The 124,538-nt window shown below is 51.1% G+C and overlaps 14 protein-coding genes across 15 annotated transcripts; 6 read left to right on the top strand and 8 right to left on the bottom strand.

Annotated features, from left to right (window-relative positions):
• Nucleotides 1-3,880: 3,880 nt before the first annotated feature.
• LOC100907633 (docking protein 2) lies at nt 3,881-24,992 on the top strand. The gene is made up of 7 exons (XM_029110883.1): nt 3,881-4,014; nt 4,097-4,373; nt 22,300-22,482; nt 23,309-23,747; nt 23,924-24,084; nt 24,260-24,341; nt 24,448-24,992. Exons 1-7 carry the CDS (start codon nt 3,881-3,883, stop codon nt 24,663-24,665), a joined length of 1,494 nt encoding a protein of 497 aa, XP_028966716.1. The 3' UTR covers nt 24,666-24,992.
• Nucleotides 24,993-25,376: 384 nt separating this feature from the next.
• Nucleotides 25,377-31,598, bottom strand: LOC100897368 (uncharacterized). Its single transcript, XM_003737368.1, has 19 exons — nt 31,400-31,598; nt 30,596-30,715; nt 30,413-30,493; nt 30,264-30,326; nt 30,075-30,164; nt 29,846-29,935; nt 29,663-29,758; nt 29,524-29,568; nt 29,181-29,276; nt 29,009-29,071; nt 28,735-28,869; nt 28,366-28,620; nt 28,051-28,233; nt 27,643-27,789; nt 27,264-27,516; nt 26,994-27,168; nt 26,742-26,911; nt 26,423-26,614; nt 25,377-26,143 (listed from the first exon to the last, which is right to left on the bottom strand). Exons 2-19 carry the CDS (start codon nt 30,713-30,715, stop codon nt 25,377-25,379), a joined length of 3,021 nt encoding a protein of 1,006 aa, XP_003737416.1. The 5' UTR covers nt 31,400-31,598.
• A 2,551-nt stretch (nt 31,599-34,149) lies between these two features.
• LOC100897224 (uncharacterized) lies at nt 34,150-35,275 on the bottom strand. Its single transcript, XM_003737367.1, has 4 exons — nt 35,245-35,275; nt 34,744-34,870; nt 34,497-34,655; nt 34,150-34,390 (listed from the first exon to the last, which is right to left on the bottom strand). Exons 2-4 carry the CDS (start codon nt 34,860-34,862, stop codon nt 34,150-34,152), a joined length of 519 nt encoding a protein of 172 aa, XP_003737415.1. The 5' UTR covers nt 34,863-34,870; nt 35,245-35,275.
• Nucleotides 35,276-35,650: 375 nt separating this feature from the next.
• On the bottom strand, nt 35,651-37,006 carry LOC100909331 (UPF0545 protein C22orf39 homolog). The gene is made up of 3 exons (XM_003737366.1): nt 36,695-37,006; nt 36,315-36,441; nt 35,651-35,821 (listed from the first exon to the last, which is right to left on the bottom strand). Exons 1-3 carry the CDS (start codon nt 36,829-36,831, stop codon nt 35,651-35,653), a joined length of 435 nt encoding a protein of 144 aa, XP_003737414.1. The 5' UTR covers nt 36,832-37,006.
• A 791-nt stretch (nt 37,007-37,797) lies between these two features.
• beta-Man (beta-mannosidase) lies at nt 37,798-43,354 on the bottom strand. Its single transcript, XM_003737365.1, has 14 exons — nt 43,246-43,354; nt 42,409-42,555; nt 42,003-42,307; nt 41,793-41,913; nt 41,223-41,348; nt 40,856-41,054; nt 40,538-40,745; nt 40,175-40,345; nt 39,852-40,032; nt 39,568-39,753; nt 39,182-39,448; nt 38,863-39,061; nt 38,245-38,569; nt 37,798-38,048 (listed from the first exon to the last, which is right to left on the bottom strand). Exons 1-14 carry the CDS (start codon nt 43,352-43,354, stop codon nt 37,905-37,907), a joined length of 2,688 nt encoding a protein of 895 aa, XP_003737413.1. The 3' UTR covers nt 37,798-37,904.
• A 7,381-nt stretch (nt 43,355-50,735) lies between these two features.
• LOC100909046 (uncharacterized) lies at nt 50,736-54,355 on the top strand. Its single transcript, XM_003737364.2, has 5 exons — nt 50,736-50,784; nt 52,929-53,028; nt 53,199-53,291; nt 53,487-53,675; nt 53,782-54,355. Exons 2-5 carry the CDS (start codon nt 52,947-52,949, stop codon nt 54,015-54,017), a joined length of 600 nt encoding a protein of 199 aa, XP_003737412.1. The 5' UTR covers nt 50,736-50,784; nt 52,929-52,946; the 3' UTR covers nt 54,018-54,355.
• A 3,170-nt stretch (nt 54,356-57,525) lies between these two features.
• Nucleotides 57,526-61,737, top strand: LOC108863923 (uncharacterized). The gene is made up of 8 exons (XM_029110869.1): nt 57,526-57,985; nt 59,606-59,752; nt 59,880-60,006; nt 60,149-60,278; nt 60,570-60,695; nt 60,968-61,142; nt 61,267-61,348; nt 61,554-61,737. The coding sequence occupies exons 1-8, from the start codon at nt 57,526-57,528 to the stop codon at nt 61,735-61,737; spliced, it is 1,431 nt and encodes a 476-aa protein (XP_028966702.1).
• A 460-nt stretch (nt 61,738-62,197) lies between these two features.
• On the bottom strand, nt 62,198-64,398 carry YL-1 (Vacuolar protein sorting-associated protein YL-1). The gene is made up of 4 exons (XM_029110867.1): nt 64,240-64,398; nt 63,913-64,087; nt 63,522-63,804; nt 62,198-63,394 (listed from the first exon to the last, which is right to left on the bottom strand). The coding sequence occupies exons 1-4, from the start codon at nt 64,396-64,398 to the stop codon at nt 62,359-62,361; spliced, it is 1,653 nt and encodes a 550-aa protein (XP_028966700.1). The 3' UTR covers nt 62,198-62,358.
• A 1,890-nt stretch (nt 64,399-66,288) lies between these two features.
• On the top strand, nt 66,289-67,933 carry LOC100907198 (salivary cystatin-L2). The gene is made up of 2 exons (XM_003737352.2): nt 66,289-66,722; nt 67,617-67,933. Exons 1-2 carry the CDS (start codon nt 66,528-66,530, stop codon nt 67,806-67,808), a joined length of 387 nt encoding a protein of 128 aa, XP_003737400.1. The 5' UTR covers nt 66,289-66,527; the 3' UTR covers nt 67,809-67,933.
• An 850-nt stretch (nt 67,934-68,783) lies between these two features.
• LOC100906966 (ferritin, liver middle subunit) lies at nt 68,784-71,299 on the top strand. 2 transcript variants are annotated; one of them, XM_003737351.2, is made up of 5 exons: nt 68,804-68,903; nt 70,130-70,216; nt 70,502-70,764; nt 70,865-70,993; nt 71,099-71,299. In XM_003737351.2, exons 1-5 carry the CDS (start codon nt 68,846-68,848, stop codon nt 71,231-71,233), a joined length of 672 nt encoding a protein of 223 aa, XP_003737399.1. In that variant the 5' UTR covers nt 68,804-68,845; the 3' UTR covers nt 71,234-71,299. The 2 variants fall into 2 exon arrangements, with proteins under 2 accessions (XP_003737398.1, XP_003737399.1); XM_003737350.2 differs by lacking the exon at nt 70,130-70,216 and having other exon boundaries at nt 68,784-68,903.
• A 972-nt stretch (nt 71,300-72,271) lies between these two features.
• LOC100906822 (mitochondrial uncoupling protein 4) lies at nt 72,272-74,433 on the top strand. The gene is made up of 3 exons (XM_003737349.1): nt 72,272-72,397; nt 73,220-73,493; nt 73,697-74,433. The coding sequence occupies exons 2-3, from the start codon at nt 73,280-73,282 to the stop codon at nt 74,431-74,433; spliced, it is 951 nt and encodes a 316-aa protein (XP_003737397.1). The 5' UTR covers nt 72,272-72,397; nt 73,220-73,279.
• Nucleotides 74,434-76,841: 2,408 nt separating this feature from the next.
• LOC108863917 (phospholipase A1-like) lies at nt 76,842-78,748 on the bottom strand. The gene is made up of 5 exons (XM_018638609.1): nt 78,288-78,748; nt 78,005-78,161; nt 77,669-77,927; nt 77,294-77,485; nt 76,842-77,146 (listed from the first exon to the last, which is right to left on the bottom strand). The coding sequence occupies exons 1-5, from the start codon at nt 78,746-78,748 to the stop codon at nt 76,842-76,844; spliced, it is 1,374 nt and encodes a 457-aa protein (XP_018494125.1).
• Nucleotides 78,749-79,549: 801 nt separating this feature from the next.
• Nup133 (nuclear pore complex protein Nup133) lies at nt 79,550-85,362 on the bottom strand. The gene is made up of 21 exons (XM_018638605.2): nt 85,266-85,362; nt 85,025-85,129; nt 84,546-84,885; nt 84,284-84,467; nt 83,997-84,196; nt 83,780-83,888; nt 83,474-83,677; nt 83,194-83,363; nt 82,955-83,117; nt 82,663-82,863; nt 82,361-82,486; nt 82,070-82,221; nt 81,826-81,925; nt 81,520-81,711; nt 81,258-81,388; nt 81,024-81,171; nt 80,714-80,914; nt 80,417-80,515; nt 80,207-80,336; nt 80,000-80,126; nt 79,550-79,828 (listed from the first exon to the last, which is right to left on the bottom strand). Exons 2-21 carry the CDS (start codon nt 85,113-85,115, stop codon nt 79,645-79,647), a joined length of 3,252 nt encoding a protein of 1,083 aa, XP_018494121.1. The 5' UTR covers nt 85,116-85,129; nt 85,266-85,362; the 3' UTR covers nt 79,550-79,644.
• Nucleotides 85,363-93,734: 8,372 nt separating this feature from the next.
• Nucleotides 93,735-121,610, bottom strand: LOC100908620 (homeobox protein invected). The gene is made up of 4 exons (XM_029110861.1): nt 120,650-121,610; nt 96,529-96,640; nt 95,430-95,578; nt 93,735-93,928 (listed from the first exon to the last, which is right to left on the bottom strand). The coding sequence occupies exons 1-4, from the start codon at nt 121,608-121,610 to the stop codon at nt 93,858-93,860; spliced, it is 1,293 nt and encodes a 430-aa protein (XP_028966694.1). The 3' UTR covers nt 93,735-93,857.
• Between the last annotated feature and the right edge of the window lie 2,928 nt (nt 121,611-124,538).

Below are 124,538 nucleotides of genomic sequence, written 5' to 3'. Positions count from 1 at the left end.
CCCCCCCCCCCTCGGGTACGCCACTGCTCACCGCTCAACTGATACGGAAAACGGATGTCCTCGAAGCTGAGATCCTCTCGACAGTACAAGATATGTGCACGGATTTCAGGACAGACAGGTCCGAGCTCGAGCAACGGTGCGAGGAGTTGGAAAAGCAACTCCTTGGCATTCAGAGCAGAGAAAGCCGAGAAGGGCAGACCCAAACAGAAGATCCAAAGAAGAGGCGGAAAGGACTCGCAAGCGAAAATATCAAACTCAGGAAGTGACAATTGAAGAGCTTGGAACCAATGGTAACGCTGTCTCAGGAGGAGTGGCCGAAACAGGCCTTTGAAAAAGTGCACACGACGGAGGCAGGGATGCTCTCAGACCGAAAATGCAGAGTCCTCATCCACGACGACGAAGACAAGGAGGAACGAACTACAAATGTAATCCAACAATTGATGCGTTTCTTCCCATCGTTGAAATACCTCGGTCCCCTGGGAGACGGAGAGATAGCAACAACGGAAATCATTCTGCCCTCGACACTCCAACGTCACGGACAGGGAGAGGCGACTAGGGAGACGAAAACACTGGTGGTCGCGAAAATCGGCAAGAAGGCAAATCTCATCGAATTGGCCGAACTGATACAAGGAGTGGCTCAAAAGGACAAAGAAGTCAATGAGAGCTCAGACGAAAGGGTCCTCATTCAGATTCCGGCCAATGGCGACACAGACGCAATCAGAAAGCTGGCTGATGCGTGTTGGATAGCAAATGGCCTCGACTTCCAAGCCGAGATCTCAATGAAGAAAAAAAAGACACGAAAGACTCGCGGGCTGAGTATAAACACGCACCGAAGAGAAGGACCCTCCAGGGCTCGCTTCTCGTCGGAACAGGGAATCAGAGCTTCGCCGACGTCATAAAGAGACTCAAAAAAAGATGGATCCGAAGGAGCTGGAAGTAGACATACAGGGAGTCAAGCAGACCGAAGGCGGAGTTAGACCCCAAGTTTAGGAGAGGAGAAAGGGAGGCCAGACCAGGCTCGCGAATTACATAGCCACAGAGATGCAACTCGAAACGACTATGAAGAACCCCCCCCTCGCAGCTACAGTCGCGGTCTATAACCTCGACCCCTCCACGTCGGAGAGAGAAGCGGAAACTACAATACGCACGATGCTTGGATTACAAGATGAAGGAGATATCAAGGTTGAGGAAATCAGGACCGACGACGCCGGAGACCGGTCGGTTCTGCTAAGACTCCGCAGGAGCGACGCAGACGCCCTCTCGAAAAGGAGAAGAATCAAGATCGGGTGGCAGATGTGCACACTCAAAGAATGGAAGTCGGTCCCAGTCTGCTACAACTACCAAGAGCTTGGACACCGGACAGCGACCTGCCAGAGGGAAAAGAAACCTCGAAGGTGCTACAAGTGTGGAGAAGAGGGCCACCTTAGGAGAGAATGTAAGTCGACCAAGCAATCCTGCCACAAATGCGAAGCCTCTGGACACACAGCGTACTCTTCAGCTTGCCCGGGGTACAGGAAGGCCCTCGAGGATATCGAGAGAGCGGAGAGGGAGACACAGCTGAGAAAACCGACGATGGCTCAGCAACAAGGGGTAATTGAGACGCCGACCGGAGAAAAGCCGGGAAGTTCTTCAGGAACCAACGGAGCACGTCATGGACAAGCAGCTGAGCAACAAGCGGAGAGCCCTGCGACCAGAGACATCTATACGGGAGCCTGGGTCACGATACAATCCAAGAAGAACAAATCCAACAAAAATGATGCTTAAGACTCTACAAATAAACTGCTGCTACTTCTCTCCAAATAGCAAGCTGGAGCATTTCACAGAATACCTAGATATGATACAAAATACAAACCGTTGTTAGAGAGAGTCCCAGACACAGGATCATAGTAGCCGGGGACTTCGATGCCGCCTCGACTGCATGGGGGAGCGCCGAAAATTCGTCGAGGGGTAAAGAACTAGAGGAAATGATAGCCAGAAACAACCTTATCATTTTCAACAATAGGGTGCTTCCAACCTTCAGGAGAAGAGAGACTGAGACCTTCGTAGACCTTACCATGGCGAATCACGGCCAGCTTGTCGAGGACTGGCGAGTTGACGAAAGCATCGAATCGCTCAGCGATCACCAGTACTCAGACTTCACCGTCTCAACGACTGGAGAAACGGTATCGTGAAGATCGAGACTCAGGACGAAACGGCTAGACGAGCAAGCTCTCCATAGAGCGATGAATGAAAAATGCGAAGAGGTCCAGAGGAACGAAAGTCCCGTGAATGCAGAGACCGTGATAAACATACTGAACGGAACACGCAGCGAATCCTCTCCGGCAGAACCCAGAAACATGGGCAATAGAAAACCAGCATACTGGTGAACCGCAGAGATCGCGAAGAAAAGGCAGCTCTGCAACAAAGCTCGTAGGAAACTCGTCCGTGCACGACGCCACATCGATATTCCCCCCGAGCAGCTGCGGACTACCAAATCACGTACGACGCACTCAAGAGAGAATAAATGAGAGAGATCCTGAACAGAAAAAGGCTAAATGGAAAGAAGTCTGCGAGAGTCTTCGAGAAGACATTTGGGGACGATCCTACAGGATAATCCGTGAGAAAATCGGACAGAAACGACTGAAGGTCCCCCAGGACGTTTCGACGCCGCCGTACGGGAGCTCTTCCCCCCCTACGGAGCGTTTGAGAGGGGACACACACAATCAGTTGTGGACAACGGGAGCATACCGGGAATAACCGAAGAAGAAGTTCTCCAGGCGGCGGAACGAATGGCGACCGGGAAGGCCTCTGGCCCGGACGGCATCCCGCCAGAGCTCACGAAGGGATTTATCGAACGCTGGCCACAGATTTTCGCGAAGATTATCGATGACATGCTGGCGAGGGGAGTATTCCCCGACGCATGGAAGTTGGCGGACCTCATCCCGAAACCCGGCAGAAAGGGGTGCTTTCGGCCAATGTGTCTGCTCGGTACGACTGCGAAAGCGGTCGAAAGTGTCATAAACCGCCGATTGCAGGACTTCTTGGATGACAGCGGAGGCTTAGCAGACAGCCAGTTCGGGTTCAGAGGAGGGAGGTCTACCATGAGCGCTCTGCAAATGGTCTTTGACCACGTCGAGAAGGAACAGAGAAGACCTCGGGCGAAAAGAAAGAGATGCATGATTATTCCCCCCGTCGTTAAGAATGCATTCAATTCGATCCGCTGGAACATCGTCATAGACAAAGTGCGGGACAGAGCTTTCCCGCATTACCTCACCAGAATCATTGTATCATACAGGCAGGAAAGGTGGATACAAGACGAGAATGGCGCGAGACATCAAATGACGGCGGAAGCGTCAGGGCTCGGTGCTTGGACCGACCCAGTGAAGTGTCGCATATGGCTCCGACTTCCGGCTGGGCCGAGAACAATAGCCAGTGAGGACGATCTTGCCCTCATCGTCACCGCCGAATCGATCGCAGAAGTTCAGGACATAGCACAAGACTCCCTGGACGTCATATCCTGATGGATGTGAAGACACAGCCTACAGCTAGCCCCCCAAAAGTGCGAGACGGTTATGCTCCTGCGCCGAAGAAAATATTCTGATCCCGCGGTCACCCTCGAAGGACACACCATTGGAATACGTCCCTGTGCCAGATATTTGGAAGTCATTCTGGAGCAGAACCTCACCCGGAAAGAACACCTCAAGACGACGCTGGCCAAAGCCACGAAAGCAGCCACCAATATGGCCGGATCCTCCCGAGAACGTACGGAGCGACCGAAACTCAGCGAAGGATACTGGCCACCGTCGCTGAATCTATAGCGCTGAACGCCTCTCCGGTGTGGGGCACAAGATCTCTCGAGCCCGAGAGACACAGGGAAGCAGTCCTTCGGACGCAGAGGATCATGGCAATCAGAATCACAAGGTGCTATCGGACAGTTTCTGCGGCTGCCGCGCTTTTCCTGGCGAGGACACCGCCCGGGACTCTGTTAGCGAGGGAAAGACAGATGCTCCACGAACTCGGTCTGAGATCGAACGGGTTGGTTGAAAGAGACCCCGTGACGGGCACGGGGAACAAAGCGGAAGCCCGAGAGGAAAGTATCAAAGAATGGCTCTTCCAGTGGCGACGCGAAAAAAAAAAGATGGACATCCAAGTGCATACCGGACCTGGAGACGTGGTACGAGAGACCCTTCGGAGATGTTGACTACCACACAACGCAGGCCCTCACGAATCACGGCAACTTCCAGGCATACCTCCACAGATTCAAACTCGCAACATCGAACGTCTGCAGCCAATGCGACTCCGGCGAGGCCGACCGCGCTAATCATACGATCCTCCGCTGCGAGGCCTTTGCCCACCAAAGGATCGGTATCGTTGCGCGCAGCACCCCAGAAATGGTAGAGGAGATGCTCACCTCCGAAGAGGAGTGGAGCACAGCAGCTAGAAGCATAGGACGCATGCTCAAACGAAAGGAGGGTAGAAGACGACTCCCGAGTGTCGGAGAGCAGACGCCCGAACGCTCCGCGGCGCTGAGAAGAGACGCAACGTGAAGGCGAAATCTAGTCGATAAAACGCACAAGTAGGTGAAGTAGTCACGAGGTTCCCGAAAGAGCGCCTCAGGCGGACCGGAAGTACCCTCAAAGGTGCAAGCATAGCTCCTCCTGTTTTCCCCGGACGCCCACAGGCAGAGAGGTTCAGGGTTTGAGTGGGTGCGAGCCCCACACTACCTGGTGGGATCTGACGACTCGTCCCAGGTGTGCACCAAGGCATTTCCCTCCTCTCTCCAAAAAAAAACCGGTCCTCGGGACTTTGGGAGGAGAAGAGCAGCCCGAGAGGAAGCGCTCGGCCGATGAGGTGCACAATGACCGGCCAGCGAAGCGAGGGAAGACCCTCATCGACCAAACGCAGGAGGAAAACGGAGCTCAGCCGGGACCAGCTCAGATCAAGGTTCCGGAACCCTGCATCATTGATCTGACGCAGGATGATGAGTCCGAGGTCCCGGTTTCGGCAGCTGAACGAATCATCGTCATCGATGATGACGAGGACGACGGTGGAGGGCTCTACAGGCCCCTCCATCCGGTCCCCCGGCTTCTGAGGGCAGCTTATAGAAGCACATGTTTCGGGTTACTCATGGTCTCAGGGATCATCCTCTGGGCATATTCAAAGTGCCTGACGAGAGTGAAGTGTGTTGAGGTGATTCCCATATTGTTGTCAGTATTACCTCTAGCTCCCCTCTAGAACATCTTTCATTTCACAAATGCTCGGTGGAAAACCTTCGCTGATTCGCGCGGGAATTTATCTCGGTGCAAATTTCGGCCAGGCGGACCCGTTCAGGCACCAGAGTTCGTTCAGCACCAGCCCCTCCTTCCCTTCCTCGGGCTCCCGACCGCAGCAGTGCGGTCAAATCAATCTCAGGCGCTGCGGAAGTCACAGGGAAGTGCCACTTGTGTATTCTTCAAGAACCGGCGACTACAACATTGGGGTACTCGATTGTTCGAGCTCAGCAATTTAAGAACTCAAAATCAATATAGATTAATTAAAAGTACATCACACTTTGCTTCAAAACCGAGCTTATATAATCCATTTTTGTTGAACTTGATCTTGAGTATTCGATCTCGTCCGTCGAACCGACGCGACGGGAGCAAATCGCAGTGGGAAATCGGAGATTAGGGGGAACCGGCCAGGAAAAACTGAGCTGGTATCGCACCTTACGGCCGAATGACACAGCTGCGGAAGCTTCGCCTCCTAACGTCGGACACGGCGTGTACTCGCACGCTGCGACTGCACCATCGAGAGCCTGTGGGTCCTGGTGCCGGTCGGTAGGGAAGTTATTAGCGCATCGGTTTAGCACCATCGGTTCAGACCGGCCATCGCATCTACGAATGAGCAATGTCTAGGGACTGACTAACGCTTAAGGGGGGGGGGGCGAAAGTCGCAGAAAAGTTCGACTACACTTGCTCACTTTGATTCAGGATGTCTCTCGCGTGCCCCGAGCGGGGAAGCAGCGGTGGCTCCCCGTGAATAGATATAATTCATTAGAAGTGATATCGGAGATTATCCGTCTTTCGAGCGAGACGGGCGCACCGAGTCGAGCATTAAGATAGCTGAGTATGTAGTTGGGGGGTAGAATCCGGATCACAAGTTCACGCTTCAAGAGCTGAGGATCTCGAGCTCGAAAAAAAACATCCGATGCTCCAGATCCTGTGGAAGACCCCAAAGTATTAGGAGTTGATCCCGTCGGGTCCGTTCTTCATTTTCTGGTCACATGTATGCACTTCGAGCCTCCCCATCCAAAGACAGGCTGAAGACAGCTCGATTATTGAAGGTCCAGACAGTCTCCGGTGTTTCATTTCGAATGTCGGAGAGACAGCTCCTGGGGTTTTTCTGCTCGGTGTACAGGCTAGGAGCTAGAGCTACATAGTGTCCAGCTCCAGACAAACCAACGATTACCTCATCTCCTGAAGGTTTTCATGATCCTCATGAAAGAAGACTCTAATCCTTGCTACGCCGGTATTTTAGACGCTATCACAGCCGGCAGTCCACAGCAGAAATTTTCAAATACACGGCGCGAGCTCCTCTCCGATCGGCGACGGTGTCGACGTCGCGTCGTCCCTTTCTCTCTAGGCTCAGCGTAGCGCGAACCGAAATTTCAGTCGACGCTCGTCGCGGCGCGCTGTGAGACAGAGAGTTAGATCCCAGTGATTCTGTGACCGTACTGAAGGATAAATATCGTTCCGCATCCGTGTTTCTGCTCATTTAGACATTGGAACATCTTCACGGCTCCCCCAGAGCGCACAGGAGAATGGGTGAAGGGGCCAACAAGGAGAACGAAGAAAGAGCTGTTTTGAAAGGATTTCTCCTCGTTCCAGCTTGGGCATTGGTCAGGGTGAGTAGATGTCTCAGCCAACATACGTATCTGCCTGACACATTCGCTTGAGCGAGTAAAACGTCATGGACTCTCGAACGCGGGAACTTGTTATCGTGATCGAGCAGGTTACTCTGTGGAACAATTATACGCGGTCAGGTATTCACCAGCCTGGCATGCGTTCATGGACTTTCATATCGCGCAGAGAACGTCCAGATAAGTTCCGTTCACTGACCACATTCCATTGATTTTCTCGAAGACGGGTGCTCTCGGCAAATCCGCGGTAGTTCCCGGTCGTCGCGCTTTCGTTTATTCTGACAGCTCTTGCGTTTTGTCTCCAGAGACTCTCAACGCTCGGGCAAAAGCAGCGCACCGCGTTGATACTGGTGTCAATCAGGCTCGGGTTTCGCTGTCGCTTACAACTTCATTTCGAATGGAGCTTTGTTCGGTCCATAGCGCTGAGCCTTAAATAATCATCGCGGACTCGATGCTGGATTTCGCCGAGGAAGTTCGCAACTTTTTACGTTTACCCAAAACCTCCTGGTGCCGATGTGAGCCGCATGATTCCCGGTCCGACAATTCGGTTTCGCATATGTGGAGGGGCAACTCGTGAATGGATTTTCCCGCTTTTCCCCCTTCTCATCCGATGGGAATCTCCGACAAACATGAATATATTCCGAATTCATATTTCGGTTGTGAATCAGTCGTTATCGCAGGAATGGAAATCGCCGAGTCAGACGATTGGGGGAAGCAGTCCTCCTCCGCCGCGACCAAAAACATTTCTCCGTGAACAAATTCTCGCAATCAATCCCATATCATTCCTCACACGTGTAGAAAAACTCTCCGTTCTCGGCATACTCCGCCGATTGCTGGATTCCCACGGTGGTGGCATCCCCGTGAGCCGATTGACCATCCAGCTGAGCTTAATTTTCCGACGTTCCACCGGTTTCGATATCGGTGGTTACGGTTCGTGCGGTTCAGTACCATCCACAGCGGTCGTGGCCTCGAGTCAAGGTTTGACCTCAAGTCTAATTAGCTCTCCATAACATCAATCGATCAAGCTCTCAAAACCTTATCAACCCCGATCAAAATCATCCAACGTCGTGACTCTTCATTGATCCCAGGTTCATTATTATTCACAGTAGCTCCGCGTTGACTGTCGCCCGATTGAAATCGTTCCCTAGTTTTTCCATTCATGTGTTTTCGGCCTGAATCTTGGCATCCGAAGCGAACGATCCGTGGAGACAAAGAATAAAAAGAAAGAAATTCGGAACAAGCATGAAAAACTCAGATATTTCGGAAGTTTTGCCGTCGCTACAAGCCCAGATCGTGGACTGGAACTGCTGAATCGATGCAGCACTCGAGTGCTCGCCGTTTTTTCTCGGAATCCACCATGAAATGTTCTTGTTATTGTTGTTGTTCTTACATGGAATGGACATGTCGTCACTTCGATCTGCTCGATGAAACTCTCCGGAAACGTCACGCGCATCAGAGACGTCTGGCAAGCAGTCAAAGTATTGGTGCATGATGATGATCGCTTCCATCCGGGAACCTCGTGAACGCGGAGAGAGAAGCGAAACTGAAACAACGATTTGACGAGCCGTGGGTTGTTTACGTTCATTCAGTTCCCTTTTTCATTTCCTCTCTGCCTCTCCAGAAAACCATAGAAGACGAGGGATACTCGAGCGTGGGCCGCTACGATGACTGACATAGTACGTTCAAAAACGGGGCCAGAGGTTGAGGAATGTTAATTGATGACGTCAACAGAAATTACGTGCGACGGGTTTTCTACACAAGTCCCGCCGAAGTCGACCGTGTCAGATCGACCAGCCGGGCGGCCGAAGGTCATTCAAAGACTGTGTGTCTGCGGTTCAATGTAGCTCGATGCGTGAACAAGAGGCATCCGAAGTCAAGGGCAAGAAGCGGTTGTCGGACCAGAAAGTCTCGCCACATCGGCGGCAGCGGTTTTTCTGCTAATGCGACAACGACGACCGAGACAACACGGTGGCGGCTTCCCAGGAGCCTAAAGAGAACGAAAGAGAAAAAACCTGCTCACAACACGCTTCGTTTCCCGCGATGACGATGCACCTGTTACAGCGAGTAGGTTACCGAGGCTACGGCCGACGTCGACAAACAGAAAACCTACGGAAGGCAACAACCAGAAACAGCTTCCCGAAAGCGTCCGCGGATCGGTCGGTCGGCCGGCCGGCCGAGCAGAAAGCCTGCTTTTCGGTCGGAGCGGCAGCTGTCTCATATCGACTGATAAAAATACGCGTACAGGGCCTCACTACAATGCATTGTCGTCGACTCCTCTGCGAGAACTCGGTTCTCGAAACGAGGGACGTCGATTGTATCAACTTTTATCGGTGTGCATGCGTGCGTGCGTGCCCGCGTTCAGTCACGGCAATCCACTAATCGGAGGCATGCCCTTTCAGAAGCGGTAACGATCACGTGGGAAGAGCTTGTACGCCGGCTTTTGACTTTAGGTATCCTTGCGCGGTGGCGTTCGGCGCTCGCAGGTTCCTCGAACAAAATCTCTGACGTCCGAGAATCTGCAAACGAAGCAGCGATGCATCAAAGCTATCAGGTACGGGGGAACAAACCCCCTGTTCTGCTCATTGTAAGAATGCCCGGCTAGAATGATTGCGAGCTCTGTTATCAAGACGCGCAGTCATCGCCACTTTTGAAAACACACACAGACAGAAAAGACTAATGGACAGGTGGACGGTCGGAAGGACGGACGGGCGGACGGATGAGCAGGAAGAAGACGGGAACACAAGCACTCTCACTTCGAAGCAAAGGGTCTCACGCAGGTTGGGAGATGTCAGAGCTGACTGAGCTGCTTTCACTTGTCAGACCCTTTCAGGTCACAGACCGCAGTAGTCCGGACTGAATGAACCAACGCGAGCCGGAGCACTGACAGGCAGGCAGGCAGTCAGTCATTCGTTCGTTCAGAGTCATGAGAACCATGTTTATGAGACGTTTTAGCTCCGGGGCGAGACGCGACCATCGTCTGCGACACGCCACTTCAGATCAGGGAGCGTTTTTTTTGTTTCAACTCTGACGAATTCACGGGGACGAGAAGTTCTCAAGCTCTGACTGAGAACCTCCCAAGTTATGACAGTGTTCCGCCAAGCGTTCCCCGCTCGCATCGAGCTGAGGCGAGAGCGACATTCGATAATGGGGGGTTCCCTCGGAGAGATGGACTTCGAACCTCTTCATCCATGAGATCGTGCTTTATCGAAGAAGGGAAAAAATGAGAAAATCGTCACGAAGGGCAAACGAGTGGATTCAGCAGATTCGAGGCGATGGTTTCTGAAGCGGCGACGAATGCGGCTCGTTCTGCGCATGCAGATATCATTCCGGAAGTTTCTTAGCGGTATTGGGGGGGGCGTCTTGACTTTTCAGTCTCGCTAAACGGTCAATCTGCTGGAGATAATGAACCGGCCTATCTGTACTGTCGGTCGTCAATCGGACCGAGCGTGTTGATCACATTTACCCCTTTAATGTTTGACCAAACGGTGGAATGAACGCAATTACCACCGAATCAGATGTTGTGTCTCACGACTTGTGCCCGTATCGGCGGACGTCGTCGTTGTGTTCGCTGTGATAACAGCAATGAGCGCAGGGATGAGTTCTGCATTCGATTTGGATTAGCAGCGGACCTCGGTTCCGATGAGGATAGGTCTAAAGTGCGTGCCTAAGAAGCTGCAGACGAGTGCTGCGCCAATGTCACCGAAAACCGAATGGAGTCCCCGGGTATACATACACGGATTTGTACATCCCCCATTTGACACATCCCCATGAAGCTCAACTCGACTCTCGCCGGCTGAGGCGCGGCGGTGGGAGGTCATCACCAGCCTTATCTCTTCTTCCGATTGTAGAGATCCCACGCTTAACACACAAACGACAGCCGATCTCTCTGATCCGATTTCCGAGGCGGTTTTCCCTTTGGCTTGTATTTTAACCGGCAGATTTTTTCAAATATTTCGGCTGATCTTCTGATATCGATCAGCAGTTATTTAACCGACTTGCCAACTAATTTATAGACTTGGCAGCTTTCCAAGCGGCAGTATAGAATCGGCGGCGATGATTAGAAGAAGGGCAGTTCTCTTTAAGCAGGGGCAGACTCTAACTCGCTTTGTGCTGCTTCTCCAAGGAGGGAGCAGGCAGCTTTATTCGAGTGGCAGTCTTCCTTATTGGATCAGCGGTAGTTTGTGCGTTAGGGGAGGGGTTTCGACTCTGAATTCCCCGCCAGAGAGAGCGAATGGGGGAGTTTCGACAACTTCCAGAGGCATGCTTCCTCGGCCTGGGTCGTTAGAATGACAGGTGAGGAGTGGAAGGAGGCGCGCTGCTCCTGTCCATGCTTTCTCAAGGAATACAAATGCAAGCACGCTCTTGGTATGGCTATTCGTCGGCAGCTAGTCCGCCCGCCACCCGAAGCTAAGCAGATTCCTCTGGGTCAGAAACGGAAGCCAGGTAGATCGAAGAGGGCAACTCGCGCTCTCCTCGTCGACTAGGGTAGAAGAAGTATGAGCTTCTCTCCTTGCATATCTAACTGCCAGTCTCGTTGTCGAAGACTGCCCGACTCCTCGTGAATAACTGCCAGCTTTGTAAAATAAACTTGTACGAATTGAAAAAAAGACTGCTAGTCCTAAGTAATAAAACTGCCGAAGTTGTGAAATTTCTGCCCGAAATCATTTTCTTAACTGCCCGATCGAGAAACTGCTGAATCTATAATTCGAACCGCCCAGAATATTAATCCCCTTTCCCTTTTAAAATGTGTTTCGATCATTCTTTTAGGGTATAAGTAAATGCGGATCCTGGCGAAACTTCTTGCTTCGACTTGGTCATTAGCGATGAGCCAACGTTGCTCGTCGTGCTTCACCGCGACCTATATCGGCAGCTGCCTGCCTTAAGGTATTATTTATTTAATACAACGATGAAAGATTGAGAGGAAGTCGTTTTCTTACGAAGCAAATCTCTCCAAATGGCCGCAGAGGGATCAATAAATAAACACGAGGAAAATACGTTATATCGGCCGAGACGAAAGACTGTGAAACCACTGTCGGCTGAATTGAAATTTGTCGCTCGACTTGCCGTTGGACGGAATTCCTTTATTTATTTATTTATGACGCGAATGTTAATTGGTTTCGCGTTGAGCAATCGGTGCCGAACGTCCGGTACCCCTTGGAAAATCTCATTTGAAAACAGAACGGTGTCATTCATCGGTCGGGCTGAACCAAACGCCGAATTCGACGTCATTGTCCCAGTCTCGGGCGCTTCTTGTCCGCGAAAATCAGACAATATGCTCACCAACTGCCATCAGCGGTTAACCTTCCACCGACGATGGGGAGCTAGAACCTTTCTCTCCAATTCGAGATGAAATTTCGCAATATTTCACTCTGGACCAAGCGGAACGGAGCGGGTTCACTAGAGAGCTCATTAAGGAGCAGAGACATTCGGATACCGTGAAGAGATGGACTCCAGCGGACTCCGTGGTTCGAACTACTTCCTGACTGGAACAAGACGCTTTCCGGAATGTGCAATCTTGTCGAAAGACCAAAAAAACGAAAAAATCTTCCTCCGACCTGGACACTGACGCAGCAATTTCTCGATTTTCGAACCTTGGCGCGTTGCAATCGATTGATGTGCTCCACTGCTCCAAAAATCGGCTACTCCATCAGACGCGAGTCATTTGCGAGATGGGACAGCGAAGGCAAGCAGAAATAAATCTGCGGAACTCCCGAGCTCGGGATGCGCGGGATTTTTTTCGGTCAAGCGGTATTGAACACTGGTCGCGCCGAGCATCGACTAATTGAGAGCGACCGACCAGGCGAACAATTGTCTTCCTGATTAACTGACCAACGAACCGGTCGTTCGGCCCATCGGACAGACAACAGGCCACAGGCGTGGGCACTTTCGATTCCATTTTCGGCTCTTCCCCGAACAGAGGCCCAGCGTTTCAAAATGAGAGTTCCCTGCGTCTTTCTCGCGAAGATGACCTTTCCGGATGTTGACCTGTTTTGCATCCATGGATGATCTCAACCTTATCTGGGCCTGAAATTATATCCGTGAGAAAAGGAGGAAACTCGGGGGAGAAGTAATCCTTCGATTTTATTTCAAGACAGAGTCAATCCATCGCCTTCAGGACCTGCGTGGAAAACGTCTCTCCATGCTGCAAGGAATCCTACTCGGAATCATCGAATATCGGACCGGCTTCTGAGCCCAAGCAGCTGTTGGAGAGCTCCCCAGAGCGAAGGTCTCACGCCGAATTTCGAAGATCTACATTGATGCGGGAAATTCCCTTGTGTAATCTCTCCCGGCCTTCCTATCGGTCGTGAGGGGAACAGGTCGGTCTTCCTCCTTGGGCGGTCAGATGTCGTATCGTCCGAGCTAGCGAGCAATGCGAAGAACTTTCTCAACGTCGGAGCATTTGGCGAGACACCGTGGCAGCGAAGTTGACTCGCGGCCAATTAAACTATACCGAGGGTTCCGCAGCGGTCGGCTTTTGGTCAACAGCCGTCAGCGATTCTCGGACTGGCTAATTCAGTCAGCGTCGACCGTCGTAGCTCAGCGCCTGCACACGGTGTCTGGTTGACACTGATTCCGAACAATTGAGCTCCTTACGTTGCGACTCCGAGCGCTTGTGAGCTGCGTTTTCGGCTCTCGGTGGAAAAATTAGGATATTTACCGTTGTTTACTCAAGACAATCGTGACGCGACGAATGAGAATAGCGCAATCGGCTTCAAAATCCTGAGGGAGGAACTCTCATGGCAATTTTCCCGAAATGCTCCTGTGGAAAGCCTCCGGAAACTTCCGAACTAGATCATCAGCGACTCCGTTTGGCTATTCTGACAGCAATAATTCCCCCTGACTGGCAGAATGTCGAGTCCCGAGACGCCGAGTCTCGTGTGATGATCGAAGAGTTCGTTGGACTGGAAGTTGTCGGTCGTCGTCGGCTTGCAGATCACTCTGGTGTCGTAGTCGTCGTTTGCAATAAAAGAACTGCACGCTGCTTGTTTCGGCGGGCCGCGGCTGAACCTTAATGTGTCGTGTCACGGGAGACAGAAAACGGGCGAATACCAGCAGAAGAACCGGGAAACATATTCACGCGTGCGGGGACTGGTACAAGATGGCGGTGTCCAGACATGGATGAAGTGACAATTCACCGACGACTGAAAGAAAATTAAGTCGAATGGAAGTGAGGAAGACTCTGGCGTTGGGTCTGTTGGAGAATCACTTGGTCCTTGAGCGATCATCCCATCCCCGAAACGAAATACACCGGGTCTACCATGTAAACGACGGAAAACTCACACAGAAGGCCGCATCCTCTTGCCTGCTGGCGGCGGACCCAGTAGCGGCACGACCTACCCCACTCAGCGTCGTCAGGTGATCCAGACGCCACCAATCTCCGAGCCAGGGGGAGAGAATACTCGGTTCGTTCAGAACTCTTTTTCCGGCGATGGATTCTTCGTTCCCTTGGGATTTCAGTCTGGGATCCGCTTGGTCTCTTTGTCTGGGGGCAAAGAAGATCCACGCTCATATCTGTGGGGCAGGCGATTCGTATTCCCGAGTGCCTTGAGCTGCCATAATGCTCCGGAAACGTCAATCGGCGTTCCTTATACTTGGGTGGGAATTTCCGAGGATCGGATCGATAGCTCTCCGGAAAACGGTACCACAGAGATACAGATGAAAGATGGCTCGCGGAAATCGGAGCCGACCTGGAAGGCTGAAAACGCACGGAACGGCAAAATGGGGCACCGTTACTTCTGCGGATGGATAGTCCCCAGGAGAATTCCGAGAGAAATCAGTTGATATCATGCACGCAAGCTGTACCTCTGTCTCGGGAGGATCCCCGGATTAGGGGACAGAAAAATCAGATCTGGTAGATGCGCATCAACCGTACGTTTGTATGTGATCTTTCTGTGTCATCGTCGGTTATTACTCCGCAGACTTGGAGCTGACTGACTGACTAACAGACTGCCGACTGACTGGCCCTTGGCTCGCGCGAATCTGCTCCTTCGGCAAGCCGCAGAAGACCTGAGCGGGGAAACGCCAGCCGTCGTCAGCTGAATCACGTCTCCACACACACAACGAAGACCTAAGAGCTCGACTAGTCGTCAGTCTGACTGACTGACTGAGTCGTTTTCTGGCTGGTTTGGAAGCGAGACGTGATCGCGATATTTTCGACAGCGTCCACGTCCCAGCGGGACACGCCGGCGATGAGAGAGCCTTCTTGTTTTTCGCCTTTAATTTCTGCTGTCCATCTATCTTCACCATCGTTGCTATCCCTCAGCGCGGAATGGGTGCAGCACTCAAGAGAGTTCCGCTCGGCACCATTGTCACCGGATTCGACTGTTGGTCGGGACCGAGCGAGGGAACTCGCGACGACCGACGTAAGTCAGGGAGAGTAATCGCGGGATAGGTGTTATCTAACGAGACAAAACGCGGACTTCGTTTGCGCCATCCGAGACGCCACGTCGTATATTCGCGCGGTACACCCAAAAGTCGGAGGAAAAACAGGCATCGCACAACATGGACTCGGAAAGTTACGTCCGTTTGTTCTTTATCTGCGGCTCTGCGGCTGATTTGAAACGAGCGCGACGGCAGCTTGGACAGCGGATCCACCGGAAGGACGCGTTGCAGTCGAACTGCATTGAACGCGGTATTAAACGAAGATGGGCGATTTCGAAGCGTTCGATGGACGACGCGGCGCCGATCGACTGACGCTTATCGCTCGCTTTCAACACCCGGCTCCGACGTACGGTGTTGTCAACGAGACGATGGTTCCATCGTAAACTAGCGTGGTTTTTCTCGCTTGCCGAAGACAAACAGACTTTGAAGATTGTAGATTTCGTTTTCGGACGAAGGACCTCTGCACCCGCTTTCGATTAGGCGTGAACTATCGAAGTCAGCGTCGACGGCGGCACTCGAGCTCAACTTTTCCTCACTGGCTACGCACCCGAAAACAATGAGCCCGCGGTGTCGTCGCGTGAAAAGAATTTTGAATTTTTATTCCGCGAAACTCTACGTTCCTATCGCGTCGGGATCTCTTTTCCTCACGGCTTGAATTTCATTCTCAACGTCGCCCGACAAGGTCGGTATGGAGTTTTTGGTTACGCGGGCTAACGTCTACCACGGCGGTGGTCGTTGTAGTTGTCATTGTTGATGACGACAATGACTCAAACATAGCCCACAATGCGGCGGAAGAAGTAGCAGCGAAGTTCACCCGGTCTTGTCGATACTCGAAGAGCACTCGATTGCTACAGAGTTACGTTCGACAAACGCGGAGTAAAAACAAAGTGTTTAGCCCGCTGTCAACCCTATAATTCATGAGATGCCTCGTTCGGTTGGCTTTTCTTCGCGGTACCCTCGTTCATCACAAGCGCTCACAAACGTGGCGAAGATTTTTCCACGCTCGTCTCGCGCTTCGACGCCATTAGCGCGGCTGCGGCAAAAACGGAGACTGTGACAGGAACGATATTTTCACGTTATACGATTTGAAAATATTTTCGCATCTTCGCTGATCAAGGCTCCTGCTTTCGGCTTAGGAGCTCTTAAATTTGGTCAAGGATGTGCTAACGGGGAATCGGTCACGACTTCTGCCGCCACCGGACGACCAGCTTTCAGAATAGAAAAAAGCTTTCTGACGCGCAGTCGAAGGTGCGGGACCTGACGCATGGAGCCACTCCAAAGCACGCTCAGCCATCGATACCTCTTCCATCATCGGAAGAATCATCCTCGCGTCATCATCAGTGACACAATTACACACACGATCAGAACTATCGCCGCAGTTTTCCCGACGGTCGTAGCGACCGCAATCTACTTCCATTGCCTAGCTAATGAAGAACTGATTCTCCAGAAGCAGAGAACACTGCATCGGTGCCCGGGTCTCCTTGAACAATTCAATATGTTCTTCGGCATCCGTTTGCTTGAACATAGGCTTCAGCCTCGTCGAAGACGAGAAACGATAGGAATTCGATCGAAATGCAGACGCTGCTCCTCATTCACTTTTAGATAAGCGGACGACCGCTACAAGGACGGTACATTCCGCTGTGCCGCTGTCGAAGAATTTTGGTGGGAGGGAGGCCCAGCGATCTGAATGAAGTCTGGTCTTTCTGTGTTTGCATATCGAAGAACGGTCAGTTTCGGCGCCCCGCTCACAGGTGTGCGCTTCTAAGATTCGCCCCAGTAACTAGACGGAACCAAGAGAATCTTGAAGCAATCCGAGCAGCAAAGCAGACAGAACGTCCACTCACACGTCGGTCAGAATCGGCTGCCAGTCTGCCTCTCAAATAATACGCCGTCGAATGAACTGGGCGTTCTCACCAGCACTCAGCTGCCTCTGACAGCCGATACTTCTTCCCCCGTGAAGTTTGTTTGTTAAATGGTGCCACAGTCGCCAGTTTCACGCTCGTCCCGCGGCTAGTTGATCTCAAAGTCACGTCGCCGCTACGGCGCGGTGCAACAAACATTCTACATTCTACACCATTCGCCCCCGACTCTCTCCCGACTCCAGAAGTGAGCCAGGGGCAGAATGGAACCTGGTCTCTGCAGATACGGCAACGAATATTGAAAAAGAGATTCCCTGCATCGAAATCATTCGAAATTCTCCGACCGAGTGTCTTTTGGACCGAAAATCCGGGGCCGAAGTATTTCGTCCTGATCTGAAGCAGTTAGCTTTCAATATGTTCACGCCGTATCCGCAGTCGATCAATCATCGCCTTGAAACAATGCTGAAATGACTCCCATTGAAGGAACTCGCCTGTGAATCATTCATCGGCTGCTATTGAGAGCCAGCTGACGATATTATAAATAAGGATTTCGTTTCAAAATGGAGAGTTTCCTACCCCTGAAGACCGCTAGGCCTTCCTACTTTTCTACCATGAGAGCCATGATTTCCCCGGACTGAAATGTTCACCCCCCATATAGTATATCAACTCGCTCTTCCCCGAGACATTGCGAACTTCGCGGCCGCTCGCTCGATTATAACGTCAAGTTTCCCGCTTCTAAGATTTTGCCGGAGGCGTTCTATTCAAGAAATTCCTCTCTCATATTTTCGAAGAGGTGATGTCGCGTGTTTCGACGAGTTTCTATCTGGGAAGTCATATTCCCTATTTTGTTTCCATCCAATCCGAACGAATCGATCCCTGACTTCCTCTTCCGAAATTCATCGCATCCGACGGATTTCCCAGAATGGATGAGACAGCACCCATGTTTAGCGGAGAATTATTATGTGCTTACACGATTACGTGGTTCTACGTAAATCTACGCCCGAATCGCTCTTTGTTTACGGAACCTTCCGGTGACTTCTCGAATGCTTCCCCATGCAGTGAGCGGATCTAGATCGGGTAGTACGCCATGTTATCCGAAGACTGAATAACGCGGGGTAGACTGAAGACTCACTATTCAATCTGACCGAAGTCCTCTGCTGACTAGCTGGAAAATGTCGGATTCTCGCGGATTCGAATATTCAGCGGGACATGCAGAAACGGTGCCATTAGCGGTGTTCGGAAGTGGTGTCAACGTTTCGGTGTCTCGAGTGTCACGTCGGGTGAGGTGTTGATGACTCCATGCCGATTTCGAAGACGGCGGCGACGACGACGCCGATAGACCTCAATAGGGGGCCTCTCGCTACTTGGCTCAAGCAGACTGGCTAAGAGGAGAAAAAAGTGGAATGAGGACCGCCGCTCGCTGCGCTCACTAGCGCGGAAGAGTCCCGTACGTAGAAATCAGCGCGAGAGATCGAGCTGCGTTCACGTTCACGCGTGCCGATCGTCGCCATCAGAACTCGAACAAGACGCGGCGCTCTACCTCCTGTCCATCAGCCAGTGCATCGATTCGATCGTCCAACTATTCGCTCGTCTGTTTTCCTCGCCGGCATTCCGCTTGTTTAGTTGTGTAATCCAAAGCTAAGGAGTGGCAGTCCCGTTTGCTGCATCAGCGTGGATGATATTTGGTCTATCTCGAAGCTTTCGGATGAATCGTCCTGATCCGTTACGGCAAGCCCCCGTGTTCGCGGTCGGTGCGGAATGTTTGCAGTTTCTCTATCGGTCCTCACACCCGACCTGACCCGGGTCGCGATCGAAAGCCCGAGGAGATTGTTTCACCCCGTACAACGGTACGCCTGCTGTCTTCGATTTCGAAGAAGCCCGAAGACGAAGAATTGAAAGCCAGTGGAAGGAGACGTCACTCCGAGAACCTACACTGCGCTTGCTGTAGGCTGCAGCGTTCCGGAGGAAACTTTCGACGTTCGTCGGTCCGTCTGTCCGACTTCTGGTATGAATCAGAAGCCTAAACGCCCACGAGTGGCTCTGAAACTGTCTTCGAAAAGAGTGTTGACTGACGGTATTCGACGAGTGACGGTGATCATGACGGCTCTCATTCCGTCTGGATATACAGCGGCGGGCTCGCATTTTGAAAGCTCAATCCACGGCTGCGAAACGTCCACTGGATACGAATCATCGTCGTTCGTTTCATGATCAAATCGGCTCGGATGTTTGACACGTATTCGATCAATCACACAGGCCACTAGCGTTCACTGCCCGAACGACGACGACCAGTCTACATATAATTCGACCATTCCAGTCGCGCGGGAAAATCGGAATACTCTCGAAATACTTTTTTCATGATCGCTATTTGTTCCCATCACTCGACGGGATCCTGACGAACTCTACTGTGTCCCGATGGAAATCATATTTTCACTTATTCGCGACGGCTTATGCGACGGCGTGGCTCGTGGGAAGAGCGGCGTCTACGCGACACTTCCGCGGATACGTATTTTCTGATGATTTCACGAACGTATGGAACGTTTTTCTGAGCGAGATGGTTAGCTTCTCGAGTTGGATCATTATTCATCGCCCTCTCGACGGGGGGCTTCGGAGAGCTAGCAGGAGCAGAGTAATAGAAATGCGTACGGTAATATGACCGCTGTTGCCGGTTTTGGAGGGCTTGGGAAGGGAGAATGTTGGGCAGGCTTGTGTAGAGGAACAAGATCAGCGGGAGAACGGTACGACGAAGTCGCCCTCCCCAGAAGCTTGTTCCCCGATATACCGGTCCCATGCACGTCGGTCGGCGCCGATTTCAGAGCATGCACCGCACGATTACGAATTTTTCGAACCAGTCGCGATTCTGCCACCTCCGAATTATTGACAAAACAAACAAATTCACTGCACGCTGCCCCGGAAAGTCGTGTCCGTTGCGGCTCTGCGAGGCGGCTGGCTTCGAGCTGGAATTTTTAATTATCGATCCAGTGGAGCGAAAACCGCCTCTGGCTTCTATCAAGCTCCGCCGAGCTGATCGAACTTGAGCGCGCTACAATTAGATGGATGGAGGAAAAGTATCAAGAGCTTCAGTTCCCCAAACCCAAATCTCATCGCGCCTGACTGTTGCTCGCATTGTTGAAGTATTGTATTTCAGACTGACCGTTCGTTACGATTGTATTCTTCTCGTTGATTCTTTTGTCCGACCGAATTTCGGTAACACGAGCTCGCAGAAATCGAGCCAGATCGGTCAGTTCTATCTGAGGAAGGCAAACAATTTTTCATCGATAAGGAAGCGACGACTGCCTCCTGACGGAACCGAAGAACCGTGGTCGACTCGGGGAATCTCTTCCCTAATCAGGGCTGATTGATATTCTAGAGACACCTTCGCAACCAAACTCTGAAAAACCCCGAAATGCTTGCGAATGACCCATTGGAGCTACAGGTAGAGAGGGAGGAATAGCCCCAATAATAGGGCGAGATGAGCTTCCCCGATGTCGAGCCGTATCCCCGCAAGGGAGAAAGCTCGTCGTTGATGACGACAGCACCTTGCGGGCGATTATCTGGAATCGAGGATCAAGCGGAGTGTGAAAAATTGAGAATTAAGAAGATTATTTGCGTCCAATCTGTCCGATCAGATTACTTAAGTCTGATCAGAAGCTGCGCGAGGCGAGGATCGCGTCGAATTCCCGATTCAGAATCCGCAATCGACCTCCTGCAGGCGGGGCTAGAGCTTCCCTATGATCAGTCGGATCAGGTTCATTCATGTTGCGATGTGCCTATCACCTATCACCCTTCCCACTCAGCTCCGTTCATATCTACGCCGCTCCGTGATTTTGCTCCGGAGCCTTTCTCTTGAACGAGCTCCTGGCCGCACTTGGATCTCGGCAAGAATGCAGTCCTGCTCTCAAACGCTAATCGCTCTCAATGGGAATCGGACTCACGGCCATGAGGAATTCGCGCTACGACCCACACGATAAAACATCGAGTTTCGATGGAAACCGATAGTCGATCGTCGAGCTCCTACAAGGCCTGATAAGCGATCGAATCAGTCGAATTCTGCTGTACATCATGCCGGTCCGTCGGCGGAGCAGCAGAACATTTGATGTAGATCAGATTTTTTCGCGTTCCTGTCCGTCATCCCTGATTGCTAGCCACACATCGAGCGTGTTTGATGAATCGCGATCACGCTAACGGACGCTCCGAATATCGGGAGCTGTTAATTGATTGACTTCTCCGTTGGCGATGCAGGCCGCGTGCACGTTCCGTCAAAAGCCATCTGTCGGAGTCGTCCGAGAAATCCATCGATCCATCCACATGGATCGCTAGCAATGACTTATATTCATTCAAGTTATATTCATTCAAATCATGAAGAAATATAAGTTGCTTCCAAAATGGTTCCGCGGTCCAGACCTCTCAGTGCAGGTATGGCAGGTCGGTCGAGGAGTTTCTCGTGATCCCGCGGAGAATCCTTGACCTGTGACTCCTTCGCCTCCAGAAATAATTTCCCGTTTCCGTAGTCGGTCGAATAATTTCGATGAGGGAAGGATTTAGTTTGGAGCCATCGTATGGTGACACGATTCCGTCGCCAGGGGCTGCGTGAGAACGTTCCCACGGCGTTAGTCCGCAGATTAATTTCATCACCAATGCGCCGATAACGTTTGATTTTTATCCAGAGGGGATGCGTTCATGCTCTTATCTCATTATTCCGTTATCGGAAGTTCTGAAAAGCTGTTCAAGGATCTGGGCCCGAACGTTTTCTGTTTACCGTCTAGTTTGCTAGGCGATAGAAATTCGCCGACATCGTCAGATTCAGGAGAGTGGCGCAGAGTTCAATGTTCCCAGCGTGAACCTATCGGCTTATCTTCATGCACGATAGTGTATTGTAATCTGTGATCTAGCTGAGGAATAGATCGGCTCTAGTGGTGAAAGCTCATCGCTAGTCTGAAGCAATCACTGCCAATATACGATCGTTGAGATAGAAAGTCGCAGAATATCGACGTCCTGCAGCTGTTCATGTTCCGAAAATCCTCCTGCAAGCTTCAAAGATTGGGGGAAATCGACAGGCTTAGGAATTAGGAAACGGGTTCAAGGCTGCCCGGAGAGACAGTCATCAGGGACAACTTTGATGTTTTAAGAGGGTATGCGTTATCGCCTCCTTTCAAGAGTCCTCATTCAGTTTTTCATTTTCAGAAATCATGGAATCGTAAGTTCTGTGTTCTGTTTGACACAAGTCCACAAGGTGTCCGTCGGCTCGAGTTGTTCGACAGCGAGGAGCAGCTTGCCAAAGGCAATAGCGGAAAAATCCTGGTGCTTGAGGATGCAGTGAAAATTCACACAATGCCAAAAAACAACAAAGAAACTAATCTCTTCGAGGTGAGTTCTATAATCTTTCGACAAATCTGAACGACTGCGTCGATAGCTTGCCTGCCATTCTTCGTTCGCTATCTCTCTTTCTTTCCTCAAGCGAAGACTCGGACTAGCGACGCTTGTCTCAAAAAAAAGCCGGGCGAATCCGCGAATTCGGATTGCTTAACGGCGTTTTATCCCCCTCCAACAATCGGGAGCCTGTTGAGAGATCGCGATGATGTTGCATCATACGCGTGGTACGAAGGGCGTAATCCGCCCAAACTAGCGATGCCGCGCAATGAGCTTAGACGTAAATAATTTTTTCGGCCTTCCCGAAAGGATGACGTGGCTCGAAAGCTGACTTTGTTCTCGGAAATGCGGTCGACAAAGCTCCAATATCCTTTTCCCCTTAAATGGATCGATAACTCTCCCTTCCCTCAGTAAGGCTGTTCCTCTGTGAGATACTCAGCAAGGCTGTAGCGCGTATACACGAATCCTACCGTCAAGTAATCGCAGCGTGATCCCCGAGTGTTGAATTGAAACAACTTCCTCCCGGAGAGTTCTTGCATCCCATGATTCCAGACGGAAAAGCATATTGGTACGCGAAACCCGGCTCAAATCCAAGAAATTCCGCAACGATGAATGATTTCCGCCTCCCGTTGTTCGAAGAGCATGACGCGTTCCTTCAAATGAGCGCCTTGACAAAACACAACAGTAGTCACCCGTGGGTTCGACGTCGTGGGAGTCACCATTCATATCGCGTATCTTCCGTCACCGCGAAGATGAAGATGGGGAGTCATGCGTCCGGTATCTTCGCTCAAAGTGACTCACCGTAAATTCGATTTGTCCTCAGATCACCACAGAGAAGCGCACCTTGCAGTTGCGCACGGAAAATACGAAGGAACTTTCGGAGTGGATCGAAAAGCTACGGAAAGTTTGCTTCCCCGAGAAACAGAGCATCGTCAACATGAACAACAACGGAACTAAATCGAATGGCTACTCAGTCAAGGAAAATGATCTCTACGGAGCGGTCGAGGACACGTTCCCTGTCAAGTTGATCAGCACCCCCGCGTCGGAGAAGTGTGGCTTGGATCCCTCTGAGCTGAACTACGTCATAGTTCTGACGCCTGATTCGATGATTCTCAAGTTCGGAGACTTGAACAATTTCTACGTGAACGACGATCAAGCCGACAAAACGATCTACGAATGGCATTATCCATTTATACGGCGCTACGGTATCGTCAATGGTTTCTTCAGCTTCGAAGCCGGCCGCAAGTGTCTCTCGGGAGAAGGTTCGTTCATTTCGATTCATATCCTTCGGCTTTCTCGGAAAGTACGATCGCCATTAGGACAAGTTTCCATCTCGGTGAATGCTCCTCGATCCGATTATCCTCCGGGCGCTTCCCTGGGAACATCAGAGATGTTCATGCCAGTTCCCATGAAGACAAGAGTATAATTCTTCCCGCAGGACTTTTCTCCTTCGATGCTCCGGATGTTCGGAAGATCTTCGAGCGTTTGGCGAGCTTCATGAAGTTGGCCGGGGAGAAGCGTAAACAGATGAAAGCGGCTTCCTCACCCGTGCAAACCGCTGAAGATATTCACTTACCAAAAAGCAACGTTTGCGAAAAGGTAAACCCTCAAATCGAATGAGAGCGGCTTCTTCTGTTGGCTGCCCGGAACTTCAGAAGTCTGGGCTGCGGACGATCGCATCGGTTCCGTCCACCCGATAACAGGGCTTCTTCTCGGAGCTGCGGACTCAGGAATGCGCGATTCTTCTAACTGAGGAATGTTTTTTTTCGCTCAGGTGCCACAGGACGAGAATTGCGAGGGCTGCAAGAAACTTAGCAACGGGAACGCGGAGAGCCCAGATCAGGCGATTCTTTTCGGTGAGTTCATCCGGAGGTCCCAACCCCAATACATTTCTGAGACTGTTCCTCCAAAACGGGCGATGAATTCGAGAGTTCTATTTCCATTATTGTCTCGCATTTACAGGGAGGGCATGCGCGGTCCCGCAGACTCCGATCAGTAGCGCGGTGTACGCAAACGTCACCGATCTGGAAACCGTGAGCGTGGATCATATCGTCGTGGGCGACGGTGTCGAATATGCGCGAGTTATCAAATCGGCTACAGTAGTTCCACCGCCCCCACCTCCACCAATCCAAAGAATCACGCGGATGGATTCAGTCGAGAAACTAGAAGACGCTTGCTGACGTTCATTTGTACATAAGTCAGGCTGTCGCGGTAGACTGCTACCAGAGTGTACTAACGCATTATCGGAATAAGAAACGACGAGTTCGGTTGAGCGAATGGGCTCGACTGAGCGGATCCATTTGACCCCGCAGAGAAGGACGGAAGCTTCGTAATTCGAAGCGTGTGACCTTGGTCTTGCTCTCCTCCTCCGTGGTGTTATCCGATCGCGCTCAGACACGCCGAACTCAAATCATGATTATTGATCATTGTCGTCGATGATCCGAATGCATTCGTTGAGTTTGAATAAAATATATATCATCATCAGAGAAAAAGTAAAATCACAAAACTTCGTTCAATCATTCTCCACGCCGTGGATGTCGATAACCCGAATCCCCATTTGTCAGATTCAGTGCATTTAGAGGGAGTCGATCAACTTAGGTGCAGCCTCGATTGAATGTTTTCGTTCCCAAACGCAAGGAAGACACAGCCTTAAAGTATTAACGTTTTCGAAAATTCAAGCTCTGTATCCTTCATTAGCGGGAATATCGTTCCGGAAGACCAATTCTATCTCCTCGACAAGGTCTCTCTATCTCCTTCTCAAAAAAAGTGATCGTCAAAGATGAACGTTCAGTACAATACGGATTCAATCTCTATGACGACGGAAGGCTGTGGTAAAATGCTCCGAAGCTGATCATCTGCTAGTCGAGAGGGGGTCCAGGAGCAAAAATCCCTCATGTTCGTTGAGCTTCGAGCCAACACTTCTCCAAGCAGTTATTGAAATCGCAGAATTGTTGATATCCCGTGACAAGCTGTTGTTTACCCTCGGAGTTCCGGGAGAAGGCAAGCAGGGATTCCGGAGATATCCTGGGTAAACTATTCACCAACTCCGGATCTGCCTTGCCGATGGCGTCCATGACATTAGCCGAGTGAAGGATGAAGTCTCGAGCAGGCTCGGGAGACTTCGATCCCATGATAATTTTCTTCATTGCTTTGAGCACCAGATCGAAGCTATCCGTGACTTGCGGTAACGAGCTCTCGAGACGTGCGGTGGAGACTTTGAAGGCTAACGAGAATCTCACACCGAGTTTTACACAACAACTACCGGTGTAATTACAAATCGACAGCCCGAACTTCTGGAAATATTCGTAAACGACCGCGCTCACGTCATCGCTGATCGAGTCGTGCAGCTCGGCGTAGGGACCTGCGGTGGGATCTCTCGGTGCCGCGGCTCTACTGGGAGTCACTGTGGAAGTTTTCGGAGCTTCCTGCCTCCCGAGACCCGTGGCGGTTCTTTGCGCCACCGGCCGTCTGGGACTCATGGTGAAGGGCTTTGATGTTTCTGCAGTCTCGACAGGCTTGAAAGTACTCCGGGTCTCGCGACCTTGGGAGAATGAAAAATAAATGGGCTCTGCAGGTGGCTCCGGCTCGGGCTCCGCGACCTTCTTCCGGGTGGTTTTCGTCTGCCTTGGTGTTCTCAGCTTCGGCGGAGGCTCAGGGTCTGTATCGGACGAGGAAGTCTCTTCAGGGTGACTCACCGGTCCGACTGCCGGTGGTGGAACGAACGACCGCGTACGCCCAGAGATGCTACTGGACCGCGCATCTGGCCTAGGAATTTCGGGAGCCTGTTTCGGTAGGCTGGGCGTCGGGAGCAAGACCTTTCTCGCGGGTTGGAAGCGAGAAGGAGCTGGCTGCTCGGGCGCTCGCCAGGAGTATTGATTCTTGTGCGGCGCTGCGCGTTCCTCCTCCGGGAGGAATTGTCTGAAATACGTCGCGATACCACCCACAAGTTCCGCGCGGGTCTCCATGTTGGGGAAATAGCTGGCGATGTTCCGGCAGAGAATTTCCGCACTGTTCGCGAAACGGGCGAAAAATACGAATTTCTTCTCGTCCTGAGGGTCACCCCTACAAGTGACTTCGTATTGTTGTAGGGGGGTCAACGTTTGAGCAACACGATCGTAGTTCAAAACGCCTGCGGGAGAATGTTGCGATGATTCGGATACTGAGATGGGGGACATGAATTGCGGCTCGATGCATGAGTCCGGAGGGAAAGTCAGGAGCGAGACCGGAGTCGGAATCATAGAGAATGAAAGACTCACTGAACGGTCCGGTGTAAGTTGTGAGGAGACTCTTATTTTTCAGCAAGAGGGAGAGAACGGTCGCCAACTTTTCCGAGGGGAAAATTTCTCGCCGCCTTTCCATCGGTAGGGGAGCGAGGTGTGCCAGAACTCCTTTCAGGACAATGGATGCCACAACGACCTCAGTAAACCTGTGGGATAAAATTCTCAACGTCAATCGAGCACTCTCCGGCGAGCATTTGACTTCTGGAATCATTCGATCCAGATACTTACTGGGCAAGAACGGTGTCACCGATGAGAACAGCTTCCCTTCTGACGTCGCTCGTGATAATGGGCGAGAGCCAATGGTATTTCGCTATGAACTCGAGGCAATTGAGCGTCGAGATCCTCATCATCGTCATCTTCACTTGGAGGTTCTTGTCGTCAGTGACGACGATGACGTTATCCCCTGAAGAAGAAAGAGTAGTTACTTAATCAGGCTCCGGAAACCTCGTCGTTAAAATTGCTCTGATATTCTCGCGGTACGCGGTGGTTCCCCCTAACCTCTCGCTCGGACGAGTTCTGCACTGTTCAGGATGTAGTCGTCATTGATCCGACTATCCGCTAGTTGTTTGGTCGAGGATGCGAAGTCCTGTCCCTCGATGTGACGGTTCTTGTCCTGCAGAGCTCCATGCACCAACCTTATTGCGGCCATCGCGGACTGTTTCAAATGCGCTTTCCATTTCGATAAAGAATCGAGCTCTCGGATCACGACGAAGAGCGCGAACATGATCAATTCTTCGTAGTCTGGGGTGCCCTGTGGGATTGATGCATCATGGGTTATCATATCTCGAGCGTGGAACTCCAGGAGTATGAGATAAGCCAATGCCTCATGACTTCAGAGAGTACAATGAACTCTCCGAACGAGGAGGTATCTCTCTACCTTCAATTTATCGCTGGCCAAGAGTGCACGACAGTATGGGAGGATTCGGAGGTAAGCATTCGTGTCGAAAATGATGCAGGTTTTCGGGGGTGTGCTTTCCGCACATTCCATGTCAGACCCTTCTTCGGTCGCGACGGCTCCAGCCCCCTGTGGATCAAAGGTCGGGAGAACTTTAGGGAAAATTCGCAACGAAACACGCCTGTTTCGTTACGGAGCTCGGTGGAAAGTTATCCATTGATCGGAAAAATCGATCCGACTGCCATTGTTGTCAACCTCGAGCGAGCTCTCCAATCCCTGGACGTCTCACAACAGAGGGACGCAGAATGGAAGTACCGAACGATATAAAGTCAGTCACTTGAAAGTTTCCCAACACTGGGTCTGTGGGGACAAGAGATAATCGATAGGGACCTTGTTCTTCTTGGTGGTGATGTCCACAATCTCATCCGTGACTTCAGTTTCGCTCTCGTCGTCATCTGAGACGTTCCGCCTTCTGGCAGCTCTTTTCAATGGCGAGCCGCCTCGCGGAGGAACGGTGATGTTCAACAAGTTTTTGTAGTGGAGAACCAACGCGGTCTGCTTGTCGTCCAAAGCCTGGGAAAGAAATGATTACTCTCGAGTCGTTGAATGGGAGGAAAAAAATTATCGCTTGACTGCCACAGCTACTCTAATGGAACTCGCCAAAACGCCCAGGTTGTCGTATGAACCTACTTCTCATCTACTCACCCTGCCCTGCTCCGTAGCATCAAATACGCCCTCGTCCCTTAGGCGCTTTCCGAAGTTCCTTTCCTGACCGTTCTGAGGTTTCGATAGTCTCTTGACGACTTCGTCAATTTCCTCGTCAGTCACTCGAATTCGTTGGGCGTCGTCTTCGTCATTGTCATCAGACAACTCCACCGTAATCGCAGATTTCTCGGCCGTTCCCTTTTCCCGAAGCTTATTCAACACGGAAACCTGGTTCGGAGTCAACGGGCCTGCAGACTGAAAATCCCTCATGCCATGAGTCGGAGGAAGCTCATTCTCTTCTTGATCATTTATCAGCTGATCGGTTCCGACGCATTCAATTTCGACCGAATTTTTGATATTCCAGCTCACCTCTTGAGCAGCACACGGTGCGGGTTCAGGTTTCTTCGGCGTCGCTCTTGGTCTTGCGGGTGTTCTCTTGATCGAGGCTCTAGCTTTCTTCTCTTTGATTTGCTCCATGACGGCGATCATGGTCGCGTTCAACGGCTGCAATGAAGCGATCGATTTCATAGTCTTAATTTAAACTGGATTCTCGACGCGCAGGTCAGTACGATCAGGTCGGCTACCCCGACCCGAGTTCGACTCCGTTCGGGCAGAACTTCGCAGAAATCAACGACGTGCTCACCCCCGGGTCCTCATCCTCCTCTACCGGCTGATCCACGAGCGATCGACGTTCAGGTATGGACGGCTGAAAAAAAACAGAAAACTGTCGACTCGATTCTTTCGGACCCTTCCATGGAATAGAGGAATGAGCCGCCCTGTTCACTCGAAAATGAAACTCATTCCGAGAGACTCACTGGTGGTTCTTCCTCTTCTTCACTGATCTCAACGGGAACAATCTTGACCGGGACCTTGCTTCGGGCTTTGCTCTTCGCTCCGGGGGCTTCAGATGTCTGCGAGAGACAAACTTCTGTCAAGAAACTAGGAAATCATGAGGAAAGGGGATTTCAAATCGACCTCATAGGAGATGCTCACCGATGGGATTGCTCCCAAATTCGTCGTCTTCCTCCTCCCTCGGACAGCCGGCTCCTGGACGGTTGATGTCACGGTGGATTCCTGATGATTATGGTGGAGCGGATCACTTATCGGAAGTTTACGGAAAGATTCGACTCAATTCGAAACACGTTTTCATACACTTACGGGGTCGGACTCAATTTCTACGACATCCTCCTTCGGCGGAATGACCTAGAATAGGACTCGATTCTCAGATATGACGAATTCATGATCAGGTACGCGACACATAGAGATTGATCACGGAAGAGAGTAGAGTCCTCCTTACCGCTTTGGGGGGTTTCAAGGATTTCCGACCCTTATCCTTGGCTGCTCCTTTCTCCTCCAACATCTGCAGCACTCGGAGCTGCGCCTCATTCATGAACTGCAACGAAAATATTCGTCTTCATGGGCGTCATATTGTCTCGTCGAGGTTTTCGACTCAGGATTCGATGTAGAAGCTGGCACTGACCGTATCCGCGACCGCCTTGCCAGGCTCCTGGTCGGCTTCCGTTTTGCGTCCTCGCCGTACAGTTGCTTTCGGGGGGACCGAGGTCGATGCCTTTGTGGGAACGGGAATAATTATTCGGGCGCTGATCTCGAACGCTGCACCCGAGCTCTAAGTTCGTGATACTGGCTGTCTCTTGAAAGAATTCCCCCGTCTGTAATTCCCCTGTCTTGCTGAGCTCTAAACCACTCACCTCCACAACGGTGGAATTCAGCGTTTCATCGGGCTTCCCAGTTTTGCGTCCGCGTCGAGTCGCCGTTTGCGCGGTTTCGCCAGCTCCTTGCTGTGAATGGAAAATTTGAATTCTCGACCGAAGCATCAAGGACGAGAGATCTATCTCATTGCTCTCGATGGGTCTGCTGTAACGGTATCTGGGGTTTACCTCGACACCTTTCGAGCTGGTTGTGGCGTCGCCTTTTCTCGCATCCTTCCTCGAGGTCGAAACCTTCGAATGAGAAGATTCCAATTTAATTCCATTCCATTCAAGGGGGGATATGACCCCGTAATCACAGGAGCAAGACACTACCGTACCTCCGGCGGATTGTTGTTGTTGTCTTCTGTTTCAATCCGTCTCCTCTTGGAATTCGAGTCGATGTCGTTGACCTGATTCGCCTAGAAGAGTGGAAGCTTGATTTGGAGCCGACCCGAATATAGCTCATGACATAAACGAATCGGCCTTGTAATTCCTACGAGTTTCATTGGATTGCTTCTTACAGATGTGACCGTGACAGTATCGGTCTTCGCTTTCCGTTTAGCTGCTTTTTTCTGCATAAGCTCTTTCTTCCGCTCTATCCGCTCGAGCACGGCTTTCTGCGCAGGGGTGAGCGGTGCCATCTGAAATGAGATACACATCATTCTCCAGAGTATCCGCGTGTTAGGGAGCGCGCTGCTCCTACAGTCGGAGTTTGAACTCATTTCTGTTTCGGGAAGGTGGGAGCTACAGGTTATACCGCCACGATCGTTCAACGCCGTCTGCATGTCGGAGGCTTCAAATCGAGATTTGGAGGAGCTCGAGCTCATAGGCAGTCGATATGATTTCCGTGCATATGCTGAGGTTGCTCATGCGGAGCCAGAGATGTGAGTTCCATATTTTGTGTTGAAGTGCATACCCGGGACACTCCTCATATCCTAAATGCTCAATACTCGTCCGTTTTGGCACCGGGACCGCTCGTGGCCCACCGTGACTTGCGTCAACAATTACAGCCATTCATCAGAGAAGAATATAAATCCAATTGTCCCTCTCCGTTGAAAACTGAGCCGGCAATAATTCGACTAACTAAGAGACGATCGAGCGCGATTCGCGGAAATTTTTTCCGAGATTCCTCCTGCACCGCTGTTGACACTACGGATTAAGAGTGCCAGAACAATCTCGGAGGTCCCGGTTACCTTTCAGAGGATGCACCCGACGGGTTCATGGATCGTAACACGGTTCAACACAGTAAAATCGTACCGCGTTCGCGTACGGTTTCTGAAACAGGCGCGGAACGCACATGTACCGCTCTCTCAAGATCGACACACCTAGCAGAAGAGCGCGCTTCTAGTGTTCTGGTTTTCGTTCGGAGCATCTTGCCATGGACTTCCCCTGGAACTATCCGGAAGGATGGATCGAGGATCCTGGGCCCGAGATCGAATCAAGCGGTATGAAAGAGTAACGATGAACTCCACAGCAATACGCGGGAAGAAATCAAGGCTCCCTCAGCTGCCCTTGGTGAGAGGCGAGACACCCTCTCCAGAAACGCAGTAGTGTGTAGGTTCCGGTCGAGGAGATCATCTGTTCGGCTCTGTCTGTGCTTGTCGACGTTCGATTATCAGCCCCTAAACGGAACGTGAAAGAGCCGAATCTCGAACCAATAAAGCCAAGTAAGCAGCTTTTTGGTACTGGAGGAAAAGTGGAAGTAGTCGCCCACCCCGCTGAAGAGCTCCGCCTCGCATGAACGGGCGTTGCGCCGCCAGTCGATCGCGTCGCGGCTCTACTGGTCTAACTTGGAAGAGACGTTCGATGGATTCGGACCTGTAGATCCGCCCGGGACTTCCGTGTCGACTCGTGATAACTCCAGGGAGCGTCAGGATTTTTCGTTGTTTTTGAGGATAGTTGTCGCGATGTCGAGATCGACCGGCGGTCTGAGTGGATTTCGGAAAACCTACCAACCCCCACCCCCGAAATCGCGGACTGAAGAAATTCGAGCCGCAGAGAGGAGAGCAAGAAAAGCGCAGAACCCGGAGGCAACTCTAGAAACGATCGGAGAAATAGACGACACGCTCTATAATGACTTCGCGCGCATCGGAATACGCACCCTGGCGACTTGGATAGCTGTTTGGATCGGCCTGTTCATGGGAGCTATCTACGTGGAGTTTGGGGCTGTCTTCTTTGTGATATCGCTTTTTTACGTTATCTGGAGATTCGGACTCCGAGAACGAAAATCGAACGAAACCAGTGCGTACTCAGTTTTCAATCCGGGAGTCAGCTCGATCCAAGGAAGCCAACTCACGGGGGAACAAATGCGCAGGAGTATGGGTATCCGCTGATGATACCCCCCTCTCATTCTCGGAAGGCCACTTCGGACAGCCAGAGCACAAAATACATATGTCGTTCCATATTTGAGTTGACGAAGAATAATTGAGGGAGAGGAACCTCGAATCATTCCACACTTCGTGTTTTCATTTCTCTCCCCTGGGTTCCAGGAGCTCGCTCGCGCTGAATATCTTGGAAAGAGTGGCTCAATCGAGTTCAAAAGCACGCAGCGGATTTTTCGGTCAGTCTACGGCGCCCTCGCCGAGAGCGATACTCCGTCTCGCCACTTGATTCGAGCTTCGAGATCGATTCCCCTCCGAGTGCGGGAGGGTAGGACGGAGAAAACGCCATCGAAGTAGGATGGCCTGATCAGAAGCGCCGCGCCCGTGGATCTCCTTGGCGACTGATTGAGCCTGATTTCGGAAACTATTCTTCTGGCGTCTGAGACAGCCTGAGTATCCTGCCTTGCCGATTCCCTCATTGGTTCGTTGCCATTTCATTCCACAATTGTCTTGCCTTTGGAAACCAATCACACGAACCGTTGTGCTAATCTGATGGAATTGTTCTTCGATCCGGCGCGCGAAGCCCGAGAAAGCTTCAGCTGGATTTCCGCAATCAAACAGCCTCATCGTACGACTCTCCCCGACCACTGAGCATAGGTCTTCGACTCATGCTCCTGATTCCTGATCCATCGGTGAACGTCTCTCATGTTGAGACAGAAGACTTCGAAAGACTTCCTTTCTTGAGCTATATGCGTTCTACCGAGAAATTCAGCGAGGACCTCCGTTTTCTTCCGGCTTTTCCTCGAAATCGGGGATGAAGATTGGCTGTGCGCAAAGTCCTAAACAAGCAACCAATGCACAGTCTGTTGATAATATCGCTGAAAGATTTGGAAGACACGACTCCTCGGATGATACTCCCATAACCTTGATTCTCTCATAAAGCCCCTCATGTTCCTCTTCACAGCGTCGTCTGAAATCCTTTGTGAACTGCTTAGTTCACCAGCTTACCCGAGGAATTAAATCGGACCTGATGCAAGCCTGCGTGGCTCCAAATGAGGACGAGGATTAACGATGCTGAACAAAATAACAAACGAATCGTTCGTTACAGAATGGTGTTCAGACGTCTCTTGAGTATGCTTGTGAACAACGAGAAGGTCATAGAACAGGTGCGTGAAGCCTCCGAGGCCATTACCGATTTCTCTTTACTGCTGTACGGGATGAAGCTCAACAATTCCTCGGGATGTCGTTCCTGATTGATAGTTCGAAACCAGAAGATCAATGATTGCTTGCTGTGCCGATGTCATCCGATGATACTTCAGAGATGCCTGTTGCCTCAGAGTCGCCGCTTCCCCCGGTACTGAATCTGACGCTGAATTTTCAGCTCTCGAATTGGCGGCCTCTCCGACTCGCTGCACGGACGACAGCTTATTTGTTCCTGCGAGGTAAAGCTCGAGCAGAGCAGATCGATTGGCCGAAGATCATCGAAGATATTCGGAGGAAGTTGAAATGAAACTTCTTCCACATACCATGTAGACAGGATGAAAAACACGAATATCTCAATTGGGGTTCCTTCGACTCGACATGGAATCTATGTACATATGAAGTATTGCTTGTTGGTCATTAAATAAATTGTTCAATAGACTCGATTGATCCCTCATCTCATATGCGAATTCGAGCGGTGAGCTTCGGTCACGCCATCCGTGATCGTTTTTATTTGCAGTTTCGAAATCGCGGAGTTTACAGTCGATGAACGATCACCATTTCACACTCAAGTGTCTCCTCGGTCTCTGATAAAGGATTTCCGATCTTTGCGGCGTGTAAATTTCTTCCAGTTTTTGGCGGCGCTCTCGCTCCCGCTGTCGTTCCCATTCGACGTGCTTCTCACGTGTCCGCGACTGCTCTACCCAACGGACGGTTTCGCCAGCATGTGTCCGTCCGAAAGAGTCCGTTGATGGCCAAAGCCGACGCCAGTAGGTACCGTCGGTCCTCCAATACCTTCATGGGTGAAGCATGATTCGTGTTAGCTAATTAATCCCTCCTGTTCTCTGCGAGGAGAAAAACGATTCGGATCACCCTCTCCGAGGAGGATTCCTCAACTCACTTCGAGAAGTCTTCCTTCGGCAAGGCAGTCGAAACGAGTCGGTCATGAAAATGGGCCGTATGTCTCCAGTCGTTCCGGATGAGATCTCGACTCCGTTTCCCGTAAATGCTCTCATGTACGTACAGATCGTCTCGCACACTCCAGTGCGGATAGATCAGACTATCGGAGTTTCGGGATTAGAACCCACAAAGCTTCGGAGGATTAGGGAAAATTCCCGATAAGCGTAAGCCGAGTACTTGCTGCTCACCTCGTTGAAATAGACCCTGCTCGAGCATTGAGGTCGGCGATCTGCTTCGAATACAAGGAGTTCCCGATTTCGTAATTGAGTCGATATGTTCTCGGGAAGAATCGACGGCGATCGTACATCTCGACGGCTAAAATATCAAGAGAGACCTTGATCTGATCGATTTGATTCGAGTGCACAATGTCTGGAAAAATTATCCAACTCATGAAACAGGTGTCCTGTCCCATCCGTGATCCTCTTTTGCGGGAACTCTGAATGCTGTGTTCCGTCATTCACGGCCTCGGGATGGATTTTCTTCACGAAAGTGTACGTAAACGAATTCCAACATTCGAATTGGGCCAAAAATGTCATCAAAGACTGACCTATTTGATGACCTTGCTTCGAAAGACCTTGGCCTTAGATTTCGATTTGCGTCGGTAGAAGGAAAACCACGTAGCCTACCCTGAACGAGGGACTCCTTTCGAGACGCACAAAGAGCATGGAGGATTTATGAACCTGACTTACGTGATCTGCTGGCCTTGCTTCCGAAATCTCTTCTACACTACGAGTTCTTTCTGATCACGCTGCGAGAACAGGTTTGAATCGGGGAGACCGGGAGAAGGAGGGAGGGCTTTCTACGACATTCTGGCGTGCTTCCAGAAATCATCAGCTGAGAGTCTCACAAAGCACCGGAGATTGAATCTGGTTACGGAAGCTCGGTTCTGATCCGAGAGCTGCTAACCAATAATCGGTCGTGAGATCATGTCCGGACTCAGCATGACGAGATTCAAAGACCCTACGCTCATGCAGATTCAGATTGAGAGCTGTCTTAGCGAAAGAACTTGCCGAAATGCTTGGGGAAGTCATTCTCCTAGCCTTTTATTCTGTCGGCATCTCACACATACAATCAAGAACACACTGCGATATCTGCCTACATCAAAACACAGCCTTTGGACGATTGGCTCTGCGAACCAATCATACTGCTCTTCACTTTTTCCGCGAGATACGGTGGCAAAGGAGGACTCCACACTGCATCCGGTGGCGGTTCTTCGCGGAACTCCCAAACCTGAGTGGTGGCTCGCGTGGCCTCCTGCCGTTTCCGCTAGGATTTGAAAAATTTCACTGTCAATTCCGAGTCGATTCGATCGACGTCTCTGACGGACTGGAATCAAGCCGCGGAAAGTACGTTTCCCGACCGAGTCTCTGGTTGTAAACCTCAAATCGAGATGCTGTCAAACCTCGACTCTCGCTCGGGATCCATTGCGGCGATCGTTCGCAAGCAGGAAAATTCGTAAGTTAAAACAGAGTTCCCGTGGTGAGTTCGCGAGCTGATTCGAGCAGCGCTTCCGAACGGGAGGGTCTCCTCCGATTCGGAAGGAGTTGCTGCTCTGGTGCGACGCGACGCAAACCCCCGATCTCCTCGGAGAAATCCGATCACCACTACACGGAACCGTCTAGCGTCTGTAGGCGAATCAGCCTTCGCAAGTGAATCATGTTCATGCAGGCAGAGACGCTCGTGAGTCGCATTGTTCGAAAGTCGAGGTTTGACTGCACGGTCTAGTCCGATACAGATCCATCCGAACCCAGATATTTACCATTCGAATGATTTCACTCTCGGTCACGGCTCTGAGAGCGGTCAAGTCCTTTTCTTTCCGCCACTTCAGACAGTTTCCGTGGTCAGTTTTCCAGGGCTCGCAATCTATCTCTTCGCCATGAACGAATCTGGAAGTGTCAAGAGAGCCGGATGCGCTGAGGAGCGGAGCGATCGCCGATCGGACTCATTTTGTTGCATTGAATCGCCTCGCCGAGAAGTGAACTTTCTTTTAACTCTCAGGATGGGAGCATTCTTACAAAAAACTCAAAAACGCCCGAGCGCCGAGCTTCCTTCGCGCATTGGCCAAATATTCAAGCTCGATGGGAGAGGCTGATGGCAGGAGGTCTTGATCGGAGTCCTCAGAACCTCAGGCAAACTCACCTCTGATGCAAACGAGCTCTGATGGATCGACAATCACTATACTCTTCCTCGTAGTGTTCACAGGTAGGCACCAGATTTTGGTACTTTTCCAGATCCTCCTCGGTGATGTCGCGCCTTATTTCGGTATCACTGCTCATATTATGTTTATTCAAGTCACGGTCTGTTGGAGCCTGGATCTTGGGATGATGTCTCTATCACGCCGAGACCGAAAAAACACAGCAGCACATGCGAGTCCCGAGAAATCTTTCGAATCGGAGTTCCCACGGAAGCCGCGTGGATAACTCATATGTTTCCACGGTAACCTCCAACCCGGAAGGGTAAACGCCGACCATCTGCGCTAGGTAACTGATGAAACGATTGGGACCCACCACAGATAGCGCCAGGACTGCGATTACGCGGTCCACCATAAACGGTACATATGAATACCTACATGGGTGGAGTTTGGCCTCGCATACTCCATCCCAACGAAGCAGACCTCGATTTACGCACATTCTCCTCGGAAGAGGTCTTCCGAATTCCTCCTGATTCTCAGAGAAAATGTAGGGAATTACTCAAGGGTTCCCTGTGGGAGGTTTCAATGGTTCAGACGCTGAGGCGAACGGCGAAACGAATTCCGACGTCAGAATGTTGACTGAATGGGGAGCATCGCGCATTTTTGGAGGGACGAACACTGTTCCCGCGGTAGCTCCCACATAGAGCGCGGACTGTGAATGAGTAAAGGAGGCTTCAGGCAGTGAAGATTCGAACCCAACCCATGCGATCTTGAAGAGCCCTGTCTGGGAGGAAAATCTTGGATGAGACTGGAAAAACCGAAGCGGGCAAGTTCCGCTCCATTCAGTGCCCGCGATAATTGCAGGCGGGGCAGATAACTGTTTGCGGGTGATCAGGGTCTCCGATCAAGACGTACAGTTACACCTAGGTATCGGTATTCGGATTCGAGGAGGTGAGATCTCGCTGTTTCGCTCATCCGCGGCTGTCGGGGTGGCAGCCAGGGAAATTCTACGGTAGTTTCCCTCCGAAGAATCTCCAGGAACCGATCACAATACCGGGAGCCGCGCTCGCGAGGGATGGAGGGAATATGAGCACAAGGCCGAGCGTTGAACTAGGGATTCATAGGTATGTTTATTAACCTCATGGCTTGATTTATACAGTGGATCACGGTCAGTCTTACAAACACTTCACGCGGCCTGAAGAGGATTCGAATGTTCGATCACGCCAAGTCTACAGATCGAGAATACTGAATGACGGACAGCTCTCCTGTCAGCTGGTCTTGGGTGATACTCCCATCGGATGTGATGAAATTCAAGAATTTCTTCGGAGCATGCAGGAAGAATCCGTTATCGCTGAAATGTCCCTGTAAGGGATGAAATCCGGTCTTCAATGATAAGTGCGAGCTTGGAGAGAAATTCCTCCAATTCCCCATTGGTCATTGATTGCTCGCTGAAATCCACCGTTTGATTTGATCTGAAAGTCTGGATAGACTCGATAAGCATGGTGAAGCATGTCCTTCGCGCGCTACCGCAGATCTCTCTCGCTATGGAATTACTTACCGCAACAGAACCGGCTTCAAGCCAAGTGAACGGAGCTGGAGCGCTGGCTTCGACGACGATTTCAAACTCGTTCCTTCCATCGGATCGAAGTTTCGGTCCATCGACCGACGTCACTTTGATATCGGCATCGATTAGGGTTTTGATCTTTTTCGGAGCTTCAGCCAGGAGCCAGTTCTCAGAAATCAGTTGCTTTTTCTTGTCGAACATTGACACGATCAAGAAACATCTATCGGTGCTACACGGTTCAGCGAATAGGTCTTCGGTATTCAGCGTATTCGACAGCATCGAGCAATCCGAGCATAGGGTTTTCTCTTGAAGAATCGACCTGAAAGGTTGGGGGCATTTCATTCATTGGTTACAGTCAACCAGAAGACCGGACATTGGGTATTTTTCCGCCAAATTCTTTCATGGATCTGCGGCCAATAACCCCCAACGAGCGAGAGAGACTCTCGAGAACTCATCCGGTTCCCGAAGTATCTTGAGTCCCTCCCCCCCGCAGACATATGGTCGTCTCTTAGCTTTTATGCCGCAAGTCACATTATACTTTTCCTAAGCCGGGCTCATTCTCTACGATCTGGGAGGGATCGGTGTGGACACCTTCGGATGAAAGACTCTCACCTGATTGGTTTGAAAGAGTCGAAACTGAAGACTTCCACAGTCACGTTAACCTTTTCCGGAGCTTCGAGCTCACTTATTAGCCAGACCTCGATGATATCCTTGTTCGACCAGAGGGATGACTCTCTATGCGCCGTGATCAGAACAGGCTCGAAGAAATTCTTGGCATAGTTGTGAAGCATTTTCCAGGTACCGTCGTACTCTGCAATTTCCCAAAGAATGAGAGTCGAAGCAGAAACGATTTTCCGCCGAATTTCCTCTCGAGATTGGCAGTAAAAAGATTCGTCGGACTCTCCCGGATCGCGGTGCATTCTGCATTTACCTAAGGATGCCCAAGTTGGGGCTTGCCAGACATCATTCAACTGCCAGTAGAGGGCACCCATGTTGTTCCCTTCGCCAGATTTCGGTTTCACCGTACTCCGGTCGCGTCTGAATTTTTCGACGGCGGTCTTGATCGACATCGCTTGGTTGATCTGTGTGAGGTAGCAGAAAACCCCGAACTGGTCCGTCGACGACAAATTGACCTTGGGCCCGTTGAACTTAGAGTAAACCTTTCTTTCGAGATTAGCGTTGCCTGGAATGATGAGCACTGCAAACTCTGTTATGCCAGCTGGAAAGTGCAAGCTGTGCAGCGACAGGAGGAGCGGCGCAAAAGAAATCAACAGTTCCGCGCAGCGCGGGTATCGCCTCTGCAGGAGAAGTGCTCACCCACGGTGTGATGCTGTCTGTGATTGACCAATTCACTCAAAGGAAATACTAGGTCTTCATCTGTGTCTGTCGCCTGTTTCCACGTCCGAAGGGACGGGAAACTCTGGAATCCAAATTCGGAAACGAATCTGGCCGAAGGGAAATTGCTGGGATTCCAACTGTCGATGAGATAGTTGTAGAAGTGCACTGTACAGACAAGGGTCAGGAATTAGTCAGAGCCGATTACGGAATTGTGCGACGAAGCTGTATGATCAGAGACAAGGGGAAAGTTCAAAAAATCTAACCGTCACCGTAGAGGGAACTGTTCGGGTCGCTGGCGACGAAGTTCTCCTTGTCTGTCTCCAGGCCGTTCGACGGACTCGAGATGATGTAGGTCCTCCAAGGATCGATCTCTTCGATTATAGGCTTCATCGTGTGGACGTACAGTGTCCGATAATCGTTCTTATACCGAGTGATATCGAACAACTGACAACGAGACCAATTTAGTAAACTTGAGTCCTATCACCCATCACTGATAGGAATATTTGGATATTGCTGTTTGGAATAAATGAACATTTGGAGGAATGGAAAATAAGGATTCTCCACAGTCCATTCTGAGCGGACTGACCGTCTCTGGCCACCACATTCCGCTGATAGCCATTTCATTCTCATTGTTGCCAGCCCACAGAGCGATCGAAGTGTGGTGCTGGATTCGGCGCACGTTCTGACGGAGTTCTTCAGAAACCGTGTCGAGGAATTCTTTGTTCGTCGGATAAAGGGCGCAAGCGAACATCATATCCTGCGGGAATATATGGGGAATGAAGAGAGAGGTACGGGAGGAGATTCTCAAAAAATGAAGATTTCTGACCTACTCGGACGATTGTGCAACGGTTGGATGAAGGAGAAACCCAAGGGAACGATTGATGATCGGGTCATTCTGGGCTCGGATGCTCGACATCGAAAATATACTCGAATCAAGGTAGTAACTCGCCTGCCAGATCAATATGCCCATTTCGTCAGCAGCTTCGTAAACTTCGTCCAGCTCGTATGTTCCTCCTCCCCAGATCCTGAGCATGTTCATGTTGGCGTCCTTCGTGGCTTGCATGATGCGACGGATTTTCTCTTTGGTGACTTTCTCTTGCAGAACTTCAATTGGGATGAGGTTCGAGCCTTTCGCGTATACGGGCCACCCATTGACCCTGCAAGAGGAACGACAGTTCCGAATCCAAAAGCATGCGATATAATCCAAGCTTGGAAGCTTGCAATGGTGGAAGAAGCTCGAGAGCCCCTCCGAAGCCGGCAGACTCACTTAAAGTAGAAACTGAGACCCGTCGCGCCGGGTATAGTCGACTGCACGACTTTAACCGTACGGAAGCCGATCTTGACTTCCTTCGAGGATCCGTCGACATCGACTCCGAGTTTGTACAAAACTTGTTCGCCAAAGCCGTTCGGCCACCAGCGTCGAACCTTCCTTTCGTCAATATTGATGTTGGTTAAAACGATTTTACCTATTTCAATCATTTTCTGGTTACGACTAGATCTCACACTCCGATATTTCAGCGGAACAGTTTACTATATTCGTAGATTTGTGAATTATTCAAGGCCCCGAGCGATGAGCTCGCGGACTCAAGAAGCACGGGTTCTTCGCGGATTACTTGAGAAAGCTTCCCCCTCACCGTCAACTATTGGAGCGCTCCCGCTGAAAAGTTGACCGATACCCTCCAGGTCGGCCTTCACTGTGACTTCTGATGGCAACTGGTTCCCTTCTACGTACAGAGCGAGCGTGACGTTCCAGTGATTTTCTGAAATTCAATATATCACATGAACGAGAGGCCCGCATGTCGTCCACTTCTGATGATCACCGATCGCGAGCAGAAATGTTCCACACAATGAGAGTCTGATCGACTTCGTGACAACTTCCAATTCGGAGCGTGTGTCAGACGCCATGGGTTCAGGACGAACCGCACGGTTGACACAAGTTGAGCACACCGACGCACGTCCACATATAGCGCTTTTTAACACGGTTGAATTTTCAGGGAGACATCAGCTTCACGAACGAATGCGAACGCGTTCCAACGATTACAAGTTCGGGCCTTGTAACACTTTCGCCAGTTTTTTGTGCCGAGAGGTGCAAAATCGATCCTCCTGATTCGACTGACTCAGATGATTCGACACCAGTGATCGAAACCGCTCAGGATGAAACCGCTCCATATTCTAATGCTAACCGTTCCGTAACGGACACTCACCTCGCTCTGCCAAGCCAACGACAACATCGCGTAGCTTCACGCTTTCGTAGTACTCGATCTCGACATCCTTCCAGATACCTAGCGACGGGAAGGCGGGTCCCCAGTCCCAACTGAATGAGCTCTGAAAATGCCATTTACCACATGGGTAGTAAAGGGGTTTCTGACGGGGGCGCTATTGGAATTTTCGTACACATCCGAAAATGCGGTCACCTGCATTTTGCGCACGAAGTTCGCGTGCTCCACGCCGTGCTGGGCGTTAGGATGTGACGTCGGATATACCGTGTAGTTATTGTTATAGTATTCGGTGAATTGGTTCAGAGCGTAGAATATCGGTGACGTGATTTTCACAACCAGCTCGTTCTCGGTCTTCAAGATACCGCGAACATCGACGCGGTATCGCCGGAACATGTTGTCTGTGCTTAAAATCTCTTTCCCATTCAAAATAACTCGGGCAACTGTGTCGATTCCGTGGAACACCAAGTTTAAGTTCGCAAATGCAAGCGTGGACTCGGGCACTGAAATCAGAACACAGTTGATTAGCAGAGGGATCTGCGAATGGTCGATCGACGGCGAGCTCACTTGAAAATGTCTCAAGGAAATGCAAATTTGACTTTACCTGAGAATGTCGACGTCCATGTCCAGTCTTCGTTGGAAACCCATCTTTGTAGGACGTCGTTGAATCGGTAGTAAGGGTCGCTTATTATCCCAGCCCTTTGAAGATCACTGTACACGCCCCCAGGCACTTTCGCGGGTATGGATATCGCTTCAAATAAAATTTGAATTCTTCAAAATCTCGCACTCATCGATCTCAAAGAGCGATCTGTTCACTGTACACTCAGCACGCGAGCGATACGTCTTCCGCGCCATTCTACTGGAGGATGCAACCGAATGGGGTTTCCTTGATGGGTTCCGGGCGTGAGGCTCGGTGAGCTTGCGAGTGATCTGTGGAACTTTTGTGAGCATCTCCCCCCCTTTTCAGGCGACGGCCAAGAGAATCGGTTTCTTTTTCCTGAAGCTCCGTTATCGAATCGAAATTCCCTAAGCGCCAGATTCCGAGTGCTTCTATCCGGTATCGATTAAAGCCGCTAGTTAGACACCCGGACGAGACCCGGCTGGATTACCGCAAAAGTATGTATCTCTCTTGATAAGCGCTAATCAATGCGAAGTGACTACAGAGCGAGCGGAATCATACCATCAGCTGACTGATAATGAGGTTGCAAGGTCACGCTTTAACCACTTGCATAGGCACCGTTCTCCGGGCACTCGAAGCACATTTCGCTCCGAGTCGACCCCGTCTAAAGGTCGGCAGTGTTCGCCCGTCTTAGCCCAGAAACGACGCATTCGCTTAGTCAAAAAAGAGCGGAGCGCTCCAGGTGAAGGGTATCAGGTACTTGATGATGGTATCGGTGAGATAAAAGGAAAAATGTATCGAGAGATTAGGGATCACACTTACATCCATTGGTGTTGCTGACCTTCCACGACGGTCCACTGAGGGATATCGAATGACCGAGAGTCCCAACCGCGAGAGTCGTGAGAAACACCACGCACGTCGCAAGGGCCATAGCGTAAATGACTCTCCACGCCACGGCGTGAAGGGCGAGAATTCGAAGAAAGGATCGCGCTGGCGAGGGGAAATTCGCGAGAGCTCGAGGTCAACGACCCCAAAACATCGGTGAATAGCATAAACAAAGTATCTGTAACCTGTATTCTTTATCGATTTCAGTGGGTCTCGGAAAAATCCGAATAACATGTGGATTCGCTGAGCGAGAGCGAGCCCGAAATAATGAACGTTAAGGGTTTTTCGGATGCTCTCAATTCTCAATCGTTCCCTGAAGTCCCCAGATCTCGGTAAACTCTTGCGGGTTGAGCAGCGTGATTGGAGACTGACGTCGCGATAAGGATATACGAGAGTCGCAGGTTCCCCACAAACTCACCGATGTCTAGTGCGGCATAATTCCTCACAGCCGGGGCTGTGCATACTGTGTTTCCCGGTCACTCGTGACATTCCGGGAATGAGTTTCTCCTCCGGTTTGAGCCCGATTCGGAAGCGGCATTCAAACATGGTAGCGAAGAGCTTCGAACCTGTTTCTGACCATCAGGCGAATCCCCGACGTTGCGGGTCGTAGCCCCACCCGGTTCAGAGGAAAATATTTGAGCTGTCATCAATACCGCTGATGGCTGCGCTGTCTCTTCATCGAAAGCTACATAGCTGGCCGAGGTTGGCTGCGCCTATGCACGTATCCGCAAGACAAGGTCTCTACTCAAGTGCGAGAGGCGCGGGTGCGTCGCGCCGTTTCGCAGCAGATCGGAGGGGGGTGGTTCCTCGGGACAAATCTCTCGCCTCTTCCCTCATGCTTCCGCAGTGAGGTAGAGTTGCCGAGGGCTCGGATGGCCGTGAAGCCCGTATTTGTCCCCTATAGGAGCATAAATGCAGGAAGATGCACAGTCGAACCCGCTCGAGAGTCGTGAGACACGGAAACTCAGAGAGGGCTCTCGAGAATATCCTGCTCCTTCTCATGACTAAAGTCTAGATCATGGGAGCCCATGAGGCCGGAAATCTCTGAGGGGTCTTCCATGCACCGTTTTCCCTCTGATATTCGAGTCTGCTGACGGGGAACTCGACCGTACATATGAAGAAACGTATAGGGGAGATTGGAACTCTCGATATTTTCGTCGGAAAGCATGCCTGGGAGACTCAACGTCTGCTCCGGCACCAATCTCCCTCCGTACCTCACTCTAGCGGAAGAATATGCCGTCAATGAAAATCCGAACTGACTGTCAATGTGAGAGCTCCCGGGGATGGCAAAGTCTCCACTTCATGCATGCGTTCCATCCCGTATAAGCGGTCCTCTAATACGTGGGTCCGACTTTATATCGATCATTTCTAGAAGTCCAATCGGAGCGGATGGCATCGTAGATCCGCAGAGCTCTGGGGTTTCTTTCGTCGATCCCGCGATCTTGCCTTCGTCTTCGACTCGGCCAAGACGCCAGACTGCGTCAATGTGAACGTGACTCGCGGAACGGGCCTGAGGGGCACGAGGAAGCACTCTGCTGTCCATGATCGCCTTTGCTTTCCGGGGGTATGGGAATATCACTTATATGTATATGAAGCACAGCAATGGCCTATCGTGTCGAGAGGCTATCGGCAAGACTCTCTCGCGAGATCCCCGGAGCCTTGCTCCATCTCGAAAACGGTAGTCGAATTATTCGTCAGAGGGAAATATTCCCCTCTGAAGGGGCTTTGGGACAGTCGTTGGATGAAAGAAGGTCGTTGACTTACTCAGGATAGAAGGAAAATTCCCATGTGAAATTATAATATACATCGTAAGATCCTGCTTCTCATCAAAAAATGATCAATCACTGGCTTTGCCAGTGGTATTGGGCACCGTGCCGCATCGTAGGTTCAGGTAGTCTGGCTGACCGCGACTTCCCTCTTATACCGGCCGCGGGTCGCGCACCCTGCCTGGAATCTCCCCGAGGCCAAGCTATGAGTGGTGGGGGAAAACTCTCCTTGGCAGGAAAGAATATGGGAAGGCCGCTTCAGAATAGACAATCAAAATAAATACCAGGAAGTAACTCCCAGAGATCGTGGTGGCCGAATCAGGTGGACTCTGACGACGTGACGTTAAGCTTCTCAAGCGAGAAAATCATTTTTTACCCTCAAAGCGCAAGTCGTGATCCAAGGCGTCGTGCCGATGCGCTCTCGGCGAACCTTTGAGCGTTCCGTTTTGGAAGCAATTACGGAGCCCTTCCCAACGTCATAATTATTGTGGTGAGCCGTCGTCTCTCGGGAATCAACCGGTGTCAATCAGCGGCACGCATCAGTTCTTCCCTGGGAGGTACGCATCGCAAGGTGTTCAATTAATGCCGTGGACATGAGAAGCTATCCCCGATCTCACGGACTTTGTTTTGTGGAGGATTCCGGCTAATCGAGTGAGACGGTTTTCATCTATGCCTCCACGAAACTTTGCGTGCCCTCGATAAGTCGATTTTTCCCCTGATCATTCAACGGGTAATCCGGAGAACCTACTGACGATTGACGCTCAATCTGATGGGGTCAAATTGATCGAGAGACAGTCTTAGAGAAGTTCATCATCGGAATTCTCAGAAATGAGAGTCTCGTGCTTGCGTTTGGCGTTGGTGCTAATGTCGTGTCCGGCAGCCTTATTCTGCCAAGAACTTGCTTTTGAGCCTACGACGAGCCCTTTGCCGGAGCCCCTTGTGCAGGACAGCCCAGAGTCTGATTCCCCGCTTTTCTACAACACTATTGGTTCGGATGGAGATGAAAGTGGAGAAGATGGCAAAAACTCGACTGAAAAAAGATCGAAAAAGTTGGGCAAGGCTAAAGGCCGGCCACGAGTGCAGAAGCCGATTAGCGTTTCGAGTCCGACGGTAGTGGGCGCATCCAAAGATCCGTCACCCCCGTTGCGACGGAGTGATCGATTCAAAGCGGGCGAGGCAGCAACAACCGAGAAACCCCCGATGGAATTCGCAAGTAAGGGACTCGCCCCGTGGTCAGACGTCTCGGATGTCGCCGAAGCCGCGACGGGTGCAGATGGAGAGAAAGGAGAAGACGGCCCCGGCCCGGTGTCAGTAAACGGTGGGGGAAGCGGAGGAGGTGGCGTTAGAGGCGGAGCGGGATCGCTGGCTTCTTCGGAAGCTGATGCAGAAGGAGGTCAGGGTGAGTTTCAGCCTCGGTGAATATTCGAGAATCCTAAGATTGACTCGTCAAAAGCAATTGAGAGAATAGAACCCTCTTTGACCCTTTCAGCCATCGATGTTTCGCCGCTCCAGATCGACGACTATGGCCTGCCACCCCCTCATCCGCCGTATCCTTTGAATCCAGACGATCCCTACAAGGCAGTTGCACCTTTCGAAGCGCATTTGACGCCACCTACCCCTATATTCGGGTATTCGCCGCATTATCCCCCAACGTGGTACAGAAGACGAGCGAATCCGTTCCTGTATTCACTTCCGCTTCCTCCTGTCAACCTTCCTCTGTATCGTCCCTCTCGCTTTTCGGCTACTGGCATGTATTCTTAGTAGAAAGAGGTGTAATAAAGCGGAAAGTTCCACTGAAGGGATGCGGATACTTCGGGCACCTAGGAGTGATTTTCATTCAAATTTCATTCTCAGAAACATGATACGGTAGGTCAGCATCATAGTTCTCAGAACTCCGGAGCCTTCACCCTTTCTCTCATCAAAGCCGGAAGGACCGTCACTAGTTGCATCTTTCATCCTGATTTGGTTCCTCCTCCACCTTGTGGGTCGCATCAGCAAGAAGATCACACATCACAACGCGTAGCCTAATCGGGGATCGGTACCTTGAGCGGCGATGCAAGTCTCTGATGATTCCTCGCGACTCGGATCTCCTGACCCGGATCCAGGATGGAAATCCGTGATCGACCGCGAATAATCTTCGAATTTCCCATGCCCATAGCCGTCTCCCGTCGCCCGTCCTTCGGGAACTCCCTAGTCTTGGAAGGTTCCGAGACTGTGCGACAACAAGAGCTTCCAGTTCGTTGTAAGTAGGTACTCTTGAGAGTGATTGGAAACGACCCACGCTCACGGATGAACTCTGCGGATCTCCGGATGGAACTTTCATTCCAGACTCCGGGAAGCGATGCTTGGATTTCTCTCTCTCTCTATTTGACAGATTCTTGCTCTGGAGGAAACATTCAGCTGCTACGGCTCGAGCTTCGTTCGCCAAAGGAACGACCCACAGCGCCTTTTGAAAATAATTTGATCCGGCGCGTTCAGCTCTGAAAAGTGGTTCCCCTGACTTCTTCGAGGCCGCTCTGGGACAGCTCTGCCGGTTTCTTTGTTGTCCGGGGCCAGAGTTCTCTCCAAGGGATGAGAAAACGGATTCGGGATGAAAGATACCCTTCTCTATTCTGGATCAGGAAGAAAAACACATTGCCTGCTTTTCTGTGCATGAGGAATGAGGATGGGACTTCGCGCTGCGAGAGGACCTCATTGGGAGATCCTACCCCATCGTCTGTGAGATCAGGACAGAATATGAGGTCCGGAAGCGGTAATGTGAACAGCACCTCTGCTATTCAGCGAACGCCGTGGATCATAGCTTCTTCTTTCTCTTTTTGGAAAAGCGGCTGGAAACACTCAAAATCGATCGATTTCGTGAATCTGAACAATGATTGGTCGCAGGGTATTTCTCTCTGAAACTGATAGTTTCCGAGCTATTGCTCGGATGCTGCGGACCTCACGTTCCAATGGGATGGAGCTCGAGTCATTCCGGCCCCACTCCCTGTGACTCGGACCCTTGTTGAGGATGATGATAGATCAGGACACTTAAACTGTCAAGTCTTTAGGACGACCATGCCCTGTCGGAATCTTTTGTGAAGGGAACGGAGCTCTCTGGGGACACACTGATTCTTCGATGACGGGTTTGCTACATTCCGTGGAATGCTGGAGAAATCTGATAGCGGCCCTCTGGGCCTCCAGGGATCGTTTCCCCGATGGGAAAGCTCCTCGAAACTAGGGATCATACACATAGGCCCTACTTCCAACGCCTCGAAGTGGGTTTGGGAACTACCGGACGGTTCGATCGCTTGGCAGGATCCTGCCCGCACGAAGAATCACAAACAGCCATCTTGGCCTTCGTCTCCGTGAGACCCGAAGCTCACAAACTTCCTGAGGTCATTCGTTGCAACTTGGAGATAGAGCGCGCCGGGAGACTTTCTGCAGACGGTCCATTGACGAGTGCGAGAGAGCTCCGACCCTCACTTTGAAAATCCTATGGTCGGACGAATGCAGTTTCAATAAGCGTGGCTTCTTCGATCGAAAGAACACACGTCATTGGTCAACGGCGGAGGACGGATGCATCACAGAGACCAACGCTCAGGAGCGGTTCAGTTTACAAGTTTGGTGTGGACTCCCTGGCTCCCGGATAGTGGGACCGCACTCCTACAGCGGAACTCTCAGCAGTTTCGGGAACCGACGATTCCCACAGAATGAATTAATCGCCTTCTTGGACGACTCGCCGCTCAAATCGCGAAGAGAGACGATTCTAGCGCAGGAGAAAGGATCACACCACAATTAGATTACTCAATTAGACACATCGATAGGAGCTCACAAAACCGGATAGATTCGATTCTGTTCCTTTACGCTCGCTTCCTCCTGTCCAAACCAATCTCGGACGATTCCCCGAAAACAGTTTCTATACACGGACGGAAAATCGCATCCGTTCACACTGGGATTCTTCCGTTGAGTTGCAGTCCTGCTGAGTCCTGTCTTTTCGATGCATGTCGACATGTCCTGCATCGAAAATTTCGATCGACCCCGAGCCGAGGCTCAGCCGAAAGACACGAGGACAACACCGGATATCGCGTATTCTGTCGAACGCCTCATCCTCATCAAATTGAACCCGGCGCCCTTCGTTCTCATCCAGGGATTCCAACTGCTGTCCATCGCCGTATCCCTGTTCCCGCCGAGGTCGAGGAGTCTGTGGTATTTGCGGCGGCATTTGCAAAGGGTCGGAGATCCTAACACCACACCGTTCACTCTAGCAACCATTTCGGGATTTATGTAATATCCTACGGTGCGGAAGATGTCGGGTACTGTGCACAACTTCAGGATCTCCAAAGCTCTGTCGCGTGGGGGCGGTTGAGCGGTGGAACGACGCAGACCACGCAGAATCCGATACAGCGGTTGGTCAAGCGCATGACGAGGTTCTTCGTGGAGACGTCCGCGGAAGAAACTTGCAACAAGCTCAAGGAGATCTTGAACAAATTATCTTTCAACTACAAAGTCAACGGCTTGGAATTCACCGTGGCGTTCGCGTTTATGGACTCGAGATCGCTGCGCTGGAAGATAACGCGGACGGACTCATGGGCAAGGGATTCGGGAGGAATGTGTGAAACATTGGCATACATATGTGGCCACCAGCCACTCTTTCAACCGAGCCGGACGTTTTACGATGCAGTTCGTGGGTTCTGGAGCTGGGTCTATATCCCCGCCGCGCCGTTCCTACAGCGATCTCCGCCTGACGGAGACCACTCGTGTGAAGGGAGCCATCGGGGCCTCCCCTTCACGGAGGCGAGATCCGGACAGTTTCTAACGAATGGCGGAAAGCCCGACAGATGTCCCCTGTGCTATAGATTACAGGATACCCCAGCCGAAGGAGTAGGAGGAGGCTCGAGCGCTTGGAGTGGAAGGAACGAACGCATATATCATGTCTCCTACCTCTCTCTGTCAGCTGTCAAGTCACAACTATCTCAACTGAAGAGATGAGTAGGCACCTCACCTCATGGGACTCTTGATGGTAATGGAGAAGCCGATTTCAGAGCGCAGCTCGTACTCTTCCCGATGAGCAGGCGGTGCTGATTGAACAGCCCGATGTTTCTTGGACCCATGAGGAAAGCCTGAGCATCGGCCATCCACCAGAGACTCACTCAGCATTGTCTATAAGAGCTTGAGCATGCGGTCCGAGAAAGATTCATGAACATGAGTCGATGGGCCGCCCAATGGACTTCCGGCGCCAGACGAAAATCATCAGCATCGTGGTCTCTCCACGACTTTCGCTCTCCGGGAATCCCATGATTCCTAAGAGACAGAAATCCCTATGGAGTTCCATGGACCATCTATCATTCAAGAGAACGGCGTTTCTCCGTTCTCCCGTTCCTATTTACGACTCGCGGTCCTGTGCTTCTGGTGATTCAGCTGATAGGACTCTGCCGGAGAGAGCGACACCTGGCGGTAACTGTGGAGATCTTGAATGGTATGGAATGGAATTTCCGAGATAAACTCACCCGATCCTGGAAAACATACTGGATGTGCGCCCGATCGCGAACTTCTCCGCAAGGGCAGCAGCTTTCTCCGAGATCAGACCGCAGAATCTTGACGCCGAGTGACCGGCGAGACTGGGTTTTGAATTTCGCGCGGAAGACACGAAACTGTTCATCGGGTTGTTCCGAGCAAAGTTTCTTCTCAAGACTTACGTTGGTGCAAACAACTCTCTGGACTTCTTCGAAAGGTATTCAGAAAATCCCCGAACAATTACTATCGATTTTCGACGATCGGTCTAGTTTAATCCGACGACGAAAAGTCTCCGTTGTGTCGGATCTCGGACATCGAGTACAGCAAGACTCTTCTTAATGGCGCTCCAGCATCTTGAGACTTGCGTCGCGGGAAACTCTTGCCTATCGAGCCCTATCACCTCGTCTCCCGCTTCAGCTCCGGTATCGATGGAACGCCTGGGCCTTCGGAGGTTCTTCGAGCCTTCTTTAAGCCTTATGAGTAGGTATCGGAATATTTCGCGGTGGAAGATCACCGGGATCGCGATGAGGAATCTCGAAGTTCGCGAAAAAAAACCGAAGTCCCCTCGGAATCGCGGAAAATCGTGGAGTTTGCTCCGAATTCGCGACGAGAGCTGCTACCTGTAGTGTCAGGTGTCAGCTCCCTCCTACTTGTGTAGCGGCGGGCACAGCCAATCGGTAGTACCAGGTGCCTCGGTAGGGACGTGCACATCCGATCGAGGGAAAGATCCCGCTCGACGGAGTATAAAAAGCGCACTCGAATTAACCAGCTTGATGCTGCCCAACGACGCGGGTGTATTCCCATCGATGACGCTAGACACTATACTGGCGCAGTCCGACAAAAGCGACAAGTGTGGGGACGAAAAGTCATCGGAATACTCAGACTTAGCGTGACAGACAGATATCCAGGTGCAAAGTGCGAAATGACTGATAACGGTGGAGTGTTCGCGCCGGCAGCGTTCTGGTCAGATGAGGGATCGTCGCCCCCGATACCGTGGGAGGAGTGGATTGAAAACTTCGAAGTTTATCTGATCGCTCGCGGAAATACGTCGACATGGACCGTCGAGAGGAAGGTAGCCACGCTGAAACATTGTTTAGGTGTGGCAGGTCACGCGGCCTACCGGGAAATCGAAAGTATGCCAGCAGTAGGAGCAACCGAATACGAGAAAGTGGTGTTCAGACTGTCCAAGAGGTTTGCGGTGGAAAAAGGCCTGGCGGCAAGAAGAATGGATTTCGCAGCGCGCAAACAAAATCAGGGAGAAAGCGTGCGGGAGCTCGTCGGAGCCCTCAGAAAACTTGCGGGAAAATGCATGTTCCCAATCACCGCCGACGATGCGATCATAACCCAACTCACGGTGAATACCACCAGCGACGCTGTGCGCGAAAAGTTACTGAACGCGAAAGAAGGAACTCGAATAAACCAGCTTGATGCTGCCCAACGACGCGGGTGTATTCCCATCGATGACGCTAGACACTATACTACCGAAAACGGATAAGCTTCGCGAGTTCCACTTTGGCGGCGCATCATGATCCGTGTTTCCGAGCTCGTGGCTGATCTCAGGCGATGGCCCTGTTGAATTTCGAGACACCTTCGGTTTTCAGAGCTCGACTCCACGATCTGACTGAGCAGAGATTCCTCCGAGCTCTTCGAAGAAGGTTCGATCCAATATCGAGTATAGAAATGACGAATTTCGCGGAAATCGCTGAACCCCCCGGGAATTGCAAATTATTTCCCATAAGACAGATTCCGTGAAGCTCGACAGGGTACTCCACAACTTGGTGGAGCGACAAAGATCGTGGCATATTTGGAAAATACAATCCATGCGACGGTCCACACTGCTGTCGAAAGCTCCAGATCCGTGGGTGGGAGATCACCGACCTCGATGGTCCGGTGTGCTTCAGACGTTTCGGTGTGATATGGAAATTGAAATCGATATCTGGAGACGCAGGTGGAAGTTGCAGACAATTGATTGGTAGATCCCGAGATCTTTCCTAAGGGGCTAATCATGGGACCCGACAAGAGTCGCTTCTCATGGCACTCCGCGGGTCACTAGAGTTCGCAACGCCGGCTCCCTGTCGTCCGAAACTTCCGTGGGCGGGTCCGCATCCGGTATGGAGCTCTCAAGTCGACCTTAGGAGGGGCGGAGGCTGAAGGGGCTGAAGCCCCCTCCCCGATGGTCCCTTCGTAATGCTGTAGTATAGGAGCGAATCAGCATATTGGATTTCTGCCCCGTGCGGAGACCCGATCTATCCCCCCCAAGAAATCTCCTGCGTACGCCGTTGGTCGACTATTTGTGAGGAGATGAATCGGATAGATTCTCCCGTAATGCTGATCATTGATCATATGATCATCTCTCCTCAGAATCTCGCACAGCAAAAGATGTCTCCGGAAGAAATTTTCGACTTGGAATGTCAATGCAGGTATTGCAAGGATCAGCGGATCTTCGAGCGTATAAACAAAGGTGAGCCATTGCCTCTTTTGATATCTCTGACCCATTGCTGAAGCGTCCCTCGATTATGGGAGGACCCCCAGCCTGATTCGATGGGCTCGCAAATCGATAAGTTCTGACGGACTGCTTCCGAAGTTCAGTGAGGCTTCCGTTCACTTTCTTATGTACCGTTCTCCTCCCAGGCTTCAAATTCGTGGGAGGCCTGCTGGTCACCACCTTTCTGTGTGAAGTCGCCATTCTGGCTGCCCCCGCCGCGCTCGGTCTTGCAGGATATGGTGGGTATCGATCTTATTCACTCGGAGGCAATAGACTGCGGCATTGGTTTCTAACTGATACCGAGTCTGCGGGGGCCGAATGATCCCAATTGCGTGAGGGGGGAGTAAAACTTCCCGAGCCGCGCCTCGGAGCCCGAAGCAATCCCAGGATTCTGGTCGGAACTCTAATCTTCATTTTCCTCCCTATGATCACAGGCGCTAGAGAAGTTCGTGCGGTCTCATGGGCGACCAGAGCTCGATCGTGGATCGGAAACATATGGGCAGGGCGCGCGCTCACCACGGTGACTTCCACGGCTGCGAGGAGGACGTTGAGCCCGGCAGCGGCGAGCGGGATACGAGCTGTCTTCCACACGATATACCTCGGCGGCGCCGCCGCCGGATCACGTAGGGATCAGATAACGAGCTGAAGGGGAAATATCGCTGCCTTGAACGTACTCACTCTCGACAGGTCTAACGAGCCCGCTCTGAAAATTTTCTCTGTCTCCGACAGTGGTCAATACCGATAAGGACGGGGATCCCGCAGTTCCCGATACAGAAGAAGCATGGGACAATCTAATCAATGAAGCTATCTCGAGAGGCCTGATTTGTGGGGAGTGCATGAAGAGGTGCGACTCCATGCTCCGAGGACTTTGTGAATCTGTTTGCAAATGTGGTCTTCTGTTGGCTCCGGGAATGAGCGGGTACATTGAGGAATGGTCGTCAGGCTTGCCGGAGCTCGTTCTCTAAGCGTAATCGATAATACGTCAAGCTCACGACGGGTCTGCGAGAAGGGAATGCAATCCACGAATGAAGGATCAATACTTCTTTCGGAGGAGATGATCGTTTGGCCAGGAACAGCTGTGGATGATATCCGCAGGAAGTTCGTGGAGCCCTGCCAGCGATCCAAATAGACGACTCGACTCTCCCCGATACCAACCAGTCCGGGCCTCGCTGTGGCGAAATCGTGGGACTTATGATCAAGAATGTTCCCATTCTGGTGCGGTTGCACCATGCGAGGCGGCCAGTAAGCCGCCGGCATCGCAAGAACAGACATCGAAACCCATCGGAAGTAGACAATGCTACAAGCGTCTCCTACTCGGTCTCGACATACATATGTATCCACCGGACTCATACTATCTGTTCATCGATAGAGTATCACTCTTGATTACTGATTTTGCTTTCGGACTCTTCCCTCAAGGGGACGAGTAATCTAGTTTCAGCCCTCTCCGCACGGGACATATTTGCTTTATAGTCGAGCATACTCGGATCCTCATGACAGGTCGATGATCGATCAAATAAATTGCTTTTCTCGATTCGCCTTATTTTCATTCAGATCTCACTCAAGAGGTTTTGACAGCTCTTAAAGCCCTCCATCGGCTCAGAAACCCTCCCGCCGACCTGCATCCGAGCAAGGCGAAAGGTTCCATGACTTCGCGCCATGGGGACTGCTTCCCCAATCTCAATGCTAGTGCGGAGAAAATGAAACCAATGCTGGGAACGACCCAATCCAAAGACATAAGGCCCTATCAGGTTGTCATTTTTCCCTCTGTTACAAATCTGCGATAAATCGACAATAGGAACGTTTCGACTCTTACCCGAAGGGTATGCCCTTATGCTGTCCGGCTCATCTCAAGCTTGTTTGTCTCTGTGCCATCGCCCTCGAATAGAGACTCATCGATAGAGCTACTTCATCGCGGAAATTGCTTCGAAAACGTCGCTAGGGGTTCATGGACGTCGAGTCATGAACGAAGACAGGCGGCTCCCAGATGTTATCCCTTTCGAATCAGCTTACTCCAACTTAGGGACTTCCCCTTCCCGATAATCGGATAGAGATCGGTCCGTCTCCTACGTCCCACAGCGTCTTTACAGAATTCTCCAGCGCATTATCTGTTCAGCCGGTGGGTTCAATGTCACGGATTCATCCTGGTTATCGCTCGGAGAGAGCTTCCCATGCACTCTACTCAATCTAATCAGGATCACCTCTGAGCTTTCGGTCAATCAGGTGAAGATTTCCCCTCATTCTGGAAGAAGTCTTCACTACGATGCCCAGGTGCGGCACGCGGAATTGATGGGCGCATCGAATTCTGCATATCTGACCATCTAGACGCGCCGTTTTCGCGCTTGTGAATGATTTCGTCAGGTTTCCGAGTTTGGCGGGCCCTTCGCGTAACTCGTCGAAACTATTGTCAAGAGTCGATCGCTAAATCGAGCCTGTCTCTTATTGGAACGAAGCAGACGCCCTGAGCAAAGCATCTTGTGTCAAGTGTGCTGCTGCAAACAAACCATCCTTTCCTTGAGTGAGGTCCATGTGCAAAGCCCTTTCTCCTTGCAAGTCTTCACAGTAGATCAGAGATCAATGTTTGCATAAAAATCATCCTGGAGCTGGTCTTTGAAATCCAGACACGGGCTCCATGGAAAACGAGTGATCGGCACTTGACTTCGCTATCATCATTTTTGTTCTTACCAACAATACGTGGATACCGACATTGATATTCGAGACGCTCCTGACTCGCTCACCCACGGTATTCCCTTGAGCGTGCGCCCCTAGCCTCAAGCCATCATCCTTCGTCAATGTCGCGCATATTCTGAATGGTGGGAAGCGTCGCAATCGCTGAATTTCCTCAGGTCCAATCAAGTGACGTTAATGGCTCAAAGTTCGTCAATGAATCGGAGTCCAGCATAAGGAGACAAGATGGAGCTCGATGCTGAAGACGGCTCCATCCGTTCGCACTGGGAGAAGGGCTCTTTAGAGACTGACTAAGCTGTGCGAACCCTGTACTTGGCCCTCGGATGTTGAAGGCATCCAGCCGATAGATCCGCGAGTATCCCTTCAGCGTATGATCCCGAGCTCATCAAATCCAACACTATCCACTCTCTCCCCCTGGGTGAAAAGCCTTAGATTTTTTCTAGTGGGTATAATTTACATGAGCCCCACACTCCAGCTGAATGCTCCGACCTTCTGGGTAGTGCGTCAATGCATTTTTTCCGATGGCTCCTTCGCCTTTCCCTCCTCCCCCCCTTCCCCTCAGTCCCCTCCCCGTTCTCGCACTCGCAGCTCTTTTTGAGAATTATTGGGTCACCCCTTTGCGAGCCGCTCCATCAGGCAAAACAAATCAGGCTCGAAGCTCCTATGGGCCGCGTCCATGCCATTTCACTCGGCTGTTTCGCGACTCTTACACCGGATATGGTCAACGGGATCCGAGCGCTTGGTCAGCTTATGTGTCTCGGAGACGCCCTTGGGGAACTCATGAGCCTGAATTCCCCACGGCATGACTCGCAGAATCGAGAGGTAATTCCAAACTCCGTCCCGAGTGCAAAGATTACATGAAATTATCCTCTTTTCCAGTGTGCGGGAGGGAGCTCTATCGAACCTCCGGACTCCATCGAGCTCCGACGAATCGGAGAATAGTGACAAACGTGGAGATCGCCACAGGATCTTGCGTCCCGGGGTGCTCTCCCCTTCTCAAACCCTGGACCGACCCTGCAATTTCCGCAAAAAGCAGTCGTGTCTCTCCATTGAGGGAGCAACAGACTGGGTCCACGTCCCTGGCTTATCCTCGCTAGTTCCCCTTACCATATCTGAGAACACAGCTCGATTTCATGAGAAAATTGGGACTGAGAATTCATTCAGATAGCATTTCCTTCACTGGATTGCTGCGACTTTCCTCCGAGTTCCTATAGAAATTACAATGGTGAATTTCAGCGTTCGGGGGTTGACTTCCATGTCACTCCCCCATAACTCCAGCTCGTCGCCGCAGAACCAATGGATAATGGAGTGATCCTTCGGGTCCTTCGTTCCGCTCGTGCGGTCCACGGAGGAGGTCCTTATCCTCGATTGGCCTGATTTCTCAAAACTGCTTGGGACTCGTCCATACATGTCTCGCAGTATTTCCAAGGCCAGCAATTTATGATCGAATTTTCACCCTGGGGCAAACAGATCACGGAGAATAAGCGGGCAATGTTCTCTCTCTCTTGACGCTGACTGTTCCGGAACGACCATCTGCTGAGTAGGCAGTCAATTTATTGAAGGAGAACCCACACCCTCCGTGATTCACAGTGCACACCTCCGGAGTTCTGCACCAAAATTCCTCGTAATTCGTATAGCGCATGTCCGTGCGGAACTAACGTGAAGAGACCTCTCGCTTCGAATCGACCGCATGGCCAGCGACCTCAACTCAGTTTGGGACAGACGACTCCTGAGAGACCTGTGTACCCAACCGCACAGCCGGGTGGATGAAGTGCGATAATTTCGACTATGAGGTGGTTGAAGGTGGTTTTAGTGGTGTGCTCTCTCACATCGAGCTCGAATGCACGACGACCGATCGTGATAACCGTGGTGGCCAGCGAACTTCAGGAACAGTATGCGACAGCAGCCCAGATGGCTTTGGCTCGCTTTCAGCTGAACGCTTCCGACGTTCAGATTAACATTGTGGATTCAAAATGCGATTACACAAAAGCAGTGGCACCTCTGATTCTTCGGAGGGACACGATAGACGTGCTCGTAGTAGAACCGAAGTGTCGAGAGGTCGCTTGCAAAGTGGCCGACTTCGCCTCCGAATGGCAAGTTCCCGTTGTGTCGCCGATTCCGCTGAAAAGAACGGAGCGAAAGCGATCCCTGATCTTGCTGAGCATCGAGTACAAAACCTATGGACTATTGCTGCAGAAACTATTCGACCACTTCAGATGGAATAGAGCCGCCTTCCTAACTAGCCCGCGTGAGTGATGAGCGTTTGAGATGAATAATTATGCCGTCGCGTGTCGTCGAGATTTCCAGCGAATCGACAGCTCATTGTGGGATGTGTCAAGGACTTACGCCGCCGGGGTCGGACCACGTGTCCCTCTTGCCTATCCCTTCAATTTAAACTGCAAAACGCATCAAGCCGATCCAACTGGCTTATCGATTTTCTCAAATTTAGGAGCTTGCCGTTTAGATTAGATGCCTAACTCGGTTTCCCGCCGACTATTTCGGAATATCCGATACGAGACATTGCGGCTTGCTTCACCTTGTTCTCTCCCTGATCCTGAAGCTTCTCCGGAGGGCATCGGTCGTTTTTTTCTCCGCGAGGAACTCCTCGAGGAGATATTCATGGGGAACGGTATTCGAGTTCACTGCAGAAACTTCCCTCGAGTTTCGGGGGGATGACATTGGACTTCATGCTGCGGCGCCCGTTGCAGTCGACGCCATGCGTATAATTCCGTGGATTCTGAAGTATACGCATATACGTCGCTTCATTTATGGGCAGTGCCGCCCAGTTATTCTTTGTAGGCCCGTGTCTTCAGAATGAGGTACACAGAACACGAGCCACGGTGTATAATTCATGGAGTTACCTTGCTAGTCCGTCGGAGCAACTTCATGAATTAAGCACCTCAAGATGAATTATGCGCGGCTTATCCATCAACACGGTCCGCTGCCTGCGAACTCGAGCTCATCTCCTCGGAGCATCACCTGACTGTCCCTCCGCGGATGCTCTGGACTACCCATATCGTGTTGCTGCCTGGATCCCCGATCGCCCCCCCACTCCCATATACGGAATATCGAAATGCATATGAGCCTCGATAGGGATGACTCCGGCAGCTCAAACGCCGCGTCGAAACACGGAATCCGACGAGCTCGATTCAAGCCCCTAGAATTCGGAATCGATTCCCTACGAGCATCGTATATCGTGCTCGCAAGATTCTCGCAGAGCTTGCTCGTCCAAATCCTCGACTACGTTCGGATGTCCGATGACGAGCTCCACCGATTCGTAGCCGCCTCTAGTGGGCCAAGGTAAAAGGATAGAACATCAAACAGAACGACGCTGTCGAAATATTGATCTTCATACGACACTGGCTCTGCGCGAGACTCCCATCGGAGAAAGCCAGCAGACATGAGTTTTTCCTCTTCGCTTCACATTATCTAGTCGGGCATCGTATGATCTCGCCGATCGACAACGACCGGTCGAAGCTTCAGTCGAGCTGACGGTCGAAGCCCGTTAGCGACAACATTCGAGGAAACTACCCTCATATCCAAACTTTATGTGGACGCGACTGGATGCGGCTCCTCGTATGCAGGCTCTGACTAGGATGAGCCCACGCCTGGGGTTCCCGGCCCTGGCGAGAACGTCTAAGCACTTGGACCAAATATCGTGTTTGAGGTCCATCGTGAGAGAATGAGTCCCGTCGTTACGAAGAACAAATCAATTTGATGTGGTTGAAGGTGCGGACATCGGATCGATGGACCGTGTGCTAGTGAAAAACGCGAGAATAGAGCGCAGAAATCCGTACGCATCATCGTGTTCAACAACGTCGGGAAAGCCTCGGCCTGTTATTCACAAGGAATCATTTTCCATCCCCAGTGGACCCGGAGTGCCCCTCGGCCGTGACCGAGGTCTACAATCTATTGATGCGGTCGAATAACTCAATATCGCACTATATCTACGAGGAAAGACTCAAGCCTCCAGATTATAAGGAGATTTTGTTGAAAACGGCGTACTATGCCAAAAGTGAGTCCCTAGAGGTATCGATAGGAGCAGAAACAGTCAACTATACGCTGACTCATTCGGGTCAAAACGAGGTCTTTGATCCTCGATTCTCGATCTGAGACTATTCACGTGGTAACCTTGATTTCAGTCGTGATAACTTGCTTGACCGAGCCCGAGCTGCGTCGCTTGTTGAAGGCATCCGAGGATCTGGGGTATTCAGACACCGGTCGAATGTACTTCATAAACATCCAACTCCCCGGCAAACACTTTTCTGAGTGAGCGCGCGGAATTTATTTGTGTTTCCAATTCAGCGCAACGTATACGTTATTCTGAAATTGTCTGAGCTCGGAGTCTAGTCATCCGGCGCGAAGGAAATGGGGTTGCAAAATTAGACCACGGTATGCCCTCCCTTTTCAGGCATCTCCCGCATTCCCAAAACTTATTGAATATTCGCATTAAACCGATGCCACGAGGACAGATCATCCGAGAACAAATCAAGAAAAGAGTAGAATTCCTTAGCGAAGCGAACTATACCAAGTTGATCCAGGTGAGAGTCTTGATTGGATGAACGGGAGAGAGCCCAATCGACGAAGGAGTCGATCGGTCCAATTAATCGCCTTGAGAGGTTCGTGAGCGCATCGAGTGGAACCTACTCACTGATGAATATCGATTCAATATCGATCGTCTCCAAGAGGAGAGGCTGCTCCATTCACTCGGTGTTCCTTAGCGAAACCTTGTGGGATCGATTCCAGCGGATCGATTCTCGTCCCTTGAAGACCCTGTGCTCCGAAGGCATTGTCGAAGCGAATTCATGATTCAAATTCGATTTCGGCCGTAGGTCTACGATGCCGTGTTCCTGTATGCTTCCGTGCTAGTCGAGCACCGCGACGATCCCAACACGCCGAGAGACATGCTAGAGCGGCTGCTGAAGAAGTCTTCCTTCAATTCGGGCACCACAGAAGAGGTACATGCATGTAAATGGCCACAGTACAGCGGCGTAGCCTGGATTTTTTTTCGGGAGGGTGAGGGGGGCGATCGGATGATCGGCCGCTCCTTCAACGTAGGGGGTATGGAGGGAATATGACGTCCGGTCGGGAGGCGATCGGCCCATCGCCCCCCCCCCTCTCCTGGCTACGCCACTGGTACACAGTACATCTAGATTCTCTTGTTTCCATCTATCTCATCGATCCTACGATCGAAAAATCAAGGCTCGAACTCGATTTTCTGGCGTTCTAGGTTCCTCTGTCGCATGGGCGACCCCAGTTAGAGCTCCAGGTTGTCGCCTACGAAGCGACCGTTCCAAAAGTAGTTTTCGTATTGGGTGGCGACACGGGTGACAGATTGGTGCAAGTGCGGCAGGTGAATTGGATCGAGGGTCACGCTCCCGACGACCAACCTTGGGGCGATCCCGGTAAGGACCGGGGAAGTTAGTACCGCGCTTCCACAGCGACTACTGCCTTAACCCTCCGCATCTAATTTGTTTATTCTCCGGCTCGACGCGGAAATGGGCAGAATTAATTTCGTCGGAATTACAGATCTTCCACAGATGGCCATCGTTTTCGCCGCATTAGGAGCGTTCATCATCGTCCTCGTCGTAGCATTTCTGCTCATCCACAGGTACGCGTCCACGTTGTCGAGACAGTGGTCCACTGTCTAGTGCCGCTCGCGGTATTTCTCGCTGCCAGCTACGCCAAGCCAACCTGCCTGGGCAGATGCTGCTCGTTTTCCGCTTAGGTTCCTGCTTCGCAAATGTAAGCCGCTCCCCTACCTTAGGCACAGCTCGCTGCTCCCTCTGGTCTTATTATTTTCGCGCCCGTTCCAGGTGGATAAAAGCCAACTCGATCGTGACTGGACTCCCAGACGAAGACAACGTGGAAGACGCTCCGAAAGACGTCTCGCAGGAGAACCAAAACCGCACCTATCGATCCACAAGCCCATCGCATGTTCGTTATACATTATTGAACCCTCGCGACCTCGCGATTCCAGACGAGAGATCCGCCCGGTAGTCCACAGGGTCCAGCTCCGTGTCCGGGCCATCGGACACCGAACCGCCGGAGAGCAGCCAGACTCTATTGTAATAATACCCTTGTTCGACCGAATGATCTTGAATATATTGTATTCATTCGAGCGCTCCATTAAATTGACCGCACCGTGGAAATCATGGGACATCCGCTGGAAGTCTGCGGCTCTGTCTGCGAATTTCCCGAGACTTCCTTGTGAGTTGTGAACCCTGGCCTGCATCTATCCCTCAGCTGACGATGAGCTCGGAGAATTCACGACCCCTCTTCAACCTGGCCGTAATCAAGGAGGGCGCCCGATCTGTATCCGATCGAGGTCGCCGAGGGAGCGAAGACCAATGCAGGAGAGTCTGATGATTCACTCACGAAGGAACAATGGGGTCAGAGGAAAATAATCAGGTGCTCTCTGAATTAGAACGGAACGGAAGCAGGACGCGAAGCGATTCGATCCTCGATAGTTTTTTTTGCTCAAAAACTCGATCATTTCTTTTAACGTAGAATATTGTATAGAATATTTACAAGGTGTGATTGATGAATACGAAGATTAACAGAACTCCTTATGTCCCACCACGAATCCGAAAGGAATAAGGAATCCACGAGATGATTTGCTCATTGTTGACTTCCCATAGACTGCTGTTGCTGTTGTTGATGGTGGAGCTGTTGTTGCTGCTGCTGCTGTTGTTGTTGTTGTTGTTGTGCTTGTTGATGTTGGGTTTGGTGATGGACGATTTGTTGCACCGGCTGAACGGTTGCAATAGGTTTCTGGATGTGTTGGATTTGTTGGACTACAGTGGGCCCGGCGGCCACGGATGGCTTCATGGTGGCGACCATAGGCCTGATCGCTGTAATCGCCGGGCGAATCGGTGCAGCTGCTATTGGCTTCATGCCACCTGCGAGAGCTGGCTTGACAGTTATAGCTGCTTGGCGCACCGCCGCCGCAGTCGGTTTCATCGTCGCCACAGGCTTCATGGTCGCTATCGCAGCAGCAGCTGGCTTCAGTCCTGACGCCGTTCTTACAGTTGTCGCGGCGGTCGTTCTAACAGATGTCTGCGCGACGGTTTTCACCGTCGCGAAACCCCCTTTCTGCAGCTGTTGAGCGGTCTGCTTCGCCACCTGCTGTTGTGCCAAGGCCGCGGCCTGGGCCGCAGCTGCCTGTTTTTGTCGTAGAGCAGCCGCCTGCTGCTGGCTTGCTGCCTTCGTTTTGCGTCTCCATTCGATCCACGCGGCGACTTCCGGTTGTCTCGTGTCACCTTTACTGTCGAGTTGGTTGTAATAGGCTTCACGAAGCACGCGATATCCTTGGAGGTTAGCGTAAGCGATGTGAGTCACGGGATCGAAGTATCTGGCGGGTTGACGTGAGATCGGACAGAAGTTCTTCGTCGCCGGGCGAGGTTTGTGTTGAGGGAAGATCTTTTTGAGGATCGTTTCATCTGGGAAGGTGATGAAGTTCCGCATGCAGCGGCCGGTCTCCAAAACGTTCATCTTCCCATCTTGTTTTCCGTCCAGAGATAAGACCTCCTCGCCCTCCGGCGGGCTCACTTCTTCGATGCGCGGCATCGCTATCGATTGGAAGCGTATCATTGGACCTCTCATGACTTGTTTAGCGCGCATCGTTTTCTTCTTCTCCATCTCCAGCTGCTGGTACCTGCGGAGGAATGCGGATTATTCATCGAGTTCAGAGGGAGTCATCACCATATGACCCAAGAGAGATGATTCACACGACGCGCGAACTCGAGAGCTTAGACAAATAGACATGCGGGAAGAAAACAAACCTTTCCAATGACTTGATATTCTCAATTTCAGTCTGTTTCGCTTCCTCGAGCAGCTCTTCCTGCGTAATTTCTCTTTCTTCTTCTCTCTTGATCCGACGCCTATTCTTCGCGGACTCGGCCTCTTGTCTCCGTCGGGCCTCGACAGCTTGGCTTTTGGCTTGCGTCGATTTTCGTTTGGATTTCCTTTCCTCCAAGGACTCGAGGGTGGAAGTATCCATGAGCTCATCGTCGATGCTGCGACGTGGTCTCTTTGCTCGTGGCTCGCTCGTCGAGGGTCGGCTCGCTGGAAGCACAGGGACGGAACTTGACGCTACGTTCACTTACAGCTCAGTTATCCTGTTCACGCGCAGGAGAGAGCTGGAAGAGGTGCTTCTTTGGGAGCATAACTCACCTTTAGGCTCTTTGTAGGCTTTCGTGGACACGGCTCTCCGCTTCCTCGGTCTTCCTTCATCTTCCTGATCGCTGACGACCTCATCATTCTCGTCAATGTCGAAATCTGAGTCCACTTCATCTTCGGAGCCTGAAGTAGCATCGTCCGACCCGAAATCTTTGTCGTCTTCCTCTTCCTGAAAGTCGGATATCTTTCTTCTAGAAATGTCCTAAATTATGGAAAGTCCACCGAATAATCCAGATGGGGGCAGAAAGTAGAAGGAAGGGAACCCTGAAGAAAACCCCTCATGTTATTCGGAGGAAGAGTCAATTTGACGATGAAACTCACAAGGAAACCTCCGTAGGTAGTTTTGTAGAAGTCGTCTTCCTCTTCAGCACTCAAGAGTTTGGCCATTTTGCTGCCCGCATTACTCCTGGGGGCCCTCTCCAGCGCGAGACCCGGTTCCGGCCCGTCATCTTCAGAACCCGATCCACTGTCGCTGCTCATCTGGAAGGAGCGACCAAGCTTTAACCCCAAACTGTCTATCTCCGGGCTCCTATATCACTCTCATGAGTGACTTCGATAATTCAGGCTTTCATAGTCGTAAAATTGTCGATCATGAAGTTTATTCTGAACATCAGGGGTTCCAGAGAAGGAAAATAGACAGCTTTTTGAGGAGCCGATACTCGGATTCAGACCCCAGGGACTATGCGTTCTCTTGGCTAATGGGCCCTTCCCGGAAAATAAAGTATTCTTATGAATTCATCCTCTCCTTGAGAAAGACTTGAGCGTACAGAATGGACTCGACACATCCGATGATGCACCCGGCAGAAGAAATATAATTATTCAAGTGGCACATAAGAAATAATGTGCATGGACCGGCGTATGTAGGGGCTCGTGCATATGAGGGGAACGTTCGTGCGCGAGCAGCCGATCCTCACCAGCGATCAACGCGAACGTCTGAACGCCGATGAAGCTCTTCTCTAGACGCTGTATGCTCCTCTGGAGAAAGCCACCGCAGAAGTCTCACCTCTCGACTCGATAGGAATAAGCTCCAGAGACACGTATCACTTTGAAGTTGGCGGCAGGATTTGTGCGTTGAATTCCCCCGGAGATGGAATGGACTTTGAGATGGGGAGCATCAACAATGAATAGTTCCTTCAAAACTGAACACCGAAGCTCTCGGCGGCTCGGCGCTGGCTCTGTTTGGTTACGGCGGCCGCCATCATTAATTTTCATCGGAACGCTGTGGCGCGAAATTCGAAAACTGCGCGATTCGCTCTCACGAGTCTCGGTCGATCGCTGATCGTTGCTCTGAATGACCACCAGCGTGTGTGTCCAGTGTCCAGAGGACGACATTCGCGTTTTCGGATGCAGCTGGGATCAAAACTGGTCGAGGGATTTCAATGGCGTACAAAAATTTACAATGAGCGGAGGAAAGAGTTCCGAGCGCAAGTCCACTGAATCTTCCTCTACTCTCTCCGAAAGAAGCGTCGAAAATAGGGGCAAGAGCCCGACGTGACCTACAGTTTCCGCGATCATCTTCGATATTCTGTCCGGAATGATCGGGGATTCAAGTATTGGCTCCCACCAAAGATGCCTCCCCGGATATCTCAGCTCCTCCGCGGCCTTTCCGTCTTAGACGATTCGAAACCTCCGTCGAACTCGGAGCCCTGCCTGAAGTCCTCCAACAAGACACGGAATGAGGAATGCCGGTGGATTTCTCGGATTCCCTATGAATGAGTCCCTTCCTTCGATCTGGGGCAGCGGATGGACGACGTACCGGGGTAGATTGGGCAGGATTTTCATGAGAACCAATCGAGGAGGTACAGTCGGCGTATGCTATACAATCTGCTGCTCCACGGAAACTGGCATTCGAGCTTTAGCCGAACTGACGCCCGACCAACCCCATTTGTCGGCCGTGGCCGACACGATGTCTTACTTCTCGTTTGCCCAGGTATCGAGTTTGTATTTTATATTGCAAAGAGGAAGAGCTCGAGAAACGGGCTACATGGAGCCGCTTTGTAGACAGAATTCCGTAAGGGGGTACGGAAGAAGCTCTCCGATTCTTCCTCGCATTCGTCCATGCGGATGGTTGATCGATTGCGGATGCTCTTCAAGCCGTCGTCATGATCGACCTGGAGGATCGAGGATGGATCGGGAACTAATTCAACGGAACCCCTCAAGCCGATGGATGAACCTCCCAGAATGAATCTCCCGAGATCTGGGTCGCAGATCACGATTCTCGGGCCCTCCGGGACCTCGATCCTCCACGCTTTGGGTAGATCAGACAGACCGAACACTGGTGATTGTAGGAACAAATATGGGACTCACCGCCCCGTCGCATTCGAAGTCCCCAGCAAGATCATCTACATCATTCCCCGCGCTACAACCTTTTCCTTACATATCGCCTCTTCTAGGTCTCGTACCTCTTGCATAGAGATCTCATCGTATTCATCCGATCCCTCGCGGGATACAGTCTCGCGAGGGGAGAACCGCAAAATCGGAGGAAGCGGATATTCGTGGGTCTAAATCTGACACTTCAAGCTTCAAGTGGAGGGGGTCGGCCGCCATTTTGGAGCCAGTCAGCTGTGCGTCCGAGGAGATGACTTCAGATACGATCCAGCCCTGACACCATGAAGACCCTGCTGCTTTTCGCCGTCTCGTTGACGGTTTCTAACTGTCAATTGTTGGGAGGTGCGCGGGAGACCGCGATCGAAGATGCTATCATCGCAGAAGTAGCCCATTTTGCAGTCTCTTCGCATCCCGGAGAAACTTCAGAAGACGGTTTCTACGACGCACTTGAGAAGATCAACAAAGCTGAGAAACAGGTAGGTGTAGACTTTTGACGATAATATCACACGTAGCCGATGGGAAGCAAGACATCACTGGTAAAATGGAATATGCTCGATTCGCTGGGGGGTCGAGACTACGATAAACCGTTCTGGAATTTCTTCTTTGAAGCCCGTCCAAGAGCCTCATGGAATCGTCCAGAGACTCCGTAAGGGTTTCCGTCACGAAGAATGCAAAGCTCTTGAAGAATGATATAGAATGTTACTATCGATCGTTCGATTAGCTGCTGCCTTTCGCCTGACGCGAACGAGGCTATCTAAAGAAACGTTACGATCACTCTTCGAGGGCCCGGAGTATTGCTTCTCAATTCAAATCAACGACTACGCTCGGGAGGTTCTCAAATATTCATCTTGCTCCGGCCCTATGGATGAATTCTGTCCTCGAATAGGGAATGGAGTTCGGGGATGCGCCCCAGACCGAGTGATGCCCCGAATTTTCGATAATCCTCTCGAGCGAGAAATCACGCTTAGAGGTTGGAAGGTGCACGACGGATTGGGTTTTCGAGCTGCGAGTGCTTAGCACCGACGGAAGCATTTTATCAAGACTGTGTCATCGAAGTGCTCATCATTTGGAGTACTCTCGATCTTAGTCGATAGGACCTACCCGAATTTCTTTGCCGGGACCAGTCTCATTCAGCGTTGTAGAAGGCTCCTGAATTGCAGGCAGCGCGAAGCTCCATCGCAGGTACGGGCTCCAGGCATGATACGCGGAGCCCGCATCAGACGTTTATTATGCTTTAGAGCATATTACTGGTGCTTCGAATTCGGCGGATGGGAATCATCCTGTCCAGCCGAAAAGGGGTAAATTTAGAGGATTACGCAAGGATAAAATGAGGAGATACCTCGATGACACTTTCCTCTCTTCAATCTCAGACGGTCGCTGGAACTCTGTACACTTTGGACCTCCAAGTCGGAGCCTCAGGATGCACGCTGAAGAGCGAGTACGACCGCGCTCGCTGTAAGGTCAAGGCATCGTCAGCATCTCGTCGCTGCATCGCCAAGGTCCACGTCCAAGTTTGGATGAAACCCCAGAATGCTGTGACTGAATGGAATTGCGAAAGCTAGATTCCTGAAAGAACCTCGATTGTTACACGCAAACGGAGGAACAACTTCTCGTATCTTTCACTGAGCTCATGATATTTTTCCAATAAAATCTGATATCAGACTCGATATCAGCTTGTTCCGTTTAAGTGGTCGTTGTATTCCTTAATCCGGTGCGATCGTCTCATGATGAGTCTTCGAGGTCACGGTCCAAAAATCTCTATTCGATGCGTGCATTTCTACGATGCGACTATGATATCCGAATGCTCTGACGAATCTCGCTTCAATAATTTAGCCGTAGTGTGCCTTTCATCAAGATATGTCGAATTCCAGTGGCGAAGGAGCCTTCTAGTGTTTCCGGGACTATGAAGGTTCCATCGTGGGGGATGAGCATCAGAAAGAGCCTGAAAAAAAATTCTACTCACTGGTGGAAATCAATTGCAGATATGCCCATCATAGTCACCCAATGGTGTCTGGTGGTAGCGCGTGGGAATGGAATCAAGCCCTTAAATCAAATTAATTACGAGGACGAAATCTCGACGGGCATGAATCGGTCTCATCAATCGCTTGCGGCCCAGCTAAGTCCACGCAGTCACGCAGTGGGAGCGGGTCCGTGCTCGCCCGACCGTAAGCTCGGGGACACCACTTTTCGACGAATTCCCGAGTGTTTCCGAGCTCGCTTTGTTTCCCGATTGAAGACCCGGAAATCAATTTGATTGAGGATCATCTTGAGTTCAGCGAAGACCGGCACCTCCATTGCCTTCCAGATCGCGGCCCTAAATTATCCTGAAATAAGAGTTTACATTGTAGAATCTACAGTAAAGCCGGAACCTTTTCTGCTCGATGCGCCACTAGCAGTTCCGGGATAGTCTTATTCTCTTGACACATTCTCCATGAGCGGGCCGCTGTCCTCAAGAAGAAGCGCAGCTGACTCCATCCTCCATTTCGGTGTGCGAGAGTGCCCTTCCCCAAAAGCGAGCAATCCTCTCGAAGGGCTTCTCATCCCAAAAGCATTCATCGGCCCGCCAGCATTCGTGTCGCAGCATCCAAGAGGCGCAAACATGAATCGTCTTCTGTACATCGTGCCCCTTCTATTCGCCGTCGTATCGGCTCGCTTGGGTGAGTTTCGCTTTATTCAATGTGGTCCGGGACCTGAAGAGAACGCTTCGGGCGAGCGGACTGGAATCCTTTACTCCATCGAAATCGGGAAATTCCCAGAGTTACGCCGCTCGGATGTGGAGGGACATCCTAAGAAGTACCTGAAGATATTTGGGGGATGAGCTTTTACCGCGGAAAACGAAAGGTTAACGTAGTGTGGGATGCCGGGGCAGGATGTTTGGACGATGCATCAGCCGGGGGTTTTTCGCGCATGCGCAGTGAGTTTTCCCCACTGAAATTCGCCTCGTCGAAACTAGCTTTGAAACGCGAAATTCGAGACGACCCCTCCCCAAAGAGGCCCTGCTCACGGAAGGCAAAATCTTTTCGTCCTACGGAGAGGGCATCCGTCCCGCATTATGAACTCTGATCTGCCGTGGATCGCTTCGATATGCACTAAGACGATCAATCGCGACAACCATCCCAAGAACGCAGTCTCCTCTGAAGGAAATGCGCCATGTCTGGCGGGCGAGCTGGGTGCATCGAAGAGGAAGAGGTCCTTTAGAAGTAGAATCATATTAGTGGAGAGCATCGGATCGCTGCAAACCTCGGGAGACGGACACTCACATTGGAAGAAGGCTGGAAGTCCCACGGATTCCACCGGGGACCGATCCCCGCTCGACGACGAGAAGCCTCCGGGAAAATTCTGCGGGCACCGAAGTCTAAAGTCTTGAAGAAGAGTCCTCCCCATCCTTCGTCTATCCGAAAACTCATTTGGTACGCCCGCTCTCGGTCATCGGTGAATGCTGGCGGAACGTTCCAACCCCCGTGACGCTTCTTGGCGGTGCTTGAGTACCGTCGCTTGAGATCTGTCATTATCAGCACTCGGTGAATGGGCGAAGTTCAATAGCGCAGATACACTTTGCCGGACACGAGATGGTGACCTGTTGCGTTATTAGCAGAGATTGGACTTCATTTGTATCAAGAACGATTCCGAGTCTCCACGGCGACGAGTCTCTTAGCTCACACACAGAGGCACTGCGGCGAGATTGTGCTCGTCCGTAGAATGCCATTTCTGGACGCGTTTTTTTTCGGGGAACAGGCATGAGTTCGCCCTGGGCGAAGCGGACGATCCGGATCCATCGAGCACAAGGATATTCATAAGGGATATTCATACCCGGTAGAAAACAAGTATTTCTTTCCGAGAAATTCTCTGAGAGTACATTGTAAGCGCACTGTCCTTCCGACAGCGACGTCATTCTGGTTCGAAGAGGGTTCGTCCCAAGTACATGATACCAGCCGAGACGATGTTCTTGAACGCTTGACTAGATCTGTGGGTGAGTTGTCAAGTCGGCACTTTTTGTTTATCGATTTCCTTTGTGGGGTCCCTGTTTCCGTTGGGTTGGAATGTCGATTCCCAATCCCGCAACCACGTCGGAATGTGCATCCGGGAATAGATGTTCGCTTTTGGAAATTCGAGAGGTCGAATGAGTCACCGAGGAATATGTCGATGATCGGAATCACTCGGTTTGACCGTGCTCTCGCGACGACGTCAGCTTGTTGATCGTCAGGCGAAAACGGGCGAACCGACAGGAATACAGGAAGGAATACCTACTTTCCAGACAATGATGTGCCGTCCGAGAGCTCCAATAAATATCATCTTCATGAAACATGTCGTGTAGCCCTCCAAAATCAGATCGACCGCGAACTTCACGCGTCGCTGGTTTACCAACAAATGGCCGCTCACTTCGAGAACAATAAGGTAGCCCGGAAGGGATTTGCAAAGTTTTTCATGGACAACTCAAACGAGGAGCGCGACCACGCTCAAAAGCTCATCTCGTACATTAACTCTCGCGGTGGAACAATCGCCGCCTTCAGAGTCTCGGTAAGCTTCCACCATTCTCCAGATCTCTCAATCGGAGTACAACCGCGCTACGGCAACTGGAATTTCCCTTTCATTCCCTGACTGATTTTTTGAATTAAAGATGCCCAAAGACACCACCTGGGCTTCAGCCAGAGCGGCCCTCGAATCCGCTCTTGAGCTCGAGATCGAGGTGAACAACGCTCTACATGAAGTGCACGGCAAAGCCGAACGAGACTGCACTGATCCCCAGGTAGATAGATCCTATGACGAATTCGTTTCGCACGTGCTGGTGGGCACGTGAGCAATGGCTCTCAGGACGATTCCTGTTTCTAATTCATCTCCGCTCTCCCAACAGCTCCAGGACTTCCTTGAGGCGAACTTCTTGAATGAACAGGTGGAATCCATCGACAACATTCACCGTCTGCTCGCCACCCTCAATGGGATGGATCAAGGCCTCGGCGAATACCTGGTCAACAAGGATCTCCAGTGAAAGATTACGCAGCGAGCGTGTTCCTAATAGTTTTTTCGAAAATGAAAAGGATGATGTTTCCATGAATTCGAAGAATTTTTTTCTTTCACAACATTGGCTTCGCGGAGATTGAAGAATCGTTCCAGAGTGGAACAGTTCTGAGCACGAAAATAGAGGGCGGGGAAGGCCATAATCCGACCGCGATGGCTAACTATCAAATCATTCTCAATAATACTCAAGCACGAAAACCCACATGTCGATCCCTTACCACGAATTTCGTAAGGGTCGCTCGAGAGGAATCTCACTACATGACTTCTTCCTCGAAAGTCACGAGTGTTCCAATGTCGAGTCAGGTAGTCGTTTCGAAATCGGATTCCATCCTCTCCATTGCATAAGGAGGACGGGAAATTGAATTTCTTCCCGGCCTGAGCGCATCTAGCGTTTTTTTCAGCGGCGCTCGCCATGGTTCGATCGTCGAGTCGAGATCAGTTGCCTAGTAGAAGTCAGCAAGGGGCCGAAATACGGACCGTAGATTCCGTCTCAGTCGCTGATCTCGGGGACTTCTGGAGGTTCCCAAGAACCAAGTTCTCTCTTTTGAATACGCGCTTAAAAGCGCGACCATCGACCTTCACCCTACGACCTCTTTTGTCTGACAGTCCACTCATCGAAGGATGAGGTGGACGTCGAGTCCGTGATCTTATGGGGCACATAGGGACTTCAGGGAATTCGGGACTCTGGGTTTTGACACTTTCTCTCCGATGTTGCAATAATGCTGTTTCTACCCCAAACCTTGAGAGTGAGATCATAGTCGACCCTTGAAGGTCCGTTCTCGTGCATATCCTTCAGAAGCTGAAACACACATCAAGTTGCCCCGCGTCAGATCATGGGTGGAATGCGAACATTGAGCAGCGGAGCCTCATTAGACCCGATGGAAAGCTGGATTGATAACAGAATACGGAGAGCGTGTGAGAGCCACGGAATCTTCTCTGATTATTCGAATTTTGCCGCGGAAAGATCTCTCGGCGTCTATCCCTTCTGTTTTGGGGCCGCTCACTCCCCGAACCTCTCTGCTCTCTGCCCGACACTTTCCAAGCTCTCGTCCCGAGATAGTTAAGAAGAGTGCGCTAAATATCAACATTGTACATAAACCAGGGAATGATTTCTATGTGTTTCTCCATACAACCGGTGAGCTCCTCAATGTGCGATGAATAGTCTGGAGGGAAGGATGACTCTTCTGGACAGTGCTGGAACCGCTATTCGCTCAGGCCGGCTGAGCGCGAACGTGAGATAGAGCAGTCCGAAGTTCGAAGTTCAGAACGTAGACACTCCCTACCCGTTGGGACTAAGTCAAATATAACTATATTTTACGCAAAATGCGAAGGAGCTGACAATCAGAGTCGATGATCTGATAGGCAGTGCGCCAAGAGATTCCTCGAGACCTCCAATGATGACCTAGCGATCAGCTACTATCTTTGTCGGCTCGAAAAAACCTCTTTCATTTCAAGCCCGGAGTGTGTCCGCAGGATTTTGAAACAAGTTTGGGGAATTCCCGACGCGGAGTGTGAAGGAACCGTTATAGAGTCCTTTGCGATGCGCGAGTTCGACCCCTACTTGCTAAGAGCTTGATTGTATGCGGGCTGGGGAAGTCGGCTGAGGTTCGCGACACTTGCTTCGATATGCTTGACCAAGGATATTCCGCCACGGACCGTTGGGCAGCGATTCGCGCTCTTGTCTTGAGACGGATTCAGCAAAGATCTCCCGCCTCCATAGCTACTCTCTGTCGATTCCGATTAAGAGAGTTGACCTAAACTTTTCCGATTTTTCTCTCGATGAATCGCCTCGAACTCCGCGCGAATGAATAGAGTTGGACTGGCGCATTCTCCTTTGATTGACCGATCCGCATGTCAATAAATCTCGTACTAATTCTTCCGACGGAGTCCAGGTCCGGACTGTGACCACAACCATTGGAACGGATTTCAGGGAGTAAGCGTGTCGCTCTCCTTCCAGCTCGCGGAACTCGGCTTCATCTTCGATTGATTGAGCCCGTAGGGGATCATCAGGGCCAAGATGGCCTCATCTATGACCCGCATACAAACGACCTCTTATAGCAAATTCGAAGACTTCCAGTATAAGTACTTTTTATCGATATGCGCAGCATCGATAGCGGAGACAGTGACATACCCCCTGGACATAGTCAAGACCCGTCTCCAAGTCCAGGGCGAGGATCTGGCGAGAGGCATACGGACGAAGAAGCCGAAGGGGTTCTTCAGCATCGCCATGGGTACGCAGAAATCCCATTTAGCGCTAATGGGCCGAGCTTGACAGCGGGGACCGATACATCCTTTGCTTGTAATCTGACTCATTTCAAATCAATCAAAACGTTTTTTTTCACTCTTCTAGAGTAGATTTCGGTGTTTAAAATGATGAATAAACTTGAAATGCAACTCATTTCAAATGTAACATTCGAACCGGTTCGCCTTACAGGGATTATCCGGAAGGAGGGCGTGGTCCAGTTATGGCGCGGAATCCCCCCAGCCATCTATCGTCACTTCATCTACAGCGGGTGTCGAATGACAATCTACGAAGGGGTTCGGGATGTCTACCTCGCCGATCAGAAATCCAATCAAGTGTTGAAAAGTCTTTGCGTGGGAGTCTTCGCCGGAGGTCTGGGACAGTTCCTCGCCAGTCCCGTAGATCTTGTCAAAGTCCGCATGCAGATGGAAGGTCGTAGACTTCTCCAGGGCCTTCCCCCCAGAGTCACGAGTACTTCGCAAGCGTTGCGAGACATCATCAAGGAAGGCGGGGTGCGCGGACTTTGGAAGGGCTGGGCACCGAATGTCTATCGAGCCGCCCTCGTCAACCTCGGAGACCTGACGACATATGATCGGGCGAAACGTTTCATTCTTGCCAACACCACTCTCGAGGACAACTATGTCAGCCACTCATTAGCATCCTGTTGCTCAGGTTTTGTTGCGGCGATCCTGGGCACGCCGGCGGACGTCATACGAACCAGAGTCATGAACCAGCCGACAGACGAAAGGGGCGCCGGTACGCTGTACAAGTCGTCGACAGATTGTTTAGTGAAGACGTTCCGAAAAGAAGGCTTTTTCGCACTTTACAAAGGATTCTTCCCCATCTGGGCGAGGATGGCACCCTGGTCTTTCACGTTCTGGGTTTCTTATGAGGAACTCCGTCGAATAGCTGGAGTAAAAAGTTTCTGAAGCTTTTTGGAAGTCGAAAGCGGGGTTCACAATCGCATGTTGAGCTCGAATGCAGGTTGTTAGCGTACCCCGAGCTAATACCGGTGGCACCTCCACAAGACTCAAAAGTTCTATTTTCTAGAACATTAATTGTTGATTCATTGTTGATTGGAAAACGTTTATTTAAGCATAGATTTACGGATTGTGAGTCTCTGGCACAGGCATACATGGGAGCCGACTTGTAGTCTGACAATTAAATGCAATAAATATGTGTCGTGCGTCGTGCCGATATGACGACGTCAATGCTTATCGCACCCGTAGTCCTAAGGTGATCGAGCTGAATTACTAAATTCTACAGTCTCATGCATGGAGCAGGAATTCTGGGTCGTGTTTCGAGCTCCAGGTATGGCTGAGGAAGATGTTGACGGGGGATGCGCCTCGCGAACTTATTCTCTCGTCGAACCGTGCCCAAAACGCCACCGGGAAAAGGAAGAGGAGCACACCATTCAGTTGCGCGGCAGAATCATCTCTCGGTAGTAACGGATGAATGTTGTCATAAGGGGCCAAGATCGATCGATGGAGACACAACCACGCGTATCGCTCTCAGAGACGCCTTCTGAGTTGATCGTCTCAAGCTCATTGAGCCCGTAACTCATCGACAGCCAAGCCCCGGCCAATCACTCGAGTGACTCTGATCAAGATCCAGTCGGAAGCCTCCGCCTCAGCGGAAGAGACCTTCGCTCCTAGGCTCTGAGACCATCAGCGTGTGCGACCGAGCTGAACAGCTCGATCGATCTCTAAGACAAGCTTCACGATTCAACCTACAACTTCGAGAGCTTCAATCATCGAAGCTCGAGTTGTCGAAGAGTGGAGCATTCGCTTTGAAAAGTCTTCCGAAGGCGAGTCATTTGTGTTCTCACTCAGAGCTTTTCCTTCCAGCCCTAAAGGAGTCTGAGCTTGACAAGGAAGTTCGCTGGGCCTCCTCTACCAGCGACGCCAAGAATCGAACGACCCTCGTGAGATATCGGGATCCGAGTGCCACTAGTCCGACTTGAAATGCTCGACCAACAGCCCGTATCGAATCACAATATTTCGAGAACAGCTCGCCAAGTTTCTCCGAGTTTGTGATCGTCGCGGGACAATTTTTTATGTAGCACTCTCTTTCCTCTCAGTATATTTGCTGAACTGGAGGAGCAAAGAGATCGGACCCTTACTCCAGAAAAGAGGCAGGAAGCTCCGGGAGTACTTCCAATCATCTCCATGGTACCGGTCCACGCCATTGTGCTGCTCGAACTCCCCAAGACCCTCAGCGTAAAGAGGGTCCTCGGAGTCGATTCTCTCTCGCTTCATGCTTTTTACCTCTTCCTCCTCGTGGTTTTTAGAGAAACAGTCGAAAGTTTGCTGAAGAGTCTCAGCGAAATCCATCTCTCGCTCTTAGATACTGAATTGGACTTGCAAGTATCGACAGCGAAAACATGGCAAATGCGAGACCGAACCCGCGAGATAAATCGGTTGTTCCCGGTGCCGCTCTCCATATACTAATTATCGATTCACTACTCATAATACTATTCATCGATTTCTTTGATGATTCTGTACAATGTTGCTCAAGTGATCCAAAGTGATAGAGCGCTGTGTGAGCTCATTCTACTGAATAAATATTCAGTAGAATAGTCTCGCCAGTTTGGTCACTCAGCTCCTCTTACTAGCGTGGCGTGCATCGAACTTCGCGTCGCTGTCGCAACTCGAGCGGAAAAAAAAGTTCTCCGATTCTTGAGTCGTGAGAATCTCCTCCGATCAGCACCTTCCATAATTTTCAAAGTCGAATCCTGCAGGTTCCCCGACGACAGGAACTCCTTGCGGGTCGGCTGTTTCGTTTAAAATATGCCGAACTTCCTCAAGTACGCGTCCGCCGTCACGACGCGCGTCGCTGAAATACTTCAATTCGACGTCAAAGTTATGCAGAAATCAACTCATTGATAGCTCTAGATTAACAAACGCATTCAACCAAGTGAAGTCGCTATCGTCGCTCCAGCATTGAGCGCTCGAATGCCGAACATCAACAGATGAGTTGATGTGACCACAAGCTTCGTCGGCCCTGGCACGCCAGAATACCCAAAGTACCTCGAAACTCCCACATCAGAGCCCAGCAGAATGCAGTTTCAGCAATGGCCGCGGAGTAGAATTCCGGGTGGGAGTTTCTGTGAAGTTGCAGCATGTGTATCTCAATCTTTCTGTCTGATTCATCTAGAAATCCGTCATGTTCGGACACGGTTAAGCTTTCCGCGCAGTTGCATCGCGATGAGAATCCCAGAGGAACCCCTCTTGCCCGATTCATACTGGAGAGACCCCATCCTATTGTAGCCGGGTCGAACGGAAAGACTTCCTCGTGTCATCGGCAAATGGGATATCCGGGACCGAGAGCACTTGTCCTAGGGGCAAACACAGTTGCAGTCGTCTTTTATTTTTGGCTTGCGAGGACCTACTTGCTCCACGGGCACACAGAATGGACTTTTTGCCTCGGTATCGACGAACTGGATCCCCCGCCCGGGCAAATTCTGGGTATGATTAAAGGTGATAGCGCTCCAGTTCTCGCTCTCCACGTCGCATTCGTCAGCCTCGTATTGAGCCCTGCCTCCCATGCAAGAGTACGAGAACATGGTGCACGGACTCTTCACGTCGATGGCTTCGGCATAGAAAAGTTGTGCCCGAGAGTGCGAACAATGCGGACCCATCACTAGGGGAGGAGAAGATGGTAAATCAAATAATCCACTAAATAAAAATCAATGATGCATGAACAGGATCAAAATGAACAACGCCTTGGGATCGACTGATACCACTTCTCTGGAATCGCGTGGGATTTCGGAAGAAGTTCCCTACTCACCCGCGAGGCACCCCGGTTGCGGAGAATCACCCCCATTCATGTAGAAATCCACGTGACCTATGGGAATCGACATCCCGTATGAAGTTCCATGACCTGTTCCGCTCGACGTGTGAATAACCTCTACGAATTCCGCCATTGAAGTGTTCAGGAACAAGTTTGAGCTCTCGTAAAACGGCGCAGCGGGATCGAGAGCTGGAAGTATGAACGCCGTCGACTTGGAGAAGACGAAAATTATGATCGCCAAATAAAGAGTATTCGATTCAGAGAGAAACTCAGGATACTTCGGAAACTCCCGGATGACGCCAACGTCTTTGGAGAGAAAAGGAAAAATGGCTGGTCGTATTCTCGACCCATCCTTAGAAGGGAGCTACAAACCCGTGATTTTCGAGATGATTCTACCGCCGCTGATTTCGCTGAAGTAGTCCCAGAAATATATCGTCATCTGCGCTCCCAGGGAATGTCCTATCCAATGCGTGTTCTCTGGAGATATCTTCCCACTCGTGAGATCCATCAGTTTGAATAAGATCCGGGCGACCTGTCTCCCAATCAATTGGCTGTTGATGATCGCCTGCTTGTAGGGAACGCTACCGAGAGCTCCCTGAGCCCAGTCTACAGTGACCACTGCACAATCGGTCTGTGGGGGAATGGGAGCTTCAGATGAAGTTCCCCTCGCGCTGAAAATTCCATTCTCTGTAGGCTAATCAAACTTGCATTTTCCAACGATTTCTTCATCAAATCGATCACCCAGTTCGCGTAGGACTCTGACGTGAAGCCATGCACGATGACAATCAATTCAGTCGGTTCATGAATCAACTGAACCGCTGCCGAAACGTCCATATATGTGAATCGGATACCTGTCCTCTCATTCCTTCAATCGAGAAGAGATCCCGGTCAATAGCTCACGTGATCCGGAGAACGTGTTCTGCGGGAATCCGAGCTGACTCGAGTGATATCTCGCGTTTCGAGTCGAGTCAAAGCATTCGTGGAGACTCACCTCCTATAGATGCGGCAGAAGGATTTGACCACCAATGAGCCGTCTGGGAGACCACCCAGTCCGTAGGCTTCATTATCGAAACATCCTAAGCCGAAGTAGCAGGCACCCTCGTAATCCTTTCTCATTCGTCTCTTACTCGCATCGCTCGCATCTGTTTCGTTCCTCTTAGGTTTGGGTTTCCTGTCCTTGTTCCGTCCCGCGGGGGGTCTCCGGTCGGCCGCTAGGCCTGAACGACCCGGATAAGAGGCGAGATGAGCAGCTCCCTGAGCCATGCTTCCGTATTCCACGGTATGCTTCCGCATGACTTCTCCATATCTTCCCAAGATTCCAGATTTGCCCCGAAGGCCCTTGCGTCGCTGAAGTTCGTAAGCGGAGCATATCTTCGCGATATCTTCTTCCCTCAGATTGGCTCTTGACGAGCACGAAACCACAGACAAGAAGAGCAGGAGCAAGAGCTTCATAGCTTCGGGAGTATTCAGCAATCTCGACGAAAGGTCCTCGACTCCCGTACCTAAGGAGAAAAAGCTCCCGAGGGCTCAAGATTGCCCTCTTGGAGAGGCCTCTGATTCGAGAGAACTCCATATTCCACTGCATGATTCTGAGCTAATTACCTGTATCAGAGCTCGGTGATAGGGGAGGAAGTGACGGGGAAACTTATGCTGCATCTGAAGCCCGCGGGAAAGCAGACACCCGTGCGGAAACAGGTAAGGTGAGGAGGGGGGCTTGCCTTGTCTGTTTCGGCAGATAATCATGCACTCACTCCGCTAGAGAGAAGCACCCGGAGCCGCTTTGCCATGTGGCTCCTGAATGTCATGAATCCGACGCACAGCTCTCGATGGTCTCCGCCGAGGCACGCAGCGGCTTGGCTTCTCACGCATAGAGACCTTAGCTATTTCGATACTTGATGAGCTTCCAAACTTTCTCTCCGAGAAATGTCGTAACGCTTCGTGATGCATGGGTCAGCGAGAGATCATCTCTCTCCACATGGCGTCTGTCAGAACAGTGCCCTTCAATCGGCTTTGGAGCATGCTTCTCTGGGAGATTCCGCAGAGATATCTGCGGACTTCCGAGTTCAAGCCGAGAAGCCAGACCTCGTTGAATAACGAGTCTCAAGCGTGAGCTATTCGTCAAACTATCAAATTGATTCCGATGGTGAATTCTGCTTTTGTAGTGGCCGCAGTGATCCCTAAGGAGTCGAAATCACGGGAGATCTTCCTGACTGAAATTTCCAATCGAACCGAAAAAGCCGCTGTCCCGTATGGTACCGATATACAAATCATTTATTTACAAGGACAGTTCGTACGGATTTAGCTGGAGCTAAAAATTCAACATGATGCGAATATGAGGAGAGAATTTCTCAATCTTCAGCCATTTTACGTATGTGCTCGTAGCCACCGTGTAGAATGTATTGGAATGAATCGCTATTACGGATGTCCGCCAGTAGCTCACTTTCCAGGAGATCTTCGATAGCGGGCATGAATTTCTTAAGATCACGATCTTGCATGAAGCCCAACTCGATGATTTGGAAAAACAGGAGGTCCCTGGAAGAGATATCGACGCTGTCATCCATATGTTGAACCCATGCGTCTCTCGGAATTCGTCAGACTTTTCAAAGAGCAAGTATATTTGACTACCAGCAACTGGCTCCATCCGATCGATCGAATGCAAGGATCTAGAATATGACACCGGCTGCGCTGACATTCCGTGATTACCTCATGATATCCGTGATGTAGCTCCCTTCTTGGAACTCCCAGTCATCCTGGAGAACTGCCTTAGCCCAGATGGTTCTACGCAACGCGGGTCGCTCGTCTTCCGCGACGAACTCCAAGAGATCCAGGGCTACGGACAAAATCAGATATGGTGCCCAGAGCAAATCAGCATGATTTGGAAGGTTTCTAGACATCATGCACTTAACTCACCGATTTTATAATCCATATCCTTCTTGGAATTGGAATCGCAGATGAATTTGATCATCTCAATAGGCTTGAGGACTGGACAAGTTTCCGGTGTGAAGCCGTTCCGGTCCAGTATTTGGGGCGATAAGCTCTCCTGACGATAAAAGTGAGAGTGAGTTATGTGTCGTTCGGGCCGGACCATCGAGGCTCAGCCAGTTCTGACTCTCAACTGACCTGAATGGCGATGATGTCGTGCATACTGTATATATCTTGCAGCTGTTCCTCTGCTTGTTCATCGGTACTCGCGAGAGCCGCCAATTTCGCTATGCTGACCTGCAATAGGAGGGGGAACGTTTCGACCATCTTAGCTTGAACGAGAGGTCCACAATGAGGTGCACGGCGATTCCTCCGTCTCTTTGCAAGGGCACACCCGAGGAAAACCTCGACTAGGGATCAATATGGCTAGGAGGGCTTCAAAATATTCACTATAGCATCCGCTTTCGATCTTAAGTCAGAGCAATCAATAATGACCTGTAGTTTCTTCCGGCACAGTAAGCGCTCCTCCCTCTCCGCGAGTTGTTTCAAAGACTGACAAGCTTTCAGGAAATCGCCTGTCTTTATACTGTGCAACCAGTGGAGGTTCGAATGTGATTGAAGGAACTTCGACAGCTGGGCGTTGAAAGCCGACGGTTGGGTGAGCAATTTGTCACGTTTTCCGGAGTCGACGTAATACTGTGAAATCGATGGCGAAATTCAGAGTTCTATATTTTCGCCACCAGAGCAGAGACCGGAGAATTCGGTCGGAAGTCTTCCCTGATTTGGTTCAAGGGCGGATTCTTACCTGGAAGACGTACTCGGAGAAATTTTCCCCAGCAAACCTATCCATGTACTCGAATAGTTTGTTTTGTTGACCTGTTTCTTCGCAAATTCGCACCAACAGGGGGAATTCGAAGAACTCTTCCGCTAAACACGCAGCGACATCGATGTGCCTGGGAATCCGAAATGAAATCCGTGAAGACAAGACCGCAGAGGGAGTTGGTCGGCGAGTGAAGAGAGATGCTACACGGGAACTCACTTGTGTTTGTAGAAGTAACCAATCAGTTTCTGTCTGTCGACACTCATCTGCTGCCGAGTCTTTTCGACCTTGATTTTCGGGGCGCAGGCAACGAGAGATTTCACGTTCATCACGTAATCATCCAAGACGATCTGTGAATGAGAAGGCTCTAACAATGGTCTCCGAACCCAGTCATGATCAGGGGTCGTCCTTCCATCCGATGTGCGGTTCGAATCCTCGGGAGCCCGAGAGCTGCCTCATTCCCCTCGATCCACTAACTCACCCGGGTCATTTCGGACATCTGCTCCAAGAGTTGACTCTTCTTATCGCCGACGAGATAATTGTGAGCCATCGCATGTTCTTCGCAGATTTCGCATTGCCTGATCAGCACGTCCCGCAGACGCCTCGCAGTCCACGGCAAGTATTCTCCGCTCTCAAGCAGGCCGGCTTCCGATTCGAGAAACTGCTCCCTCAACTAAAGAATATCGAAGAATATCCTCAATCGTTAGGCGTGCCGCCAGAGGGTCGCACCTGCAACTTGCAGATTTCTTTCATCGAAGCTTCCCAGAGACCAAGATCGAATCCTCACCGATTTGATATTCTCCAATGCTCCCACGAACAACGTGTTCGTAAGGAGGATCTTCTCGAGGAGAAACTCGTCTTCCTGCTCGATGAGCTCTTCTAGGTAACTGGAAAGTGGAGATCATATTGGCCTCGCGATCGCGATCCTCGAGCATGGTCTCAATGATCAATCCGGTATCGATTTTCCGATCTTCCGGAGGGAGGACTCCGAATAACTGTGTACTCCGGCATGGGCTCTGCCTGGGACTCACTTCTGGGTTTCTACGAGCAGATCAGAGATATCATAGACTCGCACGAAGCACAAATCTCGGCTGGTTATGCTCTTCTTCGGCGGTTTTTCCCCTCTTTTCTTCACGACGCGTTTCATGGCGACGTCGAGCATACTCTGTGTAGGCCGAAGACCCTGAGAACGCGAATGATTTTTCTTTGAAGTGGAGCTCATCACCAGATGACCGTCCCATCAAATTCAGTAGACTAACATGGTACGTAAAACATCGGAATCGACAGATGGAGCAAGTCTGGAATACTCAACAGTTCCTCACCTCGTAGGTACTATCGAGTCCCTCGGCCATCGAGAGTAATTCTCTGTGTTCCTGCAGGACGAGACGTGTCTGGGTCTCAACATTGTCCACCGTCACGAACGTGAACTTCTTCCAGATACCGTAAACCTATAAAAAATTGTAAATGAACCGTAATCCATGTTCGAAAGACAGGAGTCGAATTATGATCATCTCACAGCTTTGTATCGGGCATCCCCGCTGGGCTGCTCAGCTCGTGCCTATCTGGCATCTATGAGCGGACATAAGCATCTTGGTACGGCAGACAACACCGTCGAAGACTTTACCTTCAGAAACTGCATCATGACGTCGAGTGTCTTGATCTTATCGGCGATATGATTCTCGATGAGAACGGAAGTTCCCTTCGGTGTCTTTTTACCCCATCGAGGATCGCCGGCCGGTATATCATTGAGTAATGCTTTGGAGAGATCCACAAAAACTTGGTCCATTCCCTCAACTTGAGGGCTCTCGGCCAAAGCAGGGAAAACCTGGAGAGCAATACATTAGCTTAGGCAATTTCTGAGGGGAGGGGGGCGTAGTCCCCACTGGGGATTCGACAGAATCGATGCGCTCACTCACCTGGTCCAACAAGTTTTGACTCTGAACGATCTCTCCCCTGGTATGGTGCAGGAGTGCCCGTCTCAGTAGTGCTTCAGCATTACTGACAGGTGCGTCGTCTTTGTCGATGAATGATTCGGCGATTCTGGCGCTCTCCTCCGGTAGGAGAGGCTCAACGAGTTGCCTAGAGACCACGGGGACGAACTCGTTAGGAATCGATTCCGTCATCCCTATCGGTCAGAAGATTTGCACGTACTGACCTGCCAGTTGTTTTCAAAATGACCAGATGATTGAGCTGGGTCAGAAGGAGGGGTTGACCGTCTTTGGAACCGCATCCGAGAATGGCATCGTTGAGAGGGAGTCTCAGCACGTCTTGCTCACCTTCGATCAGATTTACGCAAACGATCTTGTGGCGAGTATAAACGAACACCTGTATGAATAAACAGGGTATAATCGTTCTGGAAACGCTTCCCCCTTCTGGGGATTGATTTGAGGGGAATTTGAATCTACTCCGACTCTCCGTCGAACAGGGAATCGTACCTCTCGTCCGTGGGGCAGGAGACACCGCGCCGCTAGCAAGAAGTCCAAGTTGCTCCGGGTGCACTCCTCCACTTCAGAGAGAGGAGTGAAGTATTTAAGCTCATCCGGAGCATGCAAGTCGATGATCGCGAGAGCGTAGTGCAGCCTTTGAGGAAGATTTTCGTTCACGGCTGCCATCAAGACCAGGACGCCCTCGACACAAATCTAAGAGAGGATCGAGGTTGTATTTGAGACCGAGACATCGAGACACACATGGGTACACAGCTGACTCCTCGGAATTCCTCGTCATCTTCCTGTTTAGATTACCTGCGCGTCTATACACCATGTGCTTATGTCCGCTTCACCGACTGATTCGTTTCCCCAGACCTTCGTCCTGAATGAGGTGCGAACCATTCCCTCTAGGTCGATGTCGTACCTACATCGGGCAAGCGTTGCGGAGAATGAAAGAAGCTCGGGATATGGGATCGAGTCATATATGACTTATAGGGATGGATTGCCGTCCGTGAGGCGACAGAAAAGTTACCTGGGTGTTTCCTGACCGTCTTCCCATCCAGTCCAACTTTGAAGAGCTTTCTCGAAGAGGATGAGCACTTCATCGCCACCTCTGCATAGAAGCCTCCGAGCGTCACGATGGTTGATATCTCCTGCTATCGGCATGGCGCCAAACAACAGCGAGCTCATTTTCTTCCCGATTTCAGAGAATACGCCGTGCTGGATCCGGACCTTGGGAGAAAATTTTGTTTTGATTCGGGTGATCTGCTTTTCTCGTCACAATCGGAGCTGGATACTTCTTCAAGTCGCCAGTCTTACCTTGCGCGTGTCCAGAGTGACGTTGCCTTGGTATCCGAGAACGGCAACTTTGATCAGACTGCCGGTGGTGGTCGCCACAACGAAAAAGTCGTCCCCCAAGTGGCAGAGCTGGAAGCATTCCTCGCCCCCCATGTCGACACTGGTCTCGGTGTAAGCAGATTCATGAGAGATGTTCGGCCAGTATCTGAAAAGGAGTCGCTTGTATCACTCACCGCATACGCGCTCAATGATCCTCCATGAGAGACTCGCGTTCGGGACTCACCTGATAACGCCAACCGGGGACACAACCATACAGCTCGGCGACGGTCCACCTTCGCCGATATAGCAAAGATTTGCCTGATGGAGAAGGATAGAGTTCGGCAGCTCGAGTGAAAAACATGTCTTGGATGAAATCTGCTTGGTATGCTGGAAGACGAGCAGACGGGACTTCACCACCAACCACGCCCATGAATTCGAGAGGATCACGGACGTTGATTGAGGGCTCTCGATTGTCAGCAATGACTCCACGATATGAACTGGTAAAGCCGTTGGCGAGGGCTCGAGAATGTGGTTCGGGGTTTCGCCCAAAATCGAGGTTTGCATTGACATATTCAGAGAGGCGCCTGAAACCGAGTTGGAGGATGTCCGTTTTGTTAAATAATTTATGCGCGCTAGAAAATCGTGATTTTGCGATCTTTTGCATGGGGGCGACTGCGCTCAGCATCGAATGTTTCGGGAAGAGCTTCAGCACAGGATACTCACTCAGGATCGATGTGTTCACCGTTCCGGCATACGGCGATTTATAGAAAGCCGAACGACGTACACGTTGAGGTGTCCTCGGTGATCCGAACATCTTTGCTAGTGTTTCTGGAAAAGGGTATTCGAAAATCTCACACGGGGCGCTATCATGAAGTGAACTCAGTCCGAGTAAATCTTTGCAGGTCACGTCCCGGCACCCGAGCTTCGATAGGAGGATTTGATCTCAGGGGAAAACTATACTCACATGAGGCGTATGAGTCTGTGAGCTGTCAACCGTCTAATACTCGAAGAAATTTTTGCTCAACACACCGGCGACCCACTGGCAGGCGCGCTCTATTCCGCTTCTGATTGTGATTTCTGTCGAGGCAAACAGAACCGGAGGGCGCTCTCGCCCTCTTCTGTCCCCCCCACGACTTTTCTGAATTGATAATGATTGCGGATCTTAAAAGGAACTCTAATGATAATTGCCCGCAGAAATGTATTCAGGCAAGACTGAGCAGTCGGAATGCTCCCATGATCATAGGCGCTCGCTTAGAGAGGGTCGAAAAAGTTCATGGAGGGGGATCGCGCCTTTTTTTTGAGGGTTTGGTCCGCGATCTCTCGGTGTAACTAATCTTCAACCTCTTCTCCACAGCTTCCGCCATGCTTATGGGTGACGGGATCCGAACCCTTTGGAGAAATGTGACCATTCTGGTTCAGACCATGAGAAAAATTTGATTCACAGTATGCGGATGGCTCTCAATCGATTCCCCAGATCGTCGCTCGGAGAGACTTCCTCCATTTTCGCGTACGTTCTCGAGTAAGTCGTCATCATTGACGCAACATTCCTCCATATGAGCGAGTATGGTTGTAGTCCCTGATCTCCTTATTCTCATATAACGCCCGTTCCCGTATGATGAATGTCACTCTCCTCGACATTAGGAGCGCATTTATTGGTAACCCTATCCTATTCTGTGAGTAGGCTTCTGTCACGTTTCCTCGCTCCGGAGGGAAATCAGTAGAATCCCGACGATTCGCGCCCTCGATAATTCGTGAAATCAAAAATTCGCTACAAGCGGAGATTCTCCAGCGGAAAGCCTCGGAAACGTCGCTACCCTTGATGAAGATCTTATTCCATTCGACTCGCCTATGAGTACCAGGCGTAAGTACCCCATAAATCGCGAAATATCGATGATTCGCAACTCGCGGCGAAAATTCGTACCTAGTTTGCGGCCGCGTGAAGGAAATTAGCTCGTTTTTCGGTACATTCAAAGCTCTTGCTTGCTTCGCTCACTATCGGAACGAAACAAACATGTCTATTGAGTCTCAGCGAACACAGATATTTGTTCGGTACTTCGATTCGCCCTTTAGATCGCGCCCACCCTGATAGAGTCTCCCGGTGTCGTACTCCCATTACCCTCTGAGCATAGCATGAATATGTCAGAAAAGTGATCATCGGATTTTCATATCATTTGAGTTGAATTTGCCGACTTGACGTAAACTAAATGTGAAGTTATTGCCGTACAATGGAATTTCGAAAGTTTTGCACCCCAGGAGAATCCATCCCGATAGTTCGCAATTCGCGCCTTCCCCTAAATGTTGCCTCCCGAAAAACGCGAATTACCGGGAATGCACTGTAGTCGAAGAAAACTCGGAGGTTTCGGCGATCGGGCGGCTCGGAACAGAGATCCTTCATTCGCTTTTCCCTGAAGAGCCCGAATTCGTTTCCTCCAGGGACAAGGCTGCTCCCTGCGACCGGGAACCCCCCTGATTGATCCATCTGAGAGTTCACGGTCCTGGGTCTTGGTCCATGGGCCTATGCATGAAATTGAATGCATTTTTTCTCCCGCTTCCCATTGGGCAAATCCGTATCTGGGCGCTAGAGCTAAGCCATCTGCTGAATGAACGCAATTCCAGCGGACCTGTGGAGAAATCGCTCTTGAGAGAGGGTCACATGACATTTTCTGTAGATAAATCCTGAAAGGATCCATGAATATCTCCACCAACGCCATGGTCTCTGAGGAAAGGCCGCAAACAATCGGTGGGAGGAAAACACCGAGGACAGGGTTAGCGACCTCGAGAACCCGTTGCTGGGGGCTGAGTTCGCTCCGGGGTCTAAACTTGATAATGTCGGAATCTCCCCGGCAAGAAGATGCAGGACGAGCAAAGCCCATCGCGCGAGCTCGTCCGCGACGCTACCGCAGTACAAACGAAGCAGGAACCTCAGCTATTATTCCACTGAGAGACGCTCAAAGCTCACGGTCGGGCTTGGATCCGGAGACCGAAACTTCCTAAAACATTCACGAACGATAGGGGAGACGGAAGCAGTGCCAGAAAACCCAGGGTCCGGCAGGCGGTCAAGACGCTGATGAGCCTGGGGACGTGACGAGACATGAGGGCTGTAACCCGCGGTCACGATCACTCTCGGGACTGCTCATTATGGATTATTCCTCGTACAATCAACAAGCAACCTATGAGTAGGCAGGATATCAGATCACGAAACCGACTTATACTCGTTCCGTCACTATAAGCCTGAGATAAAAGGGAGCATCTGAGGCAAGAAAAGACTTTCCCGACTTCCCGGCTAATACAGTTTCTCGAATGATTAGATCCACATATCATGCCTCACTACAAGGCACCGCGCTAGAGCTTCTTTGGTGTACGGTCATGCCTCGTCACAGCGGAGCCGGAGGAATCCGTGTAAGGCAGCGATTCTGAAGCTCTTTTCTCCTACGTTTCCCTTCTGCCTCTTAGGAAGCGCTCGCGTTCCCCCGAGGGTCATCGAATATCTGAGAATATAGAGTTTCGACCACAGTGCCGTTTTATCCGTACAAACGGCTTCATCCTTTAATTGTACAATGATTATAAGCTCGGAGTACAGTAGCAATGAGCTTGGTAAGCTTTCTGAAACTTGAAATCAGGTCGGTCGGGAATTCCCGGAACCCTGAGCGTCTCCCCTAGATTTCTCCCGCGTCTCCCCCAGGAGACGCGTCCCCCTAATTGAGAAACGTTGGTGTAAGGAATTTTTTACTAGGTGTAAGAAATCTGCGGTGCCCTCTTGACTAGAGTCTCGAAGCGTCAAAGCATTTTTATGACGAAATTTCAGTACGGCGAGCGAAATTGCGATTCCAAGCGCTTTGTCGTGACGGGGCTCCAGCGCATGTCCTCCGGTATGCTTGGAATCTTTTTCTCGCGCAGATTCGATCAAGATCTCCTACGTAGGATGCGGCAGCAATGAATGATTCTCGAACTTCTTGAGTCCGCAAATCGACCATTACCGGGGTATCGCCGTTGCTCGCGACACGCTCGGTCCAGGATGACTCTCCGTGAGTCACGTTGCGCCTTGGAGCCTTTCCCCGAATCGACTTCATTTTCTTGACTCCACTCATTTCTTCGAGCTGAGTAAGTCCGTCTGATCGGATTCGGATGGCTCTCACAGTCCATGCTGGTCGTCGATTCTTCCGATAACAGACGAGGATTACCGTCCATCCGTCCGACGAGGAGAGCCTACCTCGAAGGAATAAATTGCCAGGTATCGGCATTTTCCAGAGGCATCAGATTTCCGACAAGAATGCTTGAACCCTTTGCGAGGTATTTCTCGACGGTGGGAATCGGGAGGCACCCGCAGCGGAGCCTTTCCGTCAGGAAATTTCGCCGCTCACGGATCATCCCTCAGCGGTGAGTCCCCAGGACCAGAGCTGTGCGCCATGGGATTTTCGTCGGCGGCGGGCTGGAAAACGGGCGGCGGCGGCGGGCGCCGCGGCGATTTTCGACGGACCGATGAGCCCATGGCGCGCCGCGGGATAGGTGGAACGCACGTTCGAAAGTCTCCTCATTTGTCGGGGATGAAATACTATTGGACACGTGCGATCTTCCGATGAATTCAAGTTTAATTGGTCAGTCAGGGCTCTCAACGACCACGGAGCTTCGGTCCGAAACATCCCGTCTCATTCGAATGCTATGTCCCCGCATTCTCGTGCGAGCTCAGTACCTCGAACCGAGTTTCCAATTTTTTTTCCCGTGGTTTTCTGTTACTTTTCATGAGGATTGGGCACGGCGCGCCGGCGTTCCGTCACGCCGTCGGACGCCGTGCTCGGGTTCCGGCGGCGGCGGCGGACTCCAGAGGTCGGCGGCGGCGATCGCCGGCGAATTCGTGACGCGGCGCACAGCTCTGCCCAGGACCGCAGAGGAATTCAGGCCGCTTGATTGGTTATTGGCATGATATTCCCATGAAGGCACTGAGCATCGAATACGCTCACCCAGAGGCGGCGCCAGCGGGAAGCTTCAGAAGCTATAGCTTCCCAACCCTCTGGAATCGGGAAGCTCAGGATTTCTCCCAGAAATTTTCTGTCCATACATTCCAACGGTTTCGGAATACAGTGCGACCTCAAGCTTGAGTCCCCTCAACTTGAGTCCACTTTGTCACCTATTTGTGTCTGATCCATGAAGACCTCGATTCCAAGACCAGGCCGCGTCTCGATCGGTAAATGGATCTTCATGAAGAGTACTCCGATAACCAATCATACTTGAGTCCGCTAAGCCTCTGACTCAAGAGCTTTATCCGACAGTTTCCGTGAAATAGAGTGGCTTCCCACGCCTTGGCGTTCTACAAGCCAACACGAAAGAGTCATCCCCACGGAAATATTGGAGAAATCCTCTTCCGAACAACTGGGGGAACCTATCCTCAACTTGAGTCGTTCCTCGACTTGAGTCCCAACGTAAGGCACCAATCATTGACTCAAGTTGAGGTCGCGCTGTATTCACACTGCCGCTGTCGATGAATCCGTGTTGAATTTCTCGAGCAAACGAAAGAGGGTGATTGGCGCACAAGTGCTCAGAAACACCACTTGCGTGCACCCGGATTGGAGGATTCCTCTCCCATGATAGGGAATATTCCAGCGTATAGCTGTCATCAACATCTGAGCCAGCCGAGAGCTTCCAAATCCTTCGATTCCTAAATTACCCTAGTGGTATGACCGTCAGGCTCTCATGAAAAAGAAAGTCTCTGCTGTATAAAATTTATAAATATGTATTTTTGCATGCGTCTATGCAGAACAAATACTTTTGAGTGTACGAATGACTATACCATCATAGAAAAAAATCTTTGAGCCACCGAGCGCTCTGACTTCCTGATTCGGAGGGGATGTGGTATCCGGAAAATTCGAGTTTCCCCAATTCGAGCTTTCTCATCGCCAGGACACTCAGCGAAAAAGATCATGACGCTCGAGTGCATTGTAGTAACACCGTGTCGTGACTTTCTCAGTAGAAGGTAATATCTGCGTAACCATACGAGCTCCTAGAGGATGAAACCCTCGCGGGCTTACGGAGGGAGTGCTGGCTCGTCGCAAGTGGAGGAGCATTTGACCCCGTGATTCATCAATATCCAGAGGAAAGACACCGTATTCGTCCCGCTGTCGGAGCTCGAACACGCTCCTCCACTGCGAGAATCCGCGGAAGCCATGGAGAGTTGAGAGCCGGCTCTCTTCGGGGCATTGACCGCTTCCCGTTGCGCGAGATGTTTACGCTTTTCGATTCAAGATCAATGGTTGTTGTGCATTTGCATCCAATCCGCTCCCAGAAGATGATGACCACTCGACGTATAGAGGCGATTCTCTCGCAAGCTTTGAAAAAAGGCGGTTCCATCGCACGAGCAGGCAAAGCTCCCAATTACGGCTTCCAATCAATCGCTTACGCGTGCAGCAATCAACGGGGATTCCGAGCCGAAATTTGCATCTTCTCTTTTGCGCTGCTCCTCGTGAGCGACCGAGGAGTAAAACAAGGTACCGTGGGGTGTATGATGGAGTCGTTCCATAATAACGAAGTAGTGTAGCCATGTTCGGGCGAAAATCTCGTTTTTTTCCGTACGTCTCAAGACTATGGAAAATGGTCGAATCGCCTCCCGGCCAGCGAGCGAGCTCCTCCCCAGTCTCGCGAATGACGGGATGGCGAGTATGAAAAGCACCCGAACTCGGCATCAGATCGGTATCTCTTCGGATTATCGCATTTTCCAACATATATTTGCAGATAATCAGCTCCTTATGGAGGGGGTGTATACCCGAGAAAATCTGCATTTGCTTGCAGAGCAGACCTCATCTTCAATTCAAGACCAAGAGACGTCGCCTCCGGAAGTCTCTGGGCAAGCGCCGCGCCGCCCCTAGGGGCCTCCGAGAAAACCGCCATTGGTGACTCCTGGGCAGCGCGATGGCGAGATTTCTCCTGATTTGGTATGGAATTCGTCAGGTCCGAAAACTTGTAAATTCAAAAGGATACCTCAGCATCTTGGTAGCTTTGGAATAGGCATTATTCAAAACTCTCGCAGCTCCTATGAAGGCAGAATACACCTCGCTCCACCATCCTTTGGTATCTCCCCAGGAGCGAGGACCCGCTCGGTACGTCTTCGACAATACATGCATTCATATGCGAGATCGCGTAGCTCCCAGCCGTTCCCATGACTCTATCCAAAAAGCTCCACTGCTGACGCCTGATTGGGAGCCTCCGGATGATTGACGGATCAGAGAGACGGTCGATTGAAAATCGTCATCGCCCATATCCAGTCCAACCTTTTCAGTAATTGAGCTCATGAGGGTACAACTACATAGGTGTTGAAGCCGTTAGAGAGAGCAAGGAGAATCCTTGTCGCTGATTCCGATCCGAGTTTGAACAGGAGACGAGTGAAGTCCAGCTGCGAATGAGAGACTCCCAACTCAGCTCATCCGCTCCTGTGGGCACCTGGTGATGGAGCTGCGACGGAATTCGCCTTTTGAAGATGGATGATTATATGGCGAATGATTTCACCGCACAACGCTTCATAAATTCATACGGTGGGCCTGAGTATCTAATTTGATCGTTTCCACGGTTATCGACGTCGATTATTCATCGGGAAGAGTCTGATGGAAAATCGGAATCGTCCAAGCCCTACTAATAAGGGATCTACTCCGAAGCAATTCGCACCCTCTCTCGAAGTTTGATTGATCCATCGGAGAGTCTTCCGAGTTTCGCTCTCTCGTCGCGAAAGCCCCGTCTTGCGATGATTCCAGGCTCTCGCGCTTGGAGCTTATCCAATGAATCTCCGAAAGGACGAGCTGGCCCCCCAATCATCGCATCAGCTGTTGAGTAGTGGCGGAGGTGCCACCGCCTTCGGTTGGCCAATACTCAGCAACTCCCACAACAGCTTTCTCTTTCCCCCCTGCCGAACCCCAGTTCGCCTCCCCATCCATTCCTCTCCCCTGCTCGCCACCTTATTGTACAGAGCGGAACCATACACACCCTATTCTCTATCCAACAATTCCCTCTGCTTGCTGCCGTCGACCGATCGATGCGGGCGGAGCTCTCGAGGGCGGGTCCAAGGAGTTTCGAAGAGGGTTCTGCAACTCGTTCGCTTTCACCGTACAATCAGTTGTGGGGTTCCTGAACCCGACGCCTTCCGAATGTTCCAACGAACAAATGATACACTAGGGGGTGTAATTATTTCGCAGCTCCATCTGTTCCACTCTCGTCTATTGAAACGTTGCTGACAAGCAGGCTTGATCTACTCGAGCTCACTTTGCACTTACCCGTGAAATTCCGATTGGAGTGCTGGCAAAGCTCCGGCATGTCGCTCCGCGAGATCGTACACGCTGAATTCTGCTGAGTCGTCTCCCGGGAAGAGAGTGAGCATCGGATCGAAATCGAGTGCCCATTCGTATCGATGCATCGAGGATGATTTCTCCATGATTCGATGCTCGACTTTCGGACTCCGTGAAACAACATATTTCGTCTCAACGTAGTAGTTCTCCGGGGCTCTCCGCAAAGTTCAAAAACGGGATGCACGAATCCGAAGAGAGCTGCTCGAGTCTCGTTCAAAACCAACCATTCGGTTCAATCATCGTCCTCACTCATGCGATCGGGCCGTAGCTCCGCAATCATACTATCCCCGAGGGATTCATGAACGCGTGAGCGAGGACTCGGCGACGGGGCCATTTTGTTCTCCATGCAAATTTGTTCATCGCTCTCCGTTCAGAAGAGGGATTTCCTTTTTGATCCAACTTATGCGCCTTGATAGCATCGGTGAATTTTGGATGTCGTCAAATCCTATGTTGAGTGACTGACATGTCAGAAAAGCGAGGAATGAGCTCTGCTCCGGGTCATAGGACGACGGACGTGAAATTCCTCGCGAAGATTCATGGGTTTCTTTTCCGGATATATCACCAAAATCCCGAAGGAATTCTCCGCGACTGAAATCGCTGGCATTAATGTCTGTCACTTGAGCAAACGCCATTTGTCCCATTCATCCGTTCGCAATGTCGCAGTCGATTGGTGATATATCATTCAATTCGCTCTGCATGGATGGCGATTTGTGCAGTTGAGCTAACATGAATATTCAAATCGTTTCAGCAGAGCGGATCGCCAATAATTGTATGCTTCCGAAAGGCTCTGGTTTGGAATCCCATGCGACCCTCGCGCGAATAGACTCAGTCAGCCGGAATTCCGCGAAGGTTTGGATGGATGCGAAGCGTGAGGACTAGACTTGCATAGACACCCTTCTGAGGAGGCTTCTACTCAGGAATCTCAGCCTAGAATTCCGAATTATCGACAGCTGGATGTACCGAAGAAGTCGGACGATCCATCGACCCCCATCAGCTCTATCCATTCAAGGAACAAAAGAATGTTGCTCATCCACTCTCGGCTATATAATAGTAATTTTGTACAATAAATGAGGAGATTCCGAGAAGAGTCGAAGACCAGGGACTGTAACATTGCAAAATTTATCGTTTTTATTTTCATACACGTTTATTCATACGCTTGTGTTCCTTGACGCTCAAAGTTTTCCTTCTCCACAATCGCTCGATTCGCAGCTGTTCCCTACTGGAGAATCCGTTCACCGTCCGTCGTCCATATCGTCGTGGACAAGTTCACCGTCAGGTCCGACAGTTGAGTGATTATAGAGTCCTGGAAGCAGAATTTCGGACGCCTTAGTGAAGGGTTATCGATCGGAATCGGGACCGTAGAGATGGAGTTCCCGATATTCAGATCTTTGCGTAGGCCAGAAGATAAATTATTCGCTAATTAAAAATACGCAGCAATGGATGATGTTTCTATCTGATCCGCTTCTCTCTGCGATTGAACGTGACTCGCTAAAAGGAACATCGGAGTTGAGAGACGATTCCTCATCGCCGAGATAAAAGAAAAGTATGCGTCGCCCTCATCTGACCGGGCTCCGAAGCTGTCTCCACAGAATCTTTTTCCGGTCGTGGCTTGCACGTCATAGGACCAGGTCTGTCGGCCAGACAACTTGTCTCTTTGTGCGGGCCGCGACTTTTCGACAAAAACGTTGAACGTCGAATGGCGTGACGATAAGAAGCAAGAGCCACTATTTCGTCAATCAGTACCGAATACTCATGAGGTCGCGTAGTCCCGTTCTTATACCCCGCCGGGTGCAGAAGCGGCGGAGCCTAGATACATTGTATGTACCTATCAGATTCCCAGAATCGTATAGGGCGAGCTCTATCATGGGGTTCCAACTACCTAAATCAGAACACTCAAACCGATACCCGATTAAGGAACATAATGATAGACCCCAAATATTTTTTTCGCTCCAGGTTGCTTCCGATTATTCCAGGCGAGCGCATCGCTCTCAAAGGTTCCCAAAACCTGTGATGCGTGCCACGAATAAGGTTCTCCCAAAATTTCGGTCCGCGGAAGTCTCCCCGATCCTCAGATTCTTCGAGCCTGCTATCATCAGTCGATCATTTTGTGCATACCTACATGCGCGCTTTCTGAACGATTACTGCTCGAATTCGAGAAACAATCTCAGCTCTCATTCTACCTTGCATCTTCATATGGGTTATAAGTTGCGTGAGATATCATGAGTGGTTGTCGAATTGATTTCGGGTTCTTTGTGTAACATCTCTCCTTCATTTTTGCGCGGCTTAAACCAAAGGAGAGTTTGTATTAGTGAAGGATTGGCACGGTTGCTCGAATGGAAGTTTTTCGGAAGTCACAACGATCTCCTCTATGCACTAGAGCCGCATTGGTTCTTTCAACTTTCGTCTCGATCTTTCCCGTTGGCAGATTCGAGGTGGAATGTCTGGTCTTATGCGCCCGCATCTCGATCACGTGCGACAAGCAATAAGAGGTGATCATGTAAGTCGCACGGAGTCTCCTCCTTGACACACAACTCCCATAACTTCGCCCCTCGGAACCGACAAATTTCCCTCTTGGGGTTCGGCTGCAATCTACTAATAGCGATAGTCTATTCCAATGAAGGAGCGCGCTCCGGTGAGCCCACATGTGACTTCATCATAATTGAATGCAATCGTGAGGGGATGGTCCAGACCGCGGGCAGGATCAGCGAGATCCAGTGTGTTCAATATTGACACGAGATCTCCATTCGAGGATCTTGGTCTCCGCTATCTAAGTATAGCCCAGGCTGACTTCATAGCCGGCTCACCTTGTGCCATAAGCTCGAGGGCCAGAGGGTTCGGCCTTCCAGTGGATTTCTTCAGTTTGGCTCGCTTATTTTGGAACCAGATTTTTATCTGAGACTCGTTGAGCCCGAGCTCAGATGCGAGATCCTGACGACGTTTTTCGGTAAGGTATCTGAAAAGGAGCGATTCGTCAATACAAGTACTCATTACGTGATAGAAGCCTCGTGGACCGGGGCGAATGGGACAGCTGAATTCCTCGTCGCCCGCACGGGAGAGCTCTGGGAGTGCCCGCGGTGAGAATATAGTCGCGACAGAGGTTCGAGGGCCTGTGGATTCCCAGAGCGCCCGATCAGCATCTCTGAGCGAGAGAGGCGAGCTCGGTTCGCATTACAATGATCCACAAAAGGGCAGACCAACGATCGCGAAAATAAGTGGATTGGTGAGCATCAGCAGGGTCCACGATTCGCTTGCTCAAATATTAATGAAATTCCACAGCCACGATTGACAGCGAACGATTGTTCGAGAAGATCATCAAAACGCAATGCCGTGCATAGCTAGATGGTCTGCTGGAGACGCCACATCTCTCTCGACGAAAACAACAGCAACTTCCTCGGGAATCCTCGCGGAGGCCATGGCATAATGAGTTGGACTCGGCAATAACTTCGACATATCGAAAATATCGTATAGTCAGACTTGTTCCGAACATTAAAATGAAATATTGCCGAGGGATTCATCGGGGAAGTGAGCTCGATCCTCGACTGTCGACTTCGCCCGTCCTCATTATTGATGGACGCTTGACGATTTATGTAGCAATGTTTGAATGCTTTTTCAATATTCAATGATTGCAATGATCCGACCACTTCGCGATGAACCTATTATTGACCGATGGTAAGGCGATAGCAATACACGCGACATCTGTTCATTTATCGCTTCGAGTTCATTCAATTTGTTCAGGATCCGGATGTTCATGCTTCGATATGGGGTTGCTTGGCTTGACTTCGATTCGGTCCGATTCGGTGCAAATCTATTCCAGTACCCGGATCTACCTTGTTTTTGAGTGCTCGATATTATCTCTACTTCAAGAATTCCACCGTCGACCACGAACAGGAAGAAAGCGCTTACTTATTCTCCTGGAACTCTTTCTTGAGACGTTGGAGTTGGTCCGCAGTGAATGCCGTTCGCGGCCTCTTCTCATCGGACTTCTCCTTGCGTTTCGTCCTTTTCGATCGGGGTCCTGGAACGGAAAATTTGTCATGAAGTGGGTTATCAGTTATCACTTATTGGAGTGAATTTTATTTCTTAAAGAACTCCGTGATTCCCGCAAGATCACATAAATGTGCGCATCTCACGGGGATCACTCTCTCAGGCACAGCGTCAAGACTTATATGAAAGTACCAGAGGTCCCGGTGGAATGGGAGATTCTCCTGGCGTTGCCCTCACAGAGAATCTCATCTGGCCTTCAGGCGACACCTTGTTAAGTCTCGAGCCCGGATTCCGCCATTTGATTGTTTACGGCTAGCTACGATGACTCTGTTTTTGGTTGAGCAAGAATAGACAGCGGTCGCTCCTTCCCCATTGCGCTCGGTTCTCCCCAATCTCAGCTCCTTTTCTTTGCTTTTCTGCTCCGAGTAAATAAATTACGGTACGGCCGAAGCGGCGAAGAAGGAGAAGAGAGAGGAGCGGCCAAACGAAAATGGGGATAATAATTTCTCGCTCGTGGAGATAGATGAAGCTCCTCATGAGCAAGGCGTCAGCAACGGCTGTGGACGATGCTTTCACAGATTGGAACGCGGACGCGACCAGAACTATGCAACTTCTCGTTATCTTCGACTTCGTCATTAAAATCTCTTCGTCAGTACGTCTTGTGCTCGGAGACGCGGGCTAGAGCGAATGAGCTCAGACATAGCTGTGAAGCCGAGAAGAATCTCGAGAATGACGATTCCCACTCGAAGACACAGCCCACGCCATGCAATCAGTTTGTCTTCCCAACGAGGAGAAGTGAAAAAAACGATAAAGGTCAAGTATCTGTGCAGTTTGTAAACATCATTTTTTTGTAATTTATCGGCCTGAAACACGAACACGGAGGCTTACGGCGGTGGCGAGGCGTTCGATTGGGGACCCGGAACGATGTGGTCGCAAACTCTCAGCCACTGGATCGTGTAACAACGTTTGAGGCAAGCGATAATGATTGGGAGCGGATGAAAACTACGAGATGAAGAAGAAATTTCGCACAAGACACACTGCGGCAATAATAATGATGCTGACGCTCTCTTTAATGGTAATCGTCATTAGGGCAGAAGTCGTGACGCGTGTGTGTACAATATGTGACCGCTATCGTCAATCAGCGTACACCTTCAACTGAACATTCGTCCATCCAACGCTCCATTCCGGCCGGGTCCGCCGTCAATGTATTCACGTTTATGGAATCGCAAATAGTCCTTCGGCGCAATCACGTTTTTTGAATTACACTCAATTGCCGTAGCCGGCACCACCACGTTCCTTAGCTTAACACGGCAAATAATCGCAGTGTATCCCGCGCACCTCTGAGCACGTATCAATGATTGAATAATTCACAGATCTTCACCACATCCTTCATCTTTGCTGCTTCTGTTTATTTTATGGTGGTGCTTCTGGTCCGACGAGCGTTTTCTTCTCGGAAGTGCGTCTACCTCTATCAGGAAATATTGGATTTTCATTCGTTTCAACTGCACTTCGTCCTGTCGCTCGCGACGACGACGGCGGAGCAGACTACGAAGTCGCTTCCAAACACGTATTCATTTGATTTACATCGCGGCTCATGGCGCGCGACGGAAAATCATCCCGATGATATCCAGAGAGAACTCACGCACAATGACAGGGAGAACGTGATGATACTAATACTGACGAGTAGAATAGAGTGAAATGATCATAATCAAGGAGAAATCTGCCGCGGAGCATGCAATGACCATCATGGCCGGAGCATAATCAGCCGACTATGGTGGCCGGTGGACCTTAAGGAAATCTCCGGATCTCCGGTCTGCCATACCATCAGCGAAAGCATCGGCCCCCAGCTCGAATGATCGAATTGTCGTTGTTGGGGCCGCTGCCGCTATCTATTCCCCTTCGAAATCTCTCTTCTCTTTCGTTAATCGGATATCTTCGTGAAGAGCTAACGTCCGTCGACGTCAGCACGGCAGAAGCACCAGAAGGAGCGGGACCGAAGAACTACACGCGGTAGGAGCGGAGAAGATAGAAAGAGAATAATAATCGGCCATCTTGGGTGCGACAGAAGATCACCGTGTGTGGTCTTGATGGCTCTATGGGGCGTCTGTCTGCGTGCAGGGTGACGTTGTCGCCCTCCTTCTTGTTGCTGGTGCCGTTCCTTTTCTTGGTGCTGGGGTAGTCGTTGACGTCGATCGCTGTTCTCGGCGTCGTCGATGTCGTCGTCGTAAAGACGGCACCCCTTGCTGATGACTTTGCGCAAGACTTCAAATGTAGATCGTCGCTACAGAGCCCACCCAAGACGTATAAAAAAGGCTGCGAAAGGAATGTGGCCACTTGGGAGAGCCTTGTTCCCGGAGGGTGCTCGAATTGAGTTATGATTGAATAATTATTCGATCGCTTGATCGATTGATTGACCCATCTTTCGAGTAATCCGCAAAACGATCACAGGAGATCAGTTTTCCGTTCTGACCATTCAGCTGCGATTATTCCCTCTCAATTCTGCCCACCTCGAAATGGCCAGGGTTCTGAGGTGTGGGAAGTTGCACCGACAGGAACGCGAAGTGCCATCGAATGTGACGCATACGTTCACCGTGAGTGGATCCGGATGATTGTGAGGTGGATTGCCTCGCAGTCGCAGCGTGCCCTATGATGCACGAATCTCAATCGAACGAAGCTCGACACCCGCCTTCGAATGCGGAGCTCAGCAGTGGCCAGTGAAGCCCCGTTAGTCTCCATGCCAACATGAGTTCCTTCCTTCGTTGGTTGGTTGGCTATGTGGCTGGTTCGCTCGCTCGCTGCTCGTTCGTTCAATCGGTCCGTCGTTCGACCGACTGGATCGGTGGTCGGGTAGGCCTCCGCACCAAAGCGCGAGGCACCACCCAACGCTGCCGTCGCCGATGGCGAAGTGCTCACGCAGCCCATTATTAAGGCTATGCGAGATCGTGGGGAGGAAGTCTGGTCGTCTGTTCGTCCGTCAGTCAGTCGAACTATGTATCCCCTCGTACGGCTCTCTGCCGGTCGGTAAGCAAAAAAAAAGGGGCGAACGGTGGGGATGGTTCTCGAGCGATGAGGAGGGGGTGAGATGCACCCTGTGAAGTTGGAGGAACTCTAGTCCAACAACAGCAACACCGGCGCTTGGGGAAGCAAGCGAGAAATTTGCCGAAATCGGAACGAGCTCGACTGCGTGGGAACTGAGGCTGCTGCTCTGGACGCGAGTACGATATCGGTCGCTAGTCCCGTGCTCACCTGCTCGCTAACTCTGAACTCCGAAGGTCTAAGAGCTCGAGATTCGGGAAATTCCCATCGGAAACGTTGGATGAATTCATATCGGGAGGCTCTGAGCTTCGGCGTCCCGAGATCATTTCTGAAAGGATGCGGCCGCAGCCCGATCGAGAGGACTGCCGACCACGAGCACGATCTTTTCTGCAGGGTTCAACTGGCGAGAGCCTCTTTAAGTTCCGGAAGAAGGTGACCGTCAACAATCTGATACAGCTCACTCAATCAAGAAAGTTTCGCGGTGCGCTCCGACTAGCTCCGGCGACAGTGGGAGCCCACCCACCTATCTATCGAGGAAACACCGCGGCACTTTCTCATTCTGTTGGGAAAAGTTCCAGAAGGGAAGAGAAGAGAAAGATTGATGGGGAAAACAAAATACACAAACGAGAACGCACACGCCGCTATCCACGGCGACAAAACCCATGAATGATAAATAGAGGAAATCCTCCGCTTCCCTAATGACCCTTGTGTTGTGAGTCTGAGGTGTTAGTGGCTCAAGGGGATGAGAGATGCTCGACAAGACCGACAGTCTCGCCATTCGGCAAAGACATTCAAACTTGACTAGGTGAGAGCATTAGCAGAACATACATCTTCCTGTCGGTGTCATCCTCTGGCTCCACACTTTCTCCCCTACTGCTCCATGTGCATACTTTCTGTCGCGGGTGAGAGAGACTAGAGCGGTCTTCCGCTTGGAGAGAAACGACGACGATTATCATGTTTGTCTCATGGGATCCGAGACAGCGCTTTCGTGCAAAATATGACGGATTGAAGCTGCTATGGAGCTGTTCCATGATTCTCTTGGAGCGAGGCATACCAATCACGGCGACAGAACGGGTGGGAAAAGACGGGCATTTACAAAAATTAATTGAAAAAGCAAACAACGACAGCAACTAAAGCCATCAGACCAAACCCACGGGTGGTCCGCGAGTGAGAGGTCTCGTTTCCAGAGGACATTAACACCCACTTACGGGGGAAGAAGGATGGGAGTCTCCGGCTCGCAAAGATCGCTTCGACTGCAAGAGTATTTTCAGGCTCTTTCTCTCATCATATATTAAGGGATTTTGCAATACGGTACTAGCTTTCTGTGAAGATTCGCCCAGCCTCAAATGGACACAGGCTCCGTGGCTCCGAGAAAGAGCCATGTCAGTTCTTTTGAATTTTCAGAGAGGAGAAAAATCGAAGACGAAAATCGACTTATTGAATTTGCTCTCGCACACGGCACGATGTTCCCGTCAGTAAATCTTCTGAATGAGCCTCGGTCCACCGGGCAGTCGCCAATCAGTCGACAGGCTTTTGGAGAACTGAATTCAAGCAGCAGCAGAAAGAGAAGAAAGATTGCGCTCGCATAAGAATGTTCGTTGAGCGAGCGTCCGAACGCTGCTGATTTTCCAACGTCATAATCACGTCGGCCGAATGAGCGAACCCGCCAGCCGACCAACTGCTGCTTCGGCTCGTCGTCTGAGGCCCACAGACAGATTCACGAAGTCCGGCGGGGCGAAGCAAACCAGAAGAGTCATGTAATAACTTATTTCGCTCAAGCAGGAGCGGCGAGAGCAGCAGCGGCAGCCGTCTCTTCGGAGAGAAAACAAGAAAAATAGGAAAATTACGAATGGCGCCTCGCTACGACAGGGACCAGACGCCATCTTGGTTCTAGAAACAATTCTGTTGCCCGATCTCCGACATGTATTACGATGCTTCCGATTCTGCGACGAATGCTTCCTGATCCTGTTCAGGTCCCCAGTACGTGCAGTTACTCTCGGAGGGAACTTTATTGGAAACAGAGGCTCCAGAGCCTTGTCCCGTAATTGACAGATCACGCTTTCAGGGACGAGCTTTCCACAACGCCGGACGGCGAGCGGAGCCAAAACGATCCATTCAACGCTTCATGGAACGGAATGCGATAGAGTCATAAACGACTTGAGCAAATTATTTCACGTTTATCTATGTGTTTATAGTCTCGAGAATTTATTTCATATCGCTCTTCCGCTCAAGTATTCGGTGGTAATGGGGTCCCGCAACACGCCCATTCATTGACAAATCTCCTTCGATTCCACCTTGGTCTTCGGGACCGACGGCTAGGGTAATTCGCTGTCAACGACTCGGTCTGAACGACTAACGATCAGTAACAGTCGGACTGTCGATGATTCGAGTGAGATATAGTTCTTTTGTCATAAGTCGATAGAGCGTTCATGTCCCTCCAGCAAATTGGTTAGGGGAAAGAGCATGATGCAGGCGCAGAATGACTGAGCAACAGCTCACATAATGTAATTTATAGCGTTGAGCTCTGGGGTAAGAAAAACCGCGTGACAGTTCCCGGCGTAGCACACTGGGCGTTTCAACGAGAGCTTATATGAGCTTCGTCCGTCCTACTCTCGGGACTACGGAGCCCTGATATATTTCCACAAAATTTGGCTCGTAGATTTGTGTTTATTCCCTTGTCTCATCATCGTTGTGATCAGGATGATGATGATGATACTTAATTTGTAATTAAACTCTGGCCCCTAGAACGACTCGACAGATAGCGTCCTCCGTCGTTTTAATAACACACTCTTACAGTGTATAAATTAATTTCGGCAAGCGGCTTGATGCGCGCTCGCACAGACGCATGGCCCAACACCGACGTATAACATACATGGGCGCACCGCAGCCATCTCATGCAAATTTAGAGGCAGTCGGTGAGATTTGGAACTGAGTTACCCGCTGACCCGGTGCGTCGGTGAAATGGAATCCCGGTAACTAGCTGCCGATACCGGCAGAGAAATTCTCAAGTTGACGGTGTTCTGGGCCGCTCCACGAAGTTTCGCATTGTTCCTCGAGGTTCGACCTGCTCATCTGCCTGAGAAGCCCATACCCAATCTTTTCCGGGGCCTTCCGCGTCCGCAGAGTCTTACGGGATCGATAAGAAGAATTTGTTCCGTTCAATCACTGCCACACAGCGTTAGCGTTAGCCTCAACTTCACTGAAATCCCAGCTTTTCTCACAGAGGACCCGGATTCCCTTAATGAAGACGGAATCGTCGGATACTTCTCCGATAACCGGAGCTTATTGGCTCATGAAATTGATCGAACGATCAGGAAACGCTGAGCAGGTGGCTCCTACAATGCCCACGTCGATCACTGGATCTCGTTTATCTGAGCCCAGGCTCTCAGAAATGCGTTATCAGCATCATCATCCACCGTCTCAATCATATTCACCGAACCGTTGATCGAGAGAATCGTATTCGAGAATATCACTGCGGTGCTTGAGTGATCCATCAGCTCACTCTTCCGTAGAGTCGTCGACTCTCGTCCACGATAGTTCAATGCTTCACAAGACGTCATATTATCTGTGACGCGGAAGAGCCCCTCGTATCTCCGCCTTGTTTGGAGTCGATATGAGGGTCTACAGCCCATCCGCCCAGTGTTCAAACATTCCGTCGGGGGAGCCGATTGATGCCGTTTCGCCAGATCTCCCATTCCATGATTCAAGTTGTTCACGTCTGACACAGATAATATTGTAATCTTTTCAAATTGCACGGATCGAAAGACCCTCTCTGCTGTGCGTTCGTGCCCAAGCGGATACTCCGCCGCCAAGGAATCGTGGTCCGAAAGCTCCGCTTTCTGGAGTTATGACATAAGCGACTCCCCATTTATTGCCGTGCTGATAGCTCGCCATCAGCCAGAAAACGAGCGAATGAGATCATGGAGGCAATGCGTTAGATAAAGTCGGGGCGTTTCTTGTTTCGCGGAGCTTGTTGGTGTTGCACTACTTATGAAACAATTATCCCGCTATCTCGGCTGTTCATTGCTTGTTCACGGGCTCCCCGGAGAGCGAGCGACCCTTCCTCCGAAGGAGAGGGCCTAATACACATCGTCTGCCCCGAGCGGAGAATGGGCGGAGGGGTTTGTTCTCCTCATCCTCCTGGTCGAGGGAACCCTCCAACCGACGCCGCAGTTGTCGGCGACGGCAGCCGCACCACCGCTGCCAGCAGCAGCAGCAGCGGTGTCGACAGCGGCGGCACCCCATGAAACTCGCCAGCTCTATCAATACATTAACACTCGCTTGTTCCACCCGAAGACACGCTCTTATCAGGGATTTCACGGCCTTATGTCCTCGGCGGATTGTTTAGGCTACCCCTACCCTGCTCCACCCCATCTGATCGCCGCCCTCCCTCGTGACCCCCGTGTTCTTAAGGCAGGAATTGAGAGTGTATTACGGCCGACTGAGGGTAGGGAGAAGCGGATTTTCCCCCTTTTCCTCCCGACGGCGAGCACAATCTACGAAAAGCAGATATGAACGGGAGTTCTCCGCTCGAGCGCCGACGCGTCTTCGCCGGCTGGATGGACTCGTAATTCTCGGGCAGCGAGGAGTAAGGTTTCAATTGGAAGGTTTTCCAAGCTCTGATTATCCTCAAGGAGGGGAAGTCCTGTAGACTCGGTTGAGAACTTTTCGGACCCTCTAACTCCTGTCAATCCTGCTCTACTCTGTGCAGATCACATTGCCAGCCTGAATTAGCTGGGGTGTAGAACGATTCGCAGGAGCTCGAGAAAGATCGCTACATACGGAACGATGGTCCCCGCGAGCTTTTTCGATACGGGGAGCAAATACTCTCCTGAGCTCCTTCGAACGAAGTGAGTGAATGAGCGAAGGAGGGGTGTGCACCATGCGTAGGGCTAGGCGTTTGTGGCGGCCGCCACATCCGCCATGAAATCCGCGATTTTCGGCCGGAATGCCCACCTTCCGCGAATTTCGGAGTTTTTTTCACGGGATAAACATGATCAGTTTGACTCCTCCCGTGACAGACCCCGCATCCCGTTCGATAGATTCCGAGGGAACCATCGATGGCGAGATATCCTTATCCGCTGCGGACTCCTTCCGCGCCTGTCGCGTATTCGACCCCGCGAAGTTGAAAGCAATCGAGATCGAAGCCGGCTACGTCATCGAAAACATACTGTGGTTCGAGGAAAACGATCCGGGGAAGGCTGAACTCCGACTATACTTGTCGGCCGAGAGAAAACTCGAGGCTTCGTCTCATCCGATAGTTTTGTGGATAAATGTGACGGCTCGTTTTCCCGAATTGGCGAAGATCGCTCTGACTTGTCTGAGTGAACCCGGCAACAGTGTTTCGGCGGGGAGATCTTTCGGGAAATGCGCGACTGTTCTTCGAGATGATAGACGTAGTATAAAAAGTAAGAATCTCAGCATGTACAATATGCTTAATCATAACAGTGACGAAATGTGAGTTCTGGTCCTAGCTTCAAGGCCTCCTAGGTTGCACAAGGTAATTGACGACAGCAGACAAACATAAGCATGAGCTTTCGTTTTGCTTGTTCGGAGCTATGAAGCTGCCCTTGTCTTTTTCCCGAGTTAGCGCGATCCGTCGACAAAGCATCCGCCATAAGTCCGCGATTTTTGCTGGGGAGATCCGCCACAGGTCCGCGATATTCCCGAAAAAAGTCCGCCACAAACGCCTAGCCCTAACCATGCGCCTTCAGACAAGAACAAAACCCCCCACCGGCTCCAATGCACAAGTATGCGGCGGCAGCACCACCAGCGGCAGATAAGACCATGGAGCCAATGGAGAGTCGGGCTTGTTTTATTAAGTGTGAAAATATTTGTTCGTTCACCACGACCCGAGCGAACGTGTGTCCCGGACACACCCGTCACCTTCCCACTGCTCTCGCTGCTGCCAACACTGCTCCCAGCTTCACCCGGTGAGAGGAGCTCAGTCCGAGGGAAGTGAAATTCCTCAAGGAGTCAGCTCGCTCCAGAATATCTGCTAACGGTGACAGATATTGAGCTTAAATTGTAGCCCCACGGGACAGACAGCCTACAGAGTGTCCCGGTCGGGGACATCACCGCGGTCTTCGGGCTCGTATTCGTTAAACAGTGGAGAAGGGGTCCTCAGGATCGTCTTGACCTAGGAGAGGGTCGAGCATCGATTTCCCTTCCGGAGATATAGAGTACTTTAGCCCCCATGGTCACGAGCCCAAATGTTTTTCACTCACTCTGCCACTTATTGTTAGTCTTTCCCGGTGCGTTTTGTTCCGCATGCATCTGCTTCTCGGTGGTATCATTCCCGCGGTGTGTCTTTCTTTTCAGCTCATAAATCGCCCGTATATAGTGGAACGGACGTAAGAACAGAACAACGTGACACTGGAGGAACGCTCTTGTGAAATACGCTCCTGTCGACGGGGCCCGTAGGTCCCTCGGTGTTGTTGTTGCCTTGAGCCGCAGCTGACTGGCTGGCGGCTCTGGCATAATACGCTCTTAAATCTCTCAGCTGAGAGCTTTCCCTATCGGTGGCGAATCCCGCTGTCGTGGCTGCGGCTGTTGCTGCCACGACGACGGCAACAGTCGTCGACAGGCCTGGGGATCCACTGAGACGCCCTAGCGAGTGAGATTGTATATTCGAGAATAAGCACAAGAGCATCATCGTTCACTTTGTCAGCCATTGTGTAAATATGGCAGGACGAGAAGGCAAAGCAACCCGAGGCGGATGAGCAAGCGGGCGGGCCGCGGACGGGAGATCATCCGGGAGGCAGCATAAACAGAGCTTGAGATGCCACGGTGAGCGACGACGGTGTCGTCTGCCTGAGCTATCTGTCAGAGGGAGGGGAAATGGAAGAAGGAAGCCATGAGGAAGAACAGCCGAAGCCGCAATCGAGGTCCTATTTCTTTACCGAGTCTGTGATCGGGTCGCCTCGTCGCCCAATGGGTATTAGGTCAAGCTTGCCCTGTGATCGACTGGTCGAATCAGGCGAAAGATTTATCGGGGAAACGTTGATTGACTAAGTAACTAAGTGCGCAAGTATCTGATGGATGACAGAGTGATCCACTGAAGCAGCCCAGTCGACAGGTCGTTTTGCCAAGCTGATGGTCGGTTGAGTGGGTGGAGCCGCCAATTTCCCTTGGAACGATTCCGTTCATTATTTCAAATTCTATGACGGCAATCATCGGTTGTGTTCAAACGTGTGCTGCGAAGTCGGAGACAGCTGCTCACGCCACCAAAATAACTGATTTCGATATTGTCTGCAGAAATATTCCCCCTCTAGTCTCGGAATTTGAAAGATCTCCTTGGAACCGTCAGCCCTTACGCTGTCTCGTATATTAAAGGCCGAAAGAAGCTCTCGGAGCGGTCGCCGTAAGATCAAACAATCGGACCTCGGACTTTTCCCTGCAACTCTCGAAAGGCTGGTCGCGGGTAAACTACTACTGTTGGCCAAGCAAGATAGCCGTCCAAATGTGCGATGATAATGATGACTGTTCCGAGAATGATGATGTCGAGTGGGACAAGCTCGAGGATCGTGATGTCCATGCTGCTTAGGCCGTGCAACGGTAAGGACGAGGGCTGATTGAAGTCCCAAAGCGTCGGACACGCAATTCAGTATTTACGTATTTACGACTACCCTCGAGCAAGTCCGCGCCGCGATGAAACACGCTGGCAGAATAGGGGCACCTCCTCGAGGCGAACGACCAACGCCAACGTTTCCATGTTTCGGTGATTCTTGGTTACCCGTACAGAGAATACGGAGTTTCCCTCAGTGACTTGGGCATGAGGGCGTCTTGTCCCTCGAAAGCGATTTTGAGACTCCGGGAACATTTGCCGCTACCGCCTCTCTGTGGTTGGAGCTGGTGAAGTCTGACTGGGTGGTGTCTGCAGATATGTTGGAGCATCGCATTGCCTCTCGTCCAAGACATGACAACAGAAATGAGTCTCAGTTGATTGTTGTGAGAGTTCGTGTGATCAGAGAGTTAGTTTCGGTACTCACTCAGTCAGACCAATTACAGAATGGTTCGCCGAACGAGAACATCGTTAGCAATGCCATTGTTTTTCCCTTCCGTTTGTCCATCCATCTGTCAAATGTTCGAGCGGAAAGGTTCTTTCTGAGTGAATTCCGTTCCTCTGCGAAGTCGTTTTGAATTTTTCTCCTCGGCCCTCCGCTTATGCAGGCTTGAATGAGTAATGCTACCAATTACCCTTCCAGCTATTATTGCTGATGGACTCTCGTCTCGTTTTCTGACTGCAACAAAGCCGACCCTGCCTTTCGTTTAGCGAGGCTTGTTTGTGAATAACTCTCACTGATTAATGTTGAATAATGCCAGCCCGATCTACATATGCAGTCATTCAATGAGACGGCCACTCAGACATTTTGCTGATTATCCAATTGGGTACTACGGTCGTCGTTCGTTCCGTCAATTGAGACTAAAAGTGAGACTCTCGGTAAATCGGTGTTGGAGGTAAAAATGCAGAACGGAACGGGAATCTCTCCGACTTCCAGTGAGCGTCTGCTTCTGAATAGCACGCCATAAAAATTGAATCGCCAACTTCTTGAATCGTCTTGTCCCCGTAACATGTCGTCCACGAGAACGTCGATCTGCTTTTTCCAGAAGCAGCCACAGCGATATCGCTTCGCTCCATTGTCGTTTCTGGTGTCGTCTGGAGACTCTGCGATAACTGTCGAGGATCTATCCGCTTCGGCTACACGTAGGAGAATCCCTTCATTCTCGGATGGACTTTGCGCTGATCTGATACAATTTTATGATCGATACGACGTGTCCCGGTTTCGCCTCGTTGTATCTCGCTCGAAATGCCTCTTGTCAGCGAGTTCGGACGAGACTTATGAAAGAGTAGACACTTTGTTGTTCCGCCTGAGGACGATTCTCCGAACGCCCACGCCATTATTTATATAACGATCGAAAGTGAAGTCGTGTATCAGATCTCGAATTCGTAAATAAATTCCTGCTCATCCTCTGAAACTGATATTCGCGTTTGATTCCCGGGCTCAACGTCTCGAACGTCCCGGCGTCGCTGAATCGGCGAACCAGCCTCCTCTCGCTCGGTGATTTTTCTCCAGCGTGGATACATTCGGGAAAAATAGATCACCGCGAATCTCAGAGATGTTCCAGGCTGACTGACTGAGACTGAACGACAATTCTCGCAGACGGCGAAACGCTCACGTAAAGGTACGCAGCTGGAGTCTTTCTCGTTCCGCCGCCACTCCTTGAGCGCTCGCAAGATGAAATAATCGAATTCAATGCTTTCATCAATTCGGCGGCCCGACGTTGTCTGCTAGTTCTCGTGTCTGTCTTCCGCTCCGTCGACCGGCCTGATATTTTTCTGCGCGATCGTTTGAGTGTTCTGCTTTATTTTTTCACTACTCATGGTCGGCTCAGCGACTGTTCCGACGCGGTCCGTGCTATCCCCGTTACGTGAAATGTATTCGTTCGGATTTGCTGCAGAACGCGTCGGACGTGTCCCGCCATTGGTATCACCCGTATGCGCCACTGAACCACTCCCCTGTCCTTCTGCATTTATTACCATGTACCAATCACAGAAGCTGCGAGGGTCTGCCATGCTAGCTTCATTAACGAATTATGTGATGAACTCACGTCTCTGTGGATCCGTATGACGGGTGTCCCTCTAATTCAATGTGATCTCTCGTTCTCGAGGAGCCCTCCACGATCTCCGAGGCAGCATCGCCAGATGGAGACCTCGAGCATGAATTTAAGTCAATCATAGCGCGGAATCTCGGACCTGGATATTGTGGAGTCTCGGTATATCATCCATAGTATGGACGCCCTTCTCTTGACATGTTCTGATGCTGAGTCGTCAGCATCCATGTCGCCAGATATTTCCATGCTATCAAAAATGTCATTGGTCACGGGAACAATTGATGTGGGTGAGAGCTTCTAGCTTCTCTCAAGTCCGGACTTTCCTCGCTACTGGCCCTCCTTTCCCGAAGGATGCTCCGATATATGAGAGCTTCGCTACAGAATGTAAATCCAGAGTGAGGGAACAAAGACTACAGCGAGCGTGGTGATTAGGAACCAGTCGAAGCCATAAATCGCCTCCTCTATCAAATCTGAATTAATGGCAGACGGGCTCCGCGACGTTTTTTTGTTCTTATCGGAGCCGTCGTATAGACCCACACAACGTCGGTGCTCGAAAACACTCACATAATGAATCGGTATACCGAGGAAACGTCGCTTTGGCTCCATCGATACAGGTATCCGAGTGGAAAACCGCGAGTCACATCCATGTCATGCGGCTTGGTTCGGGGAAATAGAGTAATCGAATATAACGTAGTTGATAGGCTCACTCTAGATTCGGAGATCAACTTCATCGAAATGTCCCGCACGTCTCAAAGCAGTTTCACGACCGAAACGATCGGAAGTTCCTGAGAAAGTCATTTTCTGATTTTCTTATTCGCTGCGATAAGCTCCCGATGCGTAATAATGTAATGACACACATGTCCGGTTTTTCGCCTTCCCCAGTTCGCGTCTGTGGATAATATTTTGATGTGTTCTCTCGGCGATACAAAACTAGTACTCGCTCTGAGCCCGAAATACTTTTTGTGCAAAGGGTCAATCCCTCACCGACAGGCGACCAGATCGAATATTCAGAATTGAGATAATCTCTTGTAAATCCACAATTGCATCGCATTATACAAACGACGCGTTTCCCGCTTATCGGATTCTAGATCGAAACTACAACGATGGAACAGATCGTCTCACAACAAGCCATTGTTCGCCTACATCTTGTCAATGTAGTTTAAACATCTCATGAAAATCGACAGCATCGGGTCGCATCGATGGCTAACTAAGATAGGATCTCCCCAGCTGACGATGCTCACTCAGCGGAGGTCACGGCAGTCATCGCCTTTAGCTGAAAACTATAACTTCCATAACCGCCCTGAGCAGCCACGGAGAATTCTAATGGTTTCTTTGCGATGCACGGAGTTCGTGAAGAGTTCGCGTTGGACTTTGGCACTTCGATTCGATCCGCCGGTGACCACGCTGACGATTATTATGACGTACGAATAGAGTCCGACATCGGGTCATATCGCTCGACAAGGTCCCGAGCGACAAGCCCCCAACTTTGCGAAGCGGTTGATACTTCACGGACGCAAAAGGAATCGATCGACCGGAGCTCGTACGCTTCAGTCAACCTTTTAGAGCTCGAGCATAAGTTCTCGATTGAAGTCAAAAACGTCGAAGCCTCGTTGGAAGCAGTTCCGATTAAATTCTATCTCCCATCAGGTCCTATTGTCCTATTGTTCGGCGGTCGCGCGACTTGTTGTGTTCCGTCGTCGCTCGGAATCGCTCGGTGGACGATGTAAAACTCGCTAAATCCCAGTGGTACCCTATGCCAACACCTGACTTTCCCCAAGCTTTTTGTTCCCCCGGCCGCGAAGGCGTCTGCATTCTTAAGATAACTCCGGCATGAGTCTCCTTCTCGGCGGTCGCTCACTTGGTCGTCAGTCAGTGAGCCTCGGGCGGGCGAGGGAGGCAGTAATGGAAGTCAATGGGGAGCAGCACCCGCGCGCTGACGCGGAAGCAATTTCAATGTTAAACACCCCATAGGCTGCCGCCAAAGATAAAGGTTTACTATTCAAATGATATATGAGCCCGGCTGCCTCTATTGCAACTAATTGCAGTTGGAACGAGGAATGCAATAGGCAGCACCAACGTCTACCGACCGACCAACGAAACACCGACGCTCCTCGCCCGTAGACGATTCGACGACAGGCTTCTCCCATTGCAACCCTCAAGAGGAGCAGCCGGTGTTCGAACCCCGGTTGCCCACCCGATCGTTCGCGTCCGAAAATAAATGTGCGCTTCGGAAAACCGAGGGAAACAAAGATAGATTCGGTCGGGATTGCAGCCGGGCTCGGATTCCTCTTCCACACAGTGGGATAGAGGTCGACGCGATGATGACACGCTATGTGCGTCATTCCACTCCTGCCCAACTATCGTGCCATCAACGTAATCAAATATAGTGCGTGCGTTGGATTCGAGCCGGAGCTTGTTTCCTATTCAACACCACGCCACAACGGAATCGCATCCGAAAAGTCTATAGTACGACAGGTAGTGACGATGATGCCGAAAGCATGCGGGAGGAGACTCGCAGTAGGATCGGAGCTTTGATCGAACTCAAATCAGATTCTGATGTAGAATCTGATTCACCCAAGTCAGATCGCGAAGGAACGACCTCGGGTCTCAAATCATAGGCAATCGACTAGGACGCGGCTCATCCAGGAGTGTTTATTATTTGCTCCTTGCCGAGAGCGGAGCCGCTGCTGAGCCCAGATCTGCTCCTGAGCACCGGAGTGGACGACTCGGCCGGGCGAATGTTCCAGCGTAGATAATTCGAGTGTTCAATACATCCGAGTACCCACGGCATACTGCATAAATGTCGGCCGCAGCATTGAGCTATCAGAGCGTGCTGTAATAGCCGGAGGGTTGGAGCGGGGAAGGGGATGGAGCCCACTCGGAGGGGAGCCCGCGCTCGTGGACGGAGGGAGCAAGGAATTCGGAGGGGCTAGGCAGCGCTGGCCATCACATAGACACACACGGTGAGCGCGTTGCTCCATGAGCCGTATAGCGTCGTTATGGGCCTGTTGTCAATTATATCGGGAGAGAGGCAGACGACGATTGTGATCAGTGATCAGCAGCGAGAGATCAAGCGAAAAAAGGTGAGGAGGAGGGCACGGTGCGGAACAACTTGTACATTACATATAATGGAGTATAGCTCTGAGTACGGTTGGCAGGAGCTATGAGTGATGAAGCACCCAAAAGAATAATCAGGTGCGAAAGACATAAACCATATTCCGTCAATTTGCGGAACACGTACGAAATGTCTGGGCTATTTCGCTACTGCCGAGGGTTCTTGCGGAAGCGTAGCTCCTGCAACTTCATTGAGGTATACGTCTGGGATCTGCTGCGAGTCAGCGATTCCGTTCTCGTAGGGATTCTCATCGGAGGATGATGATCACTTCTCGAATTCATCGCGGCATCGTGGACAAGGAATTCGGAAACATGGTCAGCGGCGAGGAGAATAGCTTAAGCTGACGGCTTGCTGGTGGCGATAAAAATCTCATTTTGCGAGCGAGCTCGGACCCGAGAGCTCATTGCTCGAAGGGATGCAGATGGGATCAGCCTGTCGCTCGTCCAACAGAATACACATCCGCTCCGTCAATCATTCACGGACTCATCCTCCTGTTATTCATCAATTATCCAGATTATACACGCTCCTATTCATCGAGAGGAGAGACCCCGAGGCGACCATCAGCCGTGTCCGGTGATTGAATCTTCGTAACTTGTCCTTTTTGTTACAAGCGTTTTATTGAACGAGGTTCTAGATTCTTCCTCGGGTATCTGTCGGCATTGAACTTTCGGTCGATTCTGAATCATCACACGAGAGCTTCCCTCCATCAGCTTGTTCGATGTTCCGAACACTCGCCTACTCGAGGAATAGTTAGTTAGTAATTTATGTATGTATGCGGCAGATGACACGGCGCAATGTGTGAAAAGGGACGGGGCCAAAGAGTTGGACTGTATTCTTGTAAATAACGGAATGATTTAATTCCGATTGTTCGTCCCCGTCAGAGAAAAAAGAGTGGAACGAAATTTACGCGTATTTTGCGCGGCCGAATGCCGGCTAGCCCGCTCGAAAGCAAGTAGTGCGGAGCACTCACAAAACGTTTTGCGTCGCTTTGACGAAGTGACTGAGTGAGCGGCTGAATAAGGCACATGTTTTATGGCATGTCGCTGGTCGTTTCATTGTAGAGCAATTCGCTTCAATTCTCGCAAACGTTTCGTATTTGTAGTTCCGCTAGAACTTCACGAAGCTGAGCTGATTCTGAAAGACTCGAATGTTTGTCCAAACTTTTTCGGAACTCACGCGCTCTGATCACGCTCGGCCAAGAGCTCAAGAGACCAGGAAAATGAGGCACTCCTTGAAAACCACGGGATGGAATCCGGTTTGTTTCGTCAGGCTGAAACCCTAAGGGAGGACTCCCGTAGCGGGAGTGCCTGTTCCCCGGCCTTCGAAAATGAGAATAAGTCAAAGCTCTGCAAAATTGCACGGATGACTCAATTATCAAAGCTCAGTTCCGAGAGCGTTCCCTCCATATGGAAATCATGGATTGAATGGTGAATCGGTGAATGAGAAGCCTGACAGGCATTGTTCCGAAGGAGTCGACACGGAGCGACTGAGTGGCTAGCGGGCTGCCTATTTGATCGATCGATTGATTGATTGATGTCTCCCATTGTTATAATTGTCCGAAATGTTGTTGCTCATGTTGACTTCGACGACCGGCGTGGGTGGCGGTGGGATGGGTCGGGATTGCACGATCGTACTCGACCGACTAATAGCAACTTTCACGGCGGTGCTTGTTGTTGTTGTTTTGATGACTGAATGATTGTTTCTTGGAGAATATCCAACCGAGGAGGAGAATCTCCGCCGTGACTTCGCCGTCTCAGCGAAGCGGCAGTCGAACCAGAGGTGGACGCGACCGTCGAGAAACGTCACCGAAGCTCGAAGAACGGAGGAGGTGGTGTCATTTTTGTTCTCGTGTGAGGTAGCAAAATATACAGCAGTACAGAGAGAACTTGGGAGAGACAAGTGTTTGTATCATGGTGAGCTTGCGAATGGCTCAACAACAAATTTCACACCGAGGTGTCATAGCTGCCGCCGCTGCTGCTCATTCCTCCTTGAAGACCAATGGGTGGCTGGTGGCTGGGCCACCTCGTTTGTTGGTTCGCTGACTGTAACCGCGGTCTTCAACTACGTGGGTGATCTCGACGTTGAGCAGACCACAACTGCCGCCACGATCACCACCATCATCATCCCCGGCACCAACAACAACAACAAAACGGCAGCGAGAGCAACAAGAGCTATGGCCATTCATTCTGCGGCTGGGCGCCGAAACTGCCGCGCCTAAGCGAAGTTGACTTCTTCGAAGCGAACTCGTTACTCGTCGATTATCGGGCGACCAGGAGCACCCCACGAAGTCATCTCCCACTATTTGCTCCGAGTTGTCGGACCTACCGCCGCCGCGGGTAACTACCGCAGGTAAACTTGGGTGCCCCGGCGCTTTCGACTCAAGCTGAATTGTCATTGAACGTTCGGAGTGACATGACTTTGTGATGTTTTGTGCGCTCTCTTGGGCGCCCTCCCCTGGGTCTTGCGGAGATCTTCTTCGCTGTATACACCTCGTGTTTGAGAGCGAGAAATTCTTCTACATCAGCAAGACGAAGATGCCACGGCAGTCAGAATGACATGAATCGCTGGAGTAGAAGAAGATACAGAGTGTTGCGAAACTCCCATTGTACACCCTGAGAGCGAGATGAAGAGAGAGATTCTGGACCTTCTGCCAGCTCTCTCGATCTGGTCTCGGAGCGCTTGGGTGCTGAAGATGAGCAGTCAGCTCCGATACAATTTCTTTAGAGAACAGCTTGTTCATTTTGACAGAAGTCGACGACGAAGAAGGGGATGCTCCTCGGCGGCGGCTCCTCCTTGACTTCGTCGGCACACATCGAAACCTCACTGCTGCCGCCGCCGCCGCCGAAGACGACGACTAATGCCGTCGATGCCAGCGAAAATCAGCTCCGGCAGCGCTGGGAGACAGACAACACAGCCGTGGATGGCTTCGGTTGGTCCATCGGTATGTCTGACGAGTCAGAATGAAAGGAATCAGGCGAGCAAGCAGATGCGAACGGCCGCCGCTATAGAATCATCCGCAACTTGGGTGGTCTGGATCTTCTACAGCGGGCGAGCGAGCGAGCGAACGACGAACGAGCGAGCGTCACCCATCTCTCAGGGGCCCCTTCGTAGAGAAAGAAGATTATCGCCCAATAATTTGGATATCAGACCTGGGGAGACAGACACCCAACAGCGACTTCGCGGCAGCGGCGGACCATACTGAAGCGAAGTCACCTTTTCTCCCCCGGACTGCTCATTCTGGTGGTCGTATGATAATAAGTTTGACTCTGCGAAGTCAGAAAGCCGGTGGAGAGAGCGAACCCCACTCGCTCTGGCAGCGACGACGATGCTGGAATTATGATTTCAACAGCGAACGAAGTTATCTCGCACCACAGCTGACAAACAAAAAGAGGAGCGCGACCAGAAGAGGAGACAAGCTCCAAAAAAATCGCGAGGACGCCGACCCGAATTTAAATTGCCTCACTCCGCAGGCGCCTTCCTCATACAAATCTCGACGATCGTCATCCGTCCCTTCGTCGAATAATTCAGCTCCAAGGCGGGAGCATATATAATTCAGTCCATCTGCTCAGGTCTTGAAGGCGGGAATCAGGGAAATACGGGGAATGGGGGATGCCCCGAGCAACTCGTCGCCTTCGCGTACATCGATAGAAGTATGTACTCCAGCAATTAAACGCGAGGATGTCGTCATATCGGGCGATTAGATCTTATCGACGAACGGCTGAAACTTCTGATGGGAGTTCGCGGCTGTTATCCGAGTACGTGAGCAGATAGTCAGCCCGCAGATGTTTGTTTTTATTTTGATTATCAAGAGACCGCCTATACCCTAAATAGGTGCTAATGTTCTGAGCCGGAGAGGCACCCAAGTGCTGTCAACTTGAAACCGCCACCCATGGCGTTTGTCGGCGGCATGTCGAGCTGTTACAGCATCGCGGCCTGCGACATCGATTTGACATCTTCTACGCCGGTCCAAGAAGCTTGCTCAGTGCCTTTTAGCTTACTGCTGTCCCGTATGATCGGTCTGAGCGAGCGAGCGAGAATGCTAGCGAGCCATACGATCGTTCAAAGTTAGCTCTATGATCGCTCAGATTCAAGACAGGCCGACTGACTGACCGACCACGCGGCAGCGAGTGAAGGCAGAGAAGCCAAACACGCTGGAATCTATTTGACACAAAACGCCTTGAGATGTTGTCTCGCTCGTACAAGTCAATCATCTTCCACCGCCGAACGCTCGTGATTACTGTCGGCATAACCGACCGACTGCTTGGCCAACGGGCGTCAAACGGACGAACTCCTCGTCATTTAAAATGACCGTCTTCGCCGAATGGGCTGGGTGATTTGACATTTCACGTGTTGTACTCGCGTTGTTGAGATGCGCAAATAACCCCAATCAATTAACCGGCGGATCGAGCGAACGAGCCGCATACACGGGGAGGAAACAGAAGAGACCACCTCATACAACAGCATCAGGAGGAAGGGAGAGAGTCGTATATGTAGATAAATAGAGGGAGGGGGCGGAAGCAAGAAGAACGCGATGTGGGAATAATGCAGGAGGGATAATAATAATATTCATGGTGATAGAGAGCGAGCATCATGTTTTAGCCATCGTCTCCACCCTCGAGATCATAGCCGAGCGCTCGCTGCCGAGCGGTGGGGAACTCCGTGGCCGCATGCATCGCCTAGAAGCGGGTGGTTTAGTCGACTGGCAAGCTGTTTGGCAGATGAGCAAATTGTTCTCGGCACTAAATTTAATAAGGGAGACGAGTGAGCATCCATCCGCTCGCTCCCTTGCTCATTTCTATCCGCTTTTCTTCTCTCTATCTATCTCGCATTCGAGGGACCCCAGCGCCTCGCCGAGCGGGCGAAAAAGTTGTGCGTGAACAGAGTCGTTCTCCGAGTGCTGTAGAGTTCGAGCAAGCGATCATACGGGAACATGCCTCATCGAGGAGAAAGCGAATAAAAGTGGCAGGAGAAGAGTTTCTCGCTGACCGTCCGACGGGGGAATAAGACGAAGATATGGCACCTCCGAACGGGATCCCAACCCCAACGCATCCTGCATTATTCTCGGGGTTGCGAAATCGATGTCGTACTACGACGCGATAGAAGCGATAATTTTGTCGTTGGTACCGCAGTCGAAAGGTGGTGAACACGGTGGAGCCACCGGCGACGTTCACCTTTGGGATTTATTACGTGTTCGTCTGTGCTTGAGTCGCGTGAAATTTCTTGATGGTTTCATCGTTTCCAGGGAAGAAGAACCGTGGCTCGTGGAGGGACTCGCATCGCGATTCAGAAGCCCTCGCTAATTGTTCTCAGCGAACGAGAGAAATGACTTTGGTCAGTCACCGATTTACTGGCACTTCTGCTTCGTGGAAGCATTTAGTGGCATAGCAGAAGACGGACAAGAGGAATAAGCGAAATAACGAAGGGACGAAGCATATCGCAGTAGCGACGTGGAGAGGAGAGGAAGGAGAAGAAGACGTAACATTATATGGAAGTCTCCGCAGTCAACTATTAGCATCGTGATTATGATCGTAGCGGCTACTACCTACTACAATCGTCATTGCGTCATGAACTCGCCGAACGAATCAAAGAAGACGAAGAAGAAGAGAAAGGAAAGAGAACACGTGTTGATTCTCGAATAAAGTGCGAACGACCGACGCAACGATTTTCGCGACACGCGCGTTTTCGGTTCGGGACCGTCATTGCCGACTCGGCACGCAGCTCAATCCGGGAATGTTGAATACAGTGTCCATGGGTAACCGCTGGGTCTCCGAGGCCCGGATCGTCATATAAGGTTCTAGCGGTGGTTCCATTATTCAAATCACTACAGAGATTTCAGATACGTGTCATTCTCAGAACCCCCGAAGGCGGTGCAACGTCAGGATGCGTTTTCTTCTCTCTGTAGCCGGATGGATGGATATTCACGCTGAATGAACTTTCGCTGCGTACCAAAACGCGACATCTCATACATGTGACCGCGAAGGAGCCCGGGAGCTCTTTCGGTTCGCCGTCTCCGAGCCCTGAGCCGAATTCTCTCTCCACGGCTCGAGGTGGATAATGCACATGGTTCTCTGAACCCGGGAGGAATGAATGAATTCCGGGCGAAATGAGTCGACGAACGATCAGCTTATCAGATCTGAATCCCCGAAGCGTGTTCATTGGCCATCAAAAATGACGAGGAACTGCCAAACGGCTTGTTCAACACTTCGTCTGGTCCTGTCCGATGCTGCTGCGGACCAAGAGCTCATCGGACCGATATATGAACTGGCATGGCGTTCGTTCTTCGGGGAACACGAAATAGATCAGGGAAGACATTCAATTTCTGCCGACTCATCGAGAATGTTGTGAGAATCGTGTCAACTACTTGCTCGCTTGTCTGCCCGTTCGACGTAGCTCTTAGGTGGCGAGTATTTGTTGTCGGAAAACGATAGCAAACAATGGATCCGAACAAATGCGAATCACTTGCGTGAAACGCTCACTTTCTGGACTTCGGAAGAGCGCGCTCACAAATTACCACTTGTAGTTGGACATCGAGCGAGTCAGTCCGTGAGTGAGGCAAGCAAGGAAGCGAAGAGGCAGGCTGTCCGTCGGTTGCTGAGCATCTTGGCATTTTGAACGAAGCGTCACTTTTCTCAAAACGCCCATCTGTGCTGGACGGACTGACCTTAGCATTTCTGCTTCAAAGCGACGCTGTTCTAGAATAATACATCGTCCTCTCATTGTCCTTAGACTGACCACCCACCTCAGGTATGGTACGGTCATCACGTGTCGATCTGGCTCCATCGGTCCGGCCGGAGGTTTCCTTGTGTCGGGCGTTGAACATCTTTCCGAGGACAATGCAAATTGAGCAGGTCCTCTCCTGAGACGCTCATTGGATTGAGTACCACTGAGGAACAATCAATTTCCTCCTCAAGCGCAGACACTCGCGGGTGAGTTGCTCAATCGGGCGGTAGCATCGAGCTTTCATGTTTGCGCAACTGCACGATGGACTTCGAGTCCAGAGGTGGTGGGGAGCGGGGCGCTATCGATTTCGATTCCTCGGACGCGAGCCGCGGCCACTGGCGAGAAATCGAACGAAGCTATCGATGATCGTCGAAAGTAAAGATAAAAAACCACGAAGTATTCGCCCCGCCAAACCGCAGAACAGCGTCCACGTTTTTGAGACGGGAATCGGTCAACGCGCCCGGTGAGTACGTGCGACTGGATTAGCTTCTGCTGCCGAGGAACGTGACTTCGAAAAAAAGGAGAAAACTGAGGAACGTAGCGCCGAGGAACCACAAAAAATTACCGAGCCACGATTCTCGTCGAATTTCGTTCGAGAAGGCAGTGCGAATAGATTCAAGTGGTGGCGAAGCGTGAACCAAGATCGGTGGGGAATCCTAGACCCGGACTACCTATACCTCGCTTGAGCGAGCCAGGTCTCCAGTAGGCTTTTTGTTTTGCGACGGGAATTCTCTCGCGGAACTCGGCCGACACGTTCCTTCACCGAGCGAACCGCGATGGATATTCGAGACCACGGTTCCCGTCCGAGGAATAAGTCCTCCGAGGCTCCAGTCTGAATATCTCCATTGAAGTCTCTTGTTTTGACGTGCCTCTGACATAATTATCGAATGGCGTACCCAGGGTTCGAGCGGTGAACGTCATGAGCTCCGTCATTACTGAAGACTGAAGACGTCGTCGTTCACCTATCTTCGTAACCATTATTAGTCCCAGTACATAAATATGAGTTGAGTTCTTGGCTTCCCGCTTGCCTCCTTGCTGCAGAACGTCCGTAATTTCTGAAGCTGCCTGACTGAGGCGAGGCGTGACTGACATTCCTCGAGCTTACTAACCATTATTGCTTGATGTACACCCATAATTATTGCCCACATTATCATTGCCATTGCTATGTTTCCCTTTATCACCAGAACCACCACTATGACTGCGTTTTACGATGACTATAGTTATGCGTGATAATGGGAGGAAAAGCTTCGCCGATCGAGCTAGCTCTCCTCGGCTTGGATCCGGAGAAGCGGAATGTTTCAGAAGATATCGTTGATTTATCTCACTCAGATGTCATCATCAGCGATAGCTCGGTCAGCGAACATAAATTCGAATGCGACTCTCGGCGGATTCCCGCTTTCGCCGCCCCGCTCCCGCAGGAATGTCGAGCAAAACTTGGAGAATGTGAGCAGGATGAAAAATCGCGATGTTTATGGGGACAGGGGCCCGAATCTCAGGAAGGAGATCAGGGTTCCCGTTGCGGAAAATAGGGTTTCTCGTTTTCGTGGGACTTACCGCTTGAGGGCCGATCTGAGTATCTCGTGCAATAGACCCACGCGGGCCAAAGTCCTCGTTTGTCGGGCCCGATCGCTCCTTCCTCCGAAGATCCTGCCGCAGCCTCGTCGCTCTGCGGCCCTTTGAGTCTGTCTTCGTGAATGGTGTCCTGACTCTCACTGTCCTCCTGTCTTTCTACAAGTCGAGGAATTCTCGCCGGGGGCAACGACGACGATTCCGGAGTTCTCGAAGGAGACGCCTCGTCCGAGCTTCGTCGGCGCTTCCTGTTCTCTGGCGATTTGCGACCCTGCATGAGCTGCAGGTTGTGCAAGTGTTGCATGGATTGCAGCGCGGACAGCTGCAGGTTGTTGAGTCCCGCAGAGGCGGCGATCGGGAGGTTCTCCTGCTGACGCAAGCCAAGACCGACATTTTGCGGCATCGCTTTGAGGCAGCTCTGCAGACTGGCGAGGCTCTGCATGGTTTGCATTTGACTGCTGGAGCCCTGCACGGCCTTCGCTTGCTCTAGGTGAAGCTGTTGCAATCGCTGAAGGTTCCCAGCGAGGCTCTGCAGCTGGAGCAGCTCCATCTCGGGTCTCGAGAACGGGAACTGCGCCCAGAAGTCGTTCCCGAACGCCGGCGAGAGAATTTTCTCGATCGAGAACTTGAGATCTTTCTCCGAAGCCTTCCATTTGTTGTTGGCGTCATTTGCTTCATCCTCAGTTTCCTCATGAGGAGCCTCGGAGTTGGAAGCTTCGCCGTCTTTCTGCCGCGCGCTCGCTTGATTGGAGCTCTCGTCGCGTTTGTCTCCCTCATCGTCGACGGAGAGCTCTTCTTCGTCTTCTTCGTTGTCTTTCGAGTCGGTCGATGCCCGGAGACTGTCCTGCAGGCTCGGACCCTCACAATTCTGTCCTGATTGAGAGTTCTCTAGGAGGGCCTGCTGCCTTAGGATGGCCTGGGCGGCCGACAACATGTAGCAGAACATCGCGTCGTCGATCTGCCGTTCCTCGGAGAGCGAACACACAAGAAGAAAATTCTACGAACACCTCAACAAACACAACCACTTGATCCTAGTCCTGCACGTATCGAGTCCTCGACGAAGTCTCTTGATCCGCGTTGGGGAGTCCTCCTCTCGGGGATTCCCACAATGTCGAACTTTGAAGCCGCAGTTTCCTCCTTGAGCGGCTGTGTTTTCTCGCGCTTTGTCAGTCGTGGGAGTTTCTACGCGCTCGATTGCGTCTACGAGTCTAACTCTGCGATCGTAGGCAACGAACGAGAGCTGGACTCGCAGGCTCAGCGCAATACAACACCGTCAGGTCTCCTCCACTATGGCGGCGTCGGTGGTAGCAGACCGTCGAACGACAACGTCAACCACGCACGATGTTGTTCTGCTTGCTCTGACGTCGGAGAATCGCACACACGGTGGGAGCAGGCGATCTCTCCTCGGACTGGACGGGACGACGGGACCACGGTCAAGCTCCGAAGTGGCGTGTTCACGAAGGATTCTAGAAGATACTATTCCTAAAGTGGCCGGGTGCTCGCCTAGCTGCTGCCGTCGTCTGCCTGATCTCTCTTCGAAAAGTCTGACCAACTGGACGGTGGACTTGATCACGGTGAAGGTGGACCGACCGACCCGCCTGCCTGCTTGTGTGTCCCCGGATGGGATGCTTTCGTGCTGCTCGCAGGACAACGATCTAAGTGAGAAAATCGCGAAAAATTGCCGATGCCTTGTTCAAATCGAGATTTTGTTGTTGCGGCGGCGGGGAGATCGGGCCGAAGTTGGTCGAGGGCGGGGCTTGTTTGGCCGCCGAGCTTTTGATTCGATGGCGGCCCGATGGGCGGAGCTCATCGCGCTAGCCGAATGCTCTCGTGAGAGGGTGAACAGGGCTCGCCGCCGTTCGCTCTTATGATCTAGTGCTGCTCCTCATGGCGCTCTTTCAGCGGCAGCAGCCATTCGGTGAGCCGTCGGCGGCGGTGAGCAGACGGACGTTATCGCACTCTCGCTCTTTCCCCGCCCTACGGACAGCGGTGGGCGCCGACGACATCGAACGTCGTCTGCTCAGTGGTAACCGCTGTTGTTGCCGCCGCCGCCGGGGGAATCGCTTTCGTTGACGAGGTTTATTGCTTTATCTGTACCGTCGACCCGTCGGCGTCGTCGGTAGAGTTGTCATTCGTAGAACAGATAATTCGATTCCACGGAATCGCTTCGCCTTCTTGAATGAGATGCACAAGTAACGAAAGCGAACTGTACCAGAGAGTCTTCGGCTCAGTTCTGCAGCATTCTTCCCTAACTACGCCCGCCTAAAATTTCGCCGACCGATGAAGAAGCCCCTGGACTGACGGGAGGATTCCTGCGTAGGCCGCGAATTCACCACCTGCGCGTCGTGTGACGATCGGCCTTCAGGTTTGAAACCTCGCACAGCAGTGCATATAATATTAATTAATGGTAATTGATGATAAATCTCCGAAAACTATCGAGCATGGGCTAATGTAAATATAAACTGAAGCACGACATGCGTCTTCGACATCCGGAACCGTGAGGAGCGATTGATTTTTCGCCGAAGACCGATGAGATAATTGGCGCATGATTCAGATGAAGGTAGCTTGGCATCGTATCTGTATCATCATCATTCGGGCAGGAGAGTCGGGTGCAGGAGACGTTGCTGACATACTCCGGCGTTGAACAGGTTTCGAATAATCAGATGACGGTGAAGCCGGGGACGGATCAATTAAGCAAGGTCCTCCCGACCCGTAATTGGAGCGTGCATGTAATCACCGCTCGGCTGAAGGCGCGAACTCCTCGCTGACCGCGATTCATCGTAAGAGCTCCTCGATTCCCATAGAGAGTTGAGATACTGCGAGTCTTCGAGCTTTCGGCATCTCGTCGGATGACGAACGATGGATGCACTCCAAGTGTTCACCTGTAGTCCATGACCCATGACGCGTAGTAGGATTCCGAAAACTCATGGACTCGATAAAGAGCTCGAGACGCTCAGATGATCAACAAGGTCAACCTATGGAGCCCTCAAGATTGATTTCGGGATGGCGGAGGACCACAGTCCCTGGATCAAGGATCTCGTCTTCAGAGACATGTCCCCTCGAAATTCTCATCGGTCTCGGGAAGCTCGCGGCTTCGTGTTTCGGAAATCGCGAGTCAGCTTAACATGGGCCGTCTCGAAGCGCGAGTTCAAGAATCGCGCTTTCCTAATTACTAATTAGATACTGCGATTGTCCGCGAGGTCTATTGAAGGCAAACCAGCCGAAAAGCATCATCGACCGATCGCAGAGAACCACGAGGAAATTGCAATGCTTTTGCGAGAATAAGAGAGATGGAAAGTACTATGATTCAGTCTCCGTGTGCTCTCAGTCATCATCCCCATCTTGATCGTTGCCGTCCATCGTTATGTTGAAGTTCTCCACAATCTCAGCGTGACATGTTTCTAGAATCAAATAACATGTCACCGACAAAAAGGTAAGGCGTATTTCTCTTTCCCCCCCCCCCACAGAGCTCGATATACTCCCGAATTTTCCCCGCTGATATCCATGCAATTCGATTCCTGAACGTCGGAATCGAGACTCGAAAACGTCCTATTCGATCGATTCAGAAATCGATCACGCACTATTGGAACAGCCCGCCGAAGCCCTCCTCCAGCACTTTTTGAAAATGTTTGCACGAGTATAAACTCGCCGACAGCTCTCGGGACTGAATGGATCAAAGGGATGGGCTTGTCGGGCAATTTTGCCTCGATTCGGGCCCGAGAGGATCAGTCAGAAAATGAGAACAATTGAGTATGATCGCCATTAGGGTATTACCGACGAAGTCCTCGAAGTAACGGCCAAAATCATTCCTGGTCCAGACAGGCATTTCGATCTTGTCGTTGATCAAGAAGCTTCGGACGCAGCCCAAGAATGA

This window comes from Galendromus occidentalis, unplaced genomic scaffold, assembly GCF_000255335.2.
Source record: "Galendromus occidentalis unplaced genomic scaffold, Mocc_1.1 scf7180000075508, whole genome shotgun sequence".
NCBI lineage: Eukaryota > Metazoa > Arthropoda > Arachnida > Mesostigmata > Phytoseiidae > Galendromus > Galendromus occidentalis.
Note: the sequence above shows the minus strand (reverse complement) of the source record. Positions and strands in the feature narration are given on the sequence as shown.

Bases quoted from the DNA above. Each gene is read 5' to 3' on its own strand.
- LOC100907633 (XM_029110883.1), top strand. From the start codon at position 3,881: ATGGCAATCAGAATCACAAGGTGCTATCGGACAGTTTCTGCGGCTGCC. The intron at 4,374-22,299 runs GTAGAGGAGATG...TTTCATTTTCAG, and splicing joins CGCGCAGCACCCCAGAAATG to AAATCATGGAATCGTAAGTT. The intron at 22,483-23,308 runs GTGAGTTCTATA...ATTTGTCCTCAG, and splicing joins AAGAAACTAATCTCTTCGAG to ATCACCACAGAGAAGCGCAC.
- LOC100908620 (XM_029110861.1), bottom strand. From the start codon at position 121,610: ATGTTCTGCTACATGTTGTCGGCCGCCCAGGCCATCCTAAGGCAGCAG. The intron at 95,579-96,528 runs GTAAGCGCTTTC...GCTCCTTTTCAG, and splicing joins AAAGAGTTCCAGGAGAATAA to ATACCTTACCGAAAAACGTC. The intron at 93,929-95,429 runs GTGAGCCGGCTA...TTCTGCTTCCAG, and splicing joins CCTCGAGCTTATGGCACAAG to GACTCTATAATCACTCAACT.
- LOC108863917 (XM_018638609.1), bottom strand. From the start codon at position 78,748: ATGAAGCTCTTGCTCCTGCTCTTCTTGTCTGTGGTTTCGTGCTCGTCA. The intron at 78,162-78,287 runs GTGAGTCTCCAC...TCTCGATTGAAG, and splicing joins TTCTGCCGCATCTATAGGAG to GAATGAGAGGACAGGTATCC. The intron at 77,147-77,293 runs GTGAGTAGGGAA...CTCCTCCCCTAG, and splicing joins GCAACCGGGGTGCCTCGCGG to TGATGGGTCCGCATTGTTCG.
- Nup133 (XM_018638605.2), bottom strand. From the start codon at position 85,115: ATGTTCGGATCACCGAGGACACCTCAACGTGTACGTCGTTCGGCTTTC. The intron at 83,118-83,193 runs GTCAGTACGTGC...CGTGGTCTCTAG, and splicing joins ATTTTGAAAACAACTGGCAG to GCAACTCGTTGAGCCTCTCC. The intron at 80,127-80,206 runs GTGAGTTAAGTG...TTTTGTCCGTAG, and splicing joins GGATATGGATTATAAAATCG to CCCTGGATCTCTTGGAGTTC.
- LOC100906822 (XM_003737349.1), top strand. From the start codon at position 73,280: ATGGCCTCATCTATGACCCGCATACAAACGACCTCTTATAGCAAATTC. The intron at 73,494-73,696 runs GTACGCAGAAAT...TTCGCCTTACAG, and splicing joins GTTCTTCAGCATCGCCATGG to GGATTATCCGGAAGGAGGGC.
- LOC100909331 (XM_003737366.1), bottom strand. From the start codon at position 36,831: ATGAGCAGTGATACCGAAATAAGGCGCGACATCACCGAGGAGGATCTG. The intron at 36,442-36,694 runs GTGAGTTTGCCT...TGACACTTCCAG, and splicing joins AGAGCTCGTTTGCATCAGAG to ATTCGTTCATGGCGAAGAGA. The intron at 35,822-36,314 runs GTAAATATCTGG...TTCAAATCCTAG, and splicing joins AGAGTGAAATCATTCGAATG to CGGAAACGGCAGGAGGCCAC.
- LOC100907198 (XM_003737352.2), top strand. From the start codon at position 66,528: ATGAAGACCCTGCTGCTTTTCGCCGTCTCGTTGACGGTTTCTAACTGT. The intron at 66,723-67,616 runs GTAGGTGTAGAC...CTTCAATCTCAG, and splicing joins TCAACAAAGCTGAGAAACAG to ACGGTCGCTGGAACTCTGTA.
- LOC100906966 (XM_003737351.2), top strand. From the start codon at position 68,846: ATGAATCGTCTTCTGTACATCGTGCCCCTTCTATTCGCCGTCGTATCG. The intron at 68,904-70,129 runs GTGAGTTTCGCT...TCCTTCCGACAG, and splicing joins CGTCGTATCGGCTCGCTTGG to CGACGTCATTCTGGTTCGAA. The intron at 70,994-71,098 runs GTAGATAGATCC...CTCTCCCAACAG, and splicing joins GAGACTGCACTGATCCCCAG to CTCCAGGACTTCCTTGAGGC.
- LOC100897368 (XM_003737368.1), bottom strand. From the start codon at position 30,715: ATGGCACCGCTCACCCCTGCGCAGAAAGCCGTGCTCGAGCGGATAGAG. The intron at 30,165-30,263 runs GTAAACCCCAGA...TTCCATTCACAG, and splicing joins CCAGCTCGAAAGGTGTCGAG to CAAGGAGCTGGCGAAACCGC. The intron at 27,790-28,050 runs GTCCCTATCGAT...TTTGATCCACAG, and splicing joins TCACCACCAAGAAGAACAAG to GGGGCTGGAGCCGTCGCGAC.
- LOC100897224 (XM_003737367.1), bottom strand. From the start codon at position 34,862: ATGTACGATCGCCGTCGATTCTTCCCGAGAACATATCGACTCAATTAC. The intron at 34,656-34,743 runs GTGAGCAGCAAG...AAACTCCGATAG, and splicing joins GCAGGGTCTATTTCAACGAG to TCTGATCTATCCGCACTGGA. The intron at 34,391-34,496 runs GTGAGTTGAGGA...TCACCCATGAAG, and splicing joins CCGAAGGAAGACTTCTCGAA to GTATTGGAGGACCGACGGTA.
- LOC108863923 (XM_029110869.1), top strand. From the start codon at position 57,526: ATGAGGTGGTTGAAGGTGGTTTTAGTGGTGTGCTCTCTCACATCGAGC. The intron at 60,696-60,967 runs GTACATGCATGT...CTGGCGTTCTAG, and splicing joins ATTCGGGCACCACAGAAGAG to GTTCCTCTGTCGCATGGGCG. The intron at 61,143-61,266 runs GTAAGGACCGGG...TCGGAATTACAG, and splicing joins CCAACCTTGGGGCGATCCCG to ATCTTCCACAGATGGCCATC.
- beta-Man (XM_003737365.1), bottom strand. From the start codon at position 43,354: ATGGCCCTTGCGACGTGCGTGGTGTTTCTCACGACTCTCGCGGTTGGG. The intron at 40,346-40,537 runs GCGAGTTACTAC...ATATTCCCGCAG, and splicing joins TGGGCATATTGATCTGGCAG to GATATGATGTTCGCTTGCGC. The intron at 39,754-39,851 runs GTTAGATTTTTT...TTGTCTGTACAG, and splicing joins CAGTTCCCTCTACGGTGACG to TGCACTTCTACAACTATCTC.
- YL-1 (XM_029110867.1), bottom strand. From the start codon at position 64,398: ATGAGCAGCGACAGTGGATCGGGTTCTGAAGATGACGGGCCGGAACCG. The intron at 63,805-63,912 runs GTGAGTTATGCT...CTGTGCTTCCAG, and splicing joins AGCCTACAAAGAGCCTAAAG to CGAGCCGACCCTCGACGAGC. The intron at 63,395-63,521 runs GTTTGTTTTCTT...ATTCCTCCGCAG, and splicing joins AATATCAAGTCATTGGAAAG to GTACCAGCAGCTGGAGATGG.
- LOC100909046 (XM_003737364.2), top strand. From the start codon at position 52,947: ATGTCTCCGGAAGAAATTTTCGACTTGGAATGTCAATGCAGGTATTGC. The intron at 53,029-53,198 runs GTGAGCCATTGC...TTCTCCTCCCAG, and splicing joins CTTCGAGCGTATAAACAAAG to GCTTCAAATTCGTGGGAGGC. The intron at 53,676-53,781 runs GTAGGGATCAGA...TGTCTCCGACAG, and splicing joins CGGCGCCGCCGCCGGATCAC to TGGTCAATACCGATAAGGAC.